This window comes from Tenrec ecaudatus, chromosome 18, assembly GCF_050624435.1.
Source record: "Tenrec ecaudatus isolate mTenEca1 chromosome 18, mTenEca1.hap1, whole genome shotgun sequence".
NCBI lineage: Eukaryota > Metazoa > Chordata > Mammalia > Afrosoricida > Tenrecidae > Tenrec > Tenrec ecaudatus.
In genome coordinates, this window is record NC_134547.1 from 11580126 (window position 1) to 11694097 (window position 113972).

Sequence of the window (113972 nt, forward strand, 5' to 3'; positions counted from 1 at the left end):
ACCTCTTCCGTGGAGTCTGGAACCAGATGGAGAGTGTGAATGTATCCGCCGACAGGCTTATATAATCACTAGGCATGCAAGTCACGCCATCTAAGTATGTCATAGGAAGGGCATTGACAAGAGCAGCGGTTCCCAACCTTTGGGGGTCAAATGACCCTTTCCCAGGGGTCGCCTAAGACCATCAGAAAACACATATTCCAGATGGTCTTAGGAACCGAGACACCGCTCCTCCGTCCGCCCACATGCAGATACACCCACCTACAGAGTCCCTGGCGTGAAGACTATGACCCGTGCTCCACCGTGCTTCAAGACAAAATTTCATGCATTGGTAATTGGAAAGAAATATTTCACAATAAATGATTACATATTGTTTTTGTGATTATCCCTATGCTTTAATAAGGTTCAACTTGTAACCATGAAGATACATCCTGCAGATCAAATATTTACATGACGATTCATCACAGTAGCAAAATGACAGCGATGAAGTAGCACCGAAAAGAATTGTATCGTTGGGTGGGGGGGTCACCACCATGTAGGAACTTTATGACAGGATTGCAGCAGTAGGAAGGTTGAGAACCACCGCACTAGGGGCAGACATGTAATAGGAAGGGGACGTACTTGAAGCATATACGTGACAAGGAGGCACATATCCAATATGGTGGGTGGGTCCTAGAGTTAAGATGGCAGCTTAACCTTGGCCATCCCTGAACGGACTCGACCTTGGATGTCCTGAGCAATCTCTAGGGGGTCAGCATCAGAAGGGAGTTAGTTGGCTGCACCTAGGGTAGGGCAGACGGTAGGGTCTGATTGCTGCGGACCCCACATATCCTTCAAGCCTACAGTAAGCACCCGTGTGCTTGCTTGTAAGAAGCATCCTTTAGCACTCTTATGGGGGGAGATGGGGAGGATTTAGTCTGGAGAAGGTGACTGGGATTCATCTCCAGCTCACAAATGCAAAGGCCTTTCTCCACCAGAGCCTGCCTCCCAAACGGAATTACAAGCATAGAGAATTTGTCCGCAGGCATTTTCTTCCGGGTTCTCCATTTCCCACAGACTAAGCGGGGGCTGTTGGCTCAGGGCAACCCCATGTGCAATGGAATGGTCCACGCCACCCTCATAGTTGATCATATGCTTGAGCCCACTGGTGTAGCCACTGGCTAGATGAGGGTCGTCCTTCTGTCCCACTGCCCTTCCACTTTCCTCCAGGGACGGGTCTCTCCTGATCACATGTTGTGTGAGTCCGGGTTGACTAGAGAAACAAATCCAGAGACACTCATCTGTGTGTAAGAGAGAACTTTATATCAAAGAGTCCTTGTATATGAAGAAAACATCCCAGCTTAGTCCAGATCAAGTCCATAAGTCTGCTATGAACCCACAGGTCCCATACCAGTCTATAAATTCCTCTTCAGACTCATGCAACGATGCAGAATGCATGAAGATCACAGGCCAGTGGGTGGAAAGTCTTGGGCATCCAGTGGCGGTGGAAGCATCTCAGCACTGGCGTGGGTCTCCCTCCACGTGGCTCCTCCAGCTCCGGGCTCTCATTGGCATCAGCATGGCTCCGAGTGGCTTGTCAACAGGGGTGTCTCACAGAGAGCGTGTGTGTCCTGCTTCCAGGGAGGAAGACTGGAGTTCCCAGAATCCTCAGGAGAAGGCCAAGCCCACACAGAGGCCTCATTGGCTGTGACCTGATTGACAGGCTAAACTCCACCCCTTCACTCAAGTCAACAGGACATTATATAACGGCCATACAGGTCTAAAGTTTGTGATATGAAGTCTTGCCATTATTGCCTCTAAGGAGCATTCTGGCTGTAGGTCTAAAGCAGACGTCGTTTTTTTGTAGCCTATGATAATGTCAATATTCTTCAACAGAGCCGTTGTTCAAATGCATCTCTTCTTCTTTGGTCTTCCTTAGTGAATGTCTGGCTTTCACAGGTATATGCAACAATTGAAAATTCCATGGCATGGGTCACATACACCTTAGTCCTCAAAGTGTTAGGTAGCCGGAATAGGGACTAAGGGCCCCAACGCCTGCCGAGGGCCACAGCCAAGGGGTTGTAAAGAAATCAGGCTTAGGAGAGGAGATGGGTTAACTAGGGTGTGAGGTAGTATTGATGAAGAACACAGCTTTCCCCCAGATCCTGGATGCTTCCTCCCCCCAACTACCATGATCCGAATTCTACCTTGCAGGGCTGGATAGGACAGAGGCTGTACACTGGTACATATGAGGGTTGGAGGTACAGGGAATCCAGGGTGGATGATACCTTCAGGACCAAGGGTGTGAGGGACGATACTGGGAGAGTGGAGGGTGAGTGGGTTGGAAAGGGCGAACTGATTACAAGGATCCACATGTGACCTCTTCCCTGGGAGAGGGACAGCAGAGAAGGGGGGAAGGGAGACCCCGAATAGGGCAATATATGACAAAATAACGAGGTATGAATTACCAAGGGCATATGAGGGAGGGGGGAAGGGGGAGGGAGGGACGGGGGGGAAAAGAGGACCTGATGCAAGGGGCTTAAGTGGAGAGCAAATGCCTTGAGAATGATTGGGACAGGGAATGTATGGATGTGCTTTATACAATTGATGTATGTATATGTATGAACTGTGTAAAGAATTGTATCAGCCCCAATAAATTGTTAAAAAAAAAAAAAAAAAGAAATCAGGCACATTCATTAGATACCTGTGGAAAGATCCAAACTGAGCATGCTCAGATGCAAGCCTCCTAGGCTCAGGTGGGAGGTCCACCTGGGTGCACAGACTAGGCCCAGCCACATGACATCACCCAGGTGCACTTAAACTCAGTCAATGAGATCAGCCAAATACCGTCAGCCACGCCTCCCCAGCTGGAGGAGATGACCACAGGAAGGCCAACTCTAATTCTTCCCTTGTTCACGTAGCCTTTTGCAGGTCAGAGGGTGGGCCACACACACGCTGCCCAGGTCTGGGTCCTGAGCTCCATCTCAGATCTCTCTTTCAGGATGCACTTTTGGAATTTCCTGCTTTTGGCCCCTGGAATTTCCTGTGAAGACCTGAAACTTCCCTTTTCTTCCTAAAAGCCACTTGGATTATTGACGTGCTATTGCCGTGTGAATCCTTCCAGCGCGGTGACATAAGCACCCAGGGTATCAACTGTCAGGGGAGCCAGCCCCTAACACATTGTCATAGGCCCGGCAGGCGCAATTGTACAGCGACACCAAGATTACAGTAGAGTCATAGAGACTAAGAGAGAGGAGAGAATGCAAAACGAAGGAGTCAGACACATTTCATGGTAGCATGTCCCGCTTGATGGTCCATGTGGGGATGTGGAAGGAGGGACTTGCAGGAGAGCATCTTTATTGTTTGGGGGCTTTTATAGGTAGCCGTTAGTCATGCATATTCAGGAGTTACATAGGTCACAAGGTGGGTGGCCATCACAGTAAAGTCCCTAGGCTCCCAGGTGGGGAGACCCAATACCTGCATTGGGGGAAGGCATGAAGTGGGGGATGGGTGCCTCCGGGAGGAGATAATCAAGGAATGTCTGCTTCTACAGGGAGACAGAATCAGCCACGTGTTCACTTTCAGGCAGCATCGCTGCTGGGGGAGAATCTGCGGGAATGACGTTTGGTTGTTTCCCACAATAAACCACTCCAGACACCTAACAAAAGTAACCTCCTTGCTTTTCAACACGTGCAAGAGGTCTTGTGTGGCAGTTACCGGATGCCGGGCATCATTTGATCGACTGACGGCTGCTTCCATGAGCACTGATTGTGGATCCAAGCAAGCCGACACCCTTGACAACTTCCATCGTTTCTCCATTTGTCATGATGACCTACTGGTCCATCCAGTTGTGAGGCGTTGGGTTTGCCTGACATTGAGCTGTCATCCATACTGAAAGCTGCCCTCCTTGCCCTTCCTCAGCAAGGACTTCAAGTCCTCCTCACTTTCAGCAAGCAAGGGTGTATCATCTGCATATCACAGGTTGTTAATAAATCCTCCTCCAATCCTAATGCCCCCATTCTTTTTTTCCCCCAACAGTTTTATTAGCACCTCCTCCACACGCCATACAATTCAATCAGTCAATCGTATCAAGAAGAGCTGGACAATGGTCATTGTATTCAGTTCTAGAACATTTTCTTCTTCCCCATCGTCACGGTTCTTCGTGGGATAATTATTTTTTCTCTTGGTGGCCAAAATACACATAACAGAACCTTCTCTGGATCCACAACTTCTACTTGTATCATTCAGCGTCATCCCTTCTTTCTCACATAAGCCGGCTTCTCTCACTACTCAGCAGGCAGATTGAATCAGGATGGGGGGAGGAGGCAACCCCTTTCTCCACTGGAATATAAGACCTTTATTCGGATCACAGCAGGTGTGGGAGTTACATAATCTGGCGTCAATTGGAGACTTACGAGAGAAGGGGTGGGGTCTAGCCTGTCAATCAGGTCATAGTCAATGAGACCTCTGTGTGAGCATGGCCTTCTCCTGAGGATTCTGGGAAATCCTATATTTGCTCCCGGAGGCGGGAACCACTATCTCCCGGGAGACATTGCAGTTGACAAGACACATGGGACTCTGCTAGTGCCCTGAGCTGGAGGAGCCACGTGGAGACTCCTGCCAGCGATGAGATGCCTCTACTGCCACTGGATCCACAAGACTTCACACCCACTGGCCTGTGATCTTCCTGCATTTGGCATCATTGTATGGGCTTCGTGAGTTTGGTATCAGATAGATGGGCTTATATATATTATATCATTTTATTGGGGCTCATACAACTCTTATCACAATCCATACATACATCAAGTGTGTAAAGCACACTTATACATTCATTGCCCTCGTCATTCTCAAAATTTGCTTTCCTGGAATCAGCTCCTATTTCCTGGAATCAGCTCCTTAATTTCCTTTTCCCCTCCTCCTCCCTCCCCACTTCCCCTCCCTCATGAAGCCTTAATAATTTATAAATTATTATTTTATCTTGTCTTACACTGCCCAGCGTCTCCCTTCATCCACTTTTCTGTTGCCCATCTCCCAGAGAGGAGGTTATATGTAGATCGTTGTGATTGGTTCCCCCTTTCTACACCCCCTTCCCTCCAGGTATTGCCACTTTCACTGCTGGTCCTGAGGGGTTCATCTATCCTAGATTCCCTGTGTTTCCAGTTCCCATCTGTACCACTGTGCATCTTCTGGTCTAACCACGTTTGCAAGGTAGAATTGAGACCATGATAGCTGGGGGGAGGAAGCGTTTAAGAACTAGAGGAAGGTTGTGAGTTTCCTTATTGCTACACTGAACCCTGAGTGACTCATCTCCTCCCCACTACCCCTCTGCAAGGGATGTCCAGCTGTCTACAGATGGGCGTTGGGTCCCCATCATGCGCTTCCCTCATTCATGATGATGTGATTCCCACCCCGCCCCGCCTTTGGTGCTTGAAACCTGGGCCCCTCGGCCCTTCATGATCACACATGTTGGTGTGCTGCTTCCATGTGGACTTTGTTGCTTCTGGGGACTAGATGGGCTAATATTGGACTTATGGACTTGATCTGGACTGGGCTGGGCTGTTTTCTGAATGTTTAATTGCTCTTGTATAGAAAGCTCTTTCCCACGCACATGTAAGGGTCTGTGAATTTGTTTCTCTAGTCTCCTGGACTAGCACAGTCTGGATCTGATGTGAAGGGGGCTCCCTGGGTGTGGCCTGCAGAGAGCCTAGGGGATCTACTACCATCAAGCAAGACTAGCCCTGGTCCCTGAGCTGGTGCTGAAGGGAGACTAGGACCGTCCCTCAGAGCCGACAGAGAGGGGGCACTTCCCCTAGAGCTGGCGCCCGGGATTCTGACTGCTAGCCTTCTCGCGTGTGAGAGAATAAATTTCTGTTTGTGAAAGCCACCCCCTTTGTGGTATTTCTAGAGAACAAAGGTACTCAGCCAAGGCAAGCGTCCTGAAACGAGGTGTGCCTTTAATTATGAACTAAAAATAGCACCGTGTTTCAGGGAGCCGCCTTCCCTGTGCTGAAGTCTCCATGACAGGGTCCCTCTGGAGGCTCACAGGGACGCTAGGAGGTGGGCACCTTGACTCTTCCCATTTTGCAGATGGGCAAAGGGAGGCTTTCTGAAGGTCACAGTGGAGAGTGGCCAGCGTTGGGGAGGCTAAGCCTGCTGTCTTTCTCTCCACCATGCTCCCTGTCTCCGTCACTAACCCCCCTCCGTGGGTGTTAGAACATTCCAGCAGAGGCCCTCTGGCCTCTGGCACAACAGCAGGAGGTAAACACTCAGCTGCTGACTGAAAGGCCGGGGGTTCGAAGCCACCAGCCGCTCAGTCCGTGGGAGGAAGATGTGAGAGTAGAGACCATACAAATCTACTGCTCTGGAGACAGACCCTCAGGGCCATTCTACGCTGTTCTACAGGGTCACTGTGAGTCAGAAGGGACTCCATAATGGGTTTAAGGGTCCAGGGCCCCTGGGATCCATGGGTTCAAATGTTTTTATTAAATTATTATTAAATAATTTTATTGGGGGCTCTTATATCCCTTATCACAATTCATACATTCATCCAGCGTGTCAAGCACATATGCTGCCATCATCATTTTCAAAGCATTCTCTTCCCACTTAAACCCCTGATATCAGCTCCCATTCCCCCCACCCCATGCTCCCTCCCTCAGAAACCCTTGATAAGTTATAGATTATTATTTCCATATCTTAAATGGTCCTCAGCCACCCCTCACCCACTTTTCATTTGTTCGTCCCCCTGGGAGGGGGTCCTAGGTTGATCCTTGTGACTCACTCACCGTTTCTCCCCCCACCCTCTCCTAATCTTCCTGGTATCTCTACTCTCATTGACTGCCCTGAGGGGTTTATCTATGCTGCATTCCCCGTGTTGTGGGCACTTATCTGTTTGTCAGCTGATTCTCTTAGAATAGAAACTTTGATGGGAGGCCCTGGTGAACATTGAGAAGGGTTGCTTGGTTGAATGGGGTGGGTTGGGGTGGGGACCCCTCTGTGCCTCCCCACCCCAGAGCCTGGGGTTCAGAGAAGAACTTTCTGGAACAGGGCCCGTTATAGACAGGGACCTGGAAAGGCCCAGCTTGTGGTGACAGATTGGGGAACTTGGGAACTTCCCATTTCTCTGGAGTCGGTTCTGGCTGGATGTGGGCGTGTTTGGGGGTGTCTAGGAGCCAATACTTCCCCCTCATTGGAGACACCATCCTTGTCCTGTCTTGCCCCCCATTCAGGCTGCCAGCCATCCCATGTACAGAGCTGCTTCCAAAGGGCATCTCAAGTCTGCACCCTTGCATTACCCTCCATGCTGGCTGGCCCTTGAGTCCAGGGCCATCGGCACCAAGGCTGTCACTTTAGTGGTCCCTCTACCCCTACCCAGTCCCAGCCTCAGCGCTCACCCCCTCCGTTTGTTCTCCACGCAACCAGTAGAAGGAGCTGGTTCCCATTTAGAACATCTCAGGTGTCTGCTCAGAACCATCTCAGGCTCCTTCCTCGTTGTCACCTTGTGGTGAAGAAAGCTGAGGGTGCCCAGCTATCAAAAGATACAGCGTCTGTGGTATCAAAGGCTTGAAGCGGCCATCTAGCTCAGAAGCAACAAAGCCCACATGGAAGAAGCACACCAGCCTGTGCGATCATGAGGTGTCAAAAGGATCAGGTATCAGGCATCAAAGAATAAAAAATCATATCATTGTCAATGGAGCTGGAGTGCAGGGTGGGGACCCAAAGCCCACCTATAGGCAACTGGATATCCCCTTACTGAAGGGTCGAGGGGAGGAGATGAGCCAGTCTGGGTGCAGTGTAGCAATGATGAAACATGCAACTTTCCTCTAGTTCCTAAATGCTTCCTCTTCCCACTCCCACCCCCCACCCCACTATCATGATCCCAATTCTACCTTACAAATCTGGCTAGATGAGAGGATGTACACTGGTACAGATAGGAACTAGAAACACAGGGAATTCAGGATGGATGATCCCTTCAGGACCAGTGGTGAGAGTAGAAAGGGAGAACCGATTAGAGGAATCTACATATAAACTCCTCCCTGGGGGACAGACAACAGAAAAAGTGGGTGAAGGGAGATGTCGGACAGTGTAAGATATGACAAAATAATTATAAATTATCAAGGGGTGAGGGAGGGGTAGGAAAAAAAGGAAAATGAGCTGATTCCAGGAACCCAAGCAGAAGGCGAATTTTGAGAATGATGAGGGCAACGAATGTATAAGGGTGTTTTACTCAATTGATGTATGTATGGATTGTGATAAGAGTTGTATGAGCCCCAATAAAATGATATAAAAAATATCAAGAGTTCATGAGGGAGGTGGGAGCAGCGAGGGAGGGGGATAAATGAGGACCTGATGCCAGAGGATTAAGTGGAGAGCAAATGTTTTGAGAATGATGAGGGTAATGAATGTACAAATGTGCTTTATACAATTGATGCAAAAAGAGTTGTATAAGCCCCCAATAAAATGATTAATAAATAAAAAAACACACAAGTCAAAGAAAGAAACTACCACCTGCCGAGTTTTAATGATGTATGGAAAAAGAAATCCACAATTATCTGAAAGAGCTACGGAAACGCTTCTCCGTTTTCCACCGACAGAAAATAAAACAAGTCAAATCAAAACAAAACACAAGTCTTCTCCATGGCCCATAAGGCCCTGCGCGATGGGGCTCCCCATCCCAGGCGGCTTGTTGTTGCCATGCAACAGAAGGGAACACCAACACCAGCCAGTCCTGTGTCAGGCACACTATTCTTTCACAGAAGCCCATTGTTGCAGCCACAGGGTCAATCCATCTTGTCAATGGCCTTCCTCTTCTTCCCAGCATCCTCTACTTTACCATGCATGATGTCCTTCTCCAGGGCCTGGCCCCTCCTGATACTATGTCCCAAGGCCATGAGACGAAGTCTCATCATCTGTGTCTCTAAGGAGCATTCTGGTTCTACTTCGTCCAACACAGGTGTGTTGGAAGCCCATGGTACCTCCAGTATTCTTAGCCAGCCCCCCTAATTCAAACGCATCCATTCTTCTCCAGTCTTTCTGATCCGACGTCCAACCTTCACAAGCACCCGAGGCAATGGTGCAACTTGTTTGCCCAACAGGGTGCATGGTTTGGCGTTGATCTCTTGACTGCTGCTTCCGTGGGCAATGATTCTGGATCAAAGCTAGATTTGTTGGCGAATCTGAGCCTGTGGTGGCAGCCGCTGTATCAATCCATCTCATCCAGCGGCTTCCTCAGCAGCTAGGACGGGTGACCTTCGCCGGCTCTTGGTCTCTCCCAATGACATGTCCAAGGCCTCGCCAGCCTCGCCTTCTGAGAAGCCGTTGTGAGGGGCGAGCTCATCCCTGTTGGGATTTGCATCTCGGCGGGGGCTAGTGATTTTCATGTGTGTTGGCCCCTGGCTGCCTTCTTTGGGGAATTTCCTCTTCGTGTCTTCTGCCCATTTCTGGATTGGATTATTTGCTTTTCTTGGAGCAGGCACCTCCTTTCTTAGCCTCATTGTTTCTGCTTTGTCTGCCAGCTGGGGGCAAGTGGGGGTGGGGGTGGGGGTGGGGGGCCCGGTGCTCTTGATGGCTGAGGGCATGATGGCCTGTCCACCCCTGCATCCCCAGAGGACACAGACCCTTGCCCGGCACACAGTAGGTGCTCAGGAAGTTCTCTGCAGGTGAAAGAAATCCAGCTCAGGTTACTGGTGGGTGGAGGCCCTTCCCAAGCCTCAGGGCCTGCCTGTAGTTTGCTGGTTCTGTGACTTTGAATGACCCCTGCCAAGCCTAGTCCTGTGGTGACAGAGGCTGGGTTATGCGTCACCCAAGCGCTGCTGGGGAAGGTTACATAACAGAAGGGGACAGGGGATGAGATCTCCCTGCCTCCATCGCCCCGCCCACTCCTTCTAAGGCAAAACTGCATCCTCCAAGGATTCTGCGAGGGAGGACACTGGCTGGCCCTCTGCTGGTTCCAGGCTTGGGGTGGCAAGAGGGGGCACCAGTCAGACACAGGCCAACCCTCCCCACTGCTGGCATCCTGGAATTCCGCCACACTCCCAGTGACCCCACAGGACAGAATGGAAGTGCTCCCTGGGGTTTCCAAGGCTGTAACTCACCAGCCTTGGCTTTGCTTGGCTTGTAGAGCCGTCCTTCCAATCTCTGCCTCTGTCTTCAAAGAGCCCAGTTCCCGACCTGTTGCTGGGTTCTCCCCCTCCTGCCTCCTGCCTCCTGTCAGGACACCCCTCATAGCAACTGGGGCCCACCCTACATCCAGAGGATCCGATCTTAACATCTTGACCACAGCAACAAACAAGGTTATACCGTTGGGCAGCCAGAATAGGAACAAGGGTGGCCCCTCCCATGCCTGTAGAGGCCCCCCAGAAGAGGTCGGAAGGGAATCAGGTAAGTGCTAGCCACCCATGAAGACCCCTGAACTGGACATGCTCCAATTAAAGCGCCCAGCCAGGTGGGTGGTGCACCTGGGCGGCCCAAACAAGGCCCAGGCGGGCTTAATTCAGTCAATGGGGTCAACCTAGACCTTTGACCATGCCTCCCCATCCAGAGGTTTGAAGTACCATGGCGGCGGGAGGCCAGTCTCTTTTTACTCTGCTCCTGGTCAGAGGCAGACTCGTGCCACCTGGGTGGGCCCCCTCAGCACCAGGTCTATTTTGGGGCCCACAGTCTCTTTCTCACTTACCCCATCCTGGTCAGTGGCAGGCGGGAGGGGACTCTCTCTTCTCTCGTTTCCCCTGCGCCAGCCCCCGCTCATTGATGAGAGCATTACAAAACTACCTTGCAGGACATTGGACTCCCTTACAAGATGTGAACACAAGAAACTCTATTTTGGAAAAGAAGAAAGTATGATTTTGAGGCCCAGCACCAATGTTGGCCCAGCGCCAAGAGCCAACAGCTGCTCTGAAGAGCCACCCCCAGAAAGTCTGGGGGACCCTGATAAGACTTGGCTGGGTGCCGCGGAATTTCCAGAGTGACGTCAAGGAGCCAGCTGAAACCTGAATAGAGACACTGACTCTTCAGAGAGCTAGGACCCAAGGAGACTTCCACTCCTGCTCTGTCCGACTCTACCCGGGGGAGTCCACCCATAAAGGCAATGCTCATGGGGACTCGGATGCTGGAATAATAATGTCGTGTCTTTCCCCTTTACCTAATATTTGTTTTAAATGATATTCTAGTGTGAGTTAACATTAGGATTGCTAGATTGTTTGATGTGCAGTTAAGTAATTATTGATGACGAAACTAGTGACACTCTCTGGCTTTGGTTCACCATGTGTGGTGCGCTGTCCCACGAGGTTGCCTGAGAGCAGCTGGGAGCCCCGGTGTGAATTCCATGCGGCTCAGCATGCTTCCCTGAAATAGCGTGTACTCTTGAGACTGTCACACCTGAAACGTCTCCCGTACTTCCTAAAAACCCACTTGGGAGAATGACGAGGGCAATGAATATCCAAATGTGCTTTACACAATTGATGTATGTCTGCATTGTGATAAGAGTTGTAGGAGCCCCTAATAAAACGATTCAAAAAAAAAGAACCACTTGGATGATGTGGTAGTTACGTGATCTGGTGTCAATTTGAGGATTATGAATGAAGGGGTGGAGTCTGGCCTGTCAATCAAGACCTAGCCTAGCCTGGTGCAGCCCTGGGTGCTGGAGAAGTAACGTGGAGATCCCTGCCAGCTCTGAGATGCTTCCAATGCCACTGGATCCAGAAGACTTCCCACCCCCTGTCCCGTGCATTCGGCCTCATTGCATGTGTTTTGTGAATCAGAAGAGGACATTATAGACTGGAATCGGACCTATGGGCTAATATCAGACTTGTGGACTTGATCTGGACTGGGCTGGGATGTTTTCTCGATATCTAACTGCTCTTGTATATAAGGCTCTTTCTTTCTTCTTCTTTAAATCATTTTATTGAGGGCTCATACAACTCTTATCACAATCCATATAAACGTCTTATACACCTATGTGTTTCTATGGATTTGTTCCTCTGGTCTACCCGGATTAGCACAGATGACTGACCAGGCATTGGCGTGAATTCTTTCTTGTTCACCCCTCCCCCCATCCTGCAGCAACAACAAAAGGAAAATCAGTAATCAGAGGAGGATATGGAAAGGGAGGCTAATGACCTCTCTAGGAACAACGGCCTCGTTTGCCAAGAGACCAGAAGGACTAGGTGGTGCCCAGCTATCTTTACTGCTCCTTTGGACCAAAGATTCCACAGAAGAAACCTGCTCCAAAGCAGGGCTATGTACACCAGAATTTCACACTCTCCCATACCCCTGACTTTCTGGAGCCATGGAAGCTAGGCGAATCCCCCAAAATGATTGCCCAGAAATGATCTTTCAATCTCATGTCAAAAATACTCCCTGGAGCCTTCCTAAAACCAAACACCTTTAGTTTCACTAGTAAAGCCTGCCTGCCTTGAACACTGCCCTTTCTGAAGAGCTAGTTCTATGGGGCCAAATGGACAGCGGCAACCGGAAAGGTTCGATGGGAACTGTTAGGTAGCTAGAGGCAGAAACCAGGGGTTGCCCCTCTACACGCTAAGGCTTCCCTCCCTCCTTTACAGGAAGTGGGAAGCCAGTAAAAGCTAGGGGCGTGCCCAAATTCAGGCTTTTGAGACAGGAAGCCAGTACACCTGGGAGGACCCCAGTCTAGGTCAGCTGGGCTTAATTCAGCCAACAGGGTCAACCAGTACTGTTGACCACGCCTCCCAGCAAAGGGCCCTAAAAAGTCAGGATGGGGAGCCCACCTCCCTCTCTTCCAGCTACTTCTTGGCCAGTCATGCTGCGGTTCCTCTGTCCTCAGGTCTCCACGCGGGGGTGTGAAGTGCCCTGAGGGGGCCTGTGGAAACCCTGAAACTCCTTCTATCCTTTATAAAAACCCACTTGGATCACAAACCAGGCTTCAGAGTGAATGCTTTCTCCCACGAAGCCAAGGACCCAGGTATTTCCGCCCCAGGAATCTAGCAGAACCTTGGTCTGGGGGCAGAGCACGGACGTACATTGGGGAGGGACAACTCAGAAGAGGAGGGTGAGAATGGCTACAAAGCTCGAAGAACGGGATCCATGTCACTGACTCCGACGTGTAAACCTGGTGGAATTGGCGTATGTTTTGGTTTGTATATTCTTTATCAACGACCACCACAAAGGGGCATATTTTAAGAGGCAGCTCCTGGTCGTCCTTGGCAGTCCTTTCACCCACCACTGATCTGGTTTTGACCCCTATGGACTGTTGTCCTTGTTAACGGACCCCCAATTCTCATGGTAACCCCACACACGGCATACCGACACCCTGCCTGGGGTCTGTGTCATTCCCGAGATCCGTTGCACCTTGGAGACTGGACTGTCCTGATGTTTGGGGTTCCCAATGTGTTAGTCCAGGTAGACTAGAGAACTAAATTCACAGACACTCATATGTGCATAAGAGCTTTATATTAAAAAGTAATTGTCTATTGAGAAAACATCCCAGTCCAGATCAAGTCCATAGGTCTGATATGAGCCCATAGGTCTGATACTAGTCCATAAATTCCTCTTTAGACTCACGCAGCACATGCAATGATGCCGAATGCAGGACCATCTCAGGCCAGTGGGTAGAAAGTCTTGTGGATCTAGTGGCGGTAGGAGCATCCATGTGTCTCCTCCAGCTCTCTGAGTGTCTCAGCAGCAAGAAAGGGAAGTCAGAGAGAGTGGGTCTGAGCTCCAGTGAGCTATCGATTTCCAGCACTCCTCCAAATGAGGTCATCAAGCCGCAAGCTCATTGACAGGCTAGACTCCACCCCTTCACTCAAGTTGACAGGAGATTCTGTAACTGCCGCACAATGGCTGATCCTGACGTACATCACCAGACCTTTCTCCGTAATCCTTCTTGGTCGGGACAGGAAAGTCCACCGAAATCTGTTTAGCATCTTAGCAACAGCCAGTCCCATCAGACAGGCCACACACAGGCAGCCACAACACAGCCGCAATGGTTGGGAATCCAACTGGGCCTCCCTCCGGGCAAGTGAGAATTCTCTCCCTCCGCCTGCCTCCTCTCTCCTGACCCTTTATACCTCTTCTGGAATGTCCCATCAACAGCATCCTGCGGTGTGAAGCTTTGGCTGTCTGAATTCTTTTGTGATTCTTTAGTGAGGCTGCATTGGGTCTAGTCCTTCTGGACCACAGAAGGAGATTCCATACTCCTGGGGATGTGGCAGGTATGCGTGTCTGTGCTCTGTTTGCCTGGGTTTGGGTGGTCTTGGGTCACCAGTGATCACACACACAGGTGCGTCTGTGTAAAAGGCTTTGGGAACCGTCCAGTTTTCATTGTGAATGTTGTGTAACGCCCCGGGCCGGGTGCAAAATTCTGCGCTGCTCTGCACTGGCCTTCCCTGGGATGTAAATACGGGGCCTCCCCTCCACCTGCAGTGTTAACCACTCAGCTGCTGGAGGGCGTGAGGGCAGTGCTCCAGGGGGCTCCTGGGGAGACCCAGGATGAAAATAACACTCGGGGAGTTCTCAAAACTCATTGCCAGTCGAGTGGATTTTGAGTTTCCCAGACTTCAAACCTTTATGGGCACCTCATCATTCTCCCTGGAAACACTGTTGGATTCCAACTGCTGACCTTCGGATTAGCAGCTCAACACGCGTAGCCACCAGGGCTTCTCAGGGGCCTTAACGGGGGTGGTTTAATGCAGCTTAAAACCAGGAAGCCAAACTAACTTGCCATGGCGTCAGTTTTGACTCACAGCCACCCCTATAGGGCAGGGTATAACCGCTCCCGTGAGTTTCCATGATTGTACTTGAATTATTTATGGGAGTATTCGAATGCCTCATCTTTCTTCCGAGGAGCAGCTGGTTGGTTTTGCACAGCTGACCTTCCGGTGAGCAGGTCCATTCGTAATCACAAAGTCACCAGGACCCCTTAATGCAGCGTGGAAGACACAAAACCGGTAAAATGCCATTACCAGCGGAAAGGTTGGAGGTTCGAACCCACCCAGGGGTAGGTTGGGAGGCAGGCCTGGCGACCCACTTACAGCAGGCTCCCAGCCTTGACATCTCTGTGGAGCAGCTCAATTCTGCACACGTGGAGGCGACGTGGCAGAACTCACTCAGCCAAGTAGTAACGATCTAATCACCTGGCATCCAGCTTCACCCGTGGGTCAGTGCAGCCTGGTGTGTGGCTAACCAGACTAAGAAAGACTAGCAAGAAAGGACTGGTAATCTAGTTCTGAAAGCCCATGAGAACCCTAAACTCTCTGCAACGGAAGCAATGCTGATTTGTAACGATCCTATGGGACAGAGAAGAACTGCTCCCATGTATTTCTGAGGCTGTACGTCTTTATGGGAACAGAAAGCCTTATCTTTCTTCCCAGGCAGCAGCTGGGGGTTTTGAACTGCTGACTTTGTGGTTAGCGGCCCAACGCCTAGCCACCGGAGCCATGAATGGATCCACAGGGATCATGGGGACTACATTCATAAAGAAAGCACCCTGCCAAACAAAGAAGCAGGAGGTTGGTATAAAGACCAGAACCTTCATATACTGCTGGTGGGACGATAAAACCGTACAACCGTACAACCGCTGTGAAAAACGGTAGGGTGTTTCCTCAGACAATGGAGACTAGCACTATCCTATGACCCAGCAATCCCACTTCGCAGGATATGCCTGAAAGAAGTAAGAACCGAAGCGTGAGATGGGACATGCCCACCTGCGTTTATCGCAGGGCTGTACACAATAGCAAGGAGATGGGAACCTTCTCAGTGCCCATCCGCGCGAGAATGAGTGGGAAAAGAAATGTCGTAGGGCAACACAAGGGAATACGTCACCATTTTAATGAATAACCACGTGAAACACCTCGTGGCAGGGCAGCCCCAGAGGATGTTAGGCCGCTGTGAAGCTAGTCAATCACAAAAGGGCAAGCATTGTTTGGGGCCATTGTGAAGAAAGAGGAGGAGGAGGAGGAGAAAAGATTTCACACTACAAGAAATAGACTTTGATGCTTAAGGGTGGGGAGCAATAGACTAGAATCATGGGTTCCCCAACTTATTTGGCCTACCCGCTCCTTAAAAAAAAAAGTACTCTCCCCCCACCTTGCTGGAAATTAAAAACATTTGTACTATAGTTGTTAATCCATGCTACAGTGTAGGTATCTGTTTTTGCAGCACCCCCTGGACTGCTCCAGGAGCCCTGCTGACCAAGTGCATGGGGTTGCTAAGCACAAGGTCAGCAGTTCAAAACCAAGGGAGAAAGATGAGGCTTCCTACTCCTGTCAAGAGTTCTAGTCTCTGAAACTCACAGAGACAGTTCTACCTGCCCTGTAGGGTGGTCATGCATCTGATTCAGAATGAACCCAATGTAGTGTATGTTCCAGCAACCCCTAGGGGCGGCCTTGCCCACCTTGGGAAACACCAGGCTCGAGGGTAAACCGGTGTCAGCCAGGGTGAAGGGTGTGTTAGTCTCAGTAGACTAGAAAAACAAATCCAGGGAGACTTCTATGTGTATAAGAAAGAACTTTATATAGAGTAATTGTACATACAGACAACATCTCAGCCCAGTCCAGATCAAGTCCATAAGTCCAATATTAGCCCTTAGGTCCAATACCAGTCTATAGTCCTCTTCAGACTCACGCAGCACATGCAATGATGGCAAATGCAGAAAGCTCATAAGCCAGTCGGTGGAAGGTCTTGTGGATCCAGTGACGTTATAAGTGTCTTGGGACTGGCAGGGGTCTCCATATGGCTTCTCCATCTCCAAGGCTCTGAATGCCATTAGCCTGTCTCCATGTAGCTTGTCAACAAGAATGTCTCGCAAGACCCTGGGCCTCCACTCAAGTACTCCCTTAATGCAAGAATACTTTCTTCTATTAAATTGGCGTTCTATGATGCTCACCCTCCCGACACAACTGCTGAAGACAAAGTAGGTGAATAAGCAAATGTGGCGAAGAAAGCTGATGGTGCCCAGCTATCAAAAGAGATAGCGTCTGGGGTCTTAAAGGCTTGAAGGTAAACAAGTGGCCATCTAGCTCAGAAGCAACAAAGCCCACATGGAAAAAGCACACCAGCCTGTGTGATCACGAGGTGTGTCAAAGGGATCAGGCATAAGGCATCATCAGAACAAAAAAATCTTACCATAGTGAATGCAGGGGGAAGTGCAGAGTGGAGACCCAAAGCCCATTTGTCGGCCACTGGAGATCTCCTTGCAGAGGGGTCTAGGGGAGGAGATGAGTCAGTCAGGGTGCGATGTAGCACCGATGAAGAATACAGCTTTCCTCTAGTTCCTAAATGCTTCCTCCCCACTCCCCCCTCCCTCCGCATGACTATCATGATCCGAATTCTACCTTGCAAGTCTGGATAGACCAGAGGATGTACACTGGTGCAGACAGGAGCTGGAGGCACAAGGAATCCAGGGCAGATGATACCTTCAGGACCTGGGATGTGAAGGGCGATACTGGGAGGGTAGAGGGAGAGTGGGTTGGAAAGAGGGAACCGATTACAAGGATCTACATGTGACCTCCTCCCTGGGGTCGGACAAAAGAAAAGGGGGTGAAGGGAGACGTCAGACAGGGCAAGATATGACAAAATAGTAATTTATAAATTACCAAGGGCTCATGAGGGAGGGGGAAGCGGGAAGGGAGGGGGGAAAAAAGAGGACCTGATGCCAAGGGCTTAAGTGGAGAGCAAATGCTTTGAAAATGATGAGGGCAATGAATGTACAGATGTGCTTTACACAATTGATGTATGTATGGATTGTGATAAGAGTTGTATGAACCCCTAATAAAACATTTTTTTTAAAAAAAAGAATGTCTCACAAGGACTGAGCCTGTGTCCCACCTCCAGCGAGCTATTTATCTCCTTAGCGCCTCCTGATTGACAGGCTAAGCTCCACCCCTTGACTCTTAATCCTCTCAAATTGACAACAGATGATGTAACGACCACAAAGGGGAAGATCAAAGTCAAGAAGGAGGCGGGTGAAATCATGATGGAAACAGGGCGAGCCGCTGGGCAGTTGGATACATTGTGGAATAGGAACATGATAATCTGCTCTGTGAGCTCTCACCCAATTCACGAAAAGACGTTTAAGATAATATATATGTTTTTAAAGAATATAATCCAGCTTCCCATGACTTTGAAGAAGCCGTCTTTCAATTGCCCTAAGAGTTGGGTTGTAAATGACGTTTCAAAGGTTTCTGTGGCTTGAAGGATTGTAAAATAGAGGCCTATGAGGGCAGCAATAGTAAGCGCTTGAATCATTTGTTTACGATTCCTTTCATTAAACTCTGATGGGCTCAATGGATTGTAGCTCCAGAGGCTAATAAAACACAAGTGTCTGGTCAGGGGACTTTAAAGGACTGAGTGGGTGATCCCTGTGGGAGGTCAGCAGTTTGAAACCCCCATCCACTCCAAGGGAGAAAGTTGAGGCTTTCTGCTCCTGTCACGGTCGACACCCTTGGACACCCACAAGGGTGGTTCTTCTCTCTCCGGTAGGGTCAAAATGAGTCCGAATCAACTTCATGGAAGTTAATGTTTTGTTTTTGAAAGTTCAAAAGAACAATGAAATCCTTAAAAAAGAAAAGGCTTTGGGTTTGCATCAAGGAAGAACTAGGTGCTACACTCGGATATGTGTTCCCAGTTTTGTTTTGTCATTTCACCTCCCAAACCAAGCGCACTACCATTGAGTCTATGCCGATCCACAGTGACCCTATAGGACCGGGTAGAACTCCCCTGTAAAGACCTACAGCCCAGCAAGCCCTAAGGACCAGTTCTACTCTGTCCCGTAGGGTGACTGTGATGGAAGACGATGGGTTCTGCTACTTGCAAGATGGGAATTCTAGCACTGATTCACTTCTGCCCCCCGGTGTGGATGGACTGACGGCCAAATATTGAAACACCTCTTCTAAAATCAAATCCTGGCCATTGATTCATTCGGACACCCAGTGACCCTCTAGGACAGGTTAGAGCTGTCCCCGGGGGTTCCCGAAGCTGTTGGTCTTTACAGGAGCCGAAAGCTTCATCTCTCTCCCATAAAGCCCCTGCTCACCTTGCACAATGCGCACCCACCGTGCCTAATAGTATGGCCCAAAAGACCAACCCACTGCCAGGGACCCAATGCTGACTCACAGCGACCCCCTGTGGACTGAAAAAAGCATTGCTATAAAATCACAGACACCACGGAAGCTATTGATCTTCAACGTCTCCTTTATCTACACCATTCTTTAAGGCTCGCAGTTTGAAGCTCCCTGCAGTTCCGTGGTGAGGCTTTCTATTCTCACAAGAGTTCTAGACTCAGAAACCCACAGCCGTCGTGCTGCCCCTGCCCTATAGGGTCATTGTGAGTCGGAATCGACTCCCAGGCTGTGAGATTTTTGGTTTTGTCTTTTTGAGAATGTTTCCCTTAATAATCCTGGGCTCAGTCAGGGGGCAATAGAGCACTGATGAAATACACTACTTTCTTCTAGTTCTTTAAAGCTCCCCCCCCACCACTATCATGACCCCAATTCTACCTTACACATCTATCTGGCTAAAACAGAGCATGTACACAAGTACAGATAAGAGCTGGAAACACAGGGAATTCAGGACAGATAAACCTCTCAGGACCAATAATGGGAGTGGTGATACCAGGAGGGGAAGGGGAAGGTGGGGTAGAAAGAGGGATCTGATCACACTGATCTACCTATAACCCCCTCCCTGGGGGACGGACAACAGAAAAGTGGGTGAAGGGAGACATCAGTCAGTGTAAGACATGAAAAAAAAATCTATAAATTATCAAGGGTTTATGATGGAGGGAGGGGTGAGGGAGCGGGAAAATGAGGAGCCGATACCAAGGGCTCAACTAGAAAGAAAATGTTTTGCAAATGTCGGTGGCCGCAAATGTACAGATGTGCTTGACCCAATGGATGGATGGATGGATGGATGGATGGATGGATGGATGGATGGATGGATGGATGGATGGATGGATGGATTGTGATAAGGATAAGAGCTGTACGAGCCCCCCCAAAAATGATTTTTTTAAAAAATCCTAGCTTTTCGATGGACACCAAGTCAAAACCACAGAGCCAGCATCCTCGAGGACCTCAAAACGCATTCCCCTGAATTGCTCTTTGAGTTTGGGGAGCCAACAGAAGCCTGAAGGGACAAGATCAAGGCTGTAGGGTGAATGGTGTAAGGTTCTCAAATGGAATTCTGCTAGCACAGCCGTTGCTACTCCCGAAGAATGGCAGGTGCCTTGGTGCACTGAGGAAAGATCCCCCAGGGAAACTTCCCTGCGTTTTTCCTCGCCACACAGTTTTCCATTTTCTCCAGATGACTTCCCAAGTAGCCCCAGGGATCCTCCTGTGTCCCTTGAGAAAATCTGTCCAGAACCCTCCCCTTGGGAATTCCTCCCCCCCCGCCAAGAAAAGTCAGCCTAACCCTCTGAGCTGACTGGTTTGGCCCCAAAGAGCTCTGCAGATGTCATTCTTCGGACTGGACTGGTTTTGGTAGACACCTGAATGAGACGAAGGCAAGTGTATTCACGAGAGGACTTGTCTGTCGCCGTCCCACTGATCGCGGGCCATGTTTGGACATGGATTTTGTTTGCAATAAACCAGTGCATGCATGAACCGGGGCCTTGTCGCAGCATTTTGACGGGCCCTCATACAAGCGTCTAATGGGAACAGTGAAATCATCAAGCATGTGTAAATTGGATACCTAAAATTGAGGGGGGTGGTAAAGGCATGAGTGGTTGGTTTACAAACTTTCATAGGTGGGTGAACATATTCACAGGATTATAGGATTAAGGTGTAGGTGTTACTTGATTGCAATTGTGAAATTAAAGAATGATGTACAGGTGCCAAGTTGGCAAGGGGTGGATTGAGTTAAAGTTTATTGTCCCAACCTGGCCGATAAACACATGTGGGGTTAACTGAAGGGCAGAGGGATAAATGGCTTTGTGAGCCTCACCTTTCTAGTTCTCGGGTCTTTTGCTTTGTGATGGTCGGATCAGGGTGCAGCTGCTATAGCCAGTCCCCTGCTTCATCTGGCAAGGCTCACTTCCTGCAAGACATCCCCAGGGAGAAGCCTCATGGACCTACCCCAATGCAGCCCTGGGCGCTGGAGCAGCAGTGTGGAGACCCCTGCCAGTGCTGAGATGCTTACACATTCACTGATCCTCCTTTCCTTCTGCAGTTGGCATCATTGCATGTGTTTTGTGAGATGGAGGAGGACTTTGTGGATTGGTGTCGGACATATGGGTTAATGTTGGACTTGTGGGTTTGGGCAGCACTGAGTTTGGATATTTTCTTGATGTGCACTTACCCTTTCTATAAAACTCTCTCTTGTACATGAGTTTCTGTGGATTTGTTTCTCTAAAGTACCCAGACTAACACAATGTGAAATCTAGGATGAACTTGTGTTTATATCCAGTTGCGTTGAATGGAGTAGAGCTGCCCTCATGGGGCTCCCTAGACTGTCAACTTTAAGAACAGATCCGGAAATCTTGCTCCTGAGGAGCCTCTAGGTGGATTCGAACCATCAACCTTCCAGTTAGCAGTCACCCACTGACACTGAAACACCATCAAGGGGTCAAGCAAAATGGTGTCTTGTTCCCTGTCATAACTTAACTTGTTATTGTTGGGTGTGGAAAGTGGGTTTCTTGTGTCAACCAGGCTTTTGTGGGTGTGGGAATCAGACACAGGAAGAGAGTGTATGTGGATAAACTCTCAACATTCATATGTTAAGGTGGCTGGGAGGCCCGGAGTTCCAGTGGAGGGAAGCTTTACATTTGTGGGTTGGAGATACACCCCACTCACATTCTCCAACCCAAGTAAAAGCTCTTCCCCCTCAACGTCCCCCCATAATAATGCCGATTTTAAGGTGCTACTTGCAAGCACATGGCTGCTACTATATGCACTTGAAGGTCAACTGCTTGAAGGCTGTCTGCCTGAAGGTTGTCTACCTTCAAAAGCAATCAGACCATCTAATCCAAGTAGGGCCCACTCCTTCTGCTAAGGATCATAGATTGCTCCCCTGGAGAAGAGCTCAAAGACATCCAAGGTCAAGCCAACTCAGGGACGACTAAGGTTGGGCTACCATCTTGCTGCACACGCACCTTCCTGTCATATGTGCCTCTAGTGCTTCCCCTTCCTATTGCGTGTTCACCCCTAGCTCGCCCCCCTCCTGTTATGTACATCCCTGTAACACAACCCCTTCCTGTTACGTATGTGCTTAGTGTGGCTTGCATGCCCCAAGTTTTATAAGCTTGTGAGAGAATACATTATGTGCTCTCTCTGCTCAGACCTGGCTCCTGAAATTATGGCAGAGGTGAGCACCCCAAAACTTTTGTCCGTCTCTTATTTTCCTCCCCTTCCATTACTTGCTCATTCTGGTTCCAGTCAACATGAAAGAGGGGAGCCCTTGTGTGCTTTATCTTGTTTGATGTCTCTTTAATTTACCCCTCAATTGCACAACTCCCCCCTTTGGCCCATTCAGTTATTGGATGGAGGCTGGTCCCCCACACATAGGAATATGTGGGTGGAGTTTAATCAGGTCACGGCTTGATTGGAGGGTGACCAAGATAAATGCTTTCCAAGGCCAGCATCGGTCTCTCTTTCTCCCTGGTGGTAGGATCGGTGTGCTGCTGCTTGAGCTAATTCTTTGCCTCAATGGTGTGCTGCACTACCTGTGGGCTGAGCCAACCTGTGGATCATGTTGCCTTGCTGCATCCATAGAGCTTGAGGCTCCTTTGAGACCTGCTTTGCCACACTGTTGGTGGATCCTGTCGCCATAGAGACCCCATGGGGCCTGCTTCACTGTGTTTCCTTACTACTGACTGTTGATACCCCACCCTGCTGCCTGCTACCTGCAGGCCAACTCTGCCTTTCTTGTCTGAGGGCAGAATTTCTTCGCTGTCTGCTTCCTTGACCTTGGATGGGCCGTCCAAGGACCTTCAGTATATTAACTGTTCCACGAAAATGAGTTGAACTCAACCCTCTGTGCTGTTTTCTGGAATAATATCCCTTCTTGATATTTCTATATCTCTATCTATCTACCTATCTACCTATATATCATCATAAGTGTCCTGGTTTTGTTTCTCTAGAGAACCCTGCCTCGTACATGGGGTGTCCTTGAGTTAGTTCCAACCCACAGTGACCCTATGTATAACAGAGGGGAACTCTGCCCAGTCCTGTTCCACCCTCTTAATAGTTCTTTTGTTTGAGCCCATTGTTGCAACCACTGTGTCAATCCATCTCCTTGAGGGCCTTGCTCTTGTTTGGTGCTGTGTGAATCCAGGTTGACTAGAGAAATAAATCCAGAGACACTCATATGTGTATAAGAAAGATTTTATAGCAAAGAGTAATTGTATATGAAGAAAACATCCCCAGCCCAGTCAAGATCAAGTCAATAAGTTCGATATTAACCCATATGTCCCATACCAGTCTATAAATTCCTCTTCAGATCCACACAACATATGCAGTGATGCCAAATGCAGGAAGATGACAGGCCAGTGGATGGAAAGTCTTGTGGATCCAGTGGTGGCGGAAGCATCTCAGTGCTGGTGTGGGTCTCCTCGTGGCTAGTCTAGCTCCAGGGCTCTGGTTCCATCAGTGGAGCTCCATGTGGCTTGTCAACAGGAAGACAAGGCAGAGAGAGTATGTGTCCCACCTCCAGGGAGGAAGACCAAAGTTCCCAGAATCTTCAGGAGAAGGCCATGCCCACACAGAGGCATGATTGGCTATGACCTGATGAGCAGGCTAGACTCCACCCTTTCACTCAAATTGACAGGAGATGATGTCACTGCCGCAGGGGCCCCTCTACTTTATCAAGCATGATGTCTTTCCCCAGGGATGGGCTTCTCCTAATAATAAGTTCAAAAGATGACATCTCATTATCCTTGCTTCTTCTTCTTTTTTTTGGCGTCCCTGGGTGGGCACGAACCCCTTGCTTCTTTTTTTAAAGAAAAACATTTTATTAGGGACTCATACAACTCTTATCACAATCCATACATATACATACATCAATTGTATAAAGCACATCTGTACATTCTATGCCCTCATCATTTTCAAAGCATTTGCTCTCTACTTAAGCCCTTTGCATCAGGTCCTCTTTTTTCCCCTCCCTCCCTGCTCCCCCTCTCCCTCATGAGCCCTTGATAATTTATAAATTATTATTTTGTCATATCTTGCTCTATCCGGCATCTCCCCTCACCCCCGTTTCTGTTTTCCGTCCCCCAGGGAGGAGGTCACATGTAGATCCTTGTAATCGGTTCCCCCTTTCCAACCCACTCACCCTCTACTCTCCCAGTATCACCCCTCACACCCCTGGTCCTGAAGGTATCATCCACCCTGAATTCCCTGTGCCTCCAATTCCTATATGCACCAGTGTACATCCTCTGGTCTATCCAGACTTGCAAGGTAGAATTCGGATCATGGTAGCTGGGGGAGGGGCCATCCTTGCTTCTAAGGGGCATTCTGGCTGCCCTTCTCCCAAGACAGACTTGTTGGTTCTTTTGGCAGTCTACAGTACTTTCAAGAGTCTCCACCAGCAGAGCCGGAGCCTCGGAGTTAGGTAGAAGCAGCGCTATGCCCGCGGAAATCCCCGAGGCGGCCTCAGCGGAGGAGCAGAGGAAATGGAAGAGAAAGCAACTGGTCCGAAGAAAGCCGCAGAAGCAAAATTAAAAGAAGGTATCCTCATCTGAGACACAAGCCTGGAGGGTCCGATATTTTAAGGAACGGACTGCAGAAAGGGCAAACATAGTTTGCTTCTGGGGATGACAACATGGCTGAAGCAGAAATGAAAACAAGCAACTTCCTACTGCTGCCCCAGAGAAGACGGAGGTCACTGGTGACCACAGTCCCACTTCGCAGGCCCTTCCCCAGCGGAAGCCATTCCCTTGTTGTTCGCACGCTGGCTGGCTGGCTGATTAAACAGCTGAACTGCAAAAATAAAAAAAGATTCCCCACCAACATCCTCCTTCAACTGGACTGATTCTCCTTATTCACTGTCCAACTGCCACATGCCTACGAAGAGACTGACAATAGCGTGGCTTGCTTGGGTCGGGTGCCCCTTCGTCCTCAAAGTCACATCTCTGTCTTCCAACCCTTGAAACGGGTCTTGTGCAGCAGACGGACCCACTGGTGGTGGAGCAGGCAAGATAACTTCCCTGAGCCCTCATGGAAAGAAAACCAAGAGCAGGATTTTCTGGGCTAGACACTCCCCCCGCCCCCCCCCCGCCCCCATGTAATCACTATTCGTTCTCGAGCCGCTGGGAGAGATTAAACAGCCCAAATAATTTGTTTGATGCCAAGAGCAGCTCTTTGTGGAGATGAAGAGTGATCGGATGCCCCTCAGTGGGTTCCGAAGTTGCTGGTAACCTTTGATGGCTGCCTGGGTTCAATCCCACCAACTCAAGGGTCTCATTGTGAAACTCGTGAAAGCTGGTGTCCACCAGAAGGAAGGTCGCACCAACCATGTGTGTGGGTCATTGGCCTCTTTTTTTTCTTTTTAATCTTTTTATTGGGGATTTGTACAATTCTTATCACAATCCATATATACATCCATTGCGTTAAGCACACACACTTTATTTATTTCTTAAACATTTTATTAGGGGCTCATACAACTCTATCACAATCCATACATACACATACATCAATTGTATAAAGCACATCTGTACATTCTTTGCCCTAATCATTTTCAAAGCATTTGCTCTCCACTTAAGCCCTTTGCATCAGGTCCTCTTTTTTTCCCCCCTCCCTCATGAGCCCTTGATAATTTATAAATTATTATTTTGTCATATCTTGCCCTATCTGGCATCTCCCTTCACCCCCTTTTCTGTTGTTTGTCCCCCAGGGAGGAGGTCACATGTAGATCCCTGTAATCGGTTCCCCCTTTCCAAACCACTCACCCTCTACTCTCCCAGTATCGCCCCTCACCCACTGGTCCTGAAGGTATCATCCACCCTGGATTCCCTGTGCCTCCAGCTCCTATATGCACCAGTGTACATCCTCTGGTCTATCCAGACTTGCAAGGTAGAATTCGGATCATGGTAGTTGGGGGGGCATTGGCCTCTTTTGTGACCCATGACGACCTCACATATGACCCGGTAGAACGGTGCCTCAGTGGGGCTTCCCGGGCTAGTGTCTTTCTGCTACAACTTTCCTCATATTGTTGTCGCACATTGACCCAGCAAGACAGACACCAGTTCGATTGTTTCCCCCGTGTACCATGCAGCGGCCTTGGCTCCACGCCATTCCCACCTTCCTCTTCCCAGTTGAGTGGACTCCACCCCTCACCCCACTCCGCCAGACCCATAAGCTCCCTGCCCCTCCACCCCCACCCCCACTCCCACAGATTCCAATTGTACTATTGAACTTGCGGTCGTCAACCTCGATCCCTATAAGATCCAATCTCCAACCCCCAACAAGTTGATTCCAACCCACAGCGACCCTAGGTTGGGTTTCCAACGCTTTCTGCGTCTTCCCGGGAGCAGACGGTCTTATCTTTCTTTGTAGGAGTCACTGGTGGCTTTGAACCAATCGCTTGCCGCCCAGAGTCCAATGCGCACCCAACAGCATCCCCGGGGCTCCTCCTGAAAATCCAGAGAGATAGTTCTAGGTTTCCAGGGGTTGGAAACGAGCTCATGTCGGTTTCATCTGTCCCTGTCCTTCCTTTTTAACCACTCAGACCAGTGTTCAGATCAGATGGGTAAGGAAACGGGAGGGCTTCCTTCTGTTTTTAAAGGTATGGAAGCATAGATATCTCCCCCTTTCCGTTGTGGTGAATAACACATCCAAAGGAAAACTTATTAGACATAACTGTGTCGTCCATTGCTTCAGAACAGGGACAGGATCCCAGCAGCCTCTCCCCCCATGAAGATGGGAATTTCTTCTTTTTCTCTCCCACCTTCCCTTCCATCCCCTCCCCTTCCCTCTCCCATCCCCTCGGGCTTCAGCCTGGCCTCCAGAGTCTTTTTCTTTGGTGTGAAAAAACGCTTCCTTGTTTGTTTTTCCTAATCACGATGCCTTGAGATACTTATCTTTATGAGGCCGACTGACTCTGCTGAGCATAATGTCTTCCAAGTTTGATCCGTATTGCCAGGTGTTTGGCAGTCTCCTCGCTGGTTTGTCTTTTTCAGGGGTGCATCGTATTCCACTGTCTGCATGAACCAGAGTCTACTTGCTCCTCCCTCCATAGATGGGGTTTTCGGTTTGTGGTAAAGTGGATTATGCATTGGGCTGCTCACCACAAGGTCACCAGTTCAAAAGACACCAATGGCTCTGTGGGAGAAAGAGGAGGTTTTCTGCACCCCTTAAGAATGACAGTCCCGGGAACCCACCGGGGCAGTTCGACTCCATCCTAAAGGGTGATTGGTAGTCAGAATCTACTCGATGGCAGTGAGTTGGTTTTGTTTTGTTTGAGAGTTCTTTGGAGCGTCCGACTGCTCAAGGCATGCATCCGTTGGAGTCTCCAAGGTGACAGACGGCCAGGTCTGTGGGCTGGGCTCCAATCCCACCAGTTGAAAAATATTTTTAACACCCCTTTCCTTAGCCATATTCTGTGGAACATATGAAGGAACTGTACTATGTCCTTCTGGGCTGTCCTGCGCATACGGGGGAGGGGGGAAAGCGGAGGGCATGTCCATCCCACTGAGGAGAGCTGCTCAGCCCCTGCGTTGCCCCCAGATCACCCCAGACATTCCCAGCGTGTTCCGCTAGGCTGGGGCAGTGGCTCTGGGAACCCTCAGTGGGTTGGGTGGTGAAAAGCCGAGGTGGAGCTACAGACAGGAAGCCAGATCTGGCCCTCGGAGCCTCATAGACCCGCCCCCCACACTCCTCTTTGCTCCAGAGGCTGTGGAACATTTGATGCGTAGGAATTTCTCCTTGGCACGCCTGACCTAGCTGAATTCTTTGGGCAATTCTGCACTACTGCCATCCTCCTAGTTTAGCGGTTCTCCACCTTCCTCATGCCAGGGCCCTTTTATACAGTTCCTCATGTGGTGAAGACCCCCCCCCCAACCACAACATGATTTTCGTTGCTGCTTCATCACTGTCATTTTGCTACTGTTATGAATCGGGTGACCCCAGTGAAAGGGTCGTTCGACCCCCAAAGGGGTCCCGACCCACAGGTTGAGAACCCTTGTCCTAGTTGGTAGTCCTGGGGACAGAAGTTAAAGGCAGCCCCCACACGCCACACCTCCTCCTGGTTCTGAGAAGACAGCTATGGATGACAGTGAAAGTCCCAAATCCATTAGCAGTATCCCCACGTGGATTTGTTATGGAGCTAGATTAGGGGGTTGTGCCTCTCATGCCTACAAAGACCAACTCCCCCCTCCCCTCATAAAGGAGGTTGGGAAGAACTCAGGCGACCAGTAGACACCTATGAAGACCCAAACTGGGCCTGCTCCAGATCAAACCACTACCACCAACCCACTGCCAAGTGGGAGGTAACACCTGGGTGGTCCAAACTAGGCCTGGGGCCCATGACATCACACAGGTGGGGTTAACAGCCAATGGGGATCAATCCATACCTTCAACCCCGCCTCTCCCAGCCAGAATAAAGGCAGGAAGCCCACTCTGGGACTTCCTCTTACTCTCTTCTCCCCTGCTCCTGGTCAACGGCAGGTGGGAGGGTGAGGGTCTCCCTCCCCCTTACACATTCACCCACCAGGCCTACTCTGGGCCACAGCCCCTCTTGACCTTCACTCTCTTGTGCCCCATGCTCTCTCCTGCCCCAGTTCTTTTGCCTTTTCTCCTTTGACCCTTTGGTCCCTGGGATCCCTGCCCCCCAGTTCAGCACGTGGGGGTGCACTGTCCCACAAGTTGCTCGTGTCCACTTGTGAGCCCTAGTGGGGCTTCCACGTGGCTCTGCACACTTCCCTGAAATAGCGTGTACTCTTTTGAGACGGTAAAACCTGAAACTTCTCCCGTCCTTCATGAATACCCACTTGAATGACAAACTGGGATTTGGTGTGAATTCTTTCTCCTGTCGGCTCTGGAAACCTTCAAGATTCAGCCTCTGCTGATTTCCTTCTGACCGTCAATCGGAGACGTGAACAGTCTTGCCCGCAGGCAGAGGGCATTGGAAAGAGATGGCCTCGCCCTCACCAGCCAGGGGTGGCAGGCTCCCTTAGAGGCTTGCCTGGGTGTGTCCTCGAGGGAGCAGAGTCGGGAATCATGCCCCTGCCTGCCTGGGTTGGAAGACCCTGGACGGATCTTGTGAATTCCTCCCATATCCTGTGTTCCAGTCACAATTCCACTGTCCCAACCTGTAACTGTGATGACGCATTGATCTCCACCCAACCATGATTTTGCGAGTTTCCTTTGCCCATCCATGCCCCCTTTACGACTCTGATGCCCCTTTGGATGCCATGATGATCTTCTGTGAATGGTCTCACTCACGCAGATGATGTGGCTTATCCTCTCTCAGACTTACTGTTCTCTGTACATTTGAGATGTGTGTGGGGGTCTCTTTTTGTACCCTAAAACAGTGAGGCCAGCACCCTCATGTCTCCCCCCACACCTTGGTGGCTGAGTACTGCCAACTCAATTACAACTCGTAGTGACAATCAGGGACAGTGTAGATCCACCTCACAGGCTCTTCTGGGCTGTCACCTCTTCAAGGGTAGAATGCCAGGACTTTTCTCCACTGGACCAGCTAGTTAGTATCAAATTGTCCACCCTTGGGTTGGCATTGGAGTGCTTAACCGTTGCGCCACGTCCCCTAGATTCAAAGAGGAGACACAGAGTCCAGGGTGGTTCCCAGCTGACACTGGGAGGAAGCAGCAGGAGCCCTGAGGTTTCAGCCTCAGCCTCTCTCTCTGCAACGCCTGTTTTTCCACCTGGGTTTTCCACAGCCAGCTCCTCATACCTGAAGCAAGGACCAGAGGGTGGTATCACCCCCTGGAGGGCACTGGGGTACTGCATCCTGGGGCTGTTTTCAATGACCAAAAGGGTGACTGAGTAGGTCATTTCCCCCCCCCCCCCCTTCTGGAAAAGGAGTGGTAGGTTACAGAACTTTGGGAACCTAGGGACTAGTCACTGGGCTGAGGCGGGAAAAAAATTACGACTGAGTTTCGGGTGGAATAATTTAATGTTTACTATTACCTGACACATACATTCTCAGCGGTACATGGATATGATTGGTAAACGTACACATATGGAGGGGCACAATCCCCAAACAGTACCCGCTCTCAGTTGCGCGAGCCAAACAGACAATGACATGCTGCCTTTCCTCGCTAAAGCGTTGGCTCCTCCAGCTCCAAAGCCCTTGGTGGGTACCATTGTAGTTGCTTGTCGGAGCTGCCAGTGGTTTTTGGCTCAGGGTTCTCCCACGGGACAGAGTAGGAGTGCCCCACTGCATTTTCTCTGCTTCCAGTGCCCCTAGAGCAGATTGCTTAACCTCTGTGCCACAAGGGCTCCTGCCCCCAAACTAGAGAACGGCCTCAAGTCAATTCTGTCCCATGGTGACCCCAAGTGTTTCGGAGTAGAAATGTACCCCAGGACATTCCTGGTGGCTTTTTTTGTGTAGGTTTCAGTGGCCTGAGGGTTTGGGTTTCAGCCCCTGCTCTGCCACTTCCTAAGCGATCTAATCCTGGCCGTGTGACTTCACAGTTCTGGCCTCGGTTTCCCCGGTCTGTAAAATGGGTAGAGTAGCAGCTCTCACCTCGGACGGGAGCGATCGAGCAGGCCATTCTCCCCGCTGCGCCCGCCCCGCCCCAGAGCACTGTGGAAGGAGCCTGTAAGCAGTCTGCGATCACGTAGGACGAGCTCGGGGTATTGGCCAACGCCCCTGCCCCTTCCATGTGGGGCAACCAGTGCGGATAACTGAAAGCAACGAGGTACTAAAGAGTTCATCAGGAGTGGGTTGGGTTTGTCACAGCTGTGCTTCGGAGGGGCTGCCTTCCTCGCCGAGGGAGGAAGAAAGGAGGTCGCGTGCCGCTTTCCACTGAAGGGAGGAGGGGCAAGCGGCCACGGCTGCCCCACGGGGGCTTGGAAGCCCCATGGGGGCTTGGACAGCAGATCCAAAGTTTCAAGAGTTCGCTGTGCAAACAGCAGCCCTGAGCTTCCAGTCCCCACAGGAGACGGGCAGAGACGCCCTCTAGTGGCCAAAACTGCCCCAGCCGCCAAGGGGCCCCACGGGCGTGGGTGCAAGGACAAGGGGGCCACTCACAGAACCTGCAGGACACTGAGGCCCTCACCCAGGCCTACAGAGCTAGTTCGTGACCGACATAGCCAGGGCTCCATCCCAGCTGGCCTGCACATGTGCAAATATTTCTTCCTGAACCCAGATGAAGAGCTCTGGGCATCTTTGGCGGAGACGTGCTGGGCCCTGCAGGGGCGGCTTGGCATCTTGGCTGTCCTCCAAATACCAGGGGCACCCCCAATGCCTAGGGTGACCCAGGGCGCACCCACACGTATCCACCGCCCACAGGTTGGTGCATTCATTTGAGCTCAGGCGTGGTTGGCCAGACCTCTCTGGGGTCACCCCTCGGATGGATTTCATTCTCGGTCAGTTTCACCCCAACCCTCTACCCCCTAGGCCCAATCAAACCAAGCATCCATACACCCCGAAAAAAGCCCCAAGGGAGTTTCCCGCGGCTGAATGAGCGCTCCCTGGCCCTCAGCCGCCCCCCGCCAGGCTCCGGAGGGCCGGGTTGGGGTACTCGGGGTTCTCGATGACCCCGGGCCCGAACTTGAGTTCTAGGAAGCGGCGGTAGTTGTTGGGGGCCTGGGCCACGAAGCCGGCGAAGGGCAGGGGCACCAGCGGCTGCAAGAAGTGCTCGGGGAACTCGACGTCCTGCCGGTGGTCCAGCCACGTGTCCTTGGTCATGACGCCGTTGCGGGGGTAGAAGGGCCACAGGTCCACGTGCAGGTGGTTGCTCTCGCTGTACTGCACGCGGAAGAAGTCCCCCTCCACCGCCTTCTCCCACACGAAGCCCCGCTCGTCCACCACCGAGCCCGCCTCGGCGCTGCGCAGCTGCTCGCAGTTGCCCACGTCTTCCAGGTAGATGCCCAGGTCCACGTCGTAGTCCCAGGGGATGATGTCGCCGTGGCGGGCGGCGCCCAGCAGCGAGCCGCCCTCCAGCCAGTAGCGCACGCCCGCCGCCTCCAGCACGCCCACCACGTAGTGGGCAGTCTCGCGCAGCGCGCGCAGGCAGCAGGGGGGCGTCCAGCGGTCCTCGTACAGGTAGGCCGGAGTGTCGCCCACCACCGTGCCGAAGCACCGCGCGCTCTCCTTGCTGCAGCCGAACCACTCGGCCCGCCCTCCAGTCCAGCTCACCAGGCGGATGCCCAGCGCCCGCAGCAGCGCCGCCCGCCGCGCGCGCCCCTCGCGCTCCGCCTTCCAGCGCGCGTGAGCTGTGGAGAGCGGCGGCTGGCGCGCGGCGGCGAAGGGCGGCTCCAGCAGGCGCAGCGCCCAGCCGCGCAGGGCCGTCTGCAGGAAGAGGCTGGTGCCCAGCGGCCGCGCCAGGGGCGCCGAGAGGTTGAAGAGGTCGCGCGCGCGCAGCAGCACCACGGCGTCCCCGTCCAGGGCGTCGCAGAGGGGCGCGTTGGGCGCCGGGCCGTAGCGGGCTGTCCACTCACGCAGGCTGACGTTCAAGGCCAGGCAGCGCGCGGGGTTGGCCGTGGCCACGGGCGCGGCCACCAGGCGGCTTCCTCCCGCGCGGAGCGCCTCCACCATGCGCTCCAGCTGGCCCGGGGCCTCGGCCCTGGCCCCATCAGGCACCAGGGCCACGAACTCAGTGGCCACGTAGGTCTCTGGGCGCGAGGCGGCGGCGGGCCGGTCCAGGGCGGGCTGAAGCAGCGCCAGGCGGACGTTGGGGAGGCGGGGCAGGGCCAGGGGCGGGTAGGGGAGGGTGTCCGCTGCCACCACCACTGGCTGGGTTGGGTCCTGGTGCAAGAAGGAATCTACCAGCTCTGGGACTGCATTGTCGAAGGCCTCAAATTCCCGCACTAGAATGGTAACCCGCGAACTGGTGGGGGACCCCCGGCGGGAGCCCCGCGCCCGGGCGCTCCTGGGCTGGTGTTGAAGCCAGGACACATACAAGAGGACCAGAAGGTTAAGGATGATGGCGGCCGCTAAGGCAGCCTGGCAGCGGGTGAGCCGCATGGGGCTGGCCTCAGGCCCTCTCTGGGGCTCCGGGCATCCTGGGTAGAGAGGAGAGAATGGGAGGGGGCTGAAGCTGGTTGCTGGAATTCAGAATCATCACACATTCGCTCCCACGCACGCGTGCGCGCACACACACACGCACGCGCCTTGCCTTCGCTCAGGCCCCTTCTCCATATTTGGTGTCAGTGATCACTTCCTCCAAGTACCCTCTGTGGTCCCTGAGGCTGGGTCATGGGTCCCTCTGGTCTTGTTCTGTCTCCTAGTTTCTCCTCCCCCAGCCCTTCACTCTGAATCATCCCGGGCTGGGGACAGCTCTGTGTCCCCCCCTACCCCCAATACAGGGTCCAGACACAGAGGGGTCCTGGGCACAGATGCAGGTATACAGTACACCCACTGCCATCAAGTCAGTTCTGACTCAGAACGAGCCCACAGGGACGAGTCGAACTGCTCTCGAGGGTTTCCAAAGGCTGCCGATCTTGGAAGAAACCTGAAAACCAAACTCACCGCCACGGAGTTGCTGCCGACTCACAGGGACGCTGTAGGACCGAGTAGAACTGCCCCCGTGGGTTTCTGAGGCTGTAAATCTTTACTGGAGCAGAAAGCTCCGTCTTTCTCTTGCAGGGCGCCAGGTGGTTTCAAACTCCTGACCTCCTGGTTAGCAGCCCAACTCATAACCTATGCTGGCAGGGGGCCTTGGAGGTAAATAAAAGCTCCCCTATCCCCCCAAAAATCACTTCTTTCTCCTCAGGAGCCCCGGGGAGAGGGGAGAAGGAGCAGGTTTCTGCTCCTGTGAGAGTTACAGCCGTGGAAACCCACAGGGGCCATTCTACCCGCTCCTGTAGGGTGACTATGGGTCAGAAGTGACCGGGTGGCACCGAGACTTTGTGAGCTTCCTCTCTACCTTGGTCAGCTCCACTTTTCCATTCTGTCTCCTTTTCATTCCAGTTCGCTTATAAACACCTCCTGTTCACACCTGCTCCAAGAAGCCAGCCCTGTCCTCCCTTCTGCCTTCCAGCCCCCTGGTTCCTCCCTGGACACCTCCTGGCCAAAGGGATGCTGTGCCCTTGGGCTTTAGCCACCATACCTATCCCTGGACCGAAGATCCCCAAATCCTCTATCATCAGGTCAGCTTTCCTCATGGTCAGCCAAAGGGCTTGAGTTTTTGCAAGAAAAGCCAGAGAGGGGGAAAAAACTCCAGTCTTTACTAATCAGCTCTAACCCAAGTTTTAAATGTTGGCAGCTAACTGGAAAAATAAGTAAATAAATAAAAATAACACGGAGGAGAAAGAAGAAAAAAAAATCACTATAATGGGAGAAACCTTAGAGTGCCCCCTCCCAGTTCAGGCTATCATCCCACGTGACCCCCAGAGGGCACTGTCCCACAGGCAAGGGGTGGGGCTCCCGAGTTCTGTGCACAGGCTGAGTATCCGCTCAAAGCACGAAACCAAATTCACAGCCATCGCGAGTGGATTCTGATTCCAACTCGACTCCTGGCCACCCTGGAGGACAGAGCTGAACTGCTCCTGTGGGTGCCCAAGTCTTTTATAAACTTTAAGGGAGCAGATGGTCTCCTCTCCCTCCAGCTCCTGTTTCCAAAGGAAGGCTTTTGTAAGTCTCTGCTCTTCCAGATGCATCAGAGACCCAGCCAATCACTGCATCTTTCTACTTTCTAAAATCCCTCTGGCTCCTCCTTCCTATGCCCACAGCCTGTAACCCTCACCCAGCCCCGAGCCCCTAACCCTACCCCCCACCCCCCTATGCCCCTCCTGGGTCCTGCCCCAGTCCTGTCTCCACATAGTCCCCTTCCTCATGGCAGCTAGACGGATCTTCCTAAAGCACAATCGGACCTGTCTCTTCCCTGCTCCGTGTCAGCCATAGCTCCCCAGTGCCCTGGGGAGGAAGTTTTAAGCATCTTCCCGCACCCTGCACAGCTAGCTCTGTGTGACCTGGCCCTTGGCGGTACCCTCCCCAAACTCCACCTCTCAGCCAGCCTAGACTTCTCATCCTCCAGCAGGTCTCGTGGCTCCAACTTCAAACCCCAAACCAAACGCAGTGCCATTGAGACGTTTGCCAACTCAGCGGCCCCATAAAACAGAGTCCAACGGCCCCTGTGGGATTCCAAGACTCAATCTTTACCAGAAGTAGAAAACCTTGTCTTTCTCCTGCGGAGCTGCTGGTGGTTTTGAACTGCTGGCCTTTCGGTTAGCAGCCTAGTGCACAGCCCACTAGGCCACCAGCATGTCATGTGCCTAGGCCTTTGCATAGTCTGTTCCCTCTGCCTGGAAGCAGCAGCGTCTCCTCCCTCGCCTCCTCTTAGCAACGACTTATGCTTCAGAACGTAGCTCCCTCCAGAAAGCCTTCCCTGACGCCCTGCCTCGCCCCCTCAGGGAAGTTACACTCTGGGGGTGGTCTGTCTCCCTTGAGGGACTGAGAGGCCTGGAAAGGCAGGACCAGGGTGGTCTCTGTCACTCTGTGTCCCCAGAGTGCAGTGAGACTGGACTTGGTTAAAAAATGATGGCGAGGTCATGGTTTCTGTGCATCTACGCAGGCTGGGAAAGCTCTGTTCCTGGGACCCCATCTCTGCCCGCGCTGCCTGGGGCCTAGGTCCTGCCCCTGCCCATCTCCTGCTTCCTTTCCCACCAGGGGTGGCGTCTGCCCCTGTCCCCATGCTGGTCCTGCTTGCCTGTCCTTGATCCCACACCACACGTAAGAACTGGAATGGCCCTTTCCGCATGATTTCCTCATCTTTACACCCAGCAGACATCAGCTGCAAACAGCTGCCGTCCGTCGGGTGAATTCCAACTCAAGGCGATGCACCTGTGTCAGAGTGACACTGCACCCTGTAGCTGGAGGGAGAGGAAGCCAAGGAAGACAGATCCAGAAGCTGAAGAGACCAATAACTTCTCCCAGAGTGGGCAGAGGCAAGTCCTCTCTTAGAGCCTGTGCCCGGAATTCAGTCCAGCCGCTCTGATTCTTCCTGAGGCTGGAACAGCGCTTCTTTCGGTCGCTCTAAGTCACAAGGGACTCGAAGCTGACTAGCAAGAATCACGGGTGAGAAAAATCCGTGTCTGTTCATCAAAGCCAACCCCTTGTGGTATTTCTGTGATCGGGACACTAGAGAACTCTGACCTGGTCAGGGAAGGAGACAGATAAAAATCAACTCAGGACAGGGGACCACAGGGGAGCAAAAAAGCAGGGGCTTGCTTTGGAAAAGGTGGTCAGGGAAGGAGCTGAGACCATCTTCCTCTCCCTGTTTCCCACAAAACACGGGAAGCAGACCCTGATTCACTTTGGGCCTGGGCTCTGATCTGGCTCAAGCCTCAGCTGCTCAACTGTGGAATGAGCATGTGGGGGCAGAGAAAGGGGGGAAGCAAAGGGCAGTTTCTCTGTGCCATGGACTGGGGCCATGGGGGAACTTCTTACCTTCTAGGCTGCAGGGCCCAGGGGCTCCTGGGAGGTGGTTCCAGCCCAGCGTGGTTGTACTGCTGTGGGAAGAACAAGAGAACCCTAAGTCAGCCAATTCTGTACCCCACAACCCAAGACCAAACCAGGGAGTTGATTTTGACCCCCTAGTGATCCCAAAGGACATGACAGAACTGTCCCGGTCGACTTTCCAAGCCTGTAATAGTTACAGAAGCAAATGGTCACCTCTCTCTTTCTCTCTCTCTCTCTCGGAACAGCTGGTAGATTTGAACTGAACAGCCAAGTGCTTAACCAGTGTGCCACCAGAGTTGCTTAGAATGGGGCATGGTTTCATCTTATCTATAGAAGTGGTACCCAGAGAATTGAGAATTCTTTCTCTGCTCCACCCCCTCCCCATGCCATGAGCTCAGGCACCACCTAGACCAGTGGATTCCCAACCTTCCTAATGCCTAGACCCTTGAATACAGTTCCTCATGTGGTGGTGACCCCCCCCCACCATAAATTATTTTTGTTGCTACTTCATCACTGTAATTTTGCTACTGTGATGAATTGGGCAACCCTGTGAAAGGGTCATTCCACCCCCAAGGAGTCCCAACCCACAGGTTGAGAACCGCTGACCTAGACAGGACAGGGGTAGGGTGGAGTTGGGGGGGGGGAGGACAGCATTTGTCATAGCAACCTGCAACTCCAATAAATGTGCCCAAAAAGGTGAAATGAGAAGGTATAGTACCTGTTACCATGACAACCCTGTCCCCAGACACCTTCCACCTCAAGAGACCATCCTAAAATGTCCCCTACCTTGGCAGGCCTGGTGACTTTAGGATCCCTGGGAAAGGGGGGTGGGACTGCCCCCATTTACCATAGCAACTAGGACTTGGCCCTGCTTGTTGCTAACCTTTGGGGGATGGTCCAGGCCCGGTAGCCATAACAACTGCTCCTCAGCAGAGCATCACTGCCTCTAAATAAAAAACACCTGGTCGGTTTGGCCTAGGGGCCTCCCACGGCAGGGAGAGGGGGCGATGGTTACCATGGCAATCCCATCTGAGGTGGTATGGGGGAGGGAGAGAAGCAAAGGTAGTCTCTCCCCAGGCCTTGGGTCCTTAGGAGCAGGTGTCAAGTGAGAGGGAGGTAGTTAGAGACAGAAGGACCACTGGGAACTCAGGTTACCTTAGCAACCTCCATCAGGTGTGGGGACTAGAGGTGAGGTATTGGGAGTCCAAAGCACAAAGGTGGAAAGGAGGAGGAGGAGAATGAGGTTGGCGAGGTGGGGAGGGGAAGGGGTGGGAGGGTGGCCTAGGCTGGGGAAGGGTTACCATGACAACCCACTGGGGCAAGAATTTGAGAAGATGAAGCAGCCCTTGCGGTCACCAAGATCGAAAGTGATGGTTGAGGGGAGGATTTGGGGCTGGAGAGGCAAAGCAGCTTTCGTATTGGGCGACGAGGGAAGGGGGGGGGGCGAAGGTGGCCCCTCCCCAAGGCTCCCTGCTCCGAAAGGGAAGCCTCACGCCTCGCCCGCCTGGGTCCCGCCGGCGGTCCTCGGGGCGCCGCTGCCGGACCCCCGCCCCTCCCTGCTCCCTCGCCTCGCGCACGCGCCTTCAGGGTCCAGCCCGGTGGGCGAGGCGCGCGCCCGCTGTGCCTCGCGCTCGGCGCGCGTCCCCGCCCCCGCCGGGCGCGCGCGGAGGTTGGCGCGGCCGCGCAGGCGCGCGAGGCACAGCGGGCGCGCGGGCCGGCCCCGGGGCCTCCATGATGGAGGAGCGAGCGGCCGCCGCGGTCGCCGCCGCCTCCTGCCGCCCGCTGGGCTCCGGCGCGGCTCCCGGCCCGACCGGAGCGGCCCCGGCCGCCGCCCCCGCCCCCGGGCCCGGCCCCGCAGGGAAGGGCGGCGGCGGCAGCCCCGGGCCCACGGCGGGGCCGGAGCCGCTGAGCCTGCCCGGGATCCTGCACTTCATCCAGCACGAGTGGGCGCGCTTCGAGGCCGAGAAGGCCCGCTGGGAGGCCGAGCGCGCCGAGCTGCAGGTGAGCGCCGCCCCGGGACCCCGGGACCCCGGCCCCGCCCGGCCCGGCCCGGCCTCGCCTCGCCTCACCCGCCGCCGCCGCCGCCGCCATCTTGGAGCAATGGCCGCCGGGACGGCCGGAGGGGGGGTGGCGGGAGGGGACGGCGACCGGCTCGCCGAGGGAGTCCGGGGACGCCCCGAGGGGGGTCCCCGGGGGGCCGGGGCTGGCTCGGGGTGGGTGTCGGGGAGCCCCGGTTGGGGCGCGGGGCCGGCCGGTAGGGGGAGTGGGGCGCCGGAGGGGAGGGGACCCGGGAGAACTCCGGGAAAGCCGGGGAGGGGAGTGTGAGGGGCCGAAGGGAGCCCACGGTGGTCCTGCGTGGAGGGGGCCAAAGGCTTGCAGGCGGCCGAGGGGACAGCCGAGGGACCCCCACCCCGCTCCTCAGGAGGTGAGGCCGGAGGGGCGCCAGGTGGGCGAGAGGGGGGGACTGGGGGACCCGCCGAGGGCGCAAGCGAGTGCTAGGGAGCCCCGGGCTGATGGTGGACGGAGCCTGGGATGGGGTTATGGTCGGAGTGAGGGTGGGCAGGTGGGACTGAAAGATGATTGTGTGAAGACTGGGGCCGGGGGTGTGTGAGAGAGGCCGATCCGGTCCGGGGGATCCTGGAGGCAGGTTGTGTACCTCTCCTGCAGGGAGCGGAAACTTTGGGGAGTCCCGGCTTGCAGGATTGCCGCGTGTGGGGAGGGGGACCCTCGGAGGGAGAGTGGACAGGGGACAGGATGCACCCATGGGAGACAGTGTGGGAGAGCGTCAGGGGCCGCTCGGGTTTGGGGGTGTGGAGGAGTGGGGGGGTGTCGGGTAGAGAAGCTGGAGCAGCGGGGGGCTCAGAAAGGAGGGGATCTTGGATGGGGGCGCCTGGGCAGGACCCTGGGGGAGAGGTGTTTGTGATGTGAAGTAGTTTGGAAGAGAGGTAGTATCTCCAGATGAGATGATGGGTGGAGGAAGCTGGTGGGGGTCTCGCTGGGCTTCATGACCTTGAGAAAGATGGGACCCTCAGCGAGGAGTGCCCCGAGGAGCCTGGGGATCAGAGATGGGTGAGTCTGAAGGGGTTCCGGGACAGCAGGCGGTGGCTGGGGGCGGGGCGCTTCCTGGTCCTGGGTGGTACACGTTGAGCTTCTCAGCCCCCCACCCCCTGCTTTTAAGAGCTCATCTTCCCCCTCAAGATGTGTGGTGTGGGGATCTCGCTGATGTGGAGACGACAATAAGTAACTGGTTCAGTTGTGTTCAGAGTGTGAATGAGGCAAGGCCCCTCCAAAGCCAAAGCCAGGGCTTCCAAGCGCATCCCACAAGCCTCCCACCCCTCCTGGGGATCCCAGCTGTGTAGGAGCTAGGCTCTGGCCAAACCAGGCCAGGGGAGAGGGGGGTCCTTCCCTAAGTGCCCCTCGCTTTCCTGTTCTGTTTCTCCGCTCCAAGCTCTCGCCCAGCTCACCTGCCTTGAGGTCCTCTCGACACCCCAGGAGGGAGCCAGGGCCTCCATCCTTACCACCCCTCACTCCCCCACCCCCCAGCAACACTGAGAAAACCAACACATCCACAGGTCCTGCTGTGCAGTCAACTCCGGACCGCCCGGTGGGGTTCCTGAGGCTGTGGTCTGCCTTTGTGGGAGCCAGTGGCCATCTCTCTCTCCCTCGGAGGGGCTGGTGGGTGCCAACCGCTGGCCTCTGGCTGGGCAGCTGAGCGGTTAACCACCACGCCAGCCAGACTCCTGCCACAGGGCTCTTCGTACCCGCAGGCGGAGCCCTGGTGGCCCAGTGGTTACGAGTGGGATTGTTAATCAGTGCAAGGTCAGCAGTTTGAAACCACCAGCCCTGAGGGAGAGAGATGGGCACTGGCAGGGGCAGCTCTGCCCTGTCCTCTAGAGTCACCGCGGGCGAGTTTGGCTTTTATGTGCCAGCCACTGGGTTAAACACTGCGTGGACATGCTGTCATTGTCAGTCCTTGCAATTGTCTAAGTAGGTGGTGCTTGGTGTGTCTCCCCGCCCCCCCCAATGGTTTTAAAACAAACAAACCAACTAGTCAGAAGAGGAAACAGACTTGAGGGTAAATAATTTATCCCGGATCACAGCCTGTGCGTGGCAGACTGGTCTTTGGACTGGCAAGCATGCTGCCAGGGCCTCTGCCACCCCGTGCTGATGACAAAAGCTAGCCCAGGGATGCCCGGTGGGCACCCCCAGAGTCTCCCCAGACAGCTGGGCATGAAGCCTGCTGCTCGCCTGCGCCCCCTACAGCTCCCACCTCAGCACCTTCTCCTCCTCTTCCGGGTCTGAATGAGTACAGCTGACACATTCTTGGTGAAAAGTCCATGAGCTTGGTGCTCTGTTTCCCCCAAGACATTTTGGGAGTCTCCTGGCATGTGTGACCCACCCCCCAGGGTGGCTCTCCTTGGTGTTTGAAGGAACCTGGGTGGGGGGAGCAGGAAGTGCCATGTCCCTCCTCACTTCCTCTGTTCATGTGTTTTCCTTTGTTCACCATGGCCATGGAGTCTGATGCCCGACCACCCCACCCCCTCTGCTGGGGTGGGAGGGTGTCACAGGGCTCTGAGGGGGCAGATAGATGTACATCTTTTTAGTCCCTGGAAGCAGACGGCCAGGCCTTTCTTGCGAGGTGCCTCCCAGTGGACTTCACCCGCCAGCCGGCCTTTTGGTGAGCAGTTGAGCTTGTCCCCGTTCGTTCTCACCACCCGGGGGCACCTTTTGTTCTGTTCCACACTTACATAAAAAGGGAAATAAAGGCAGGGCTGAGACTGGTGCCCCGTGTGGGTGAAGAGGGAGAATCCGCCTCAGACTGTCCTCTCTCTCCTGCCCCAGCGCTCTTTGTGCTGTTGGAAGTAGTTCGCTGGTGAGTGGGACCAGAGAGCCTGTAGCCTGGGGTTTTCCTGTCCCTTGCCGGTCAGCACAGAGTGAGTCCCCATCCTTCTTAATCATGACACAGCGCCCCATTGTATGTTGAGCCTGTGGCTGTTTGAATTTGACACCCCCCACTCTGCCCGGGCTGAACTCGTAAAAGGTCATTTTCAACTGTTTGCGCTCAGAACCGGCCACACTGGCCATTCTTAGGCACTCGGGGGACCATCTAGGACAGTGATTCCCAACCTTCCTAATGCCGCGACCCTTTCAGACAGTTCCTCATGTGGTTGTGACCCCCCCCCCCCAACCATAAGATTATTTTCGTTGCTACTTCATCACTGTCATTTTGCTATGGTGATGAACCGGGCGACCCTATGAAAGGGGTCGCCATCCACAGGTCAAGAACCACTGGTAGAAAGGTGGGTGGGCAAAGAGACGAGCGTGGCCGCCCGCTTTGGTAAATGTGCACAAGACCCCTTGGAAGCGTCGAAGAGGACCCATGGGGGCCTGACCCCGATCCCGGGTATTGTCAGTTGCCTCATGCCTATGAGAGCTGGCTGCCGGGCAAGGAAGACTTGCATTAGGGTGCTGGAGAGTCTTCCGAGGACCCCGGACCGCCCGAAGCACCCATAGATCCATCTCAGAAAGGAGTGCGGTCAGAGTGCTCCTTCAGGGCAGGATTGCCGAGACTTGGTCTCAGGAGAGACCAGTCCCTGGAGGAACACCTCATGGTTGGTGAAGCTGCGAGGAGGAGGAGGAGGAAGGCCCTTGGCATGATGGCTGGACACGGTGTCCGCCACAGTGGGCTCCAACAGGACAGTTGTAAGGACGGCACAGGGCCAGGCAGGGATGGGGTTAGGACAGTGGCCAATTTGAAGTTTAACTCTGTGCTTACCGTGTCGACAGGTGCTGCCAGAGGGGCCCCAAGTTTGGAACAGAGGCATTGTGGGTGTGGTCTGGCGATAGGAGCAGGGAGTACGAGAACTGTGGTTTCTGCCCTTCACAAACTTCCAGGGGGGGGGCTGCCTTATAAGAAAGTTCATGGGAGAATCCCGTTCTTCCACAGTCTTTTGGAGGCCTCACGGATACGTTTACCCTTGGCCACGCTCTCATTTGTGTGACACTGCTGGGAAGCGAAGCTCTCGAGGGATAGGAGGGACCCATGGAGGGGTCCTGAGAATGGAGCCTGAGAGTGTAGGGAGTGAGTGTGGCTGCAGGCCCTTCCTGCCCACTCAGCCTCCCAGGGAAGCACCCCACCAGGGGCCCCTGGAGCTTGGGGCGGAGGGGGAACCGAGATGTGGAGGTTTCTCAAGATCCCACTAGGTGCTGCCGGGCTGGGACAAAAGGCAGAGGAGAAATGACGGGGGGCTTCTAGGAGTACAGGGTCTCCATCATTCATTGCTGCCCCTCCACTGTACCCAGCAGGACGTCCTTTTCCAAGGACTGGTCTCTCCTGATACCATGTGCAGAATACATGAGAGGAAGTTTTGCCATGTGGTAGCTGTCTGTTATAAACTGAATGCCCCCCCCAAAAAATAATTCCCTGGTGGTGCAGTGGTGACGGACCAGTTGTGCTGTGGTCTGCGAGGTTGGCAGTTCAAGCCCACCTGCTGCTCAGTGAGAAAGAAGGGCTTTCTACTCCTGTAAACAGTTACAGTCTGGGCAGTTCCCGAGGGCAGTCCCACCCTGTCTTATAGGGTCGCTATGATTCAGCATCAACGCGGTGGCAGTGAGTTTGGGTTTTTTTGAATCCACCCAGTAGACTATTCCAGCCCACTTTGTTCAAGGCTGTGGCCTCTGCCGCCTCTGCCTGCAGATGAGGGCTCAGTGTTTGTGGAGGAAGGAAATTCACAGCCCAGCACGTGTCTCTCACACCTTCCTAGTTCACTGGACAGCCACTCGGAGCTTGCCTTGTTTCCTCTTAAGAGAATGCCAGGGAATCTCTCTGTTGGCGTGTGGATGGTCCCCGACTTGCAAAGGAGTTCCATCCCAAAGACGTGGCTTCCGTTGGTTCCTCCCTAAGTCAAACACTTCCCTTGCTTTCCCCAGCTTTTGCCATCACTGCCCTTTCTCATCCTTGCCTCTGCAAATCCAGTCCTTATTCGCCTTTGGGGGTTGGCACGGGCCCCTAATAACGAATGGCTGGCTGCGGCATTGCCCGTCTCGTAAGGTAAAGTAAATAAGTGAATAGCCCACGTTCTGCGAGTCGCCAGAATTCAAGTGCTTCGGAGTTACTGACTCTCTGTTTTGTAAAGGACCCTTCTCCAGAGGAATCGTGGGTTTAACCAGTTCTCCGGGTAGCTGGTTTCCTGGTTTGTCAGGGCGGCGAAGTGGGTTATACGTCTGCTACCAAGCCAGAAGTGGGTGGTTCCAGCCCCCAGGGGCTGCAGGGGAGAAAGAGGAGGCAGCCTGCTTCTGACGAGACTTACAGCTTCAGAGTCCCAGGGAGCAATCCTGCTGAGTCCTGTGATGGGGTTGGAAGAGGAGCCCTGGAATCATAGTGGTTATGCGAACCTCAAGGTCAGCAGTTTGAAACCCTCAGCCGCTCCATGGGAGGAAGACGAAGCTTTCTGTTTCATCAAGAGTTACCATCTCAGGGGCGGTTCTGTCCTGTCCTGTGGCGTCACCGCGAGTGGCATGGAGTGTGAGTTCTGAGGAGTTGTCATTGACAGGATGGCAGAGGGTGGGCCAGGGTGTCCTCTAGGAAAGCATTGTCACTCTAGGAGCCACCAGCAGTGTCCTGGGGCAGTGTGCCAGGGCCTCTGCCCCCCACTACTGCTAGTTACTGAGTCCTAAGAGACGAACCTGCAGTTTTGGGAGGGCTGTGGGGACAGGGCTGTGCTGGGCTCCAGGGACCCGGGCTGATGGTTCTGAGCCATGGGAGTCCCAGAGGAGGGACTCAGGGTAGGTGTGTCCCTGGACTGCGGCCTAACAGGTGTTGTGGGGAGTCGGGCTTTGAGGAGGAGCCCAAGCCAAGCCAAACTCTACTCACAGCGACCCTGTAGGGCAGAGGAGAAGAGCTCCTTAGGGGTTTTAAGATTGTTGGTCTTTATGGGAGCAGACAGCCTCAGCTTTCTTCTATAGAGCATCTGGTGGATTCGAACCTCCAGCCTTTTGATTAGTAACCCAGTGCTAACTGGCTCTGTCACTGGGACTCCATGGAGCGGATTCCAATTCATAGCCACCCTATCAAACTGTCAGTCTTCCCGGGAGCAGACAGCCTCATCTATCCCCATTGGAGGCACTGGTGGGTTTGAACCGCCAACTCCACAGTTCGTTAGCAGCTTGGCCTTTAACCCACGGAGCCACCAGAGCTCCTTTGGAGAAAAGAGACTAGAAAGGATGTCTGGGGTCCAAACTAGTGGCTTCGGAGAGCTGTGGAAGTTCTTGAGTGGGCATGTAGTATTTAAGGATGGGCCCCCCGAGAGGCAGCTGCCTGAGAGGGTGGGAAACCTGGAAGTTCCTAGCCTCCCCTGAGGGGAGGGGCTGGCATCGTTAACCTTTATTCTGGACTGAGGAGATGGAGTGCCCAGGGGGCTCCCAGCCACCCCATTTCCAAAGGGGGACCCTGTAGGCCCAAGGTTTTATGACCAGGACGGGGCTGAGGCGGGGTGGAGGGTGGGGGCTCTGGAAGCAAGGCCATCTGAATATGGCTAGGGACCAGCAGCCTGCCTCCAGGCTGGCTGACAGAAGCCTCCTGGCAGGTTGGCAAGAGCTAGGGCCACCACTCGCCCCGGCGGGTTGGTGGGAGAGCTTTGGCACTGGAGCCGAGCCACCCACGCCTGTCCCTGGGCTCCAGAAGTAACTTCCTACGCCTCCCGGAGACAGATGGCTGTGGTAGGGAAAGTGGGGTACAGGCTGCCTCCAGCAGACCGGGGGGCAGCACCTGCCTTGGAGGGAAAGTGGGAGTGAAGATGCAGCCTGTTGCTCCCTACCTGCTTCCCCTCCATCCTTGACCTGCACGCGTGCCCCTGCCCCCCTTCCCAAAGCCAGCAGGCTTTCATGGTGGGGGCTAGAAGCAGTCCCAGCACCGCCTGCACTCCTTGCTCCAGCTTGGTGGGGGCTGAGCGGGGCGCCCCAGCCCTCCTGCTCCCTCCTTTCTGTCCCCCTGCACATTCTCCCTCTCCCCGCAGGCTCAGGTGGCTTTTCTCCAGGGAGAGAGGAAAGGGCAAGAGAATCTAAAGACAGACCTGGTGCGGCGGATCAAGATGCTGGAATATGCGCTGAAGCAGGAGAGGTGAGGCCCAGCCTGAACATGGTCAGGAGGCCACCAGGCCAGGCTCCCCTCTGCGGGGACAGAGCTGGGGGCAAGTGTCCGCCCCATCATCCCAGGCCTCGGTGGCCTATAGGGGAGCCTGGTGCCCTGGGTGTCGCTGGGGTGGGGTCAGAAGCGACTCCAGCAGCTCTGCGTCCCAGCTCCCTGCCTGACTCGCCCTCCCATCAGGCAGCCTTCCCCAGATGCTGGCGGGCACAGGGCGTGAGGAGTGGATTCGGCAGGACACCTGGGGTTTGGGGTTCTTGAGGGGGGTTGACTCTGTGGTCTATTATTTGTTAATCATCTCTTCCCTTAGGGCCAAATATCATAAACTCAAGTTCGGGACAGACCTGAACCAGGGGGAGAAGAAACCAGATGTGACAGAACAAGGTACCTCGTACTCTCTGAGCTCCACCACCACCCCCTTTTTCCCTCCCCTGCCCCACCCCGTCTATCCCCTCCCCCAAAGTTGAATGCAGCATTCCCAAGGAGGCTGGGGTGGTGGCGGTGGGGGGTCTCCTTCCCAGTTCCCCCCCCCCCCCCCGAGGCTGAGTTATTCAGGGCCCCAAGGGGCTGGAGGTTGGGGAAGCAGCCAGGCTGGCAGGTGAGACAGGTGGGAGCGGGACACCGGGCAGGCCTGGGCTTCTCAGTCAGACCCTTCCTTCCTGCCCATCAGAGTCGAGTTTGAGGGTCACTGGCGGTGCTAGGTCAGGAAGCCAGCAGGATGGGCCGGTCCCTGAGAGCCGGAGCTCCATGGGAAGGGGAGGATTCTGTGTCTCGGTCAGAGTGAGGACCGATGCCTGCAGGGCAGGGGCAGGCTGTCGTCCTGTGTGACTTGGAAGCAGGGCAGAGGTAGCCGGTGGGGGGGGTGTCCTCAGTTGCTGGTCGACTAGACTAGTGGTGATTGTCATTATTTCATCCATCCATCCATCGGGGACGACGGCTGCCCCAGGGATGGCGATCTCTGTTCGCTGGTGTCGCCCTGGCAGCATGCCAGGCACAGATTAGATGCCGGGGAAGACTGCTGACTAAAACGGAGTGAAATGAATGGTCTAATTAAGTCTCACTCCGGTCCCAGGAGGTCGGTGCTGCGCTCAGGAGTGCGTGGAGGGGGAGCCTCCAAGCTCCTGCAGGGAAGGGCCAGAGCAGGAACTGTACCCAGGTCTGCCGCGCTTTGGGAACCAGACCAGTCTTTGCATTTTGGGGTGGGGGGTATTGGAGTATGACCAGTCAGGAGGCAAGAGGAAGGAATCTCAGAACAGAGTTGGGCAGGAGGGGGTCTGAGCCCTCCAGAAGTGAACCCCACAGGACCCTGAGTGCTATCTGGATTTGGGGGCGAGGGAGGGGGTGGGGCCTCCCATGACCAAGACAACCTGCTTCCTCCCCCGCCCCCTAGTCTCCAATGGCCCCGCGGACTCGGTCACGCTGGAGAACAGCCCACTGGTGTGGAAAGAGGGGCGGCAGCTTCTCCGACAGTGAGTGGGCAGGGGTGGGGGGGGAGTGGGGGTGCTGGGGGGCGTGTATGGCTCGGCAGGTAGACCTGGTGACACCACAGTCCTTCCTGTCCCCACTGGGAACCCCTGACCTGTCAGGATCCCAGCTGGGATGGCCTGGCCCCTTGCAGTTGGCCCCCTGCCTGGGGGTTCAAGACTAAAGCTCTGTGGGAGCAGATAGACTCTTCTTTCTCCTGGTCAGTGGCTGGGGGGTTAAACCGACAACCCCACGGTTTGCAGCCCGTCACTGTACCCCCTGCACCACCTGGGCTCCTCTGTTCCCCATGTGCAGTTGAGAGACTGGCAGTCTGTCCTGTGGGCAGCTCTAACGTCTAAGGCCAGGCCCTTGTGAGGTTCACGGAAGGCTGAGTGTTCAGCTCTACACTGTCAGGAGCAATGTTGACAAATACCAGGGCGCGGCGGGTGCGCCAGACTGGCCCATCAAAGCCTCTCGGAGTGCTCTCGCTGCCCTCTGACAGCAAAGCCGCTGTCCTAACCAGCAGCACTGACTGGGCAGCCGCCCAGGCCCCATGGTACAGTTTCCACACACTGGCCTGCTAACTCAAGGACAGTGGTTCAAATCCACCAGCCACGCAAATGGGAGCGAGTTGAAGCTTTCTCTTCCCACAGAGCAGCGGTTCTCAACCTTCCTAATGCTGCAACCCTTTCATACCTCATGTGGTGGTGACCCCCCGACCATAAAATTCTTTTCTTTTTTTTTTCATTTTCATTACTACTTCACAAGTGTAATTTTGCTACTATTATGAATTGGGTGACCATTCAGCCCCCAAAGCGGTCGCAACCCACAAGTTGAGTTACAGTCTCGGGAAGTCACAAGGGCATGTCTTCCCTGTCCTGTAAGGCCACTACAAGCCAGCGCTGACACTGTGGGTGGTCCTTCAGATCCCCACGAGGTGTAAGAAGAAACCAGCCTTCCCCTCTGGTCACAGGTTAAATAAATGGAGGGGCAGTGAGGGGGACAGGGTGTTAAGGGGCGAGGCCGAGGTCAGATCTTCGCAGTCCCAACTCCAGAGCCCAAACCTTGCCCAGGGTGCTACCCGCTGCCCTATTGGTGGGGAGGAAGGAAGCTCAGACGGACACAGCACCTCAGCAAGGTGGACAAGACAATGCAGTGTTAGCGGAGATGGCCAGGCGTCCTGAGGGACGAGGGCTTGGCCAGGGGTCCCAGGTGGGGGAACCTTTAAGGACCACTGTGGGCCTTTTCAAAGGTCCTTTGAAACTGGTCCTCATACTTTGATGCTTTCCCTCTTCCTGTCTAAAAAAATAAAATAAACTGTAGGTTGGTGTCAGTCAGCCTAATGTGCTTCATTGCAGAATTAGTGACTACTCAGGGGTAAGTGGTAAGTTCAGCAAGTCCCAGGGTTCTGGACGCCCTGCACAGACACCCCCACCAGCCAGAGCTAGCCCTCTAGTCCCAGGGACATCTGTCCCTAGTTGGAAAAGGTTGAACCAAGACCTGGGCCAAACCCAACCCACCACGACTGTGTGAGGCTGGGTTGATGAGAGAAACAAATTCAGAGACACCCATATGTGTGTAAGAAAGAGCTTTCAATAAACGAGCCATTGCATATTGAGAAAACAGCCCAGCCCAGTCCAGATCCAGCCCATAAGTCCGATATTAGTCCATAAGTTCCTGTTTAGACTCTCACAGCACATGCAGGGATGCCGAATGCAGGGCGATCTCAGGCCAGTGGGTAGGAGGTCTTGTGGATCCAGTGGCGCAGGTCTCCATGCGTCGCCTCCAGTTCTCAGAGTGGCTCCACAGCAGGAAAGGATAGGCAGAGAGACTGGGCCTGGCCTCCACATGAGGTCAGCAAGCTGCAACCTGATCGACAGGCTAAACTCCACCCCTTGCTCAAGTTGACAGGAGATGATGTCACTGCCACAAGGACCGACTGGATTCTGACTTGGGGCAACCCTGCAAAAGGTCTCTGAGCCGGGACACCTTCCTGGGAGCTGCCGGCCTTGTCTTTCTCCTGAAGAGCGAGTGGCTGGGTGGGCTTACACTTCCGACCTGTTAACAGCCCAGTGCCTGACCCACTGCGCCACCAGAGCTCCTGGCAACAAGCCCTTCCTCAGAAGCACCTTCACTGGTGCACGGGTGGCTGGGAAGTCAGGCAGGCATTGGGGAGCCTTGCTGGCTGCACGAATGCCAGGCTAAAGAGCACCTGTACATCTGGTCCAGGTTGCCTGCACCTGTACAGCCTGCAACCTACAGACTGACCTGCTTAGGGATGCGCCCAGAGGCTGCCTCATGCAAACCAGCCCACTGCCGTCACGTTCAGTGAGGCTCCTGTTGGCCCCACGGGACAAAAGCCTGTGGGATTTCTGAGTCCAATCTGGGCGCAGGCAGCCTCTCCTTTCTGTCCCTGGGCTTAGCTGGCTGGCACGTTCAAACCACTAATCTGTGGTTGGCAGCCAGGTCCTCAGCCCTCTGCGCCACCCAAACTCGCTGCCATCGAGGCGACCTGACAGGACAGTCGAGCGGCAGCCATGGGTTTCCAAGCCTCCGTCTTCACAGGCGCAGGCAGGCTCGCCGCTGGGCCACTGAACTGCTGATGGTTCTGCATTCCTGGCCTTTCGAGTCCCAGCCCAAGCCCAACTCGGGAACCCGCTACCCCACTAGGGCTTGCGCCACCCAGCTGCCTGTCAATTGCGATACTCCCTGCCATCCCATGGAGTCCACCTCATAGCAGCCCTCCAGGGCAGGATAGGGCTGCCCCTGCCGTGGGCTTGTTTCCGAGACTGTAACTCTTTACAGGGGTAGAAAGCCCCGGTGTTCTCCCGAACGGTGGCTGGTGGTTTTGAACCGCTGTCCTTGAAGTTAGCCGCGCAATGCTTAAACACTACACCACCAGACTCGAGCCCCTTTTAAGTCCCCAATCCCACTTTCCCCAGGTCACTGCTGTGAAGTGGAGCGCGTGACTCCACGGGCCTCTCAGAGGTGTGTGCAGCAAACTCGGGGCTGCGTGCTGACACAGACACGCACAGTGTGCAACTGCTAACCTAACCTGAGTCACACCAACCACATAACTCACAGTTTTATTCAGCCCTGGGTTCTGGCCCTCTGCTGGCATTCTGCCTTGTGCCCTCCCTAGCCGTCAGAATGCTCCCAGCAGGCGCTGCTTGCCCTGCAGAGCCTTCTCACACAACAGAGCGGCAGAGGCTGCCGGTCCGGCTGGGCCTGCTCTCCAGCCCTGTGTCCCTTCGGGGAGGGGTCCCCCCGAGGGGGCTGCCCTTGCCCTACCGTAGGCATTCTGACTCCAGCTGACTATGGCTCCCGCAGGTACCTGGAGGAGGTGGGCTACACGGACACCATCCTGGACATGCGGTCTAAGCGCGTCCGCTCGCTGCTGGGCCGCTCGCTGGAGCCCAACGGGGCCGTGGAACCCAGCGATGGGGGCCCCCGGGCCACGCCGGGCCCTGGGCCACTCAGCGGGGGCGAGTCTCTGCTGGTGCGGCAGATCGAGGAACAGATCAAGAGGTGAGCCTGTGGGCTGACTTGGCCTGGGGGGGTGGGGCGAGGACAACCGTGTGGGGGTCCCAGGGCTTGGTCTGAGCAACTGGGAGCGGCTCTTACTGAGTGTGGGATCTCAAGAGGCTTAGGAGGAGTGGGGCCTGTTTGACATCTGCGTGGAGATGCCGCAGGAGGCTTGGCGTCAGACCAGGTCACAACCTCTGCACCTCGAGTTCAGCTGCTGCGGCTCGGACCCAGACTCCGAGGGAGAGGGATGCTGTCACTGTGAAGAGACCCAGCGGGTGGGGGAGGATTTCAGAGAAAAGTCGGAGAGGCACAGCCTGCAGCTTGCTCTTACAGAGCCCTGTGCCTGACCCCCAGCGCCCCCAGGATGCCTGACCTGGAGGAGGGAGCGCTGCGGCTGAGTGGCACTGCCCGCCCTCCCCAGCGGGAGCCGTGAGCCAGGTGTTTGACAGAACTCCTCGAGTCTGCCGCCCCATGGCAGAGAGGGACCTTTTAACTAACTTCGAAAGTGTGACCCAAGTGATCCCGCCCCTCAGCTAAAGCCTGTCAGCGAGTCCAGCAGAGACCAGTCCCTCGTTCCCACCAGCCACACACTGGTGCCAATTGTGGTCACAGTTTTCCTGGCTGGGCACCGTGGGGCAGTCAGAGGGGCCAGGGCTCGTTCCTCGGAACTTCAGGCCCAGCCTGAAGGGGTCAGATGAGGGGGCTGTCCAAGGACAGGCCCCGCCTCTTCCCATCTGGGCTGTGTCACCTGGCTGCACCGACACCTTTGCCCCCTGTTGCTGCAGGAATGCGGCCGGCAAGGACGGCAAGGCCCGCCTGGGGGCCTCAGTGCTGGAGCAGGTCCCCTTCCTGCAGCGCTGCGAGGACGATGACAGCGATGAGGACGACGAGCTGGACAGTGTGCAGCACAAGAAGCAGCGTGTGAAGGTGGGCAGCCGGCAGCGCAGGGCTCCAGAACCACCCAAATAGGACAGGACAGAACTGGCCCTGCGGGTTTCTGAGACCATAGCTCTTTATGGGAGTAGAAAGCCTCATCTTTCTCCCTCGGAGCGGCTGGTGGTTTCGAACTGCCATCCGTGTGGTTAGCAGCCCAACACGAAACCATTACACCACCTTTCCCTACTGGAAGGGATGAATGTCATTGTTTTCCCCAGCCTCAAAGTGGTCGCAGCTCCTTGCCATGGCTGTGACCCCATGGGGTTTCAAACTGGGGGACCTTTCAGAGGCAGATGGTCTGCTCTGCCTGCCCAGGTTCCCCCAGGGGGTTTGAACTTCCCACTTCTTGGCTTAGTTGAGCACTTAACTGTTTGCATTATCCAGGAATTTCGTTCTAAAAGTAACACATACTTTTTATGTAGAAACCCCACTCACCCACCCTTTCTCCTCCCCTCCCTCCCAGAATAGTAAGGCTTAGAGACCCACAAATCTTCCTGGCCCCAGTGCTGCCCCTGGGTATAAGAACTAGCCCAGAATGTGGGACCTGAGGCAAGTGGCCTCCGCTGGGCCAGTGTCTGCTCGTCCTCACCTGGGCTGTGGCCTTCACAGCTCCAGTAATAACAGAGCCGCGAGTCTGCTGTGTGTTGCTCTGTGGAGCTCCCTGTGAGAGTGGGAACTGAGGGGAGCCTGACGCCACCCCACTCCTGGAGGGCGGGGGTGGGTGATGGGGGGGGCAGTCTTACCGCTCCTCCGTCAACTGTTTTCCTGGGGAATATTTGTGACTTCCTTTTCCGCCGGGTTTGCGCGCTCCAGTTTTTGGCTTTCATGGGTTTTGCTGTCGCGCTGTCATCATAAGCCTGGGCTGCAGGAGCCCCTGTGGGTGGTGGGTAAGCGAAGGGCATTAAAGCCCGCCAGCTCCTCCGCAGGAGAATATGGAGGTGCTTCAGCCTCTGGGACCCTAGCACAGTTCTGCCCGGCCCTGTAGGTGCCCTGGAGGTCGGAATTGCCTTGATGGAGACTGGTTTGGCTGCTTTTAAAATTTTTGTTCTTTCTCGTTTTTATGGTACACATGCATGGGCTCACTTACACACACACACACCACCACCACCACCCCTCATTTACACACACACACACCACGACCACCACCACCACCCCTTCACTGGCTCTTCTTCCTGAGGGGTCTGTGCTAAGGAGAAGGGGGCTGGAGGAGGCCTGGGAGTCTGAAGGGAGGGACAGATGTCCAGCCCCACTCCTGCACCAGTCCTCAAGGATGTCCTTAAACTTAAAACTTCACGCTTCCGACTCAGAGCAGCCCCGTAGGACAGAGTAGAACTGCCCCTGAGGCTCTCCACGACTGGGCAGCCTGCCGCATCTCCCTACCAGGCTGGAACCACTGCCCTATGCACAGCCTGCCACGCTTCCAGGGCTCCTTCCAACCCCTGCCGCAGTCCATTGGGATTCACCTTGACCCTGTAGGACAAGGGAGGGCTGCCTCTGTGGGTTTACAGACTGTAACTCTTTACAGGAGTATAAAGCTGAACTGCTCGTCGTGCAGTAGCAGCCATAGACGCAACCATGATACCCCAGGGCCCCTTAAGGCACCCTACGAGACCCACCAATGCAAAGCCCACGTCTGGGGCCTTAATAGGCCCCGCCCCCAGGAGGAGAGCACTTCCACAGGCCCCCAGCAGGGGGAGCGCCTCAGCCGCCTGTGGGGCTGCATGGGTTAGCAGTGGGAGGCTGAGGCCCTCGTCTGGCTACTTTGGTTTATCTGTCTCAGGGCCCCAGGAGGGCTTGCCCTCTAACCAGCCCTTCTCTGCGCAGCTCCCCTCCAAGGCCCTGCCCGAGATGGAGGACGAGGACGAAGAGGATGACTCGGAGGACGCCATCAACGAGTTTGACTTCCTAGGCTCTGGGGAGGATGGGGAAGGGTCCCCAGACCCCCGGCGTTGTACCGGAGACGGGAACCACCACGAACTGGGTGAGTCTGGCGTTGCCAGTCTGTCTCCTGTGCGGGGTGGGGGGGCAGACCCAGGCTCCACCCCCTCCACCCGCTGCACCCCCAGCTGCTTCCTGCCCAGGGCCTCTGCACCGGACGGATACGCTTCCTGAGAGGAGAGCTGCTGGCAGAGCGGGAGGCCCCTACCCCTTCCCTGGAAAATCCCGGGCCTGGGGACCCTGCCCCCACGACTGCTTGTCCGGTCCTTTGTGGCTCCAGGGAGGGAACGGATGAGGACTCCACAGGGCCCGGCTGCCTGTCTTCCTCCCTGCCCTCCTGGGGTGGTGGGGGGCTGGGCGTGCTGCCCCCACCAGGCCCAGTGCACCCTGGGTCGCAGGCAAGGCCGATGGCTGGCAGGGAGGGTGGAGATGCCCTGGCCTGGGGGGGTAGGAAATGGGTGGGTGACACCGATCTTGTACCTCTTCCCCTCCAGAGAGCCGTCGAGTCAAACTCCAGGGCATTTTAGCAGACCTTCGAGATGTGGACGGCCTCCCTCTCAAAGTGACTGGCCCGCCCCCTGGCACCCCCCAGCCCCGACCCCATGAAGGTAAGCCATGCTGCTCCCGCCGCCCCTGGGGGGTCCCCACCTGAGGGGGGCTGCAGTGCTGAGGGGGAGGGGTCTGAGTCCTCGGGGCGGAGGCCCTGCCTCTGCCCTGCTCGCAGCCTCCCTGTCCCAGAAGCCTGTCTGTTCGTCTCTTTTGGCCTGCCCTGCCCTGTCCATCTGCCTGCCTCTTTCATTCCAGCTGTCTGCTTGCCCTTATCCTCTCTCCCCCTTCCTTTCTCACTCCTCTCCTCCCCCTCCCCTGCGCCTGCCCTCCCCTCCCCCCACCAGGTTCCTTTGGCTTCTCCTCAGACGTGTTCATCATGGACACCATCGGGGGCGGGGAGGTGAGCCTGGGGGACTTGGCAGATCTCACCGTCACCAACGACAATGACCTCAGCTGTGACGTAAGTTCCCAGGGTGCCCCCACTCCATCGAGACTGGCGCTGACCCTCCTGCCTGAGTGTCAAGGGTCCCTCCCACTGCCTGGGAGTCCCAGCTTCCTGAACCCCCCTTGGACCAGCGGTTGGGGCCTCTGTCACGCCATTGGGCTCCACCCTCCTGACAAGTCCCCCTCACCCTGTGGGGGTGGGCCAAGGAGCAAAGGGCCAGGGGTGAGAGCCCCCTGTGGGGAACAGCCTGTGGAGGAAATGGGGCTCGTCAGCAGGGACACGTGGCATATGGGTTCAGGAAGGCAGCACACCAGACGTGTGAATTGGACTGATGGTGCCGACAGGCTGGGACCGGGTGTCCCATGGCCAGCATTCTGAGCCCAGGGCCTGGGACTAGCAAGTGAGTGTTTTCCTGAGAGTCCCACCACCTGGGACTTTATCCTGGGCCCTCACAGGGAGTTCTGCGGGGTGTGAACAAAAGGCCAGGAAGCAGAGCAGCACAGGAATGTGAGCAGGGGGTGTGGGCTCCCCAAGAAATCCCACTGCGCTCGGCAGGTGGTTGGGGAACATCACACACTACTCAAGGCCCCCTCCCTGCTGTATTAACTATGGTGATGGGCGAGGAGGGCCTGGACATGTGCAGGAGCAAGGAGGCCCAGGCGGGGGCAAATCCCTCCTCAGGACAGCTGAGGAACTTGCCCTTGCATTTGACTCAAGACAGCCACCCTGCTCAGTGAGCACCCGTGCCATCTGTGGGACCTGGAGACTCTCCCTAACTGCCCCACACCACCCACACAGGCACACCCCCTGGGACCTATTCTGGGTGTCCACTCTTCCTATCAGCTTCCTGGGGAGTCATCCCCACATTGTATCATTCCTCCTCCCTCCCCTCCCTGCAGACTAGGTCCACGGCTGTGCAGCCCCCACCACACAACCATAAGACAGTTTTGCCATCACCCTACCGAGGAACTCACCCACCTGTCACTTCTGGGCAGTGTCCCATCTCCAGGGACCCTAGGGAGAGCATCAGTCTGTTATGAGAGCGGCTTGCCACATCTTTCTCCTGCCGAACAGCTCGTGTGTTTGAACCACCGACCTTGTGGTTAGCAGCCCAGCCCCTCCCTAACCCACAGTGCCACCAGGGCCACTTAGCATGTCTCCCCCCACCCTACTACAATCCACCTGCATTGTGGCACATCCTGGCAGACCTCCCTGATCACCCTTCACAGGTAATGACATTTTTTATAAGCTTGAAAGCCAGTGGCAGTCCCGCCCCAAAGCACATCTACACCATCTTTCCAACAGCGCAAACTCACTTCCTGTCTCTGTGCTCACACAGGGAGCCCTCCCAGTAGTTCACACTGGTCTGTCCCTCTGTTGTACGATTTGTGACTTAATGGGCTGAGGTCCTGACTCCCCACACCCCAATACCTGGTAGTGAGCACCTTTCAGCAATCGCTGTCTAAGAAGCCCTGGCAGCGCTGTTGGCTGAGCTCCAGGCTGCTGAGCATGGTTCAAAACCACCAGCTGCTCCCCAGGAAACAGATGAGGCTTTCTGTTCACCCCAGAAACTATTCAGTCACTGTGAGTCAGGACAGATGCGGTGAAAGACAGTAGGCTTGGTGTGCAGAGTGGGTGTCCTGTGGCATCTCATCCTGGTTTAGCTTTCCATCTCCTTCGTGGCTAATAAGGGGAGGGAGCCCTGGTGGCCTCATGGGCAGTTCAAACCCACCAACAGGTCCTTAGCGGACTCTGTCTGGTCCCACAAAGAGTCACAATTTTGGGAACCCAGGAGTCGGAGGCTGCTCAGTGGCAGTGGGTTTGGTTTGGTTTTTGGAGTGACGCACAATGGAGCCTGAAAGCACCCACTGCTAATGGAGGGGCTAGCGGTTCAGGCCCACCAGCCGCTCTCTGTCACCCTTGAGCTCGTTCCCTCAAGATGACAGCCTTGGAAGCCCTGGGCAGTTCTGCTCTGTCCTGTGGGTCGCCGTGAGTCCGAACCCGCTGGCCTTGTAGACCTGTACAGCACCGGGCTGCCTGGGCCTGTCCTACTCTGCTGGCTATGCCCCCGTGCCCCTTCAGCCCCCAGCACAGAGCCTGGTGGCAAAGAATGCAGGGGTAGGCGGCTGCCGGGGAGGCCCTGTGACCCCAGGGGCACCGAGGGGCCCTTGGCTGCAGGGTGGGTGAGGAAGCCCTGAGGTGGCCCTTCCCTTCCAGGCAGCAGCCAGGGGCCGTGTGGGTGTGGCCTTGGGGACAGCAGGAGCCCTTGACTTTGAGGTGGGCGAGGAGGCCTTTCCAAACTGAGTGGCTGCAGGGGAGGCCATGTGGCCTCCGGGAGGTATGCCCCCTCCCCCCACCTAGCGGGTGGGCGAGGAGGTCCTGAGGTGTCCCTCCCCGCCCCCCACAGCTGTCCGACAGCAAAGACGCCTTCAAGAAGACGTGGAACCCCAGGTTCACGCTGCGCTCCCACTACGACGGCATCCGTGCGCTGGCTTTCCACCACAGCCAGGCCGCCCTGCTCACCGCCTCCGAGGATGGCACGCTCAAGCTCTGGAACCTGCAGAAGGCTGGCACAGCCAAGAAGTGAGGGCAGGGGGGAGCAGGGAACGAAGGGGCAGGGGGGAGGGCGGGCACGCCTGGGCCCAGGGCTGGGCCAGGGGGTCTTACCTCCTCCCGCCCCTTGATTTCCCCATAGGAACGCCGCGCTTGACGTCGAGCCCATCCATGCCTTCCGAGCTCACAGGTAGGGGAGGGCCCCCACCCTGACTTACCTCCTCAAGCTCCTAAAGGTTTGGGTGACCCTGGTGCGAGGCTGCCCTGCAGGGGAGGAAGTGAAGGCTGGTGGGGGCAGCCCCGGTGCGGAGTTCCCTCTGCCCCCCCACCCCAACCCCCGGAGAAACCGAGAGTGGAGAACTGGAAGGCTCCAAGGAACCAGGGGTGCGCTGAGCTTATTTTTACCACCATCCCCGTCCCTGTCCGCACCTCCAGGGGCCCCGTGCTGGCGGTGGCCATGGGCAACAACAGCGAGCACTGCTACAGCGGCGGGGCGGACGCCCGCATCCACAGCTGGAAGATTCCAGACCTCAACATGGACCCATACGATGGTTACGGTGAGGCTGCCCTGCTCTCTGTGCTAGGCAGTGACTGAGGGCATGTCTCGGGGAGGGCAAGACCAGTGGCCTCCGTCAGGGCCAGCCGGCTCTGTTGGGAGTGGGTCAGGCAGCAGCAGCAGAGGAGGGAGGCGAGCCGTGAGCTGAGTCGGGCAGGCCCAGGGGGTGGCATCTTGTCCTGGGTTGATGACTAGGAGTGACCGGCTGGTCCAAGGTCTATCCCCGCCACACAGGCTTGCCCCATTTTCCAGAGGTGTGTGTTGGGGGGCTGTCTTGCCCTGTGAGAGTGAGGGCCTGAGGGCCAAGAGCCACCTTTGTGGACTGGAGGGTCAGGGGGCAGTGGCACCTGTGAATGAGCCCCCCAGGTTGGACGGACTCACCTGGTCTCTGAGGGGACCTTGGATGCTGTGAGGAGAGGCTGCGTGACCCCAGGCCACCCTCTAATGACTCTCTTAGTCTTAAAATTGATGCCCAGCACCCGCTAGAGGTGGGGGATGGGGGCAGGGGGCAGAGACCTGCCTGCCAGCGCTTCCATGCTGGGTGTCGTGGGCCCTGGATGCTTGTTGAACACACTGGTGGTCAGATTGGCTGCCCGAGGGGGTAAGGGAGGGCGTCTGTAGGGATGAGGGGCGATGACTCCAGCCAGTCTGGCCTGCAGACCTGACCCGCCCGTTTCCTCCCTGCGCCCGGGCCAGACCCCAGTGTGCTGAGCCATGTCCTGGAGGGCCACGGGGACGCCGTCTGGGGCTTGGCCTTCAGCCCCTCCTCCCAGCGTCTGGCCTCCTGCTCAGCTGACGGCACCGTGCGCATCTGGGACCCCAGTAGCAGCAGCCCCACCTGCCTCCGAACCTTCCCCGCCGCTGCTGGTAAGAGCAGCAGGGCCTGTCCCCTGGGGGAGGGGGGCCTTGGTGAGGCTCCTCAGACAGCCTTCTCTCCTTCTGCCCCAGAGCACGGCGTCCCCACCTCAGTGGCCTTTGCCAGCTCCGACCCTGCCCACGGTGTGGCTGCCTTCCGCTCAGGTGACACGGTCCTGTACGACCTGGAGGCCGGCAGCGCCCTCCTCACGCTGGAGTCTCGGGGGAGCAGCGGTAAGGGGCTGCTGGACCCGGGCTGGGGCCACAGGGCCCCGTCACATCCCCTCACCTAGTTCCTGCAGGGGCTTTGACGGGCTCCCATCCCTCCTCGGGGGCTCTGTGCCTGGGCTGCCTGCTTCAGTCGTGTACGGAGCAGGGCGAGGGCCTCACGTGATCCATGCCTGTTACAGAGGCAACGCTAATGCCCAGTGAGGCCTGGGGGACTGTCTCTTTTCTGGCCTCTCTGCCCTGAACTCCCTGACCTTCCCCAAAGCGTCCCTCCCTCTGTCGCCTTCTCCATGCAGGCCCAACCCAGATCAACCAGGTGGTGAGCCACCCCAGCCAGCCCATCACCATCACCGCCCACGATGACAGAGGCATCCGTTTCCTGGACAATCGGACAGGTGAAGGCTCTGCCCTGTCCCCCCTTAGGGGGCTCCCTCTTAGCACCTCCAGTGCCCCTCACCCTCCCTGTCTCCCCTCAAGGCTCAGTAAGCTGGGGTAGGGATGGGGGGCATCTCAGCACCTCCTTAAGCCCCCCGCCCTCCCTGCTTCCTCCCTCAGGGAAGTCCGTGCACTCCATGGTGGCTCACCTGGATGCCGTCACCTGCCTAGCTGTGGACCCCAATGGCGTGTTCCTGATGTCAGGAAGTAAGTTGGGCATCCCCAGTCCCACTTGTGCCTGCTGGGTCCCCTAGCCCAGACATTGGTCCCATGAAGGTGTTCTGGGACCTGCTGAGTCTGGAGCTGGTGGAGAATGGGGTTGAGCCTGATAGGGGGCCGTGGGGTGGGGTGTGCACCTGGAGTTAGTACAGTGATACAGACAGAAACAGCAAAGCCCACTGCAGGCCCCTCATCCATGTCACGGTGTCAGATCCTAGAAACACCATCCCCGTTTCTCTGACATGCATGCTGGGGCTCAGGGAAGCTGGGAGACTGACCTGCATAGTGGTTGCCGGGCTAGAAGTCCCGAGGGGCTCAGGGAGCCCTGCGTGAGCCCAGCAGGAAATGGAAGGGCTTGGATGCCAGGCACCTGCTGTGCTCAGTTCAGCCTCCCGGTGCTGGGATGAGCCATTGTGGGGCGGGACCTGGGCAGGGCATCTGACTGCTGTTCACCTTGACTCTGGACATCACTGGTCCCCCAGACCTTCCTCCTTGGGATAAGTGCCGATACAGGGGGGCTGCGGTGGGTACTCCAGGGCCCCCTCCATTTGTGCCCCAGTGACTCACTGCCTCCAACTGTCTGCCATATGGGTGGATGCACTTGTTGGGTTCACGGTAAAGCCTCACACCAGCTGCGGGGAATGGGAAGGGCAGGCAAGTGGCAAGTGGCCGGGCAGCCGCTGACAACCCCTGGCTCACGCTCAGGTCACGACTGCTCCCTGCGCCTGTGGAGCCTGGACAACAAGACGTGCGTACAGGAGATCACAGCCCACCGCAAGAAGCACGAGGAGGCCATCCACGCTGTGGCCTGCCACCCCAGCAAGGCCCTCATTGCCAGCGCCGGTGCCGACGCCCTGGCCAAGGTGTTCGTATGATGTCTCCCGGGCCCTGCCCTGGCTGAGGAGCGGGGCTAGAGGCCGAGGTGAGGGCTGCTGGCCTTCTGTGCTGGGGGACAGCAGATGGGCAGTGTTCTCCAGGCCAGTGGCCGCCACCTTCCAGGCCGTCTCATCTCCCGCAGGTGCCTCCCAGCCTCCTGTCCGGGCCTCGGAGGCCTGGCCTGCCCTCCCCCCCACCTGCTGTGGAGTCTGGTGGTGCTAAAGGGCCCCCCCCTCAGCAGCCCCACATGGCCTGCCTTGGGGTGGGGTATTCTCTCTCTCTCTCTCTCTCTCTCTCAGAGCCTAACCCTTGCTCCCCAACCCAGCCTGAGAGCTGCCCTCAGAGCAGTCCAGCAGGGGCCAGGGGCCTTGGGGCTCTACTTTTCCACACCGCCAGAAGGTGCCAGGTCCCCAGAGACACCCCCCCATCCTCAGACCTGGGTGGGAGCTGGGCTGAGAGGACTCCCCCCTGCCCCGGCTCCCACCCAGAGCCAGGAGTGCAGACTTCCCTCCTACCAGCTTCACACCTCCTATCAGACACTAACCAGCGCTGTCGCCAAGGCCAGCCACTTCCCCCAGGCCTCCCCTGTGGGCTGCAGCGACACGGCCTGGAGGCCAGAGGGGCCGAGCCTCCCTGTAAATCTGTAAAGTAGGGGCTCTAGGTCCCGGGTTGTTATCACTGTGTGATAATTGGCGTCAGTCTCCTCTCCCACCCCTTCTCCCCTCTATTTATTTCCCTCTCTTCATTTGGGCCCCTGCCCCCATGGGACCCCCGCCCCAGTTCCTGTTTATAAGCCCCCCTCCCCGCTCCCCTGGATTTGTCCGTGAAAACTTGTCTCAATAAACCCTTTGGAGTAAGCTGGGTCTGCTGCTAACTGCCACAATGGGTGCTGGCGTGGGTGAGCTGGCTCAGCTGCAGGGTGTGGGGGTGCGCCTGGAGGAGCAGAGAAAGCTTAGAGCTTGGGGCGGGGAGGCGGAAATGGGGGCAGAGGACCGAATCTCCGTCTCTAACCACTCCCTCCCCAGGGGCAGCAGTGGGCTAGGGGAGGTGCCCGGGCAGGCAGGGAATGTGACATTCAACTCAGCTCCCTACCAAAGCTGGTCCCTCACACTGCCCGACCCCCCATACCAGGGGCACACGGGTAGGTGTTGGTCCCTGAGCCGGCAGGGGCCCATCAGCCAGTACTGCCCTACTCAGGAGGCAGGTCTCTACGTGGCTTCAAGACCAGATGGAAGCAGGTGGGAAGGGGTCTCCAGCTCACCAGCAGAATGGCCCCCAGACTCCCAGCCCAGCGTTCTCTGAAGCCCTAGCACGCTCTCTTGGGCCGAGCATCTTCTAGAAAGCTGGGGACAGGGCCCCTGCTAGGCGGCTGGCTTGTGACAGTATGAGCTGCGGTGGCCACCTCTGGCCACAGAGACAAAGGGGACAGACAGGAGCCTGGCCTGGGCCCCATGTGACCAGCTCCCCACATCCCGGCAGGCTCCCCGGCGGGGCGGGGAGTTTGGGTTTTCACTTGGGCCTCAGACTTCCTTCCCTCAGTGGTTCCAGCTCCCGGATGTGGTAACAGAATCGCTACTGTACCCCACTCCCCTCCCTCACAGCCCAGGGCCAGACTGCAGGCTCTTCCCCATCCCCCACCTCCCAGGCCAGGCTGGCCCACCACCAACCCTTCTTCATCCCAGGGCCTCAACCTGGGCCTGCTGTTGGCTCTGGGTCCGCCGAGGCTCTTGGGGCTTCAGCTTCCTGTGTGTAAACTACACAGTGGCCAAGGGGCTTGCAGCTCGCCTAGCAATCCCTCCCGCGCACCACAGACCAAACACGGCCCGCCACCCGGTCCCATGCCATCCTCATCCTCTGTTTGAGCCCCTTGTTGCTGACCCTGCTCCAGCTAAACGGTAAGAAAAACATCACAGCCACTGGTGGCTTCTGAGTCGTAGCAACCCTCTAGGAGAGGGTGGGACTGGCCCGTGGGTTTCTGAGAACTCTTCAGGGGAGTGGAAAGCCCAGGCTTCCTACCAAGGTGCAGATGGTGGCTTTGAACCACCTACCTTGGGTTGAGCAGCCTAACGAGTAACCCACTGCATAGTCACTTTTCTTAGCCAGAGAAAAGCGTGTCTCCTCCCGAAAGTTTCCCCCTGACACGGCCGAGCACAGAGTAGGCCCTCTGTGATGACAATAACAACTGCCTGTCAATGCCCTACCAACCTCCGAATTCTGCACCCCAGCCCCCTACACACGTGCCCCTGAATCTCATCTGATCCCCTCCACAGGCCTGACCTAATCCTGTTGCCTCCAGGCATTCCCCCTGCAGGACAGTGTAGAGCCTCTTGGCCCTGCCTGTCCCATCAGCTGGTAGCTTTGGATCTACCCCCTAGGTAGCCCAGCACTTAACCTACTGAGTCACCAGAGCAAAAGGCCCTGGGGGAAAGACCCACAGACCCCAGGTAGCCTGTCCCCGCAGCCGGGCAGGCGGAGGCGCCCTCACACTACCTGGAGAAGTCCAAGGGCTAGCTTCCAGGCCTCCCAGGGAAGGGAAGGAAGCTCCACCCGCCTCCACCCTGCCCGCCCCATCCCACGTCTGACTCTTCCCGGCACAGGTAGTTTGATCCCTGCCCTTGCCAACAGTCTCAAGAGTCAGACGAGGCAAGGGTGCGTCTGTCTGTTCCACCGGAGCCCTCGGCCTGGCCTGCCCACCTGTGGAATGGGCTAGGTGGGGGTGCTGCTCTCTGCTGCCCTTTCCACCGGATGGGGCCAGAGGCGACAGGGCGCAGACCGGTCCCACACAGGGGTCCGACCGGACATCTTAGTGTTCCTACCGCTTCCCTGCGGTGGGCGCCGGAAGCAGGCCGGTCCAGCGAGGGCCCCCTTCTTAAAGGGCCAGACGCCACCGCCGCTCGGGTGCCCGCGACCCCGCGGGGTGGGGAGGTTGTAAGGGCGGTCCGCCCCTCCTCCAGCTTAGGCAAAAGCAACTTTTTTGGCTTGGAGGTGCCGGGGGCGGGGGGCAGGGGGGAGGTAGGAGGGGGCAATAGCAGTGGCTACCCGCCCCAAGTGGGACCCCCGAGCCCCGGGCGGGGACGTCCCGCCCTCAACTCCAAGGAGCCGGCCCGCCCTCTTCCGCCCCCGGCCCCTAGGCGGGCCCCGCCCCTCCAGCTGACGTCACCGAGCCTCGCGCCGATTGGCCAATTGGCCCGTCGCTCCGGACACTTCCTTCTGGGCCGCGGCCGCCGAGTTAAACTTTGGAGGAGAAAAGAGCTGCGGGGGCCGGGCGACCCTCTCCGGGCCCACCCCCCGCCGCCGGTAACGCCCCCTTCCCCACGACCCCCTACCGAACTAAAGCCTGCTTTCCCAGACCCTGAGATTCCCGCCTCGGCACCCGGTCCTGCGGGCCCGTCGGACCCTCGGGGTTCCCTTGGTCCTCGGCTCAGAGACTCCGGCGCCCCCACCCAAGGTCTGGTGACCCCCGCAGATCCCCTTGATAGATTCCTCTTCTTAGATCCATTACATCACGGGATCTCTCCCCTTTCCCCCCTCACCCCCACCCTCGCGGTTTCTTCCCAATCCTTCCTCCCGCCCGGGCCCCTCTGCATCCCGGGCTTCCCCGCCCTGGCCTCCTGCCCAACAGATTCTCTGATCGGACTCCCGATTGCTCGGTCCCCAAACCGCTAGGTCTCTCTTGTAGGGTCCCAAGGGATCCTTTGATTATCGGGCATCGGACTCACTAGGATTCCTTGTTTTCCCAGGATCCCGCCATCCTCGGGTCCCCTCACCCTGCCCTATCCCTCCGCTGGGATCCCCGCGCTCCTACCACCACTTCATAAGACCCCGTGGATACGGCGATCCCGGTGACCAGGACTCCCCTTTGCCAGATCCCTGGTGGGCGCCGGGGGGCCAAGCCCGGGCCAGCCCCACCCCCCCACATGGCCGCCCCCACCCATCCCTCAGGGCTCCCGGGCTCTCCCCGGCCTGGGTCCCCGCCACCCACCGGCCCCAACTCGGAGCTCCAGTCGCCGCCGCCACTGCTGCTGCCCCAGGTCGCGGCCCCGGGCCCCGGGGTCTCCTTTCACATCCAGATTGGGCTGACCCGAGAGTTTGTGTTGCTGCCCGCCGCCTCCGAGCTGGCCCACGTGAAGCAGCTGGCGTGTTCCATCGTAGACCAGAAGGTGCGGGCGCGGGTCCCCTCCAGGGGGCAGCGGAGGGTGGGGTGGGGGCGGCAAGGGGGGCGCAGGCAGAGGCCACCTGGGGCCTGGAGTGGGGATGGGAGACAAAGGAGACCTGAGCCATGGGGCAGTTGAGGGGTGGGAGGCATTGATGACCCCAATTGGCTCCGTACCCCACCCCACTCCGAAAGAAAACTGGGCAGGCAGGGGTGGGGTGCCCCAGAGGCCTCCCCAAAATTACGTGTCTCTGCATGTTGTTTTCTGCAGCGGGCAGGGAGGAAGGGAGGGGCCGACCAGGTGTAGGGAGGGGAGGAAGAGGCAGGTGGGGGCCACAGATGTGTAAGGACCCATTCCAACCTCCTGTTTGGTGGAAACAGTAGAAATTGAAGCCGGGCTGGCCTTCAGGATCAGATGACACGTGCTGGTGTGGGCAGCCAGGGCAAGTGAGGTTTCTGAGCCCAGTCCTTACCCCGAGGGCTGGCCTGTCTTGCAGCCTCAGGACCTCTGGGTACCTGTCCCCTCTCTTCATCACGCCGTCCTCCAGGCCCCCACCCCAGGTCTGATGTGGGCCCCAAATCTGTCCTTCACTTTGGCCACCAGGGTAGGGGGAGCAGTTGAGGGGGGGAGGTTGGCAAGAGGCAGCCTAGCGGAAAATCCATGTCTTTGACTCTCGATCCTGGAAGGTAGAACAGGGACCTACAGGTATGTTTTATTGGTAAAAACGTTGAGACAATCATTCCAAATCATTGGCATCTTTGAATCCTGGGCAATTTGAACTTTGCCGACTTTCTGAGTGTTGGAGTCCAAGGCGTGTTGAACTTCTGCAGAGGTCGGAACGTGCAGTCTCTCGGTTGTGGGAAGCCCTAACGTGTTCACATGCTCGGCTTTTTGTTTTGGACGCTCGGTGGTTGAAATCCAGGCAGGGGAACGGATTTGAATCCTAGCCTTCTGGTTTCTAGTATATTCCAACCCTAGACTACAGATGATCCAGGGCATTGAAATCCTAAACAGTAGAAATTGAAGCCGGGCTACGAAGCAGATTGTTGGCATCCCAGGATGTTAGAAACCACCCCCCCCCCCAAAAAAACAACTCAGATCCCAGAATCTGCTCGGACTCCTAGAAGTGACTCTTTGGGGCCTTTGAGGCACAGGACCTGCTTCACCAGTTCACATACGCGGAAACGAACCGTAGAGAAATAGATATTTAAACTGACCTGGTCTCCTGGGACTCCCCTCCGCTAGACTCCCGCTAGTGAGAACAGATACGACTCCACCCCGCCCCGCCCCCCAACTCTAGCAGGCTTAGCTTCTCACCACCACCACCCCCCTTCAGTTTGCCCCTAGAAAAGAAACAGTTGCTGAGATGAGGGGAAGTGGAGTGGGTTGAGACTGTTGGCTGGGTGAAATTGTGCCTGTTGCCCCAAGCCCAGCCTGTCTCTCATCCCGGTCCTGGTCCGGGTCCCGCGTGTTGGAGGCCTCTTTCCTTCCAGCTGCCCCACCTGGTCAGTTTCACTTTCCGTTCCACCAGGTTTCATTTCCTGCCCCCCCACACACACACACACAAACTGGGGACCTAGGCACCTGGGTCTTTTAGACGTTGAGGAAGGAGCACCCCCCCCACACATCTCCAGGTTTCGCAGGAGCCCCAAATCCACTCCTTCTAGCTCGCCCCGCCCAGCGCTGGCTGGGCGTGGAGCCAGGTAGCAGGAAAAACAATGGAAGGAAGCTTGGGAAGTGGGGGTCGGGGTGGGGGGCGCGCCTAAAGGAAGGGGGTGCTCATTCAGCTTATTCACCAGGGGATGGGGGGAGTCCAGGTGTCCACGCTCCCAGGAGTACCCTCACTCCAACCCCACCACGCCAGTTTGAGCACACCTGGGGCGCTGGCCACCACCTGCCCAGCCTGAGCTGGGGCTGGGAGCGGCCACCGGCAGGAAGCGACCACTGCGGGGGGGGGGGGGGGGGTCCCTGAGTTTCTGGGGGAAACGGCCCTGTCCCCAGAGGGTTCCAGGCTCCTGCCCTAGGTGACAACGTTGAGTTGGTCCCATGCTACCTCCTGCCTCCTCCCGCAGTTCCCAGAGTGTGGCTTCTACGGTCTCTACGACAAGATCCTGCTCTTCAAACATGACCCCACATCGGCCAACCTGCTGCAGCTGGTCCACACAGCTGGCGACATCCAGGAGGGTGACCTGGTGGAGGTGGTGCTGTCCGGTGAGGGGCGGGGCAGGGCCTCCAGAAGAGATGGGCAGGGACTGAGTTGAACGCACTAGCTGGTTGTGAATCTGGTCCCTGGGTATAAATTAGGTTCATCCCGGGGAGGGCAGGGAACCTTGAGGAGTCCCACTGATGGCGTGATTTGGACGTTGAGCTGTTAAGCTGAAAGATCGGTGGTTCAAGCCTCCCAAAGACAAGCAGTCAGCTTCCCTCAAGATTGACCCAAAAGTTAGGGGTGCAGTTCTTTTTTCCGTGAGATCTCCCAAGTCAAAATCAGGTAGATGCAGATCGGTTGTATTTGGGGGGGTTAGGGTGGGGTGGGTACAGAGGGGTGTCGTTACTCTATGGAATCTACCTCTCCCATAGCTGAAAGAACCCACAATGGCGTTGACCCTTAATACCATCTCGCCCAGGGACCGAAGACAGCCAGCCCCATTCTCTGCATGACTCAAAACCCCAGACAAAATAAAAAACTCATTGCCAGAATCAATGTCCTACTCCTAGCCACCCTAGAGTACAGTGTAGAACTGCCCCTGTGGGTTTCCGATCCAGTTACTTCGCTTTCTCCCACAGCGGCTGGTGGTTTTGAACTGCTGACCTTGCAGTTAGCAGCCCAACCCATAGCGATCACTCAGAAAACCCACAAAGCCCACTCCCTGGGATTCGAAGGCAGTTATCTTTGGAGGAAGTTAAAAGCTGGGCTGGGGGGTAGGGGGTGTGGACTTGAGGGGGCGCTGGTTTTCACTTCCAGGTATCAAAGCTGGAGGGGGGGGGGGATTCTCAGGAGCAGCTGCATTCTGCTCCCGCCCACCCTGCCCAGTTTCTCTATAGACAGGTTCTCAGCACCTTAGAAATGAGAGAGCCGGTACCAGCCAGTTGCCCAGGTGGGCGGAGCTTGGGTTGTTAGTTGGCTGTGAGGATTTGCTTGGCCAGGGGCCTCCATCCCTTCTGGAAGGCAGAGGGGAAGGGCTTTGTATGTACTTTATTTATCATTATGACCCCAGCGTACCCTGTATAATCTGAGGAAGTTTGGGTTTACATCTCCCCCACCCCCAGCCTCAGGCCAGTTGTAAATACTCCCCCGACAGTGGAAAACTCAGGAATCTTGGTCTTCCTCGTGGCTCTCCCCTAAGCCGTCCCTGGCAGCTTCCCTCGGCATCTCAGATCACACCTGTTCAAGACAGAGTTCTTGAAACCTGCTCTGCCTGCCCTGGTTGCAGCCAGCCAGTCAAGGCTGACTCATACCACCCTATAGGACAGAGTGGAGCTGCTCTATAGGGTTTCAAAGGCTGCTATCTTCATGGAAAGGATTCCTTATGTAGCACTGGGTTGCATGTTGGGCTGCTAAACTGAGGTTGGCGATTTGAGCCCACCAGCTGCTCTGAGGGAGAAAGATGAGGTGTTCTACTTCCACAGTTACAGTCCCCCGGGCCCTTCTACCCTGTCCTATAAGGTCCCTTTGAGTCAGAATTGACTTCACGGCAGTGAGTTTGCTTTGGTTTTGTGTGTGTGTGTGTGTGTGTGTTGTGTTTTATATATATATATATATATATATATATATATATATATATATAGAATCACTTAGAAGCACAGGTGATACCAAGAGCTCAAATAGAAAGAAAATGTTTTGAAAATGATGAAGGCAAGCTATGTCCAAATGTGCCTGATACAATTGAGGTATGGATGTGATAAGAGCTATAAGAGCCCCCCCCCCATAAAGTGATTTATTTATTTTCCAAAATTTCTCACCAACTTTTTTTTTTTGAGATTATTTTATTGGGGGTTCTTATAACTCTTAGTACAATCCATACATCAGTTGCATCAGGCATATTTGTACATATGTTGCCATCATTCTTTTCTGGACAGTTACTTTCTGTTGAGCCCTTGGGGTCAGCTCATCTTTTTTTCCCCTGCTTCCCCCATGATTTATTCAATTTTTTAAAAAATGGCAGCAATAAGACCATACTTATAAATAAAATAAAACAAGAAGCAGCACAGATGATACAGTAATGAGTTGGCTGCTAACCACAAGGTCAGTGGTTTGAACCCACCAGCTGCTCCTTGGGAGAAAGTTGAGGCTTTCCGCTCCTGTAAAGATTTAGTCTCGGAAACCCACAGGGGCCGTTCTACTGTGTCCTGGAGTGTCGCTCTGAGTGGGAATCAACTCAATGGCCGTGGGTTTGGTTTCGCTGGCATCTTCACAGAAGTGACCACCATATCTTTCTCCCTCTGAACTGGTGGTGGGTTTGAAGGGCTTACCTTTCAGTTAGCAGCCGCCCGCTTTACCGCTGCGCCACCAGGGCTCCTTGCTCCCCCTGCTGCCCTCACAAGTGCAGTGAAAAGGCATCGCTAGTCACAAGTCTCCTTTGTTCCTCCGCTTCCCTCCTTCAGTCCATCAGCAACCCTTCTCTTTGCCCTGCACCCTGAATCTTCTTTCTCCCCAAACCCCACTGGTTCAGGCCACCATCACCTTCCACCTGGCCAATTGGACTAGGCCACTCGTCTGCTCAGAATCCACCCGTGCCTCCCCATTGCCCTGGGATTCCAGTGTGAACACCCCCTCGTGGCCTGGAAACCCAATGCCTCCAGGCCCTCTTTGGTTCCCCCAACTGATCTCTGATAGGAGTCTTCCCTTTTCTTTCTCTAGTCCAGTCCTGCTTGCCTGACCCCTGGCTCCCCGCTGCCTCAGGGCCTTCCCCACCCAACGCCTACCCCCTGATGTTCTCCGAGCTGGCTTCATCTTAGTATGTGGCACTTGCCTCAAAGGTCACATTCTCATACTGGCCTTCCCTGACACCCTAACCCAAAGCCACCAACTTCTTTCTCACCTTCTAGGGCAGCGGTTCTCAACCTTCCCCCAATGCCGCGACCCTTTCATACGGTTCATGTTGTGGTGAGCCCCCAACCATAAAATTATTTTTGCTGCTACTTCATCACTGTAATTTTGCTATTGTGATGAATCAGGCGACCCCTGTGAAAGGGTCATGCAACAACCCCACCCCCACACCAAAGGGGTCATGACCCACAGGTTGAGAACTGCTGCCTCACACTGCTTCCTTTCCTTGGAGTCCTCGGTGTAGTGCAGTAGCTGTTAACCGCCAGGTGGGTGGCGGTTCAAGGGCCCTCCCCCCCCCCCAACAACCACTCCATAGGGGAAAAGAGGTGCTCTGTTCTAAAGATTGACAGCTTCAGAGACTCCCGGGAGCTGTTATTCTAGGTGCTGTAGGGTCGCTCTGGGTTGGAATCCACCCCCGGGGGCTGTTTTGGTTTGTTGGTTGTTTTTTTCTTCTTCTTCAGAGCATTTTATATTCCCTGGGATGCTCCTGTTTACAGATCAGCGTGTTTATGTTTCCCCATCTGCCCCCTCCAGGGCCAGCTGTGGCTTGTCCCTCTGGTTCCTCCCGTTACCCCATCTCAGCAGTGCTTGGGGCACCCGGAGAAATTGTCCAGCCAGTCATCGTCACCAACATCACTGGAACCTTTGAGAAAGAAAGAGGGAGAGAGAGAGAACTGAGACCCAATTAAAAAATGAAACTGCTTTAAGAACAGTTGTTGGGTGCTGTCAACTGGGTAGTTGACTCACAGGGACCTCACGTGATGGAGGAGAATGGCCCCGTAGAGCCTTCGAGTGATGGTGTTGCCACAGAATCTGGACTAGACCGGGCACTTCTCGGAGAACAAACTTGACTTGGATGAGGTGTAGTCAGAATGCCCCTAAGAAGGGAAGAGGGGGAGAACCTCGTCTCCCGTCCTCTGAGCTCGCTGGCAGGAGGAAGTAGTCCCTGGCCGAAGCACCCTCATGCCTGGCAAGGCAGAGGGCCAGTGGCTGCAAGGATGGGCCCAGACAGAGCCATGAGCGGGAGGAAGGCTTCCTCCTGTGACAGCGGGGGTCACCATGCCTCAGAACCAGCTTGGTGGCGCCGATAAGAACAGCCGTGATTTCTACAGGAGGAGACCGCCAGGCCTTTCTGCTGAGGAGCAATTGAGCAGGCTCAAACAGCGAACTCCTAAGTTCTCTGCCCACTGCGCCTGACCCCCACCCCAGGACCCTTATGTGGGAACAATGGCTGACGTGAACGGAGCATTCACTCTCCGCCAGCCACTGTTTTGTTTTATTTTATTTTCAGTCACTGTTTTAATTGCTCCCCATGACCTTTGACCCTGAAAGCTGGATGCCTTTTTCCTAGATACCTGCAAAGACACTTCCTCCAAGAAGCCTTCCCTGACTGCCTAGTTCCCCATCGCCATTGGCTGCACTAAAGCTCTGCTTACCCCTTACAGGCTTGGAGAGTTTAAAAAGCAGTTAGTATAGCGCTAAGATGAGACTGGTTTTGAAACGCAGTTTTGCCACTTTTGCTAGCGGTGTGACCTTGGACAGGTCACTTAACCGGTCCGTGCCAAAATGCCCTAGCAGCCAATAAAAGGCCTTCTTTAATGTCTGTCTCTCTCACTAAGAAGCAGGGGGGTCGTCCGTTTGGTTGTTATGCAGTAGCCCTCTCTACCACCTAGGACGGCCCCACTCACGGCACTCCCCAACTCTCCACTCTTCCCTGTCCACTGCAGCCTCGGCCACCTTTGAGGACTTCCAAATCCGCCCGCACGCCCTGACGGTACACTCTTACCGAGCGCCTGCCTTCTGCGACCACTGCGGGGAGATGCTCTTCGGTTTGGTGCGCCAGGGACTCAAGTGCGACGGTGAGGCTCCATCCCAGGACCGAGGGCGGGGCCAGGGGATTTCACTGGGGGTGGGGCCAGGCGTCAGGGTGGAGTTACGAAAGTAGAGGCCCAATGGCAGAGCCTGAGAGGCGGGGCTTGGGTGAAGGGGTGGAGCCAGAGGGAGAGTTTGGAGGTGGGGTGCAGCACTGAAGGGGCGTGGCTTAGGCGTTGCTCAGGAGGAGGGGCATAGGAGGGGGTGTTTGGTTGGCTGGTGAGAATAACGGGAAGTAGTGAAGGAATTGTGCTAGAGGTGGCGGAGGGTAGACGGGGCTCTTCATCAATCAGGGTTCAACATGAGAAACAATTCATAGACCACCAGGCCTGCTTCCCAGGGTCGCCTGTGTTGAGATCCAACCACCAACCTTCCCACTAGTGGAGGATTCTGGGAAATTTATACTAAGTCACGCACCGTAAGGAATGATTGGCATACAAGATCATGGACCAGACTGAAATCCAAAGGGCAGGTCATTAGGGAGGGCAGGCTAGGCCTCTTTGGCCAAGGCCACTGACGACCACAGCCGGGAAGCCTCGCTCAGATTTTAAGACCTTTTAATGCAGTGGTGCTCAAGCTGTGGGTCGCGACTCCTTTGGGGTTCAAACGACCCTTTCACAGGGGTCGCCCGATTCATAACAGTAGCAAAACGGCAGTGATGAAGTAGCAACGAAAATAATTTTATGTTTGGGGGGTGACTACAACATGAACTGTGTTAAAGGGTCCCTGCATTAGGAAGGTTGAGAACCACTGCTGTAATGGATTGAGAGAAGCCGTGGTGTAGTGTTTATGTGCTGAGCTGATAGCCTCAAGGTTAGCAGTTCAGAAACCACCAGTCACTCCTGGGGAGAAAAAGAGGCTTTCTACTGCTATAGGGTCACTATGAGTCATCAGTGTGTTTGAGTTTGGTTTTATTAAGTGAATCAATCACACTCAACCCAGATTAACGGGATAATCTCTCCCTGTTTTGTTTTTGTTTTACAAGCGTCAACCCAGCAGACTTTAATCCCACCTGTCAAAGACTTTCACAGCACCAGCTAGATTTATGTTTAATTGAATGACTGCCTAGTTGACAGGAAAAGTTGACTGTCCGAAATCATCCCTTGTCAGATTGTCACCCGTACATAGATTTAGACTTAATTTATTTAATCTGAAAATACAGACAATGACAAAGCCATCCAGAACCCAAAGCTAACTCAATGCCATTGAATCAATTCTAAATTGAACTGCCCCTGTGGGTTCCTGAGGCCGTTGATCATTCCAGGAGCAGAAAGCCTCTCTTTTCTCCCTCAGAGAGGCTGGTGGGTTCGAACTGCTGACCATTCCAACTGTGTTGCATTCCAACAACTCCGCCATACCTTGGTTCTGGAGTGAGTGCAATACCCCTTATATTAAAAAAAAGGTCTCATTAATTTTTGCCTTTTATCATCAGAATCTTTCAGTCATAACATTGACCATCAACCTGCCACCAGGGCACATCTGCGAACGATAACAGCAGCAAATTAGATGCCGCGATTAACAAACCAACCACGGCCGGCCTGTGGGTTCCAACTCGTGGCTACCCTACCCTCCAGGGCAGAGCAGAACTGCTTCCCAGGATTCCTAAGGCTGTGAATCTTTACGGGGGGGACGTCCTCAGCCTTCTCCCACGGAGCGGCTGGAGGACTCAAATGGCTGCTCTTGGGGTTAACAGTCCAACGCTTAACCCAGTGTGCCACCAGGGCGCCTGCCTGAGAAGTGAGCAGCTATTCAACTGCAACCAGGAAAGCCGTGCGGGGCAGTTCCACCCTGGACACATGGGGACGCCAAACGTTTCAGTCGATTTGAGGGCCATGAGATTTATTATTGATAGGTGGCCGAGAGGTCACGCGCTGGGCAGCTAACCCCAAGGTCAACAGTTGGAAACCTTCAGCCGCTCCGCTGAGCCGCCATCAGCTCGATGGCAGCGAGTCGAGTTTGCTTGGTCCATTGAGTTGGATCACAGGACTTGGAGGGGGTCTTTTGCAGGGGTGGGACCACGGAGGAGCAGTTTCCTTAAGTTGTTGGGGCCAGGAAGGAAGGGAGACCTAGTGGACTCAGGAAAAGGAGGTGGAATGGAAATATCCAGCAAGCTGGACTGGACCAGAGTAGAGGGGAGGGGTTAGGGGGCGGGGCTTCAGGAAAGGTGGCCTTTGGTGAGATGGGGGCGGGCTACAGTGTTTCCTCTAGAATGGAGGCGGGGCTCCAAGAGGAAGGGGCGGGTCCTAGGAACTGCCGATTTAGGGAGGGAGGAGTAAGGCGTGGATGGGGCGGAGCCCAGTGGAGGACCTGGCCCGGGCCAGAGGCTGCTTCTCTGACCACTTGGCGCCCCCTTCAGGCTGCGGGCTGAACTACCACAAGCGCTGCGCCTTCAGCATCCCCAACAACTGCAGTGGCGCCCGCAAGCGGCGCCTGTCGTCCACGTCTCTAGCCAGTGGCCATTCGGTGCGCCTGGGCACCTCCGAGTCCCTACCCTGCATGGCTGATGAGTTGGTGAGAGGCTGGCCGGCGGGGCAGTTGGGTGGCTGAGGGGGTGATGGGATTCAGCCCTGGGGGCCACACACTGATGGGTCCCCTGCCCGCTCGCTGACTGGACAGTGTCGGAGCACCACGGAGCTCTTGCCGCGCCGGCCCCCGTCCTCGTCGTCCTCGTCCTCCGCCTCCTCCTACACAGGCCGCCCCATCGAACTGGACAAGATGCTGCTTTCCAAAGTCAAGGTGCCGCATACCTTCCTCATCCACAGCTACACACGGCCCACCGTCTGCCAGGCCTGCAAGAAGCTTCTCAAGGGCCTCTTCCGCCAGGGTCTACAGTGCAAAGGTCAGCAGAGCCCAGATCCCCCACTGGGAGCCTGGGAACCTCCTCCGCGGGGCTTCCGGGGCCAGGAGATTCGCTGATGAGTCACTGAGTTCGAGATTGGAGAGGGAGAAAACAACTCCGTCTTGGGATGCCTGCGAGTCTTCCAAGTTTAGAACGTAGAATTGTTCCGAGTCTTTCAACATCTAGAACCAGAGAGAGGTCAAGTTCTTTTTTCTTTTTTACATTTTAGTATCTGTGATTCCATTAAACAATTAAACATTTTTTTTTACATTTTATCTGGAGCCCTTACAGATATTATAACAATCCATAGTTCAATTAGAGTAAGCATAATTGTACAATTGCTACCACCAACATTTTCAAAACATTTTCTTCTTGAATTCTTTGATATCAGCTCCCCTTGATCCCCTCCCTCCCCCACCCTATGCCCCAGGAACCCTTGTTATATATATGATTTATTATATATAGTCTATTATTTATTATATATTTTATATAATATTATATATATCCATATCTTACACCATCCAATGTATCTGTGCACCTACCAGTCTGTTGCTCATTTCCTTTGAATGGGGTTATATAAAGTCATCCTTGCTATCCGTTCCCCAGCCCCACCCCCAAGATGTAGAGTTCTAAATGCAGAACTCCTAGAATTCTAGAGTCGGCTAAGTCTCGAATCCCAGAACCTTAGGAAAAGGGGTTTTCACCAAGCTCTGGAATCTTGGCGATACCTTGTCACTTTCTAGTGTTGGAGTCATCCGGCTTTAAAGCATTGGCTCTTCACCATGGGCAATTCCCACGCCCCCCCACCCACGCCCCCGGGGGCATTGGTAATGCTTAGAGATATTTTTGGTTTTCACACCCGGAAGGTGTTGCTGGCCTTGCTGGATTGAGGCCACCGATGCTGCTAACCATCCCATAATGCACAGGGCAGCCCTCTACACCACAGATTTATGTGGGCCAATGTTGCACTTTTGTTGCTAGATGGCACCCAGTCAGTTGAAACCAATAGCAACCTTAACACAACAGAACCAAACACGGCCTGGACCCGCGCCATCCTGTTCCTATGCTTGAGTGCATTGCTGCAGCCACGTTGACAATCTGCCTCCTTAGGGCCTTCCTCTCATTCGCTGCCTCTCTACTTTATCGAGCATGAGGCCCTCCTCCAGAGACTAGTCCCTCCTGACAATGTGTCCCAAGTATGAGAGAGGAGGTCTCACCATCCTGCCCGCTATGGAACCCTCTGGCCAGATTTCTCCCAAGACACATCAGTTTAGCCTTCTAGCAGTCTGGTCTTTTCCATGTTCTGTTCCAGCACCACAGTTGAAATGCATCGATTCTTCAGTCTTCCTTATTCCAACTTTCACATGCATATGAGGCGATGGAAAATACCATGGCGTGGGCCAGGGCCCCGTTAATCTTCAAAGAAACATCTTTGCTTTTCAATACTCTAACGAGGTCTTGTGCAGTAGATGTACACAACACAAGATATCTTTTGGTCTCTGCTGCTGCTGCTGCTTCCATGAGCATTGATCGTGGATGCAAGCAAGACGACATCCTTGACAACTTTGATCTTTTTTTGAATTTGTTGGTCCAATTGGTCTTATTGACATTGAGTTGTCATCCATACCCTGGAAGGAGTGTCCACGCTGAGAATCCTGTTCTAGCATATTCAGTCTCAAATCAGCACAGGGAAAACGACATTCTAGAATTTTGCAGTTCACACTCTGACTGAATCTAGCCCCCGGCCCCCTCCTGCTTCACAGTTAGGGAACTGAGGTTTCAAGAAGGGGTGGTGACCCAAGTGGGGTCAGCCAGACAGCTAGAGTTTGGGTCCCTTTGAGCCTGGGATTCGGGGCTCAAGAGGCGACCCTTACAGGCACATCTCTCTTCCCCTGTCCCCTGTCCTCCTTCGTAACAGATTGCAAGTTCAACTGCCACAAACGCTGTGCCACCCGTGTCCCTAATGACTGTCTGGGGGAGGCACTCATCAACGGAGGTAAGAACTGGAGGGCCTGCATGGGAAAGGGGGGCACAGGGCTGAGGGAACACCCGCTGATGCCCCTTTTAATGCTAGATGTGCCAATGGAGGAGGCCACCGACTTCAACGATTCTGATAAAATCGCCCTCATTGATGAGTCTGATGACTCGGGCACCATCCCGGGCTCCCACTCCGAAAATGCCCTCCATGCTGGCGAGGAGGAGGAAGGCGAGGGAGACAAGTCCCAGAGGTACCCATGGCCCCTCCCCAGTGACCACTTCCCCACCCACCCCCCCATCTCTTATGAGCTAACATCACTTTGTATTTGCATAATTTGGGGGCAGGACCCAGGCAGTGGGTCACTGTGAGTCAGAAACTTGATAGCACCTCACAACAACAAAGAAATCACCAATATGTTAGATTTGGGCTTTCCCCTCTCCCCAAATGTATATTTCAAAGAAAAAAAGCCACCTTTTAATAGAGGTAGATTTTAATCGATATGCCTTGATTTTGGAGAAGCCCTGGTGGTGGAGTGGCTATGCTCTCTGGCTGGCTGCTAACTTCAAGGTCAGCAGTTCAAAACCACCAGCCGCTCCTCAGGAGAGATGCGTTTTCTACTCCTGTTAAGAGTTTGTTTTGGTTTTGCCTTGGGTTATCAGTCTTCGTGTAGCTCTAATCTGTGAATACCAGTGAGTGGATGTGCATGAATTGTAACATCAGCAAATTGCCCACTGCAACATTGTAGCCAGCGAGGATTAGTAACGCTGAGCTGTAACTGAAAGGAGATCTTTAATTGCAGTTGGTTGTCACTCAACACTTCCTCTTAAGTTATAGAAATGTGGTAAGGATGACATGAATACAAAGTAGCTACTGCCTGACACAGTTGCAGTGTGAAATAAGTGTTGTCGATTACAATTGATCACAGACCATAAAAAGAAAAGGAGCAGCCTTTCTTTCAATCATTTGGACCGCTGGTTTGTTTGTTTATTAATTAAATCATTGGGGGGGGGGCTCTTACAACTCTTATAACGTATATAATATGCGTGCATCAATCGTATCAAATATATTTGCATATATTTTGCCATCATCGTTTTCTAAACATTTACTTTCTGTTTGAGCCCTTGGGATCAGCTTTTCTTAGTCCTTGATCAATTGTTATTATTTACCCCTGGTCTCTTAGAATGGCCTTAAACCACACCCCCTTTCTGTGCCTCAGTCCGTCAGTATACAGGAAGGTGCGGATACGCCATGACCTTGCCGCCCCAGGCTCTGCATTCCATCCTCTGCAGTGTCCCCACCCCCTCCCTTACCACCAGAAAGCATGTTTCTGTTTTTAATTGGCCAGAGGCAAGTGGCAAACCCTTAAGACCCTAGGTGTTGTTAGGCATAATCGGCCTGTGACTTCTCGTCCCTCCCCTCTCTGCACAGCTCCCTGGGGTACATCCCCTTGATGAGAGTAGTGCAGTCCGTGCGGCACACAACGCGGAAATCCAGCACCACGCTGCGCGAGGGTTGGGTGGTTCATTACAGCAACAAGGACACGTTGGTGAGTGCATGGGGCGGGGCCACGTGCGGTGGGTGGGGCCAGAGCTGGAGAGGGGGCGTGGCTACAGGTCGAATTGGGATGGGGCCTGCGAGTTGGATGGTTCTAGATTTAGCAAGGGGAGGCTGTTAAAGGCACAGGAGAGCTAAGGTCCATTAGTTGGAGCTGAGTAGGCCAGCTGGCCTGAAGCAGGTGGGGGCGGGGCTAGAGTTGGGGGCGGAGTTAAAAGTAGAGCCGGGTTGGGGCAAAGCTAGAGTTGGTGCAAGCAGATGGCAGGCTGTCCCCGCGGCCCAGCTCCAGGAGCCCTGGCAGTCTGGGGACAGCGGGAGAGGTGGTCAGGCCTCACGGCGGGTCTCCATGTCCCACAGAGGAAACGCCATTACTGGCGGCTGGACTCCAAGTGCATCACGCTCTTCCAGAACAACACGACCAACCGTTACTACAAGGTCAGCCTGCGCCTGCCCCACCAAGCCCAGCCACCCACATGGCTGCTCCCCTGCCACGTGCCCCTGGGGAAGTGTTTTCACTTGGCCAGGCCTTGTCCACCGACCTCACCTGAACAGTGCCTCCATGATGGTCCTAACCTCATAGGGCTGGGGGAGGGGGAGGGGCAGGAGCTATCACTTAAAGCCACCAGGTAGCTAACCTAGGACCCGTCATAGGAACCCTGGAAGCTTAGTGGATCATGGGTTTTTGGCTGCTCACCCCAGAGTCAGCAGTTCAAACCCACCAACTGCTCTAAAGGGAAAGATGAGTCTGTCCGCTCCGGTAAAGGTTTATAGCCTTGGAAACCCACAGGGGCCAGTTCGACTCTGCCCTATAGGGTCGCAGCCAGTCAGAATCAACTCAATGGCAGTGAGTTCTGTTTCATGCCACTCAATGCTAACCAGCCCCTTCCTCTCAGAGTGGATCCTGTGTGTTTTCCTGGGTTGAGGGCCAGGAGCCCAGGGGTTGGCCTGGCCCCTGACCCATGCTGGCTCTGTGTCCTGCCAGGAAATCCCATTGTCGGAAATCCTCGCCATGGAGCCTGCCCAGAACTTCAGCCTGGTGCCGCCGGGCACCAACCCACATTGCTTTGAGATCGTCACAGCCAATGCCACCTACTTTGTGGGCGAGACGCCCGGCGGGGCCCCAGGGGGTCCCAGCGGGCAAGGAGCCGAGGCGGCCCGGGGCTGGGAGATGGCCATCCGCCAGGCCCTGATGCCCGTCATCCTCCAGGACACACCCAGCGCTCCTGGCCACACGCCACACAGTGAGTTCACCTCGTACCTAGGAGGCGGGGCTGCTGGAGCCCACCAACCCGTGCGACTTTAGGCTTGTCACTCACGGTCTCCGAGCCTTCTTGCAAGGAAGTCCACCCCTCCCCATGATGAAAGGAACTTTTTTTTTTTAATTGTTGCTGTCGCGACTGTGCCCAATATCATGGGGACTTTGTGGTTTGGAAAGTGAGAAGCCCTGGTGGCCTAGTGGTCACACATTGGGCTGCGATCTGCAAGGTCAGCAGTTCCAAGCCATCAGTCCCTCCGCGCTTGAAAGACGAGGCTTTTGGTCCCCTCTGTCAAGAGTTACCTTCTTGGGAACTCAGGAACAGTTCCAATCTGTCCTATAGAGTCATTGTGTCAGCATTGACTCGACAGCAGTGAGTAAATTCTCTGTTCTTTGAAGAATTAAAACAAAATTTGGAAGAATGAAAGTTTGCCCATTTCTCCCTGTACAGTTGGGAAGCCCCATCTCCAAACAGTGTCGGCTACTCAGAGGAGGCAGTGCTGGACCCAGAAAGCTAGATTGACTCCACCCTTAACTATTGCTCTGTCTACCTCTAGCTCCACCCACCTCTAGCTCTACCCACACCTAGCTCTTCCCACTTGGTCCAGCCCTAGCTGGGCACAACCTCACCTCCGCTTCACCCCACCTACTAAATCCCAATCTTCCTCTCGCCTTGGTCCCAAACCAAAAAGTAACTCTTTATAAGAAAGAGCCTCGTCTTTCTCCCAAGAAGGTGCTGGTGGTTTTGAACTGCTGACCTTGCGGTTTGCTGCCCAACTTGTAACCAATTAAGTGGCTGGACCTCCTGGCCAAAGGCTCAGGACTGAGGAAGTGTGTCTGGTTTTGCTTGAGTTTTCTGAGGGGGTGGTCAATTGGACAAAGATGACCAGGTCAGTTTGGGCTTCCCTCCCCTCAATCCTCCATTCATCTTCTGTCCAATGGTCCTTCCTTGCTGCTGAAGCGGACTGTGAAATCATTCCAGATGTCACCTCTCGAGCCCGTAGGACATCTGCTGTCCTCCCAAACGGCCTTCAGAGGGCCACTTGATGATTGTACATCCTCTCACTATTCCCATTGTCTAGATAAGGAAATGGAGGTTCTGAGTAGGCCCAAGCCAGTAGCCTGAATATTGAGTCACCCGGATTCATTCCCAGGCAGTCTGCCTCTGGAGCTATGGGGGAGGGTGGTACTGAGCCTAGCCCCCTACTCCCACCTCTCCCGGTCTCTCTCCAGGGCAAGCTTCTCTGAGCATCTCCGTGTCCAACAGTCAGATCCAGGAGAACGTGGTGAGGCCCCTGCCCACAACCTATGGGCCCATGGCATGCTCCCCTCCCTTACCCCACCATCCTCCTGGACCCCTCTCCCATCTCCATGTGTCCCTGTTTCCCCACCTGCAGGACATCGCCACAGTCTACCAGATCTTCCCAGATGAGGTGTTGGGCTCGGGACAGTTTGGTGTGGTCTACGGAGGTAAGGACCAAGGACACTTGGACTGAGCCCGAGGGAGAGGGGAGGGGGACTCTGAGGCCCTCAGCAGCTGGTGCTGGGAGTCCTAGAACCTCATTCCTGATAGGCCACGTGTTCACACCTGCAGCATTCCAATTGGCTTAGAAAGCTCGGGGGAAGAGCCCCTGGGTGGTGGCAATGCTGGAATGTTCAGCTGTAAAGGGAAAGGTTGGGGGTCCAGTCAGAAGCCTGGTAGTGGCAGCGGGACTAGAAGCTCGATCTTGGGTACAGTGGGGGTAGCAGGACCTTTGTCACTGGGAAACAAAACCAAACCGTACTTTATCCCAAACACCTCAGGAGTCTATCTCCTAGCGACCCTATATAGGAGTCTCCGAGGCTGAAAATCTTTACGGTGACTGACAGCCTCGTCTTTCTCCCGTGGAATGGCTGGTGGGTTTGAACCGCCAACCTTGCGGTTAGGGCATCCCAACGCTTACCGCACAATGCCTTTAAGGCTCCTTTGTTCTTAATAGAAGCGGACTGAAGTGTGGGTACTCTTATGCACCACAGGGCTAAATCCTAGTTTCTGATTGGTTCTAAATCTTAATGTTTCAGCCTTAATTCCAGGGCCCAGTGCTCCTGGCATATCTCCTAAGACACCCCCCACACACACTCCCACACACATAGAAGCATTGATGTCATTCTGCCCACGTTTCCCTCACTCTGGTTATGTCTCAGTAGAAAAAGGTGGGGTCAGCCAGGGCTAGGACCTCTTGCTAGTCCTTGGGGAAGCCACCTCATCTTCCCTACTAATCTCCTCCCCCCACTACCCACCAGGAAAGCACCGGAAGACAGGCCGAGATGTGGCGGTGAAGGTCATAGATAAGCTGCGCTTCCCCACCAAACAGGAGAGCCAGCTCCGGAACGAGGTGGCAATTCTGCAGGTGACCACCAGGGGGTTCTGGACCCCAGCCCGCCCCCACCTCTTCACTCCCCTTCTAGGGCAACCGATCCATCTCCATAGTCAGGGCAGGCTTCCTGGAGGAAGGAGTGTATTCTGAGCAGAGGAATAAAACTCTGGAGCTGGGGGGTTCCTGATGTGCTCGCAGAACTTAGGAGATCAGGCATGGGGTGGGAGGCGAGGCCAGGGAAGAGGGTGGGGCCAGACCAATGTGACTTTCTCCCAGGGCCCTGGGGAGCCATGTAGGAAGTTTGAACAGGGATTTGTTTTTGGAAGAGCCCCCTCTGCCTGTCTTCTGGAAGGTGGAGGGGGTAGGGAGGGTCTGGATGGGAGAACACAGGAAAGAGCCTCCAAGCCTGAGCAGGGTGTGGGGGAGGAGAGGGCTAAGTAGCTATGTAAAGTGGTTCCTGGCCACTCCTACAGCTTCCTTCCCTCCCAGAATCTCTTGATATAAAGCTTCAGCCGAAGTCCCTGGTGGTATGCGCAGAGGGTGGTCTCTCCCAGGCAGAGGCCCTCCGCCTCCCCTCAGTGCCCCCTGCCCCCAGCATTTGCCAAATGGGGTCTGAGCTTGCGAGTGGGTGGCTTGGGCCCTGACTGCCCTGCGCGCCCCCTACCCCTAGAGCCTCCGGCACCCTGGTATCGTGAACCTGGAGTGCATGTTCGAGACTCCCGAGAAGGTGTTCGTGGTGATGGAGAAGCTGCACGGAGACATGCTGGAGATGATCCTGTCCAGTGAGAAGGGGCGGCTGCCGGAGCGCCTCACCAAGTTTCTCATCACGCAGGTGCGCCCGCGAGCGCATGCCCAGTACGCCCCCTTCCCCTGCCCTGTCCCCAGCTGGGGTACCCCAGAAGTCAGGCAGACACAGGAGAAAGCCTGTTAGGTCAACGATAGAAAAAAGATAGAATAGCAATGATGTATCGCTTCTCGGCCTTTTGGCTAACATCAAGTGTAGAATAGCAACAATAATAGGAACCGTATTCAAGGGTATTCCCCACCCCCTCAGAAAAAAAAACAAAAAACTCACTGCCCTTAAGTCAATTCCAATTCAGCCACCGATAGGACAGGGTGAACTGAGCCTGTGGGTTCCTGAGACTGTAACTACGCCACTTCCACCACCTGAGCCTCTCAATCGAAAGAGTAAGCATAATGGAAGAAATACAAGGGCACATCAAAAAGTCCCTGGAAAAGTTACATTCCACTTTTCGTTGAACTTTCTGAGCTCCCTGCCCCCAGAATAATTGAGCAGTAGTAATAAGAAAAAAAGAAAAAGAAATTTGTAGGAAAAGGCATGAAGCGGAAGTACCAGCAGCCCTGGTGGCATCATGGTGAAGCACCCAACTGCTAACCAAAAGATTAGCAATTCCAACTCATTGGGGGGTAGGGGGTGCCAAGGTGGAAAGCGCTGGCAGTCTTCCCCGGCCAAGATGACAATCCTCCGAGGCACTTTGGCTCTGTCAATGTCGGGCCACTGTGAGCCAGACACGCCTGAGGCAACAACGGTACAGTGATGGTAATAACATGGGACAATGGAGTCATGATCGTAATAGAGTGCCAACAAGAGTGTAATAACACAGAAGGAGGAGCCAGTTCAGTACCCGCTTTCATGTGGACTCCAGCTCACAGGGTCTGCAAATCTCACCCCTCAGGGTTTTCAGGGGCCAAGACCTTTTTCCTCCCAGGTCCTGACCTCGGGGTGGACGCCAGTCTCTTCGTAGGACAGGGTGGAACATCTCCGTGGGTTGCCAGGAATGTCCCTCGCTACGGGAGTAGCAAGCTCTGTCTTTCTCCTGCAGAGAAGCTGGTGGTTTCAAACTGCTGACCTTTCGGGTCACAGCCCAATGTGTAACCACTCTGCCACCAGGACTCCATAATCCCAGAGACACCAGGAATGGATAGTAGAGCAATAACTTTACAACACAAAGGTGGTGGTGGGGAGCCGTTCTGACTGGTAATGAGCCTGGTGACAGGGTAGAACTCCACCAGAGGGCTTTCTTGGGTGGGCTCAAACCACCCACCTTTGGATTGGTCACTGAGAACTCTGCATGGAGTTGGCCATAGTTTCGTTTGCTTATTGGCCACTTGGAGTTCCTCCCGAATCACCCCTGCTTTCTGTTCCCTTTGCCCATTTTACAAGCAGACCAGCCTCTTTGCTGGTGAATTGTAGGAGACTCATAAATTATGTGAGCATCCGCAGAGCAGTGGTTCTCAAGCTTCCTAGTGCCCCGATCCTTTCAGACAGCTCCTCATGTGGTGGTGACCCCCCCAACCATAACAATTATTTTCGTTGCTACTTCATCACTGTCATTTTGCTACTGTGATGAACCAGGTGACCCCTGTAAAAGGGTCGTTGGACCCCCAAAGGGGTCACGACCCACAGGTTGAGAACCGCTGCCTCAGATCCTGTCCTTGTGTTTCTCCACCCCTTTCAGCCCCATGTTACTTTCCCTCTCTATGTGGTGTCTAAGGCACCCTGATGGTGTGATGGTGAGCTTTGGGCTGCTAACCACGAGGTCAGCAGTTTGAACTTACCAGCTGCTTTGCAGGAGAAAGATGAGGCTTTCTACTCCTGTAAAGATTTACAGCTTCAGAAACCCACAGGGCCAGTTCTACCCTGTCCTAATAGGGTCGCCGTGAGTCAGAATGGACTCCAGGGTGGCGAGTTTGCTTCAGGTTTTCAGAAAGATTATCCTCTCACCTGGTACCTCATTTCTGCAGAATCTGTCACTTAGCAAGTCCCCTGGACCAGAGTCCAGCATTGTAACTCTTCAGATACTGTGTCTGTTTGGCGGTGAAAGCAACCCACTGAAGTGGGCTCACCTGGACTTTGGGTGGAGGGAGGAGCTAAACACCTTCAGTCATCAAAACAGCTTCTCCTTCTGGTCTCCTCTGCCTTCCTCTCTGCTTGCATGTCCTTTTTCTCCCTTCCCTTCTCTCTCTCTCTCTCTGCAGAGTTCTGCTTTCCAAGCACTTGGCTGCCCTGCCTCCAAGTCCTTAGCTTCACCATCTTGTTAGGCTTCACACGCCCCCAGTGAGGTAGGTACCTTGGAGCTCCACTGTGTAGATAAGGTTACTGAAATCTGGGGCTGTGACAGTCTGTGGTAGCAGGTGAGCTAAGGTTTGGATCTCTGGACCTGTCTAGCTCCCAAACCTAGCCCAGCTTTGGTTACCATGGTAACTGGAAAACCCAGCCCAAGTCAGTGAAAAGCAGCAGTTCTGTGGCTCTGAGGACCCCTGGTGGTGAAATGAGAGTGCCAGCAGTGACTTTCAAATAACCCCTCCCAGTGAAGCCTGGGAGGAGCCCTGGTGGCAGAGTGGTTATGTTTTGGTCTGCTAACCACAGTTCAGCAGTTTGAAACCACCAGCTGCTCCAGGGTAGAAAGGTTTTTCTACTCCCGTGAAGAGTTCCAGTCTTGGAAACTCGCTGGGGCAGTTCTACCCTGCCCTGTGTGGCTGCTGGCAAGGAATAGAGTTGAGATGAGGGAATCCTCGCCGCCCTTGCCTGGGCACGTACAGATGCTTAATTCAGTGTGAAAACAGCAGCTGAGAATGACACCCCTCTCTGCTGCTGGTGTTTCAGGCATTTTGTTGGGGTCACAGAGAATCACAGGAGGTCAGCATTCCCTTAGATAAATGCTTATAAAGAATGGATGGGGCTGTTTTGTTTATTAATGAGCTCATCTCGCTATCAGAATCCTGAATTTGTAGTTCCAGCAAACCAGTTGCCTCAAATTGGTCCCAATTGGTGGCTGCACCTATGTGTCACGGGAAGACTGGTCTGTAGGGTTATCTGTGATCGGTCTTGTTTCCAGAGTCGCTTGCCAAACCTTTCTTCCACGGCCCCTCTGGGTGGATGCTGGCAAGCAGTGTGTTGGCCATTAGCACCACCTAGGGGACTCCCATAGATCCTGCAGGGGCAGCCTTTCTGAGCCACACGGAAGCATCTGCTGACCCAGGAACCAGTCTCACTGTGATTGAGTGGAATCCGACTCACGGTGACCCTGTAAGACAGCAGAGACCTAGGGTTTGTGAGACTGTTGATCTTCACAGGAGCAACCAGCCAGGCTCATCTTTATCCCTTGGGGTAGCTTGTGGGCTTGAACCCCAGACCTTGCAGTTAGCGGCTCACCGCCTAACCCACAGTGCCACCAGGGCTCCTGTGGCCATCAGCAGGGTGTCACAAGCACAGTAAGTACCACCACCAAGAATAACAGCTCACCAGGCACTGTTTTAGAAACACTTGCAACAGTTCATTTGACACCCCCCTCCCCACAGCAACCCAGGGAGTGAGGGGTGGGGGGATCACTGCTGCGCTGGCTCCCGTTTTACACATGAGGAAACTGAGACTCAGAGAGGTGAAGGGACTTGCCCAAGGATATAAGCTGTTTTGTATGAGACCCTGCGATTACACTAGGGCAGCCTGGCTCAGTCCCAGCCCCCACCCAACCCCCTACACCTTCCTGACCAGCTTTCACATTTGGCGTATAACTCTGGTCCTATTGGTATGTAAGGAGCTGTGGTGGTACAGTGAGTTATATTTTGGGCTGGTAACCACAAGGTCAGTGGTTCAAACCCACCAGCTGCTCTGCTGGAGAAATATGAGGATTTCTGCTCCCGTAAAGATTTACAGCTTAGAAACCAAAAGGGGCAGTTCTGCTCTGCCTTCTAGGGTCACCATCAGTCAGCATTACCTCGATGGCAGTGGATTGTTCTGAATTGTAGGTTTTTAAAAGGCTTAAAAATAGATGAACAAAAATGAATCTTACACAAACGGTCATGCCTCTCAGAAAGCCCCTATAAATAGCTTGTTTGTTGCTTCTATTGTTTTTTTAACAAGATGAGATCGTCATAGCCAAAGGGTCTCTGAGGATCTTTCTAGCCCAGCGACTGCAATTCAGATCATTCTAGAACTTTCCTTTCAAGTCCTCACATCTAAGTGTCCGCGGTTCTGGGAGTTCTTGGGTTCTTGGGTGCTCCAGTGCCTCCCCTGCCCTGACAGGTATCTTTAGAGATATAGAGAGGAGCTTGGGGGTGGGGTGGGGTGGCTGGCTGCTGTACCTTGTTCACCGACTCTGTCTCCTCCTCCCAGATCTTGGTGGCTTTGCGACACCTTCACTTCAAGAACATCGTCCACTGTGACTTGAAGCCAGAGAATGTGTTGCTGGCCTCCGCCGACCCGTTTCCCCAGGTCAGTTACGACCTCTCCTGATGTGAGGGGACCCCAGCCAGATCTGGGGACACGTCAGGCTTTCACAGGAATGGAGATGTCTGTTCAGCTGTTCTGTTTGAACCCAATACTGGTTTAAACTGATGAAGAGAACAGTTACATGAAGCATTCAACTTGTTACGGAGTCTCCGGGGTCAAACTGACAGCAGCAACTCGAAAGGACAGATGAGCATCTGAGTGTGCTTTTTAGCTTGTGTTAAAGATGGGCGGGGCTCGTTCGGGAGGCGAGCAGGTGACAGTGCAGGTAAGAAATGCTCAGGATACAGTTCCGTCAGGACATGTTACAGAGTTCTTTTCAGGTTGCTAATGAATGCCCAAAGGGCACAAGACTCCCCTGTTAGCCTCAGCTCCGGCTCTGGTCAGCAAACCTAACTCTCCCAATTAAGTGCCCGAGGTTGCCCACTCTACAGAACAGCCTCCTTGCCCCAAAGCACGCCACTGTACTTGCTCCGTGGGCTGGGAAGGTCACTATGTGGCCCCTGGTTCTGCTGCTCCTCTGTCACTTCTGGTATCACACTGTCCTCTGGACCCAGGAGGTTCACTGCCCAGCAATCTTGGGGTCCAGAGGACTCGCTCTGCTCTTGGTTCTTGCTGGTAGTGAGATTCCCTCCCACTCCCCTCCTGTTACTTCCAAGATGGCTTACTTAATACGGAACAGGATGTCAATCACAATGAATCAAAAATCACTGTCCCTCACCCAGACCCATCAGGAGAAAGGCCGTTGCGTGCGAGGTACAGAGACTAGAATTTCATTAAATCGTTCAGGACCCTTATGGTACAAAACGGGAAGATGAGGCATGGTGACAGGTAGCCCTTACTGAACACCTGCTGTATAAGCCAGACGTGTCCTCTGGATTCACTCAATATACTCTCCCTCCCATGGATAAGGAAACTGAGGCACAGAGAGTGAAGGGGGGTGCCTGGATCCAAACCAGCACCTGTAACCACAGCCCGCGAATGTTCTCCTTTAAGCCGCGGTGGGGGTGGCTGAGCGGGTGGCCCACATGCCCCCTCAGCCCTTGGACATTCACCGTTGCCCTCCCCCCAGGTGAAGCTGTGTGACTTCGGCTTCGCTCGCATCATCGGCGAGAAGTCCTTCCGGCGCTCGGTGGTGGGCACGCCAGCCTACCTGGCCCCGGAGGTGCTGCTCAATCAGGGCTACAACCGCTCGCTGGACATGTGGTCGGTGGGGGTGATCATGTACGTCAGCCTCAGCGGCACGTTCCCCTTCAATGAGGATGAGGACATCAACGACCAGATTCAGAACGCCGCCTTCATGTACCCGCCCAGCCCCTGGAGCCACATCTCCAAGGGAGGTGAGCCATGCTTGGAGGCTGGCCCCCTTGGGATGAAGTGGGGGAGTGGGCGGGGCCAGAAACGTTGACTAGCCAGCCACAGACTCACTTGGGGGTGGAGCCTAACAGGGGCGGGGCCAAGGTGGACATCCCTGGTGGCCCTGGGGGTTGTGTCCAGCCCCTCTGTGGGAGAAAAATGTAATCCACCTCTGTAAAAATGATGGCCTCAGGGATTCGCCTCTGCCCTCTGGGGTCTCGTTGCTGGAATCAAAAAGGCTCCTCTCTCTCACGGAGAGACTAGTGGTTTGGAGCTGCTGACCTTGTAGCCCAGGACATGACCCACCACGCGTGACCAGGGTGCCTTAGGGGAACATCAGGGCCTGGCTCTGTACGAGCTGAGTGACCAGGGTGGAGATGGGCCTGGGGGTTGGAGCTTATGGCAGAGGGAAGGGCTGGTGAGGAAGAGAGGTTCATCTTGGGGCAGGCAGGCGAGTGGGTGGGTGGGGCCAGTTAGGGGCAGGCCTTCTGGGGTGGGGCCAGTGAGCATCTGGGTGGGAGCAGTAGGGGAGGGTCTGAGGGTGAAGCCAGTGAAAGGGAGGGCCTGTCTGGGGACAGGGTCTTGCCCACAAGGACTTCAGCATCGAACAGGATGGTCAGGGAATGTGGCCCCGGGTCCCTGGATGCAGGGCCATCAGAGATGGTCGAAGTGAAGAAAGGCGAGTTAAGTCCTCAGGCCTGAAGGCCTGAGATAGAGCCAGGTGGGTGTTGGAAGGAGATAGGGAATTGGGGCATTTTGAGCCAAGATTCTGGGATGTGTCGATTGGGCGGAAGACTTAAGGGCAGATTCATTTGGAGGTGGGGACTCTGGAGGACAGGTGAAGTATGGGGGCGGGGGGAGGTGAAGAGAAAATGCTCTCCCTGAGCCTCCAACAGCCCTAAGTATCCGGAAGCCTGTGATGAACTGGAGAGGGTGGGTGAGGCAGGTCCAAGTTACTCTCCTGGGCTGCCTGGGAAGAGGAGGTGTGGGACTCTAGGTACCCAGCCACTTCCTCCCAGGCAGACTAGAACTGTCCCTTTGGATTCCTAAGACTTTGAGCCTTGTTGGGAGCAGACAGACTCCGCTTTCTCCCACGCAGTGTGTGGTGGGTTTGAACCACTGTGGTGTTAGCAGGGGCTTGGCGGCATAGGAAAAGGTCCTGGGTTCACAATGAGGTAAGAGAAAGGGACACTGCAGGAAGGAGAATGCCACAGGTGGGCCTTTCTCACAGCATCGGAGGCAAAACAGACCCCGGTGGTGATGTGGTTAAAAGTACTCGGCAGTAAACCGAAAGGTCCGCAGTTCAAACCCACCAGCTACTCTCAGGGAGAGCGCTTTGTTTTATGCTTTGGTTTGGGTTTAGGGCATTAGTTCAAAGGAAAGTCTTGTAGCAGCCAACAATTTTGCCATTCCTGGGTTTGTCTATGTATCATCTGCTGCTGCTGTGTGTGTGTGTGTGTGTGTGTGTGTACCTATAAGACACCACTCCAAAGGTATAAGACTGCCTCTGCTCCAGCCCCACCCTCTTAGCCCAACCACAGAAAACCCCGATTGCTAAACAGGGTCAGAGGAACAGGGGTACAGACTGCCACATTGCTTTTGGGGAAGGTAACAATTCGATCCGTCTCCTGTAATATTTGTTTCTGAGGCCCGAGTGTGAGTGGATGGATGGATGGATGGATGGAGGGATGGATGGGAGGGATAGATGGATGGATGGACAATTGTGAGAGAGGCCATAGCTGCTGACCACACCGGTCTGTAACCTCAGAGTCACCCAGCAAGGAAGTAATGTCCCTCAAACAAGTAGGGGCAAGAAGAGTCCCGGCCGGTGCAGCCGGTTTATCCTGAAAACCTGACAAAATGCCCAGAGCCTGCTTTTCACAGACCAAATAGACTTCTTGGTCTTTGGGCCTTTCTGCAGGACCAGCACCTTCACAGCCTCTCACCTCACTAGTTTTACATTCATTTTATCTTTGTGGACATGGAAAGAACCCTAGTGGCGGAGCAGATGAGGCTTTAGCCTGTTAAACACAAGGCCAGCAGTTCAAGCCACCAGCCTGCTCCATGGGAGGAAGAGGAAGCCCTGTGCTCTTAATACAGAGCTCCAGCCTTCAAACCCCACAAAAGCAGGGGTGCTTTGCCCTAAAGGGTCACTGTGGGGCAGAAATTAATTCAATGACAGTGGGCTTTTATTTTTATTTATTACTATATTTCACAGGCCTTAGCAAAAGACCCATTTCCAAATGGGGTTATAACCAACAGCGGGCATACCTCACCAAAACCCACTGCCATCGAGGTCTATTCTGACTCATAATCACCCTTGAGGGCAACAAAGAACTGCCCCTGTGGGTTTCTGAGACTGTACATCTTTACTGGAATAGTCTCCTCTTTCTCCCACAGAGCCACAAGGGGGTTCGAACTGCTGACCTTGCGTTTAAGCAGCTCATTGCCTTACCCACTCCACCACCAGGGCTCTGTATCATGGGCAAAGAGGTTAGGATGTACAACATATGTTTATGGGAGGTGGGGACAACGATGACTGACGATTCAGCCCACAGCAGTATTTTAGAAATGGGGTGATTGAAGCAGGGAATTCATGAAGATGTATCGAGTGTTTGAGGCTTGCTGATAGGATAAGGGAGTGGGCGAGGCTCCAAGCCCCCTAGGCCGGTACAGATAACCGGAGAAGTGGCCTCTCATGGCACGGACTTTGACCTGTGTGTCTCCTGTTTGTCCAGCCATCGACCTCATCAACAACCTGCTGCAGGTCAAGATGCGCAAGCGTTACAGCGTGGACAAGTCTCTCAGCCACCCCTGGTTACAGGTGAGGCAAGGGCGGGGCAAAAAGGGAGTTGGGCTGCCCATTGGTGGGGTTGGAAAAGGGGTGGGACTAAGCTAATTTGCCGAGCAGTCCGAGTTTCCCATTGACTGGGCTGAAGAGGGGTGGAGCTATTTCTCTATTGGTTGGGTAGGCTGGGAAGGGGAATGGTTTGGTCTTGGTACCAGCTGCAACCTGATCGCGCATGCGCAGGCCAGATACACCGGCTTGTGGCTCCCACGCTAATCCCTCTCCGTCCTGGTGCAGGAGTACCAGACGTGGCTGGACCTCCGGGAGCTGGAGAGGAAGATGGGCGAGCGGTACATCACGCACGAGAGCGACGACGCACGCTGGGAGCAGTTCGTCAGCGAGTACCCGCTGCCGGGGCCCGGGCTGCCCTCTTATGGGGAGCTGGGTGGGGGTCTCCGGCCGCAGGACTATGAGATGCAGGGGCTGGCTGAACGTGTCAGTATCCTCTGAGACTACGTGCTCCCACCCTTGGGGACCTCAGCCATGTACTGTCCTAGGGAGGGAAAGATGGGGGCATGGGAAGGGGCTACAAAGGCGCCATCAATGAAACTACTCCTCTTTGGCCCCAGTGCTATGGCCTCTGCGCATGCCCCATTGTTAGCTAGTTCTGTCGAGTGGATCCTGGCTCCAATCGACCCCGTTACGGCAGAATGAAACCCTTCTGGACTTGCGCCCTTCTCACGTTGTGGCGGCCACGGCGTCGATCCATCTTGTCCAGGGCCTTCCCCTTTTGCGCTGCCCCCCTCTACGTTACCAAGCAGAATGGCCTTCTCCGGAGACTGGGCCCTCCTGAGAACTTGGCCAGTGTACATGAATCTCGCCCTTGCGTCAGGGTCATAGCCTAACGTGTTCAATCTGTATACTAAGCAAACCGAGAAGCTGGCGCATATGAAGAAGAATGCGGCGTCCAGACTGGCGGAAGGCTTACTTACTTACAACCTGCGATATGTTTATGACGCAACGTTGCGTACAGAAAGTGAGGAGGCCTGGAAGCAATGGTGTATACCATCCTCTGGAAGTAACCGGTCGCTCCTTCACCAAGACGGCCATCACCTGGAAGGAGGGTTCCCAGGAGGCCGGGGAAGGGCGGGGCGGGGGGAGAGGGGAGCTTGGGCAGGAGGCTTAACTGGAGGAGGATGATAGGAGGGAGCCCTGATTGGCAGATGGAAACTTCGGAAAGCCCAGGTGTCCAGGTGGGACTGCTGGGAGGGAAGGTGATGTGTAGTGATCCTGCCCTTGTACAGCAGGCGGGAACATGACCCGGTTCTGCGCCAGCCTCGCCATCGATTTGCCACGTTTCAGTCCATTGTTGCAGCCTCTGTGGCGATCCATCTCATTGAGGAAGGGAACACTAACCCCAAACCCTCTGCTCCGGAGCCCATACTGACTCTGAAGGACCCTTTAGATGGAGTACAACTTCCCCATAAGGTTCCTGAGGCTGAAAATCTTTTCAGAAGCAACCAGTGGATTTGAACTGCCAGCCTAGTGGTTAGCAGCTGAGCACTTAACTGCTGCACCACCAGGGCTCCTAAAGGGGAGGAGACTCCTTTGCCATCAAGGTGAACCTGACTCAGCGACCAGATTGGACAGAATACTAGAACTAGCCCCTGTGGGTTTCCGAGGGCTGTACATCTCACAGGAGCAGAAAGCCTCATCTTTCTTCCTTGCAGTGGTTGGGTGGGTTTGAACTTCTGACTTTGTGGTTAGCCACCCAACTCATAGCCCCCTATGCTACTAAAAAATCTTTTTGCTTAACAGAAGCTGACAGCAAAATAACTCGCTTTCTTCCAAATCCTGTCATCATTTAAGCAGCATTTGCAGGTGACTATTTCTCCCTCTGCCCCTCCTAATCTCTCTCAGCTACACAGTCTTCTCCTTTGTCCCCTCCTTCCACCCCCCTCACTTTCACTTTACCAACCAGGAATCCTCTTCGCCCCCTTTGGCCCTAGCCCTCCTATCCATGGTCCATCCCCTGGTCTCTCTGGCCCACTGCCAGCCACTCCAAAAACAATCCCTGCCTTGAAGTCAATTCCAATAGCAATCCTATAGGTCAGGATAGAACCGCCCTTGTGGGTTTCTGAGAGGGCAACCCTTCTTGGGAGTAGAAAGCCTCCTTTTTCCTGTAGAGCTGCTGGTGGTTTCAAACTGCTGACCTTGTGGTTTGTAGCCCAACGCATAACCTCTACATCACCACGGCTCCTCTGCCATCTACAGCTGAGGGCAAGTGGCCTGAACATACTCCAGAACAAGTTCTCCTGAAACCTGGGGCCCACACAGACCTCCTGGAAGGCCTTTCCAGAACCCACAGACACTGGAGATAATTTAGCCAAAATTCACGATGATGACACTCAACTCCCTTATTAGTATTCAGTCCATCTGCTAGGTGACCCTGGTTGCAAGACAATTCCGCATTCTGCTGATAACTGCAAGGTCAGTAGTTCCAAACCATCAGCCGCTTCAAGGGAGAAAGAGGAGGCTTTCTACCGGTAGAGTTTTTGAGTCTCAATGGCAATGAGTTTGGTTTTGGTCTTGACAGGGTAAATGAGTTACAGTCACAGAATCCCATAGGGGCAGTTCTACCCTGTCCCATAGGGTCCCTATGAGTCCATTCCATCCCAAGATGACATTCGTTCTTAGACGTGAGACAATAGAATGGGCCTCTGGCCGCTAGGTGGCACCAATGGTTCTAACTTGAACCCAATTTCTGATAGGGCGGAAGAAAGGCCTGGCGATCTGCTGCTCTTCTGTTACAGCTCAAAAAACCCTCTGGAGCAGCACTACTTTGTAACGCCCAGGGCTGCTGTGAGTTACAGTCAACTACAGGATGCTGGATTAGTTTGCTCATTTCTTTAACATGGGCCGCGGCCAAAAGAGAATTAGGAGCTCTGGTGGTGCTGCGGTTCAATGCTCAGCTGCCAACCAACCCCGTGGTCAGCGGTTTGAAGCCACTGGCTGCTCCTAGGGAGAAAGATGGAGCCGTCTGTTTCTGTAAAAGATAGCAGCCTTGGAAATCCTGTGGGGGCAGTTCTGCCCTGTCCTGTAGTCAGTGGACCAGAAGACAGCCAACCACAAAGGCAGCGGGCCACTTCCGAGGGATGTGGCAGAGCAGATAGTCTGAGAGACTAGCCCTGGGAGTCCCTTGGGAACATCTTGCCATTTGAGATCCACTGGTCTACAGTCCAGCTGTGTGGACCAGGAACTCAGCCTCCAGTTAGAGACCTGGAATAGAAATGTGGAGGCATGGATACACTCAGCGCTTCCCCTCTCCAGGCGTTTCCGAGTAAAGCAGGACCTTGCCTAGCTTTCGGCAGCCCTCGGAGAGTCAGCCCCTTCCCGACGCCAAGGCAGCTCAAGCAGATGACACACAGCCCTTGCCTGAGCCTGGGGGAATCTGTCCTGCTCATAATTATGGGTCTTAGAAATCGGAATTTGCCCTGATGGGGCTGGAAGTTTTTGGCTGGAGGCTCCAAGGGAGAAAATTCACCTGTAGAGGCTACTGCCTTCCTCCCTTTTCTCATAGCCTCTACTTCCGTCTACTGCACTTTCAGCCTCTGCTTCTGAAGGTCTATCTCTGACCCTGGTCTTTCTGCCTCCCTTTTGGCAGGACCCTGGTGACTGTGAGTCGGATTTGACTTCAGGGCAAGTGTTTTTAATGTGATTACATAACCAAGGTCCTTTCTGAGTCATGGGGGCCCCAGGTGGTGCAAACAGTTAACATCCTCCTGTAAACCAGAAGGTTAGGGGGTCAGGCCAGAAAGAAAAGCAGTTTCTAAGGAAATCAGCCATTGAGAATTCTAGGGAGCAGAGTTCTATGCTGACACAGGGTCACCAGGAATTGATGGTGTGAACTTGATGGGATGTTCGACTTTCATCATTCTCATTTTCCGTTCCAAACAGCCTGGGGACCAGAACCCTAAATCAATACCAGACTCAACATGGCACAAACAGGAAAACCCCATCCCGCCCTCACTCCAGACACTGAGTACTACCCTAATTGTGTCTAGGGGTTTCCAGACTTCCACCAGCACTTCCAGTCTCCCCGTTGTTGGACAAAGTTGTTCGAGGACAGATGAGTTTCTCTAGAACAATACGAATAAAAGTTTTCTACTGACGTCTACATTTTGTTTTCTTCCTCTTCAGCATTCACTGTTTCTGTTGTATTAAGAGTTGTGGGGTCAGTTTTAACTCACAGTGACCTTCTTCAGAACAGAAGGAAACACTGCCCGGTTCATCCCCATCCTACAATTGGTGTCACGTTTGAGCCCATCGCTGCACCCACTGGACTGGACCCACCTTATGGAAGGTCTTCCCTTTCACTGCCCCTCGACTATACCAAGCCTGATGTCCTCTACCAGAGCCTGGGCTCTCCTGATCCATCAAAAGTGCATGAGACAAAAGTCTTGCCATCCTTGCCTCCAAGGAGCATTCTAGCTGTACTTTTTCCAAGACAGATGGGTTTGTTTTTTGGACAGCCCCATCATTCAAATGCATCCATTCCTCTCCAGCCTTCCTGATTCAGTGTCCAACTTTCACGTCATGTGAGGCGACTAAAAATGGCCATAGCTTGAGTCAGGTGTGCACCTTAGTCCTCAAAGTGACATCCTTGTTTTTCAAGACTTTAAAGAGGTCTTGGCACTCACTAGATTGTTCATCTTCTGGAGGCCATGGGCTGCTGTCAATGGGATGGATTGACACAAGGGATGCAGCACTAGGCGGCAATGGGACAGCCACAGGATGGCGCAGGACCTGGCAGCATTTCCTGTTGTACACCGGGTCGCTATGAGTCAGGACCAAGTCCGTGGTACTTCACAGCAACCACCACCATGAGGTTGTTTCAAACCCACCAGCAGCTCTTCCGGAGAACGATTTGGCTGGCTGCTCCAGGATAGATTGGGGTCTTGGAAACCTAGCAGGGGTTCTCAAACTATGGCCAGTCAGCCACATGCCGCGGCCCCGCTGAGGACATTTATCCCGCCCGCCGGGTGTTTTTGCCTATGCTGCCTGTCTTGCTTAGCAGCCAACTCGTCCAGTGTGCATAGGAATTTGTTCATAGTTTTTTTTTAAAAAACTATAGTCCTGCCCTCCAGTGGTCTGAAGGACAGTGAACTTCCCCCCTGCTTAAAACGTTTGAGGACCCCTGCCTAAGGCTAAGTTCTACTCAATCCTACAGGGTCAGAATCAACTCGATGGCAGTGGGTTTAGGGTTTATAGATTACCCCCAAATCCATTGTTGTATTTTTTATCAAGTCCTTTGGTGACTGTTTATGTAGGGCAGACACCATATCCTAGAAAAATCTGGCATTTAATCCTTATAAGAACCTTATATGACTCCAAGGATGCAGATGAAGTAACGAAAGCAGAGAGGCTAACCAAGGTCGCACAGCTACTAAGTAGCAGAATTGGCCACTCACCCCCAGCAGTCTGAGCCCCAAGTCCTGGAAAGTAACCGTATAAGTGCTTCTCCAAGAAGGCCGCTTTGTGCAGCAGACACAACAGATGAGGGACGTTCTCATGTGATCTGCTGGATAGCCCCTCTGGCTTGAGAGAGTCAAAATCTCTCTGAGAAATGGGTACGAATCTTGGGACCAGGTCTCCTGGGTGGTTTCAGAAGGCGGTCGACGTGTAGTGGCTCTGGCTGGGCGCCTGGGGGCGTGCGCGCCCGCTCAGGGTGCCTGGAGCGTAAGGAGGGAACCAGGGAATGGCTGTCAGGCCGAGAAACTGAGGACCACGGAACGTGGAGAGAACAGAGCATCTTAGAAGATCGAGAACAAAGCCTCTCAGAACGTGGAACAAAGGCCCCTGGGATCATAGACCCGAGAGCGCAAAACCCCGCAGCACCTGGGGGCCAAATGACGCTTTAGGCTCTGTTCTCGTTGACTCATAGCCGCTTCCAGCCGTGGTCTAATAATTCCAGAGTCTGGGCTACGATCCATCTTGCACTCTTCGAAAACAAGACGGGCTGCATAATTTGTAGAGCCCGGGGCCCCTTGTTTGCAAGATGAGAAGTTCAAGCCCGAGACAGCTGAGTATTAACGAAGGGCAAGGTCGCACGGCGGTAAAGCCGGTTCTGCTTAGAGAAGCATCGTTTTTATAGTAGGATGTTGGTCCAGACTTTCCTTTTACAGAGGAAGCTAGGAAGGCTTCTTGGAAGGGGAGGTGAAATTAGGGCCTTAAACCCGGTCTGCCCCCCTGCGCAGCCTCAGAAGTGGAGGCCTGGGGAAGAGGGCGGGGCAAAAGCCAAGCTGTCACGTGGACCTATTCTCTATTTATAACTCACCCCTCCCCCTCCTGCCGGAAGATCCAATAGTCACCCGAGCTCGTCTGCAAGGGGGCGGAAACAGCCCCGGGGCAGGGGTGTCACGGACCAATGGCAATGGAGCACAGGCGGACGTATTTTATTGTGAAGCTGGGGGGTGTGGCCAGGTCCCAAAGGTAGCAGAGCGGTGGGGGCGTGGCGAAGCCCCGGGCAAGCGGTGCAAGTAGGCAGCTACGAGCATGCGCGGTGTAGGGGGGCGCGGTCGCACGGCAGAGCATCTTTCGCCAAGGCGGGGATGGGCCAATAGGAGGCGGTTGCTGTGTGGTCGGGGGCGTGGTCATGCAGATACGCGCGGGTGGGCGGCCCAATGGGCGGGCGCCTATGCAGATGAGTCGGTGACAGCCGGGCCAGCGGGCGGGCGAGGGGGCAGGCGGGCTGCTGGGGCGAGGAGGTGGGACCCGGAGAAGGGTGGCCGCGGGGCCCGGCCAGGCTGGGGCGGGGGGCCGCAGCCATGATCGGGGCCTTCTCGTTCCCGATGAGCCCCGAGCGGGGCCGGCTGCGGGGCTGGCTGGAGGGCAGCCTGGCCGGGCTCTGCGAGTTGCACTGGCTCCGGGAGAGGCAGGAGTACCGCGTGCAGCAGGCGCTGCGGCTGGCCCAGCCCGGACTGGGGGGCGCTGAGGGCGAGGACGAGGAGGACGCCGAGGAAGACGAAGATGCGGCGGCGGCGCGCCGGGCCGCGGCGGCGCTGGAGGAGCAGCTGGTGAGGGTCCTCTGTCCGTCCGTCCATCCCCGCCCCTCCCCCCGCCTGTCTGTCCATTCGGGTTGGCTGGATGCTCAGACACCAGTCGGGGTCGCGGGGTGGGAGTTAAGGGATGGGGACAAGGCGTCCGAGCGGCGGGTGAGATCAGGCCTCCTGCTGTCCTAACCTGGACAGGCGATCGCTTCGCCTTCCCCTTGGGGCCTCATTAGATGCACGGCCTCTTAGCCCCTCCACCGAAGAAAAAGCTTTTGGCGCGCCAAGTCAGTGTCCAGCCCTGGTACTTTGCCTGCGTGGTCCCCTTAGAGCTTGGGAACTAAGGGAGGATAGGGTGGCCGCGGTGATTGTCCCCATTCTACAGAAAAAGAAACGGGTTCAGAGAAGTCAAGCGACTCATCCAAGGTCACACAGCAACCCACACAGCGGTGATTCAACCCTGCCCCTCTCCGGCCTGGCTCCCAGGACTCCATATTCCCTAAAGCCTGCCGTGCTTGGAGATCTCTGGAGGGGGCAGGGAGGGGGACTGGGGCCTCCTGGAAGAGGGGTCACAGCTCAGAGGAAGGTTATAGTCCCTGATGCCCCTTTCCTGCCCCCCCCCTCCACCTTGCCCCTCAGGTGACTTTTATCTTATTACCTGGTCCCAGCCCTCCTTAACCCCGGAGGGGAAGCCCACTCCAGCGTGTCCCCCACCCCCACCCCGTGGACGTGCCAATGGTAGAAGCTCAGACCGCTTCTACAGCCCTAAGGAGGCCCCATCCCTGTCTCCCACTCGCTCTGGTCAGTCTTTCATTCGCTTGAGATCTTCGGTTCGCTGACCCTCTCCCTGTCCCTTGGTCACTGTGACTTTGTGTCTCCTCTGTTTGCCCTCACCCTCAGTCTCTGCCTCCCTGTGTCTCTATCTCTGTGTCTCTGGGCCCTGCATTGCTGCACCTCTTTCTTTTCCTGCCCACGTCTCGATCTCCCTCTAGCGATCCCTGCCCCTCCCCCCGTCCCCCACCCCCCAGCGCGCCAGGCCTCAGACCCCGGCTGCGTGCGCGCCCATCCCCAAGCCTGTGTGTGGCCAGAGCTTTGGGTTTGGGGAAACCTGAGCCGAGGTCGGACAGGAGCGGGAGGGAGAGGGGCACTCTCACGGCGGCTGACCTCGGCTGCCCCCTCCCCATTTGGGGAGGTGGGGGGAGGGGGCTGAAGCCAGACTCCAGAGCTGCCTGAGCAGCCCCTCCCCCGGGCCGAGAGCCGGAGGTGGGGGGTGGGGGGGCGGCTAGGGGGTAGGGGGACCCTGCACATTCTTCACCGGGAACCAGAAACAGCTGTGGGAGGCCCCACCCCCTCCCAAAGTTGGAGATGGATCCTGGGGTCCCTCCCTGGCTCCCCCCACCGAAGTCGACTGCTCTCTGGAAGGTGCCCTGCACTCTCCACTCAGAGGGCCAGCACCAGGGCCTGAGTCCCGTCCTTCAGTGCCTCAGTGTCCACGCTCTGACCCCATGTCTCCCCCCCAGCAGTCCCCCTCTTGCTTTGTCACCCGGACCTCCGCCTTCCTCGCCCCTCCATCCTCCTCCCTCTGCCCCTGGGCTCCCAGGCTGACTTGAGGTGGTGGGGGGGGCGGTCTCTCCCCCCCCTCCATCGACAGGCAAAGCTAAGGCCTGGCATCAGGGAGGGGGCGGTGTCGGGCTGGCGGGAGGAAGGAGTGGAGAAGCGCTAAATATAAACTCCTGTGATGTTGGGGCTTCTTTGGTCCCTCTGAGGCGGGTCGGAGCCTCCTCTGATCCCCAAACCCTTCTTATCTTTGGAAGCTCACGCACACCCCACCCCGCTCCCACCAACACATGCTCTCTGCAGCCAGAAAAACTCAAGTCAGACTTGCCTTGATTACTTCCTCATCGGGATGGGGATGGCAGTGCCAGCTAATGATTAAGATGAAGAGTATGGAGGGGGTGGGGGAGGAGCGTTCCCAGTCCTGTTCTCTCTGGAGAAGGAAAGGCTGTGTGTGGCCAGAGCTTCCTGCTTGGGGCAAACTCAAGTCAAGGTTGGAGGTTCCAGCAAGAAAGACTGGAGTTAGACTTGGGGAAGCACTGCCTAACAGACTAAGAACATTGAATAGACTAGGGCAGGTGAGATTAGGTCTGGGGATCCGGGGGTGTTTAGGTCCAGCCGTCTCCAGGGCCTGAAATGACCCGCGGAGGTTTACAAAATTAGTACGAAGGGTCTGTAAGCCAGCAGGGAGGGCTGGTTTAGGGCAAGAACCTTCTGGTGCATTTCAAAGATTCGACCCTTTGCAGCTAGAAGAAATGAGGTTAGACTTACACTTGGGACTGGGTGGAGGTAGATTGAGGCAGCTGGGAGGAAGTGGGTTCGGTGCTCAGGTGAAGGCCTCTGCCACCTGCCTGAACCCCTCATTTCTGCTCTTCCCTGCAGCCAAAGAACTGAAATGAACCCTCAAATTACCCCCGCTGCTGGTCCATTGCAGCCCTATAGGACAAAGGTAGAACTGCCCTGTGGGTTTCTGAGACTCTTTAGGAAAATAGAAAGCCTCCTCCTTCTCCCACGGGTCCACTGGTGGTTTTGAACTGCCGACCTTTCGGTTAGCAGCTTAGTGGGTAACCAGTATGCCGCCAGGGAAATGTCCCCTCAAGCCACCCTGAAACCAAAACTCCAGAAAGCTTTCACACTTTCATTTTTGTTTTGTTTTTTAATCATTTTATTGGGGGTCACGCTTTCATTTTAATGACACGATTTTACCTTTTCTTTATGCGAGACTTAGAGCTTTCGTGTAATCTGAAAAGTTTGCATTTATTCAGTGCTTTCAAGAAACTTCTTTTCAGGACTCACCCGATCTACACCAGCACGCCGTAGCAGAGGGGGTACATGATGAAACCGAGCTTCCAGAGATGAAGCAACTAGCCCAAGTCACACAGCTGGGGCTGGGGCTGAGCTGGGATTTGGACCCAGCTGGGTAGAGCACTTAGCCACTAGTTAGAGGACTATGTAGCAGTTTGAACCCACCCATTAATTAGCTACACAAGAAGAAAGACCTTAAAGCAGTGGTTCCCAACCTTCCTAATGCTGACACCCTTTCATACAGTTCCTCATGTTGTGGTGACCCCCCCCACCACCATAAAATTATTTTCGTTGCTACTTCATCATTTTGCTACTGTGATGGATCGGGCGACCCTGGAATCAGGCGACTGCTGTGATAGGGTCATTCAACGCGCCCTCCCCCCCAAAGGGGTCTCGACCCACAACTTGAGAACCATTGCCTTAAAGCCATCTTCCATAAAGATTGTTTAAAACTCCAAATTCACTGCCATCAACTCACTTCATCCCTACAGGGCAGGGTGCCCCGGTGGGGTTCCAACAGTGTAAATCTTTTTAAAATTTTTTAGTCATTTTATTGGGGAACCGTGTAAATCTATATGGCAGTAGAAAGCCTCATCTTTCCCCTACAGAGCTGCTGGTGGTTTCAAACAGCTGACCTTGCGGTTAGTAACCCCATGAACAACCTAGCAGGCCACCAGGGCTCCTCCCATACGGCTACAACCTAGGAAATACCATGTGACCGTGCCACCAGTTCTACTCTGTCACGTGGGGGTGGGTATGAGTAGAAATGGACTCCCTTGTACCCAACCCCAATTTGGCTTTAAAGTCATGCCTCCCTAAACACTTTCTTCCCCGCTCTGATTTGATCCCATCAACCCGCCCCCTCCACCAAGGCCAACGCCATGGTCAACTGACTGTGAGCCCTTCCAGACTGATTCCAGCGCCTTGGCTCACAAAGACAGTTTACATACCGAGACATGTAGAGGTTGGCTTGACTTTTTTTTTTTTTTTTTTTACAAATTCCGGTTTCTTGGGTGAAGTCCCAGAAACGGATGCCAAATGACTCTCTCTCCAAGCGTGGCTCCTAGACAGGCCGCATCAGAGCTCACCGTGGGAACTTGTTCCAAAAGGAAACTCTTGGCTTGCCGCCCTCCTCCGCCCCCACCCCCATCCAGACCCCAGGCCGAAACGGAAAGTCAGGTCCAGCGATCTGGGTTTTTCACAAACCTCCAGGTGATATGCACACTCATGCTCCTGCATTTATTTCCTACTTTTCTTTGGGCCCTCCTGATTCGATCTTGAAATGAATTCCCTTTTCCTAGCTGCACCGCGCTCCCTTGTAGGTGTACCTTGAGCACTTGTTTTATACCAGGCACTGCTCTGGGCACATGGGCCGACTCACTCACTACCATGCAGCCAGTGCTGACTCAGTGACCCGGTAGGACAGAGCAGAACTGCCCCTGGCGGGTTCTGAGACCCTAACTCTTCAGGGAAATTGCAAGACTCGTCTTTCTCCTCTGGAGCGGTTGGTGGTTTCGAACTGCTGAACTTGTGGTTAGCAGTCCAATGTGTGACCCACTATGCCAGCGGGGCTCCACTTGAAACAAAGAAGTGAAGGGAGGCAGAGGACAACCCTTGCTCGCCTGGAGAGAGAGACAAGACACATACAGCTTGGTACATACTGTTAAACCAGGGGTGGGGCCCTGGTGCCTTAGTGGTTACCCGTTGAACTGCTAACCACCAACGAGGTCAGCGGTTCGAAACCACTAGGCTCCCCGCAGGAAAATGAATGAGGCTTGCTACTCCTGTGAAGAGAAAAGTCTCAGGAACCCACAAGGGCGGTTCTATCCTGTCGTACAGTGTCCCTTTGAGTCAGTATTGACTCGGTGGCAGCGAGTTCTGTTAAGCCGGGAAGTCATGACTGCTTTGTAGAGACCACCAACCCCCAGACTCCTTGCCGTGGGGTCCACTCTAACTCATAGTGACGGAAGCTTTAAATCCTCACAGCCTCAGCTTTTCCCCCCCCCAAGGAGCGCCTGGCAGATTTGAACTGCCAACCTTGTCATTAGCGGCCCAGGGCCACCAGGCCCCGAGGAAACACAGGGAGTTCTTTTAGATCAGGTGCTCAGAGAAGGAGATGCCTGGTTCGGCAGTTCCAACCTACCCAGTGGCAATGTGGAAGAAGACCTGGCGTTCTGCTGCTGTCCGGCCGGTTTCTTTCAACTCGCGGGGAAGACAGGATGCCACGTGACAGAGGAGCAGTGACCCCCCTAAGTTTTCCTTGGCAATCGTATCTCTATGGAAACAGATCGCCAGTTCTTTCTCCGGCTGAACTCTGGACAAAGGACCCCCTGGGATAGTTCTACCTCCTAACAAGGAGTCTCCACAAGTTGGACTTGGCTCCGCAGCCCCCAGGTTGGGTTTGTGTTTGGTCAGGAAAGGGACTGTGTGAGCAGGGACCTGAAATGAGCAAGGAAGACCTGTCTCTCTCAGAGGGACAGCGGCAGGCAGGCAGCCAATGCAAAGGCCCTAAGGTGGGAGTATGGATGGCATGTTGTTCAGGGGCCTGTAAGGAAGCCACTGTGGTTGGAGTCCCGTGAGCATGGGGGCAATGATACGTATACGCACAATATGGATACACAGGGATCACTTTGACCAGAAAGAAGCCAAGCCAGCAGCTCCTATCTTAGATGCTTGCTCCCTGAGGCGGCAGGGTCCCACTGCTTCCCAGGGTTCCACTGAGGGACTGGAGGGAGCATCTTGGCAGCCCAGGCTGCAGCCCAAATCGGACTGCTGCTGACTTTCCTGGCATGAACAGGGCCAGAGGGGGGCTTCAGTTCTGGGATAGAGTAGGGGGAGGGTCTGGAGAGCTGGGGAGGCGGGGCTGTGGAGGAGCCTGCCTGTTTTTCTGCCCTAAATAGGCAAAGCTGGGCGCCCGCTGTCCAGCTCCTCCCCCTTCCCTCCCTCCCTGTCCAGACAAGCAGCTTTTGTCTGTGGGTCAACCAACAACCGTCAGCCTGAGGCTGTGGCCACCTCTGGCCTCCCCTAGACCCCTGGGAAGCTCTTCCTGGCCCTGGCGCAGGGCCTGTTTTCCAAAAAGGGGTTAAGTCCCTCCTCTTGTCTTAGAGACCCTCCCCACCGGGTCCTCCCAGCTCTCACTCCCAGACTCCATGACCACCACTCTCCTCAGAAGGGTTTTCACCCCAAGTTATACACATCTGATCAAAAACAGTCTTGTTCTGCAGCGAGAAGGCTACAGGGTAGGCTGATGGATATTTTTCATCGTGATGAGTGAGGGACAGTGGGCAGACACTGGGAGTTTCTGGGTTTGAATGGAGCAAGTGCTGGAGATAAACGTGGCCCCCCGGGAAGTCAAGGGGCCTGTTAGGGGGCATGCAGACAGACACTCGCATGCACACATGCACTCCTGCAATTCTCTTAATACTAGACTCACAGAAGGACTTCCCAGCAGGGAGAGGGAATTGTGAGGGAAGGAGCAGAGAAATGTGTCAGCTGTGGTCAGCCCTGTGCCATCCACATGAGAAAAAGTATCTCTGCAGCAGAAAAGACTTCAGGGAGACGAGCAGACGGGCTTTCTAATGGTGGTACTGTTCATCCTTACCGCTGGTAGTGTCTATCGGGGGTGATGGGGTATCAGAGAAGGCAGGGAGGCAAGGACCGAGAGAAGGCTCAGCCTAAGGGATCTGCTGGATCCTGGGCACCACTTTTGGCCACGAACTCATCTTACAGCAAGAGGATCTTAAGTTAGATTCAAAGACGGACTTTCTAATGGGGTTAAGGGGCTGTTAGCACAGGTAAGGGAAACCGCTAATGGGCATGGCCCAAGGGATGATGCTCCATTGTATCTAAGGGGAACTGGGATGGGACTGCAGCAGGAAGCACTGGAGTTAGCAGCAAAAAGCACTTTCTAAGGAGGTTCAAAGAGCCCAATCATGAGAGGAGGCCTGGGACTCAAGTACCGCGTTCACTCTCTTGAAGTTAAAAGTGAGACTCTGTCCATGAACACCTGGGATGGGCAGAGACAGCGGTGGTGGGACAAACCATCGGCAGGCAGAGCGTTGGGATGCTTGTGATCAATCTGTGCTCCCTGTGTCCCCAGGAGGCCCTGCCTGGGCTCATCTGGGACCTGGGCCAGCAGCTGGGAGACCTGAGCCTGGAGTCTGGGGGACTGGAGCAGGAGAGTGGGCGCAGCTCAGGTGAGCGCAGGTGGAGGGGCTGCTTGGGACACTCTAATCCCAACTACTTTCTCCCATCTCTATGCCCCACCCCTCACTCCCTTCCCTTGCCCCTTGGTCCTCCCCTCTCCCTGTCCCCTAGTCCTCTCAGCCTCTCCATCCAGGCCCTCCAATGATTTTTCTTCTCTTCTCCCTGGTCCAGGCTTCTACGAAGACCCGAGTTCTACAGGCGCTCCAGACTCGCCACCATCGACATTCTGTGGGGACAGTGGCTTCTCTGGATCTGGCTCCTATGGACGCCTGGGTCCCTCTGAACCCCGGGGCATCTATGCCAGTGAGCGACCCAAGTCCCTAGGTAAGGTGGGCGGGGGTGGGGCCCTGAGGGACCAGACAGTCAAGGCAGATGAAGGTGTTGAGCCCACAATCTAAGGAGATCCACCCATCTGGATTCAAATACCTGCCGAGCTGATTCTCTCAGCCAGCGGCCAGCGTGTGATTTTTTTTGTCACCAGCATGTCGCTTCTTTCTGGCCTGGAGTTCTCCATCCCTTACAATGGGCTCATGACAGGACCTACCTCGAATGGAAGTTCTGAGCTTGCAGGGCACCTCTGCCCTACAGCACTAGACTTGGCACATGGTAACCACCCAGTACCTAAGAACTGTTCTTGCTCATTTGCATAAGTAAGTTAAAGGCTAAGGTCCCCTGGGTGGCACAGACAGATGGTGTGTGCTTGAAAACCATCCTAAAGGCTGGGAAGGTTCAAACTCATCTGGCCACGCGGCGGAAGAAAGACCTGGCAGTCAGTTTTCTGCTCTGTAAAAGCCTGTGGTTGCCATGAGTAGGAATCAGCTCCTCAGTGTCAGGGTTGTTTGAGGTTATTGTGCCCGGGAAACCCTATAGGGCAGGGCGGGGGGAATGGGCACTTCAAAATTTCATAGAAAAATGGAATGCCCCCCCAAAAAACCCAACTTTTTGAAGCCCCGCAGGTAAGGGTCTCTGAGTTAGAACCATCTCAACGGGCACACAAGAAGCAGTCTCCTAAGGATGGCTTGGACAAAGTCAACAACTTTTATACGGCCGACACTGTAGTGGGAGAACTCTGCGTGATGAAGGGAGACAGTAGTGACACATGCCGAGAAAAGTAGGAACGGAGGAAAGCGGTTAGAGACTGTCCCTGTGTGTTAGGCAGAGAGTGGTCACATTAGAAGGCATGGCTGGGGAGTCTTCACTCAGGGCAGGGGTTGTTGAGAGCAGCTATCTTAAGTTAAGGGGAGGAGCCAGCCCAATGGATATGCTGGGGGTAACTTGTTCCAGGTGGTGCCAACAGCAAGTGCAAAGACCTTGGGGTGGCTGGTGTGTGACTGGTATGTATACACAGGGGCATATTCAAGAGTGGCCAGCGTGGCTGGTATCCTGCCATCCCACCTACCTAGATACAGGAGGAGGTGGGCTTTGGGGAGGTGGGCCTTGAAGGGGCTTGTAGGCCACTGTCAAGATTTTGTTAGAAACCTGATAGGGTTGAAGGAATGGATCCCCAAACACCCATCTCACCGCACTGCCATCCGAGTGGATACCAACTCACAGGACTCTACAGGACAGGGTAGAACTGTCCCTGCGGATTTCCGAGGCTGTAAAAAGTAGAAAGTCCTTTCCCCAACAAAACAGCTGGTGGTTTTGAACTTTGGACCTTGAAGTTAGCTGCCCAATGTGAAACCAGTATTCCGCCAGGGTTCCTAAAGGAATGAGAGCAGGAAGTGGGCATAGGCGCAGGAGCCCTGGTGGCTGGTTGGGTTAGGCACTCGGCTGCTAATCACAAGGTCGGGGGTTCAAAGCTGCTCTACGGGAGAAAGATGAGGCTGTCTGCTCCCCTAACCATAGTCTCAGAAATCCAAAGGCACAGTTCTACCTTACCCTGGTCGCTATGAGTCAGAATGAACTAATAAAGGCTGTGGACTCAGTTCAGTTTGGGATCTTGGGTTTGGAATCACCTTGTGGTGGAGTAGGGTGGGCTATGGTTTGGGTATGGGGGCGAGGAACAGCCTGCCCTTGAGGTTCTGAGCAAAAGGGGTCTGAGACCCCCCTCCACTTCCTCCCTCCTTTTTTTTTTTTTTGCTCTTCTCCTAGGAGACGCCAGTCCCAGCGCGCCCCAGGCAGTGGGTGCTCGGGCTGCCGTGCCACGCTCCTTCTCTGCGCCCTACCCCACGGGCTCGGATGCCTGCTCCTCGGCGGAGCGGCGGGCGCGCGCCGGTCCTTTCCTGACGCCCAGCCCCTTGCACGCCGTGGCGCTGCGCAGCCCGCGCCCATGCGCCCGCCCGGCCACCGACGCCCAGGACGCAGGCCGGCCCCTGGACGGCTACATCTCGGCGCTCCTGCGCAGGCGCCGCCGCCGGGGGGCGGGCCAGCCCCGGACCAGCCCCGGGGGCGCGGACGGCGGCGCGCGGCGCCAGAACAGCGTGCGCCAGCGCCCGCCCGACGCGTCCTCGCCCCCCGGGGGCGCGCGCACCGCGCCGGAGCCCGCCGTGGAGCGCGCGGGGGGCCGCGCCGTTAGCCCGGCCGCCCTGCGACGCGCCTGGGCCTCGCCCTGGGAGTCGGAGACGGCGGCCGAGCCCCCCGCGCTGCCCGCGGCCCCCTCGCCCCCAGACAGCCCCGGCGAGGGCCGCCTGGTGAAGGCGCAGTACATTCCGGGCGCGCAGGCAGCCACTCGCGGGCTCCCGGGGCGCGCGGCGCGCCGCAAAGCGCCGCCCTTGACCCGGGGCCGCAGCGTGGAGCAGTCCCCGCCGCGGGAGCGGCCCCGGGCCGCCGGGCGCCGCGGACGCATGACTGAGGCCTCGGGCCGCCGGGGCTCGCCCAGGGCGCGCAAGACCACGCGCTCCCAGTCGGAGACCAGCTTGTTGGGGCGCGCCGCCGCGGCGCCTCCCGGGCCCCCCAAGTACCCCACGGCGGAACGCGAGGAACCGCGGCCGCCCCGGCCCCGCCGCGGCCCCGCGCCCACGCTGGCAGCCCAGGCCGCAGGGGCCTGCCGCCGCTGGCGCTCCACGGCGGAGATCGATGCCGCCGAAGGGCGCCGGGGCCGTCCCCGCGTCCCCGCAACCCGTGGCCCTGGGCCCGGCCCGTCCCCGTCGGCCCCGCAGCGCCGCCTGCTCTACGGCTGCGCGGGCAGCGACTCGGAGTGCTCGGTGGGGCGCCTGGGGCCCCTCGGACGCCGGGGACCCCCGGGTGGCGGCGGCGGCGGCGGCGCGGGGGTCTACGGGGAGAGCGAATCCAGCGCCAGCGAGGGCGAGTCCCCGGCCTTCAGTTCTGCCTCCAGCGACTCGGACGGCAGCGGTGGCCTGGTGTGGCCTCAGCAGCTGGTGGCAGCCACCGCAGCCTCTGGGCCTGGGGGTGGTGCAGGTGGAGGGGCGCCCGCAGGCCCCGCCAAGGTCTTTGTAAAGATCAAGGCTTCACACGCGCTCAAGAAAAAGATCCTGCGGTTCCGGTCGGGTTCACTCAAGGTCATGACTACAGTGTGAGTTTAGGGGTTCGCTTGGGCGCCCCCTTCGTGGCCTCTGCACCTCCACACGCCCACTCACTAACCCTTCACTCCTCCCTTCCAAAGACTAGTTTTCTCTGCTTCCAAAGACCCTTAGGCCTCCCTCCCTCCACAGCCATAGCCGTTAAACTCCACCACCACCACCAGAGAAAGGAATGGGAGAGGGGAGCCCTGTTTGACACCCCACACACACATTCAACGCTGGGAGCCCTTGGGCAAGAAAGTACCCATTCTCTGGGCCTCACTTTTCTCATCTATACAATGGATGCCCCTGTATGCAGAGGGGGAGGGGGGTGGGTAGATTCTGTTTTGAAATTCCCGATTTTAGTTTAGACACCTAAATCTATTTCTGCCCTTTCATTTTCACGCCCACCCACTTCTTCATTTCAGAAGCTCCTTTCTGTGGTCCCCTCTCATTCACAAAGTGCCCCCCACCCACCTCATGACACTTGGCATCCTAGTTAGAGACTCTTGGGTCTGACCCAGGCCGTGTCTGCAGAGTGCCCTGGGAAGGGAAGGAGCGCTGGCATTGGGGTTTTGAGGGTCAAGTAGGAGTTGGCAGCACCTGGAGAAGAACTGTTTCACCTCTATTCCCTGGACGATCGAGGGGCCCTGGGAGGTGGAAAAGAGGAAGGAGGAGGGTATCTATCATGCTCCCCACCTCCCCTCATGACAGGGAGTAGGGAGGAGCCCAGGATGACTCTCAGCTGTTCCAATCCAGTAGTTTATTTTTCTTCTTCTTTGAAATAAAAATGGACTGTATTTATTATGACGATGGTGCCTCCCGGTGCACAGGGGGGCCAGATTCCGTGTGTTTCTGTAGTCTCTTTGTAAATAAATGCACAGTGTCTAACGCATGTGGGGGACTCTTATTCTCTAGCCAAATGGGAGAGCGCCCCCCCCTTTTTTCCCCGGACTAATGTTTATTGGTTAACATTAAGACCTTAGGGGTGGTAGTGGATTCCGAGTTGGATTATTAACTGCAAGGTCAGCAGTTCAAACACACCAGCCTCTTCGAGAGAGAATGATGAGGCTTTCTGCTTCTATGAAGAGTCTACCTTGCCCTAGCTGGCTTCTTTCTTTTTTGTAGAAGAGTTTTATATAAAGGGTTATTGCACATTAAGAAAGCATCCCCGTCCAGTCCATGCCCATAGACTGATATTAGCTCATATGTCCGATATCAATCTATAAAGTCCTCTTCAGACTCAGGAAGCACATGCAATGATGCCAAATGCAGGATGACCACAGGCCAGTGGGTAGAAAGGCTTTGGATCCAGTAAGCATCTCAAGCGCTGGCAGGCGTCTCCATGTGGCTTCTCCAGCACCCAGGGCTGCATCAGGGTAGGTCCATGTGGCTTCTCCACTCAGGGCACTAGTGTAGTTCCATGTGTCTTGTCAGCTGCAATGTCTCCCAGGGAATCGCCCTATCCGGTTTCTATGAGGTAGCATTGACTCCCTGGCAGCAGGATTTAGTCATGTGTAATACAGAAATAGTAGTGCCCCGAACCAGATGCCAGACCCTAAAGCTAGGTCTCAACATGTCTTCCTGCTTGAGTTCAAGGACTCTGACCTTTGGTTGCGTTTTATTGTGACCATCCATAGCGTTTCAGACAAAAATTGGAATAATAGAGGTTCAAGAACAAAGAAGCGAAACCAACGGCCACCAGGTCCATTATGACTCATAAGGACCCTATGGACAGAGTAGGATTCCTGGGACTGTAACTCTATGGGAGCAGACAGCTTCATCGTTCTCCTGAGGAGGGGCTGATGGATTTGAACTGATGATCTTGTGGTTGAGAGCCCATTGCCTAACCCATTAGGTTACCAGGGCTAAAGTTAAATAAAAGTGGGGTGGGGGAGAAGAAATTATCCGCATCAGCTGCCCAAAGGCCAACCCCTACAAGACAGGTCAGATTTCCACCACCCTCCAATGCCTTTACCAGTCTGACACCGGCTGTCCTTCCCTCAGCACTGGCTACTCCTAAATTAGTAGGTGTGCAAAATTCACAGGTCATACTGAGCTGAGGTTTAATTTACTAGGGAAGGAACAAGGAGCGCTGGTGGCATCATGGGTTGTGAGTTATTAGTTTGGACTGCTAACTGCAAGGTCAGCAGTTTGAACTCACATGCTGCTTCACAGGGAGGAGGTGAGGCTCCCATAAGAGGCTTACAGCCTCAGAAACCCTTATGGGGTCACTTAGGTTACAATTCAGGTTCAAGAATGCCCAGGATCCAGTTCTTCCAGCAAGAGTTTCTCTTAGCAGCGGTCTCTGCTGGCACGTGTCTCCAGCCCTCAGCCCATCACCATGAGCCTTGCTCAGACAAAGCAGTAGGAAGCTCATTTAACTTTGCCAATGAGTTAGAAGCACCCCCACTGCACCAGCAAGCCTCTTGCCAAAAAGGCACTTAGTTTCTCATTCTCACTCCTATCGGAAGGGGTTCAGCGCTCACGCTACTGGTCGGGAAGCCCACCTCATGGTCTCCTTCTGGTCACCTGGTTTTACTGCTGTTGGTTTGCTACTGGGGGGTTCGACAATGAGATCTCAACATTCCTTACAGTGGGAGTATTCATTGGTTAATTATAGGCCAATGGATTACTTGACCGGAAGACAATATGGTGGGAGTGGGGGAGTGACTTCAGTTCCAGGTTGAAAGGTTTTCTTAGGATGTTGGTCTCTAAGGTTCCTCCAGTCTCTACAGTCCAATAAGTCTGGTCTTTTCTATGACCTTGAGTTTTGTTCCACCTTCTCTCTGTCTCTGGTCAGAATGGCATTGGTTTTGCTAGCTGGACAGCATCTACTCCGGTCTCAGGCTAGAGGAGGTTGTGGTTTGGGTTGGCCATTATTAGGCTTGTGGACAATTTGTTTCCCTGGATCTTTGGTCTCTTTCACCTTCCTTGGCCCTGAGGGGAAGAGGAGGCCAGTAGTTATATTTTAGATGGCCGCTAGCAAGCTTTGAAAATCCAAAAACCAAAAAAAGCCAAACTCACTGACCCCTGTGGATTTCTGAAACTGTAGCTGTGTATGGGAGTAGAGAACCCACTCTTTCGCTCCCAAAGCTGCTGATGGTTTTGAACCGCCAACCATGTGGAAGAACCCAACTCCTAACTACTGCACCTGTACAGCTATGTACCAACCTAGAATCTAGAACATTCTCTTGATGAACTATGTTGTACCACTCAATCTAGTTGTCCTCCCATATTATGGTCCTGAGTCTTCAAACCCAATAACTCAGTACCACGAAGTGTTTGCATCTATTGAGGAAGTTTCCATAACAATTTTCCCTCTGTGCGCATATATGTATATATGAATATATGAGCAAGTAACCAATACAAATATGCCTACATGTATACTAAAGCCCACACCCATATCTATATATGCATATACATATACGTCCAGATGCCGTGCTACACCTATATAGCGTTCATATAGCCATCGATCTATGTAATCAACCCCATAGTTTTGGTTGTAATCTATTATTGCAGAATCCAGTATGTGAGAGCATTTACCCTAATAGTCCCGCCACACTTCCCCCCCCAAATACTTTTATTGGGGGGTCTTACATCTCTTATCACAATCCATACATTCATCCAGTGTGTCAAGCACATTTGCACATATGCTGCCATCATCATTTTCAAAGCATGCTCTTCCTACTTGAGCCCCTGATATCAGCTCCCCATTTTTCCCCCTCCGTCCCCTGCCCGCTTTCCCTCATGAACCCTTGATAAGTTATAGATTATTATTTCCATATCTTACATCATCCTCTGTCACCCCTCACCCACTTTTCTGTTATTCGTCCCCCTGGGAGGGTGGTTCTAGATCGATCCTTGTGATCAAATCCCCTTTTCTCCTCCCACCCTTCCCTAATCCTACTGGTAGCTCTACTCTGCTTGCTGGCCCTGAGGGGTTTATCTATCCTGATTCCCTGTGTTGCGGGCTCATATCTGTAGCAGTGTGCATCTTCTGGTCTAGTCCGATTTGTAAGGTAGCATTGAGGTCATGATAGTGGGGGGAAGGAAGCACCAAAGAGCTAGGAGAAAGTTGTGTGTTTCATCAGAGCTATGTTGCACCCTGACTGGCTCATCCACACACACCTTTTAAAAAACGTTTTCAGGGAGCTGGGAGGGAGGGGAAAAAAAAAAGAGGACCTGATGCAAAGGGCTTAAGTGGAGAGCGAATGCTTTGAGAATGATTGGGGCAGGGAATGTATGGATGTGCTTTATACAATTGATGTATGTATATGTATGGATGTGATAAGAATTGTATGAGCCCCTAATAAAATGATTTTTTTAAAAAAAGAAAAACCAGAAACAAACAAAATAAATAAAAAACGTTTTCTTGTGATTTGAATCGCAGTTTATAGAGCCAGTTGGTTTCAACAAATCCTTTGCCTTTTGTTTCCTAACATTGATAGCAATTCCCACAACGTAATAGCTCCTGGTCCACTGCTTCCCTGTGTGGCCTGTTTGCATTTGTCCCTGTCCTTGTTCCCTGTGTTCCTCTCTCATTGTCCTCATTCACCTTGGTCGCATTGTGCGGGCTTCCCTCAGCTTATGTAATGCCTTTCCCGTCTCCAGAATGAACTCGGGTGGGCTACCTAGGAATAAGAATCCCCCCCCCCCCAATCCCTGGTAACCATCAAAGAAGAGTGTGGCTTCCTGTCTGCGAGCCTATTCTTTACGTCTTATAAAAATGCCATGATATAATTTTTGTTCCTTTGTGGTTGACTTCTGCCCCTCAGCATGATGTGTCCCAGATTCGTCCATGTTCTCAGATGTCTCGCCACCGTATCACTGGTCTTTGTCAGTGGTATTCCACTGTGTGAGTGTACCACGTTCTGTGCTTCCTCCTATCCATCCATCAACACTGAGACTATTCCCAGCTTCTTGCGATTGTCAATGATGCTGCAAAGCACACGGATGTGTCCTGTTCTTATTTCTTTAGGATGGAGAGCCAGAGGGTGATTGCTTGATTACCCGGTGTTTCTAATTCTAGCTTTTGAGGAAGCACCAGACTGTTTTACAATCCTCCCAGCAACGGATGGGGTTTTCCATCTCCCTGCATCCTTGCCAGCATGTTGTTGGTTTTTTTTAATCCGTGCCATTTTTCTCAGGGCAAAGGTGATTTGCATATGGTGGCACTGTCTGGTAATCATTGCACTGCTAACTGCAGGGTCATCGGTTCAAGCCTGCCAGGTGCTCTGGAGAAGCCAGATGGAGCTATTTGCCCCCAAAAGGCTTACAGCTTCTGGAGCCCTATACAGATAGGGTCACTGTGAGTTGGAAACAATCAGTGGCAGTGGGTTCGTCGTGTGTGGTTTTTAATGCTTGTTGTTGAATGGTTTTTTTTTTGGAGTCAAGTATCTGTTTGAGTCTTTGCTTTTTTGATTGGATTATTGGTCTTTTTGTTGTTGAGGTGTTGGCTTTTTCTGTATGCTTTGGAGATGCCGTTTAGTCAATTATGCCATTACTAAATTTTTCTCTCCCGACCCCAATAGGTTGTCTTTTCACTCTTTCGGTGAAATCTTTGAATGAGCAGAAGTTGTGAAGTTTTAGGACATTCCGGTAATGTAGTTTATCTTCCATTGGGTGTGATTTTTAATTATGCTCAGTGGTGCACCTAGGCCATACATTAGGACCCCCTAGCTTTGTCCCTGTGTTATCTTCCATGAACTTTATAGTTCTAGGTTGCACCTTTAGGTCCTGGATCCATATTTAATTTCTGCA

The 113972-nt window shown here is 54.8% G+C and overlaps 4 protein-coding genes and 1 pseudogene across 9 annotated transcripts; 4 read left to right on the top strand and 1 right to left on the bottom strand.

The window, feature by feature from the left end:
* Nucleotides 1-24497: 24497 nt before the first annotated feature.
* LOC142431581 (cAMP-regulated phosphoprotein 19 pseudogene) lies at nucleotides 24498-24842 on the top strand (annotated as a pseudogene).
* A 5150-nt stretch (nucleotides 24843-29992) lies between these two features.
* FKRP (fukutin related protein) lies at nucleotides 29993-38576 on the bottom strand. 2 transcript variants are annotated; one of them, XM_075537659.1, is made up of 3 exons: nucleotides 38526-38576; nucleotides 36445-36506; nucleotides 29993-33059 (listed from the first exon to the last, which is right to left on the bottom strand). In XM_075537659.1, exon 3 carries the CDS (start codon nucleotides 33019-33021, stop codon nucleotides 31534-31536), a length of 1488 nt encoding a protein of 495 aa, XP_075393774.1. In that variant the 5' UTR covers nucleotides 33022-33059; nucleotides 36445-36506; nucleotides 38526-38576; the 3' UTR covers nucleotides 29993-31533. The 2 variants fall into 2 exon arrangements, with proteins under 2 accessions (XP_075393774.1, XP_075393773.1); XM_075537658.1 differs by lacking the exon at nucleotides 38526-38576 and adding an exon at nucleotides 37340-38051.
* STRN4 (striatin 4) lies at nucleotides 38173-61037 on the top strand. Of its 3 annotated transcripts, XM_075537656.1 has the most exons (18): nucleotides 38173-38457; nucleotides 45471-45574; nucleotides 45909-45982; nucleotides 46989-47067; nucleotides 50393-50590; nucleotides 51376-51517; nucleotides 53351-53507; nucleotides 53959-54072; nucleotides 54358-54473; nucleotides 56866-57041; nucleotides 57154-57201; nucleotides 57447-57568; nucleotides 58264-58434; nucleotides 58516-58656; nucleotides 58947-59045; nucleotides 59206-59292; nucleotides 60010-60226; nucleotides 60323-61037. In XM_075537656.1, exons 1-17 carry the CDS (start codon nucleotides 38188-38190, stop codon nucleotides 60177-60179), a joined length of 2268 nt encoding a protein of 755 aa, XP_075393771.1. In that variant the 5' UTR covers nucleotides 38173-38187; the 3' UTR covers nucleotides 60180-60226; nucleotides 60323-61037. The 3 variants fall into 3 exon arrangements, with proteins under 3 accessions (XP_075393771.1, XP_075393770.1, XP_075393772.1); XM_075537655.1 differs by having other exon boundaries at nucleotides 60010-61037; XM_075537657.1 differs by having other exon boundaries at nucleotides 54379-54473; nucleotides 60010-61037.
* Nucleotides 61038-63387: 2350 nt separating this feature from the next.
* PRKD2 (protein kinase D2) lies at nucleotides 63388-91264 on the top strand. Of its 2 annotated transcripts, none has more exons than XM_075537017.1 (19): nucleotides 63388-63628; nucleotides 63921-64340; nucleotides 66407-66545; nucleotides 71112-71243; nucleotides 73613-73767; nucleotides 73873-74095; nucleotides 76014-76091; nucleotides 76170-76323; nucleotides 77502-77619; nucleotides 77985-78062; nucleotides 78610-78868; nucleotides 80116-80168; nucleotides 80280-80352; nucleotides 81166-81272; nucleotides 81910-82071; nucleotides 86377-86475; nucleotides 87563-87830; nucleotides 90585-90670; nucleotides 90932-91264. In XM_075537017.1, exons 2-19 carry the CDS (start codon nucleotides 64098-64100, stop codon nucleotides 91142-91144), a joined length of 2640 nt encoding a protein of 879 aa, XP_075393132.1. In that variant the 5' UTR covers nucleotides 63388-63628; nucleotides 63921-64097; the 3' UTR covers nucleotides 91145-91264. The 2 variants fall into 2 exon arrangements, with proteins under 2 accessions (XP_075393132.1, XP_075393133.1); XM_075537018.1 differs by having other exon boundaries at nucleotides 63394-63477.
* Nucleotides 91265-97372: 6108 nt separating this feature from the next.
* DACT3 (dishevelled binding antagonist of beta catenin 3) lies at nucleotides 97373-109104 on the top strand. Of its 2 annotated transcripts, XM_075537019.1 has the most exons (4): nucleotides 97373-97710; nucleotides 104642-104738; nucleotides 104920-105072; nucleotides 106843-109104. In XM_075537019.1, exons 1-4 carry the CDS (start codon nucleotides 97462-97464, stop codon nucleotides 108225-108227), a joined length of 1884 nt encoding a protein of 627 aa, XP_075393134.1. In that variant the 5' UTR covers nucleotides 97373-97461; the 3' UTR covers nucleotides 108228-109104. The 2 variants fall into 2 exon arrangements, with proteins under 2 accessions (XP_075393134.1, XP_075393135.1); XM_075537020.1 differs by lacking the exons at nucleotides 97373-97710; nucleotides 104642-104738; nucleotides 104920-105072 and adding an exon at nucleotides 105079-106082.
* Nucleotides 109105-113972: the final 4868 nt, after the last annotated feature.

Coding starts and splice junctions, on each gene's coding strand:
- FKRP (XM_075537659.1), bottom strand. CDS start 33,021: ATGCGGCTCACCCGCTGCCAGGCTGCCTTAGCGGCCGCCATCATCCTT.
- STRN4 (XM_075537655.1), top strand. CDS start 38,188: ATGATGGAGGAGCGAGCGGCCGCCGCGGTCGCCGCCGCCTCCTGCCGC. Junction 47,068..50,392: donor GGGCGGCAGCTTCTCCGACA/GTGAGTGGGCAG, acceptor TGGCTCCCGCAG/GTACCTGGAGGAGGTGGGCT. Junction 53,508..53,958: donor CGGGAACCACCACGAACTGG/GTGAGTCTGGCG, acceptor CTTCCCCTCCAG/AGAGCCGTCGAGTCAAACTC.
- PRKD2 (XM_075537017.1), top strand. CDS start 64,098: ATGGCCGCCCCCACCCATCCCTCAGGGCTCCCGGGCTCTCCCCGGCCT. Junction 73,768..73,872: donor CCTGCATGGCTGATGAGTTG/GTGAGAGGCTGG, acceptor CTGACTGGACAG/TGTCGGAGCACCACGGAGCT. Junction 82,072..86,376: donor CCAAGTTTCTCATCACGCAG/GTGCGCCCGCGA, acceptor TCCTCCTCCCAG/ATCTTGGTGGCTTTGCGACA.
- DACT3 (XM_075537019.1), top strand. CDS start 97,462: ATGATCGGGGCCTTCTCGTTCCCGATGAGCCCCGAGCGGGGCCGGCTG. Junction 97,711..104,641: donor CGGCGCTGGAGGAGCAGCTG/GTGAGGGTCCTC, acceptor CTGTGTCCCCAG/GAGGCCCTGCCTGGGCTCAT. Junction 105,073..106,842: donor TGAGCGACCCAAGTCCCTAG/GTAAGGTGGGCG, acceptor CTCTTCTCCTAG/GAGACGCCAGTCCCAGCGCG.